This window comes from Pongo abelii, chromosome 6 (genome assembly GCF_028885655.2).
Source record: "Pongo abelii isolate AG06213 chromosome 6, NHGRI_mPonAbe1-v2.0_pri, whole genome shotgun sequence".
NCBI lineage: Eukaryota > Metazoa > Chordata > Mammalia > Primates > Hominidae > Pongo > Pongo abelii.
Genome location: NC_071991.2, coordinates 82404013 through 82548191, shown reverse-complemented (window position 1 = coordinate 82548191; position 144179 = coordinate 82404013). Strand labels below are relative to the sequence as shown.

Sequence of the window (144179 nt, the reverse complement as noted above, 5' to 3'; positions counted from 1 at the left end):
TAGACGTCAAGTTATAAATTATTCAGATAAATAGTTATGTCTCTTTTGCTTAGCAGCACTCATTTCAGTATTATGGACAATTTAATGTATCATTGGTCAACTTTATTAAAATGCTTCTTTTAGCTTCTTTCAGAAGTATTTGCTTAAAATCTATGTCTCTAGTGTGACCATGTTGAAATTTGTTTACTTTTACATGATCATTTTGGGTGGAAAATTTATAGTTCAACGACCTTTGTACTAAAAGCAATGTACTAAAAGCAACTAAAACTAAAAGGGATTTAATTTTGAAAGTGTCTGATAAGGACACTTCCAGGAAATCTTGCCATGAATAGAGAAATAGGACAGCACCCTACTGTCATTAGAGTGCAATTAGACATTCAAAGTTGGAAGTTATTAGAAAGAATTGTCTCTTGGAAGAAGTCTAAAATAAAATCAGCTATTGCCAGTTCAAGTGGAGAGTATACATTGACAAATTGTTTTGTATTTGGTCTCAAGTCTGCAATCAAATATTTTATGTTATTTTTTATGAGCTCAGTTTTAGAAACCATCTTACTATGAAGGTACTTGAAAATGCTAAGAGCCACAGCTAATTTAGCATCCCTTAGAAATTAATATAACTAATATTTATTGAGTACTTAACATGTGCTATAAAGTTTACATGGATTTTTTCATCATCTAATATTAATATTTTTCTATAAGAAAAAATACTATACTATCTTCATTTTATAGAAGAATGTCCAAAAGTTACCTCTAAGTTCTACAACTTTCTGAAGGTCACATGGGTAGCATGTGGTGGACACAACATTTTAACTTGGGCAATCTGACTTCAGCTCCTACATGCTAAGGTATAAAAAAACTATTACCTGAGTAGCATAGTACTGTGGCTAAGAACTATAAAATTAAATATGGGTTTAATCTTCACACTTTATCCTTTGCAAAAAAAAGATATCAGGCAAACTACCTTTTAGATTCTTCATCTGAAAAATGGGGATTTTATATGTATATAGCAATAATTTTATACCTAAGTGTATAGGAGCTGAAGTCAGATTACTCAAGTTAAAATCTTGTGTTCCCCACATGCTAGCCCTGTGACTTTCAGAAAGTTGTGGTATATATATGACATAACTATATATATATACATATACACACACACACACATACATATAGGTGTGTGTTTGTGTGTGTGTGTATGTGTGTGTGTCATAGGGTCATAGGTTTGTTGTAAGGGTTCAATAAAAAATAATATAAAGAAAGCCAGTAAAAGACTTCCTTTTTCTTTTCATACAAAAGCAGGGGTGGGGGATCCTTAAATTTTATACATCTCCATACATCTTCCAAAATAAAACCACACAGATCAAAAAGGGGAGCAAATAAAACTACCAATAGCTTATTCCTACATAACACCTGGAGACAGGTGATATTTCAAAACTCAGTTTATCTTTAACTAGAGAAAAAAATAACTGAAACTAGTAGAGTTGTCTCCAGAGCTCACATAAAAGCAGATGGTCAGGCAAGATATGGACAGAAGAGAAGAGTGTAACAGCAGTGATGGAACACAGAACACATGCTAGGGTTCAGGCCTAGAGGTATCCATGTTGACTGGGGACATGCTGAGAGCAGGTTCATGATCTGATCAGAATGCTTGGCTCCTAGACTACTAGAATATGGAGAGATTGGAAGGTCCATAGGCCAGAAGCAGCAGTCTTGAGAAGATACTGTTCTGGGAAACAGTAAGCACCTTGGAGAGAGAGATCCCATGGAGGCTTGATGGCAAGAGGAAAAGAAAGAAGTGACAAAGAGAAAGTCTCTAAGGAAATAAAATATTTTCAAAGAATTGGATGAAGATAGAAAATACCCTTTATTAAAGAAACTGCACTTTATTGTGGAAACAGAAGAGGGAGCTAGTGATGTAAGAATTTGGTAAATGTCAGGGTGAAATTTGGTAAACCTTACAAATACCCTGGCTATCCCCCTAGGATGACCTGCTGTTATTTGTTCGGCAAATTAATTAGACATCCTCATGAATATAATGAGGAACGCGGAATCCATTCACAGCTATTATAAGAAGAAAACAGAAAATACTAAGGAGGAGAAAATCTGAGCCAGAAACCCCATATTTTATGTATTAACTCTGCCTAAAATTCTGCCTTACCTTTGAATTACACATATTCAAGGTACAAGCAAAGCAGTGAAACTGAAGTTGAAATAATTGACTTGAGTTTTGAAAATGCTGCCTACCTAAGTCAGAGATGGAGTTCAAGCTTAAACAAGTTATTTGCCTGCTGAAACAAAAATATCAACACTCTTTGGAGCAATGTAACAGAATTTAGAGCCTCTACAATATTAACATTCACAAAGTGCAAAATGCAATTCAAGTTGACTCAATATAGAAAGGATAATGCTAAAAGGAAAAGATAATCAATAGAGACCAATTCTGAGGTAACCTATATGCCAGAATTTTCAATCAAGGGCTTTATAGCAGTTATTATAATGATGTTCAACGAGGCTAAACAATTCTCTTAATGAATGATACTATAGGATGTCTTACCAAAAAAACTAGAAAATATGAAAGAGAGGCAAAGGAATATTAATGTAACATGCATACTTTTATAAGCAATTAACAGAATGAGTTTATTTAGAAAATGGAGATGACAAAGGAAATAGTGAATCTGAATATAGAGCAATAAAAATTATTCAATCTGAGTAATTTCAATTCAATAATTTCAAGTGAACTTGAATATAGATCATAAAAATTATTCAATCTGAAATAGAGAGGAAAAAGCATTAAAAAATTGGCAGTGCTAAAGTACCTGTGCAAAACATCTACCAAACAGGTAATTATAGTCTTAGTAAAGAGAAGAGAATGGAGCAGAAAAAAATATTCAAAGATATAATAGCTGAAAATTTTCCAAATTTGATGAAAGACAAATTTATATATTTTAAAAAATATGGCACACCCTAAGCAGAAAAAAAAAACCAAGAACACTATGCTTAAGCATATCACAGACACATTTCTGAAAATCAAAGAAAAACGGAAATAAAGTAGAAAATATGATACAGGGAAATAATGATTTAAATGACATGGATCAGCACTTTGGGGATCAGCACCCGAGGTGGGTGGATCACTTTGGGAGGCTGAGGTGGGTGGCTGAGACCAGCCCAGCCAACATGGTGAAACCCTGTCTCTACTAAAAATACAAAAATTAGCCAGGCATGGTGGTGGGTGCCTGTAATCCTAGCTACTTGGGAGGCTGAGGCACGAGAATCACTTGAACCTGGGAGGCAGAGGTTGCAGTGAGCTGAGATCATGCCACTGCACTCCAGCCTGGGCAATAGAGTGAGACTTTGTCTTTTATATATATATATGTATATATGTGTGTGTGTGTGTGTATATAGCATATATATAGTGTGTATATATATAACATATATAGTATATATATATAGTGGCCATATATATATATTATATATATATAGTAGCCAGAAGTTAAGGGGTAGGGTTTTTATGAGTTTCCTTTTTGTTTGTTTGTTTGTTTGTTTATCCAAACACTAAGTTGTTATCAGCTTAAAATAATAAGATAGTATTCGCGAGCCCCATGGTAATTTCAAATTAAAAACCATACAACAGATACACAAAAAAATTAAAAGCAAGAAATTAAAACATACCACCAGACAAAATCAATTTTACTAAAAGGAAAATAGAAAATAAGGAAGAAAAGAACACAGAATAACCAGAAAACAAACAACTAAATGGTAAGAGTAAGTCCTTAGTTATCAGTAATTATATTGAATGTAAATGGACTAAACTCTTTAATCAAAAGACATAGAGTGACTGAATGTAAAATAAAAAAAACCCAAGATGCAATAAGCTGTTGTGTACACGAAAAGAAATATATTTCATCTATAAAGACACATGTAGACTAAAAATAAAGAGATAAGTAAAGATATTCCATGCAAATGGAAACCAAAAAAGAGCAGAAGTAGTTATACTAATAGCAGACAAAATAGATTTGAAGACAAAACCTATAAGAAGCGACAAATATTGTCACTATATAATGATAAATGGATCAATTCAGCAAGGGGATATAACAACTTAAAATATATATGCACCCAACACTGGAGCATTCTGGATATATAAAGCAAATATTGCTAGAGCTACAGAGAGGGATAGACTCCAATACAATAAGAGCTGGACTTCAACAACTCACTTTCAGCATTGGCCAGGTCTCCCAGAAAAAAAAATCAACAAAGAAACACTGGACTTAATCTGCACTATAAACCAAATGCACCTAATAGATTACTTATAGAACATTTCATCTAATGGCTACAGAATACACATTCTTTTCCTCAGCATATGTATCATTCTCAAGGATAGACCATATGTTAGGTCACAAAACAAGTCTTAAAATATTTGAAAAAACTGAAATAATATTAAGCATCTTCTCCAACCACAATGGAAAATAACTAGAAATCAATAACAAGAGAAATTTTGTAAACTATACAAGTACATGGAAATTAAACAATATACTCCTTAATGACCAGTGGGTCAATAAAGAAATTAAGAAGAAAATTTAAAAATTTCTTGACATAAATGATAGTGGAAACACAATATACCAAAACCTATGGAATACAGCATAAACAGTAGTAAGAGGTAAGTACCTACATCAAAAAAGAACTTTAAATAGGCAATCTAATGATACATCCTAAAGACCTGGAAAATTAAGAACAAACCAAACACATAATTCATAAAAGAAAATATATAATAAAGAACAGAGTAGAAATAAATGAATTTGAAATGAAGAATACAATACAAAAAATCAATGAAACTAAAAGCAGGTTTTTTGAGAAGTTAAACAAAACTGACAAACTTTTAGCTATATCAAGAAAAAACAGAGAAAATGCCCCCCCAAAAAAAATAAAAGATGAAAAACGAGGCATTACAACCAATACCACAGAAATGCAAAGGATTTTTAGTGACTACCACGAGCAACTATATTCCAATAAATTGGAAAATCCAGAAGAAATGGACAAATTTCGAGACACATACAACTTACCAAGACTGAACCATGAAGAAATCTAATACTTGAACAGACCAATAACAAATAATAAGATTGAGGCTGTAACAAATTCTTCCAGCAAAGAAAAACCCAAGACCCAAAGGCTAAATTGCTGAATTCTAGCAAACATTTAAAGGAGAAACAATGCCAATCCTACTCAAACTATTATGAAAAATAAAGAAAGAGGAAATACTTTCAAACTCATTCTATGAGGGCAGTATTACACTGATACCAAAACCAGACAAAGACATATCCAAAAAAGAAAACTCCAGGCCAGTATCTCTGATGAATATTGATACAAAACCCTCAACAAAATACTAGCAAACTGAATTCAACAGTACATTAGAAAGATCATTCATCATGACCAAGTGAGATTTGGCCCAGAGAGGCATGGATGGTTCAACATACGCAAATCAATCAATTGACACATTATATCAACAGAATGAAGGATAAAACCATATGATCATTTCAATTGATGCTGAAAAAAGCATTTGGTAAAATTCAACATCCCTTCATAACAAAAAAATCATAAAAAACTGGGTATAGAAGGAACATACCTCAACACCATATAAAAGCCATATATGACAGACCCACAGCTAGTATCATACTGAATGGGGAAAAACTGAAGCCTTTCCTTTTAGATCTGAAACACAATAAGGATGCCCACTATCATCACTGTTATTCAACATAGTACTAGAAGTCCTAGCTAAAGCAATCAGACAAGAGAAAGAATTTTATATAAAGGGCATCCAAATTGGAAAGGAAGAAGACAAATTAACAATGTAGATATGATGTTATATTTGGAAAAAAATAAAGGCTCAACTGAAAAACTATTAGAACTGATAAACAAATTCAGTAAGGTTGCAGGATAGAAAATCAACATATAAAAATCAGTAGCATTTCAATACGCCAATAGTGAATAATCTGAAAAAGAAATCAATAATCTCATTTGTAACAGCTACAAATAAAATTAAATATCTACGCATTAAACAAAGAAGTGAAAAATCTCTATGAAGAAAACTATAAAACATGGATGCAAGAAATAGAAGAGGACACAGAAAAAAACAGAAAGATAATCCACATTTATGGATTAGAAAAATCAATATTTTAAAAATGGAGATATTACCCAAAGCAATGTACAGATTTAATGCAATTCCTGTAAAAATACCAATGACATTCTTCACAGAAATAGAAAAAATAATCTCAAAATTTATACAGAATCACAAAAGACCCAGAGTAGCCAAAGCTATCCTGAGCAAAAACAAAACAAAACTGGAAGAATCACATTATTTGACTTCAAATTATACTACAGAGCTATAGTAACCAAAAACAGGATGGTACTGGCATAAAAACAGAAGCAGACCAATGGAACAAAACAGAGAACACACCTCCTTGAGAGGCTGAGGCGGAAGGATCACTTGAGCTCAGGAGTTAAAAACTGCAGTGAGCCACAATTGTGCCACTGCACTCCAGCCTGGGTGACAGAGCGAGACCCTGTCTCTAAAAAAAACAGTCAATAAATTAATAATGTTGATATCAACAATTGTAATCACTATCACATACTTTCATAGGCAGACATGCATCCACATATAAATTAATGCTCGGACTCTTACTGCCAAGATCAGAATCTACCTTTGTCTTCAAGGCATGAGACAGAATATTATCTGGCCCAGAAGCCTGTATGTTCAGTTGCTCAAGCGTGCTGGCAACATAGTCTCACAGGAATTCTAAATGGGACTTCTATGCATAGAGGCAGGCACAGGATATAGGAGGAGAAATTGAAGGTGGGTGGTGGCAAGTGGAAGAGAGAGAACATGGTGCAAATGTGTCACTAGCACTCAACACTTCTGAGACATAAATAGAAAGAAATATTAGAACTGAGAGGGAAGAGAAGGCAGAAGATGCTTGTTCAAGACAGGGCCACTTTTTTAATACCAATCTGCACTCTAGGTACCCTAAGATAATTAAATCAGTTGTGAAAGGTTTAAACAGTTCTTCCATGTGTAAAAATGTCTCATACTTTATTCGTGTAACTAAAATTAAGTCTTTTCTGAGTCACAGCCTATTAGAAGACACAAGAGTCTAGTATCAAGTAATAATTGGGAATTTATTCACAGTCATCTCCATGAGTTTGTGCCAGAACCCTAAAATGATATTGTGCCAGAAAGTCAAATAAATGTGGTTCACTTAAGATAATGGCAGAATTTGTCATTTGTACCAATCATCCCACTGAGAACAACTCTGAAAGCTGATCAAATTATTAAAAATCACCCTGTTTAAGGTTAGCAGAATACTAGTAAGGGAAGAATTATGACGTAACATCAGGGCAAAGAAGAAAATCCAGAGAAGTGATCCTGGCATTTGGGGGTCACTTCTCCCTTAGACACATAATTTGATTCCACTAGAAGTGCAAAAAAGGCAAAGAAGCTGAAAAGAACTTTCAGCAGAAGTTATGCTAAGCAAAAAGTCTGAAATTCAAGAGTCACTAAAGAGGGAAATTATTAAAACTCCAGGTTTAAATTGGGACCCTGATAACCTCTAGCCTAGAAAGAAGAGTGGAAGAATAATAGAACATTTTCTTTTTAACTCTGAAACCCAGCTACAAACAATCTAATCTCTAATTAAATTAAAGAAATCCAGAAATGCTAGTGTCCCTAAACACCTGACAAAAGCAAACTTATATTCTGTCTGGAGGAATAAAATATTATGCCAGGTTTCAAATTATCTCTAAAATTTTTAACACATATCTAGTATTTCATACAAAGCAACCAACCATATCAGAGTGTAATAAAAAAGAAAAATAAAAAATAGAAAAAAATTACAAGAGATCCAGATAATAGTTATCAAACACCATTTAAAGTAACTACACTTAATATATTTAAGGAAATAAAACACAGAATTGTAAATTTATGTATAAAATTGGAAAATCCGAAAACAAGAACCAATGGCAATTCAAAACCTGAAAAATAGAAAACTTTCAAATACAAAATTAAAAACACGATGGATAAGTTAAACAGTATATTGGACATGGTTAAAGCAATACTAAAGAAATTGACTATATATGTGAAGATAATATTATATATAATTGGTTGGGGTCTCCATTTTTATTATTACTCCTTTAACCGTTTAAGCAACAGTGCTATCTGTTAATGGTCCTGACCCTCAGTCGGACAGTGCTGTTCTTGGTATTACCCTCAGTGCTTTTGTAATTTTGCAACAGCTGCCATTGATATTCTGCAGCCATGGCCTCAACCTCTCCCCTTCCAAGCAACAATCCCTAGAAATTGATACTCCTTCCTCAATACCCCAGTGGCAGCCTCTATACACCTCCAGACTGCTTTAGTCATTTAGTTACCAAGTTACTAGGTGCTGGCCATAACTTAAAAAAGAAAAAACAAGGGTGGAAGCAAACAGTTTTCAAGGTGACATGAAACTCCTTTTTGACCCTAACAATCAACAACATCAGCACAAACAAATATATATTGAGGATTCACCCTGTTCCAGAAAGTGTCAGAGATGATTGGGGATAGATGCTTCAGGAAAAACAAGAAAAACCTAAAATTTAAAACTCCCTATTCTCCATATGTTTATTTTCTAATAGAGTAAAATGCAAATAAACAATAGATAGGATAAATAAAACATTATGTATATTATACAATATGAAATACATAAATTTAAACAGAAATGTTATTTTAATTATTTATAGTGCAATTGAGCTGAAGTAAAAATAAACATTTTTATTATTTCAATTCTTGAAATTTGTTCACACTAACATTATGACACAGCACATGGTAAAGTTTTAAAGATGTTCTTTGTACAACTGGAAAGAATTACTGTTTCATGAGGTGTTCTATACATTTCCATAAGCCGAGTTTTGCTAATAGTAATGTTTAAATTTTTCATGAGTTTGCTAACTTTTTGTCTGCTCAATCAATTACTGACAAAGGTATGTATTTGACCTATTATGATTGTGCATGTGTCTATTATTTTTTATACTTTTCTTAAATTTTGCTTTATACTTATTAATGCTATATAAGTTAGGTGCCTGAAAAGTTGGAGTTATTTTATCTTCTTGTTATTTTATCTTTATTTTACAGAATAATTAAAATTGGAATACAAGGGACATACCTCAATGTAATAAAAGCCATCTATGACAAACCCACAGCCAACATAATACTGACTGAGGAAAAGTTGAAAGCATTCCCTCTGAGCACTGGAACAAGACAAGGATGCCCACTCTCACCACTCCTCTTCAACATAGTACTGGAAGTCATAGCCTGAGCAATCAGACAAAGAAAAGAAATAAAGGGCATCATCAGTAAAGAGGAAGTCAAACTGTCACTGTTTGCTGACGATACGATCATTTATCTTGAAAACCTTAAAGATTCCTCCAGAAAGCTCCTAGAATTGATAAAAGCATTCAGCAAAGTTTACAGATGGAAGATTAATGTACACAAATCTGTAGCTGTTCTATATACCAACAGTGATCAAATGGAGAATAAAATCAAGAACTCCACCCCCTTTACAATAGCTGCAAAAAAAAAGAAAATACTTAGGAATATACCTAACCAAGGAGGCTCAAGACCTCTACAAGGAAAACTACAAAATACTGATGAAAGAAATTATAGACAACACAAACAAATGTAAACACATCCCATGCTCATGGATGGATAGAATCAATATTGTGATAATAACCATACTGCCAAAAGCAATCTACAAACTCAGTGCAATCTCCATCAAAATACCACCATCAGTCTTCACAGAATTAGAAAAAAAAATCCAAAATTCATATAAAACCAAAAAAGACCCCACATAGCCAAAGCAAGACTAAGCAAAAAGAATAAACCTGGAGGCATCCCACTACCTGATTTTAAACTATACTATAAGGCTATAGTCACCAAAACAGCATGGTGCTGGTATAAAAATAGGCTCATAGACTAATGGAACTGAATAGAGAACCCTGAAATAAACCCAAATACTTACAGCTAACTGATCTTTGACAAAGCAAACACAAACATAAAGTGGTGAAAGGACACCCTTTTCAACAGATGGAGCTGGGATAATTGGCTAGCCACAGGTAGGAGAATGAAACTGGATCCTCATCTCTCACCATATACAAAAATCAACTCAAGATGGATTAAGGACTTGAACCTAATACCAGAAACTATAAAAATTCTAGAAGACAACACTGGAAAAACCCTTTTAGACATTGGCTTAGGCAAGGATTTCATGACCAAGAACCCAAAAGCAAATGCAGTAAAAACAAAGATAAATAGTTGGGACTTAATTAAACTAAAGAGCTTTTGCACAGCAAAAGGAACAGTCAGCAGAGTAAATAGACAACCCTCAGAGTGGGAGAAAGTTTTCACAATGTATACTTCTGACAAAGGACTGATATCCAGAATCTACAATGAACTCAAACAAATCAGTAAGAAAAAAACAAACAATCCCATCAAAAAGTGGGCTAAGGACATGAGTAGACAATTCTCAAAATAAGATATACAATGGCCAACAAACATACGAAAAAATGCTCAACATCACTAATGATTAGGGAAATGCAAATCAAAACCACAATGCGATACCACCTTACTCCTGCAAGAATGGCCATAATCAAAAAATCAAAAAAAAGTAGATGTTGGCATGGATGTGGTGATCAGGGAACACATCTACACTGCTGTTGGGAATGTAAACTAGCACAGCCACTATCGAAAACAGTGTGAAGTTTCCTTAAAGAACCAAAAGAGGAACTACCATTTGATCCAGCAATCCCACTACTGGGTATCTACCCAGAGGAAAAGAAGTCATCATACCAAAAGATACTTCCACACTCATGTTTATAGCAGCACAATTCGCAATTGCAAAATTGTGGAACCAACCCAAATGCCTATCCGTCAACTAGTGGATAAAGCAACTGTGGCATATATATATGATGGAATACTACTCAGCCGTAGAAAGGGATGAATTAACTGCATTTGCAGCAACCTGGATGAGATTGGAGACTATTATTCTAAGTTAAGTAACTCAGGAATGGAAAACCAAACATCATATGTTCTCACTGATATGTGGGAATTAAGCTATGAGGACATAAAGGCATAAGAATGATACATTGGACTTTGGAGACTTAGGGGGAAGGGTGGGAGGGGGGTGAGAGATAAAAGACTACAAATAGGGGGCAGTGTATACTGCTTGGGTGATGGGTGCACCAAAAACTCATAAATCACCACTAAATAATTTACTCGTATAACCAATACCACCTGTACCCCAATAACCTATGGAAAACAAATTTTTTTAAAAAAAATTAAAAATATATATTATTTTATTATTTACCTGTGGTTTTGTTTTTGGCCTTAAAAACTTCTTTATTTGCTATTAATAGAGCAACACAAACATTCTTTGGTTGATGTTTGCATTAAATAGCTGCTCTGGTACATTTCTTAGCTCAGAGTCTCTCATAAGGCCACAAGGTTTTACTAAGGATTAAGCTTAAAAGAGTCCTCCTGTGGCTTCACTGGCTGCTGACCAAGGATATTAGGTCTTTATCATATGGGCTTCTCCACTAGGACAGTTTGCAGTATGGCAGCTGTAATCTCTTTCTCTTTTTCTTGGTTGCTGTGAAGGAAGTCAGCTGCCATGCTGTGAGCTTCCATTGAAGACAGAAGTCTTCCTTCTAAATGCCATGTGAGTGAGCATGGAAGTGAAGCCATGCAATGACTGTCACTCTGGCTAGCACCTTGATTGCAATCTCCTGAGAGGCCCTGATCCAAAGTCACCCTGCAAAACCAATGCCCAGAATTACTGACATATTTATTTCAAGCTAATAAATTATAGGGGTAATTTGTAATATGCAGAAACAGATAACTATTACGTAGATCAAATGAAAAGATTTTCCAATGTGTAGAAATTACATAAATTCTTTTCTTACAGGACAATCTTATTCTAATCAATAACATTTGCTTTTAAGGCAGATAATCCTCCAAGTTTTCTAATGATATCTGAAACTATTAACTGATTCTGTGAATCATGAAATTTGAAAGGGAATTGGAAGTTGCTAAGAATCTATCATTTGCATTGACCAGTGTGAAGCACAGTGGAATGAGAATGCATGCCCTGACACCAAAGAACAAGAAGTGACTGGAAACCTGAAGAGTTACCAGCTTCAGTGACATGGAACCCAGTGATTTGATTTTTGATGAGTATCAGGTGACTTTGAGGTGGTCAAGAAACCACACTTTAAGAACAATGTCCAAAGAGGGGAAAAAAAAGAGCAACCAAAGAAAAAAAATCCATAAAACTGCACAGAAGAAAAGAAAGAAAAATAAAATACACAATATGGACGATGGAGAAAAAGTTACATTTCTTTATGGATCAAGAAGTTTGTGTACATATAATCTCATTTTGAGATATATAACTATTTTTGTCTTTCAGAAGTGAATCAAAATATTTCAAAATGCTGTCTTATGAAACTACAATATTCTCATGGATTAGAAAAGTTTTTCTGTAAAAGTCAGATAGTAAATATTTTAGGTTTTGCAGTGTCTTTTGCAACTACTCAACTTTCCTACTGTAGCACAGGAGTAGCTGTGGTACTGTGCAAATAAATGGATTGTGTTCCAATAAAGCTTCATCTACAAAAATATGCCATGGGCCATATTTGGCCTATACACTGTTGTTTGCCAAGTCCTAATATAGTTGCTTAGCAAGTATTGTGAGCTATTTGAGGAAGACATGAAAGTTCATTGGGTTGCTAAAAATTATGTAGAAATTCAAAGGAAAATTAACATTTAGGCTAAGTTGTAATACACTGTTTTAACAATTGTAAAATATAAGAGAAATTTGCAAATAAAAATCCCAAATAAAAGTCTTCTTGGCAGGTAGATTCTGAGAAGCAAAGAATAGTTAAAAAGTAATAAGCTACTTTTAGTCCTTAAAACAAAAGATGTTTCTTCTGAATAGCTTTATAGTAGTTATTAAGATTATAACATGTGCTGAGCAAATCATAGTAGAGGGAGAAATAATATTTTTAACTTGCATCTAAAGAATATTAGTGGAAAATCTTACATCTGGGGAATGGAAAATGTCTCATTAAAATAAAGAGAGGACATCTACATCCTTTTCATTGACTCTAAAAACATGGCTTACTTCTTTAGAAAAGGTTTCTGGTTGCAGATTCAAAATATATCATCAGTGACCAAATGTCAAGGGTTAAGAGATGTTCAATGAAATGTGGTTAGTGAAATGTCATGTGGCAGAATTCTGATGGTGAAATGCTACAAAATGAGGGGTCATGGCAACCTGTGGTGTGAAAGAAAATGTCAGTGATGGAATAGAACAGTAAATAACCCTATCCTGCTTGTTATCTAAATGGAGACTTGGCAGTTCATTTCATTTTCACCTGATCACTTCAATTCCTCCCTCTTTATGCACATATCAGTGCCCCTTTGCTCACTCTTTCTTTTTCCCACATATATTTTAAGTTATAAATTTTTGGTACTTTTGAAAGTTGAATAAAAATGATAGAAATCCTAGCTAGCTATTTTTTTCTCACAACAAACCCTGCTAAACAAAAGATAGTAAGCGTAAGATATCATAATATGATAGAAGGTTGTCCTTGAGCCAATTAGATTCTGGAAAATTACTCATGGTTGTTCAACCTTACAGTCTTATTAAAAGAAAGGAAATATGAGCTCTGATTTTATGCTTTCTGTAATTTTTTCATGTGCTCTAACACGCTTTATCTGATTTGTGATATTTATGATGTCTCCCCACGTATTTGTGAGTATTGCTGCTCATACATTCTGTGACCAAAACATGTTCAATGTGCCAGAAGTCAGGGAAGTTTGGAAGTAGAAATTGCTTTGGAAGGTATGATAGGCTATTACTTTGGTCACCAGCCATATGAACCAGCCTCACAGTATCCTCATCCTTGTATAATCTTCCCTCTTTACATATGGGCTGGCCCTGAAATCTGCTTTAAGGAATAAAATGCAGCAGAAGTGACAATGTGCCAGTTCTGAGCTGAAGCTTTAGGAAAACCTAGAAGCTTTTTCTTTTGTGCTTTCTAATTTTGCATTTGAGGAAGGCCAGCAGCCATTTAAGAAGTCCAGTTACCTTGGGAACACTATGCAGTGAGGGAGGTCAAGCTGACCATGTGAAGAGTCCACATGGTAAATAAATGAGGCACCCCTTCCTCATTTCTCTTAGTTTAAATAGCTAGTGTGGCTCAATGTAAATTTAAACAGAAGCCTTCAGCACCTACCATTGTATAAGATCTATTTACATAAAGACCTATTTACATTTATTATCCCCACTTCTCCATTTAATAGTAAAATTTGGCCTCTTCTTATACTTAGCATAAATGAATAATATCAAATAGTGCACTAACCCAACCTTAATACCTTGGTCCCGTCCATTAAGGCCTCCATACCCAATATTAGTGAAATTACTGACCGTACAAACAGTAATCTGTAAATATTTTGTTATTGTAGATTACAACAAAAGATTCTGGAAGCTGTTCAAATTGTGATACAACAGGCATTCCTATTATTGCCCCCAGAGACTCCTTTATTGTAGAGGCTTTGGCAACTTCCTCATATCTTTTGGAGTTTCTGGATTATCTACCATGGCTATAAGTTGTCCTTAGGCTTCACATTTAAGGAACTGCTCTTCTTAGCTTATGCTATATGTCATTAGAGTGGCAGCTTCTGTCCACGCTCTGGGCACATGACCTTCCATATTCAGCTGTCATGGAAGCAGCAACCCTCAAGTTCAATAAGACTACTAGGTCCTATTTGTTACAGGATAAAGCCAAGCCTGGGACCTCTGGCATATCCCAGCTGTAGGAGGGGTTGCTCTCCTCAGTTCGTAGTCCCTTGCTATATGCCATAATGTTTGAAGGCACCTTGAAATAACAAGAGGAGAAGCCTCAGACCTACAACCCCAGTCGAACTGACGTATCCATCCCCCAGCCATTTCACTTGCACCAGTTGATGCCATGTGATGCAGAAATAAGCTAAACTATCCCCAGCATCCTCTGTCTAAATTCCTGCCCCACAGAATTGTGAGCATGCAAAACAGCAATTGTTTTAAGCCCCTGCATTTTGGGATAAATAGGTAGAAAAAATAGATAGTTGATATAGAAGGAAACGCTCAACCACAGGAAAAGCTGGGAAAAGATAAAGCCCTTGATAACCTAATAGTGTTCTTGAGGGAAATCAAGGAACTGTCATTGTGTACATCCAAACACACTCCACTATAGTTGCCCTCAGACTATTCATGTACTGTTACACTAAGTAGCTTCCTAATAAAAGTGGTAAGATAATATGGTCTCATCAAGCAATGCAGGGAAATATAATTTTTAGTTTGTGGGACGTAGGTCCTGTCTAAGAGACAGGGAATGGAAACATTTCTTCTCCAGGTTACTTTTAATAGAAAAGTCAAGAAGCAGAGCAGAATTTGCTAAGGTTTACATATCTACATTTTGCAATTGGTAAAGAAAAAATTGACATAGGGAAGGTACTATGATCATCCTCCAAAACAAAATGGATATTCTTCAAAATTTGGTCTGTATGTTAAAACTGATGACACTGCAGAATTTTTGGAGAAGTCAGAGCAGCCTTTCCAAGTTGGTCCAAAAATGTCTTTAAAAATCATGAAAATGCGACATGCTTGTGAGTTGTACAGTGCTTAGGGGGTGGGGCTGGCATAAGGGTTTCCTTGCAGTGAGTTTACCTGGTCTGAATTCAGAAGGAGCATGCAGGATTTCTTAGGAGCTTGCCCAGAAGTGGAGCAAAGGGCAAACGGAAGTGGTGAGGCTTAAAATCTGTCAGTAGTCAAACATCAAAAGAGTCAGATTCTTTCTTACAACCCACCCTTAATGTTTGCCCAATAACTGAAATGCACCATGTTCATTTAATTGAATTTGATTTAAGTTAGCCATTTGTATTAGTTAGGGTTCTCCAGAGAAACAGAACAAGTAAGATATACATAAAATTGGCTCATGCAACCGTGGAGGCTGACAAGTCCCAGGATCTGTCGTCAGCAAGCTGGAGATCCAGTGGTATCATTCCAGTCTTAATCCACAGGACTGAGAACCAAGAAACTAGATGGTATAATTTCCAGTTTGAGTCTGAATCCAAACTCAGAAGAAGACTAATGTCCCAGTCAGGCAGAGAGAAGAATGAATTCTTCCTCATTCAGCCTTTTCATTCTATTCAGGACTTCAAAGGGTTGAATGAGACCACCTTCGCAGACACACTCAGAATATTTAACCAAATATCTGGACATATTGTGGCCCCATGGAGTTGACACATAGAAGTCGCCATTACACCATTATAGCCCTCTATGAAGTCTGTAGCCTGAGGCCGATAACAAGGAAAGTAAAATGTCCTTTCAATGCCTTATTCAAAAGCCCAGTATTATACATTCTGAGAAGCAAATTGAGTGCCTTTGTCACTATCAATGCCTGAAACTCTGAAGAGGATAAGGAGTGTCTTGGTGAGGCTTTGGATTGTGGCTTTAGTATGTACAGAGATATATGTGACATTGATTTTTTTTGGTATCTGTGGGGCAAGATATTATCAGAGTTCTTTATCATAAAGGAGGCATCCATGGATAAAGAATTGTTATTGTTGCCATCAGGTGGATCTGGCAGCCAGACTATTTGCAATGGGCCATAAAACCATACAATTCTGTGGATAAAGCTTATTGTTGGCTAGGATATCCAGTCCTAAGATGATGGCTAAAGTTTGATCAATTACGTTGACACTATGTCTTGCCTTTATTGAGGATATTCTGGTTAAGGAAGAGAAAGCAGTGGCTCTCCAGTGAATTCCATCATTAGTGATGGTGACAATGCCATCAATAAACTTTACAAATTTTCTTTGCTGTTCATGCAGTTGATACCAAGGGGCTTACTCAAGTAATTAGGGGTTCTTAGGGGAAGGTTTACCTGTTCAAACACTCTGGCATATAGCAAGGGACTAAGAACTGAGGAGAGCAACCCCTCCTACAGCTGGGATATGCCAGAGGTCCCAGGCTTGGTTCTATCCTGTAACAAGGACCTAGTAGTCTTACTGAACTTGAGGATTGTTGCTTCCATGACAGCTGGATATGGAAGGTCATGTGCCCAGTGTGTGGACAGAAGCTGCCACTCTAATGACATATAGCATAAGCTAACGAGAGCAGTTTCTTATATCTTAAGCCTATGGACAATTTATAGCCATGGTAGATGATCTGGAAACTACAAAAGATATGAGAGGAAATTGCCAGAGCCTCTACAAAAAAGGAGTCTCTGGGGGCAATAATAGGAATGCCTGTTGTATCACAATTTGAACAGTTTCCAGAATCTTTTGTTGTAGTTTACAGTAATAAAATATTTACAAGTGACTGTTTGTACAGTCAGTAATTTCAGTAATATTGGGTATGGGGGCCTTAATGGATGGGAACAAGGTATTAAGGTTAGGGTAGTGCACTGTTTGATACTATTTATTTATGCTAAGTATAAGAAGAGGAAAAATTTTTGGGAGAACGAGGCGGGTGGATCACTTGAGGTCAGAAGTTCAAGACCAGCCTGGCCAACATGGCGAAACCCTGCCTCTACTAACAATACAAAAATTAGCCAGGTGTGATGGCATAGGCTTGTAATCCCAGCTGCTCAGGAGGCTGAGAGGCAGGAGAATTGCTTGAACCTGGGAGGCAGAGGTTTCAGTGAGCTGAGATCGCGCAGCTCCACTCCACCCTGGGTGACAAAGTGAGACTTGTCTCAAAAATAATAATGATAATAATAATAATAATAAATAGGAGGCCAAATTTTACTATTAAATGGAGAAGTGGGGATACTAAATGTAAATAGGTCTTTATGTAAATAGGTCTTGTATAATGATAGGTGCTGAAGGCTTCTGTTTTAATTTACATTGAGCCACATTGACTATTTCAACTAAGAGGAATAGGTTGAGGGCATGTTTATATAGTCCTATTTCTCAAGTAAATTCGTAATGACAAAGACTTAAATTTAATTTACTCCTCGTTAGACCAGGGTGTTTCTGCTCACCATGCAATATTTTGGGACCATGGGTCCTCTGAATATGAACAGTTTAGGTAATGTAGTAGTACCAAAGGTTAAAGTGCCCTCTATTTTATGTGTAGTAACCCCTGAGATTATGGGAGGTACTTTGTTTAAATTTAGTGGTATTCCCCAAGTATAACTGTATGTAATTGAAGCCCCAGTATTGATTATGGCCATGAAGGTTTGTCAACTGGTGTATCTCAGCTTCTTAAAGTTAATTTAAAATCCTACATTATAGAGGCATAGAAGCAAGTCAGTATCTCTTTATCTTTGTTGTTTAAATTCTTTTAGTATATTCTGGATTCTTCCAGAAATCTTCAAATCAGTATTGTCTGGGTTAGGAGCCTCCTTAATAACAATGATTGAATTAACCCTTGGTTGTGCCACAGGAATGCCATGGGTGTTTTTCTCTATACTCCTAAAGGTCAGAATCTTTTTGGCAAAAGAGATGTAAGAGAATAGCAGCAGCACCAGCAAAGGCATTTTGTAGAGTCCTAATGAGCCATCTGCCTTTTGGGGTATAGACACTAATAATTCAAATTTTCAAATAACCTCTATTCAAATAGGGGCCATTTATCCTCCATGTGAGTGAGCACTCAGTAAAACTATATATCTCACAGGGTATAGTCTTTGTACTGAGCTAGCTGTAGAATAAGGCCTATACTTCTTTGAAACACACCAGGTCACAATTGGCCACAGGATAAGGATTGTTCCCTTCACCTAATGTCAGTCACATGCTATGCTAGAATTGAAACACATGATTTCATCTAAAATACACAGATAGGTCTGGGCCAAAACACATGACTCAGGGCCACCCTAGTGAGGTCCTAAAACCTATACTCCCTTCTTAAAAACTCAATTAGTTACTAAAATTTCTGATATAGATTGGTTAAACCTCTAACAGAGGCTCAGTAGAACTCAGCAAATGCAGCACAAAGCTGCACAGCTCAAAAAACAGGATACCCACAAGGAGCAGCTCAAAATGCATGCTTGCCATTAGGCAGCCAAAGAAAGAGAAGAAAGACTCCCAGCAATGGTGCTCATTGTCTATACATCCCACTTTCAAAGCAAATTGTGAGCATCCTGTGGAAACAGGGGCCATGCCACAGGGACAGAATAGATCTTTACCAAAATTTGGTTTGAATGTCAAGTATGAAGACCCTAGACACACACCAAAAGGGTATAACAAAAATTTATTACTTAATATGGTAAGGCTTTCTGGGGAGAGGAAAGCAATCTCCCCAAACAGGTTCAAAAATCAATTGAGAGAATAGAAAAAGGAGGCTGGCTTACAGTTTTTATGGTGATTAAGGAGTGATAGGAAGGGGCTTATATGGTTTGAATTTTCTTCCGAAGGAGGGAAGACGTGGGATTTTTTTTTTTTTATCAGCTTGCCCAGATGTGGGGTAAAAAAGGAAAAAGAAAGAGTAAGGCTTAAGTGTTATCTAAACATTAAAAAATTGAGTCAGACTCCTTATTATAGAAGGACTTCTGGACAGAGCTATTCATAGTGGAGTGAATTGCCAAGAAAAAGTACAGACTATATGAGTTTAGGGGAGTTGAGAGGATGGCCTACTGTGGAAGATGCTATGATGAGTCACTTCAGGGGACAGCTGGGACAGTTTTATAAATATAAAACCTTCCAAAGGGAAAGAAAAGGACAAAAGCAATGAAAAGAGCTTCAAAATGCAACTTTTCCTGAAAAGTGAGGCTTTTATTTCTCTAATCTTGTGGAAATTTAAGAAGCCTAATTTAAAAGATAAGAACTCACATAGTCAACATTCACACCATATACCATATGGATTAGTGTGCCTGTCTAACACGTGGTACCTAGGACAATGGCTGGCATAGAGTGAGTACTGTGCACACATTAGCTAAATTAATAAATGAATTTTATGGAACTTTAGACTTTAAAGAGTACTTTCTGATAATTTATCTCATTTGATATTTAACTGTATTCTCTGAGAAATACACTATTGTCTCCATCTTACAATAAGGGAACTGAGGTTCAAAAAAATAATGCCTTTACTCAAATTCAGGCCATGAAAGAACAAAGGTTCAAGTCCAGTTATTTCAAAAGTCTTATCTGTTCCTTACCAAATTACACTACTTCTGCCAGGAATATAGATAGTAGATCTCTATTTGGAAATAAATAAAATAATCTCTTAGGGTAACTTCTAGTTCTTTTATTTTTCTCATTTTCAAAATTCTGCTTCATAGTTTAAAGGCTGCTTTGGTGAATGGTAGAAATTTTTTTAGACATGTCTAATTTTAATATCACTTACACTCCAATCATTCACAAACACTAGTTCAAACACTCTACGCCTGGAGTAATACTAATTTCTTCCAGTAACACTTATTGAAAGTACAGATTCAGGTTCAAAAGGATTCATTTATTATACTTGACACCCCCAGGTAAAATATTCTGAAAATTTTTGGAAATTCAAAGGAAAATAAACTATTTTCTTTTTTTTGTATTGTTTTCTATTAGTGAATGTGTATTTTCTTTATTATTATTGTTATTATTATACTCTAAGTTTTAGGGTACATGTGCACAATGTGCATGTTAGTTATATATGTATACATGTGCCATGCTGGTGCACTGCACCCACTAACTCGTCATCTAGCATTAGGTATATCTCCCAATGCTATCTCTCCCCCATCCCCCCACCCCACAACAGTCCCCAGAGTGTGATGTTCCCCTTCCTGTGTCCATGTGTTCTCATTGCTCAATTCCCACCTATGAGTGAGAATATGCAGTGTTTGGTTTTTTGTTCTTGCAATAGTTTACTGAGAACGATGATTTCCAATTTCATCCATGTCCCTACAAAGGACATGAACTCATCATTTTTTATGGCTGCATAGTATTCCATGGTGTATATGTACCACATTTTCTTAATCCAGTCTATCATTGTTGGACATTTGGGTTGGTTCCAAGTCTTTGCTATCGTGAATAGTGCCGCAAGAAACATACGTGTGCATGTGTCTTTATAGCAGCATGATTTACAGTCCTTTGGGTATATACCCAGTAATGGGATGGCTGGGTCAAATGGTATTTCTAGTTCTAGATCCCTGAGGAATCGCCACACTGACTTCCACAATGGTTGAATGAGTTTACAGTCCCACCAACAGTGTAAAAGTGTTCCTATTTCTCCACATCCTCTCCAGCACCTGTTGTTTCCTGACTTTTTAATGATTGCCATTCTAACTGGTGTGAGATGGTATCTCATTGTGGTTTTGATTTGCATTTCTCTGATGGCCAGTGATGGTGAGCATTTTTTCACATGTTTTTTGGCTGCATAAATGGCTTCTTTTGAGACATGTCTGTTCGTGTCCTTCGCCCACTTTTTGATGGGGTTGTTTGTTTTTTTCTTGTAAATTTGTTGGAGTTCATTGTAGATTCTGGATATTAGCCCTTTGTCAGATGAGTAGGTTGCGAAAATTTTCTCCCATTTTGTAAGTTTCCTGTTCACTCTGATGGTAGTTTTTTTTGCTGTGCAGAAGCTCTTTAGTTTAATTAGATCCCATTCGTCAATTTTGGCTTTTGTTGCCATTGCTTTTGGTGTTTTAGACATGAAGTCCTTGCCCATGCCTATATCCTGAATGGTAATGCCTAGGTTTTCTTCTAGGGTTTTTATGGTTTTAGGTCTAACGTTTAAGTGTTTAATCCATCTTGACTTAATTTTTGTATAAGGTGTAAGGAAGGGATCCAGTTTCAGCTTTCTACATATGGCTAGCCAGTTTTCCCAGCACCATTTATTAAATAGGGAATCCTTTCCCCATTTCTTGTTTTTCTCAGGTTTGTCAAAGATCAGATAGTTGTAGATATGTGGCATTATAAGCAACTTCAGCAGTCTCAGGATACAAAATCAATGTACAAAAATCACAAGCATTCTTATACACCAATAACAGACAAACAGAGAGCCATATCATAAGTGAACTCCCATTCACAATTGCTTCAAAGAGAATAAAATACCTAGGAATCCAACTTACAAGGGACGTGAAGGACCTCTTCAAGGAGAAATACAAACCACTGTTCAATGAAATAAAAGAGGAAAATAAACTATTTTCAAAGTGCTAATTTATTTCCTTATAAGTCAATGCAAAATTACATCAATGAGATGAGTTCCACTTCTATAGCTAGAAGTGGAATTTATTTAAAAGCCCTTATTACTCTGATTGCTCAATCTATAGTCAATTTTCAAGTTCAGAAGCTTAGTGAGATGTGTCCTTTAAATGGTTGGGTCGTATGAAAACCCTCACAGCATAGCAAATGATTTTTTCAAGGAACAAAGTTTATCATCAATAGTAAAATGCTGAATTATATTTTGTTATCAATTTTGTCCTCTCAGGAGATGATTTTCAAAACAATGTAACATAAATTTCCATCTACACTTTGATTTCGGAATCATCTAGCAATTGAATCCCTGCCATTGTTATTTCATCTATTAATGTCCTAGATGTCTCAGATAACATTGCCAGGTGTCTTGAGAGCATTCCTCTCTTGGATGGTGTATTAGTCCGTTCTCATACTGCTATAAAGAAGTACCCGAGAGTCGGTAATTTATAAAGGTAAGAGCTTTAATTGGCTCACAGTTCCACATTGCTAGGGAGGCCTCAGGAAACTTACAACCATGGTGGAAGGGGAAGCAGGCATGGACCTTCTTCACACGGTGGCACGTGGCGGCAGGAGAGAGAAGAGTGAATGAGCAAAGGGAGAAGAACCCTTTATAAAACAATCAGATCTCGTAAGAACTCACTATTATGAGAACAGCTTGGGGGAAACTGCCCCCATGATTCAGTTACCTCCACCTGGTCTCTCCCTTGACATGTAGGGATTACAATTCAACATGAGATTTTGCGTGGGGACACAGAAAAACCATGTCGGATGGAAAGCATTGTCATTGAACTAATTTGCCCCTCTTGGCACCTTTATTTTCTTAGACTCCTAATAGATTGGCACATCAGACCATAGAACATATAAGTGCAGAACTATCTGATTCCTAAGGTAAAAACTGCTTAGATTCTCACCCTGAGACCCTTCAAGAAGTCTGGGTGGTAGCCTTCCAAATATGCATTTAACTTCAAAGAATACGGTTTAGCTATTACAAAAGGTACTGCTTTTTGTAGTTGATTGTGTGCCTAATAATTCCTGGAAGGTACATTTCTGAGATCTAAAGAGATGTGATGATGTCACGATTTGTGGACCCTGCCATTATTAGATGATAACAAACACAAGGCGATCCCTTTCCTTTACTTGTTTCTCTGTGTGTGCATGTGTGTGTTTGTGTGCATGTGTGTGTGTGTTGGTGGGAGGTGGCTATAATTTTCATAGCACATAGCACTTATTGTATTTTACTGTGGTTCTTATTCCTCTGCCAGGATAACTTAAAAGGCCTTAGACTTACAGATATTCCAGCGATGAGACAGTAGGGCCTAGATCAGCATAGGTCTGAGCCCCTTGCTCACCCGTGCAGAATATGTAACATGAACAAGTGATAAACTTTTGCTGAATTTATCTAATATTTTGGAGCAGTTTTGTTACTGCAGCATGATCTAGTCTACCCTATTAATATGCCATGTTATAATAACAAAGATAATTAGTCAATTAATTTATCTGACATATAATGAGTATCCTCTAGTGCCAAGTATTGTTGCAAGACACTAGGATTATCGTGGTACATAATAAGCACATAGTCTATATCCTCAGTGAGGTTATGGTCTGGTCTAATGAAGAAAATGGGCAAATAAACATCCAATAAGTGTTTAGCAAGCACCCAGCATGTGCTGCAACTGTACAGGAATTTGGCAGAAAAACATGATACAGAATTTTTAATATAATTCTGGATACAGGCATGATAATAGATTATTATAATATATATTGAATATTCCAAGAAAATGTGTACAAAATATTTGAGGGGTAATGATAAGGAAGCAGTTAGTTGTCTTGAGATGTCATGAAAGGCTTCTCAGAGGAAGTAACATTTGGTCAGGAAAAGTGAGTGAAACTTCACCTGCTGAAAAGGTTGCTGTGGTAGCTATTAGCACTTCATCAAAAATATTTGGCTTTCTTATTTCCACAATAGGATTGCACTTCTCCCCTTTTTCAATTTTGAAATAACCATCTGCTTTTCTTCGGCCAATAAAATATGAGTTCAATCGATGACTATGGCTGTTAGGTAAAAAAATTAACAACTAGTACACAATTTGCCATAATCCTTTCTCACTTCTGCAGTGATCATGGAAGCATATGTTGAAATAAAGTTTCTCCCAGTCTTGAAACCCGAGTGACTACAATGAGATGAGCCTCCCCAGCCCATGTTGCATGCATGAAAATAAATTCCTATTTTTTAAGACACTGATGTGTGTAAGGTTATTTGTTATTACAAAATAATCTAATTCTGACTGACACAGCATATTCCAGGCTGAGAGAATAGCTTGTGCAGAAAGCCTGGAGCTGTGAAAGATCATTGTGCATTCCTGAAAGTGTAAATTCAGTGCGGTTTATGTTCAAGGTATGTGGGTTGCAAAAGGATGACAAAAAGATGAGGTTAGATGGGACAAAGTGTGAAAGGTCTTTTGTAAAAGCTTTTCTATTTTATTCTCTAAGCAAGAAAAATAATTCTCGAACAGTAATGGTCAAGGGATAAGCAAATGTCTACTTTCGTTTATGCCCACCTGATCCTGTGCTAAGGAGACTCCTTTTTTAAAAAGTCTCTTAAAGATTTTAAATTATCAGTTGTTCTGTTGAGACAATTATTAGACATGTTGACAAAGCCACATTGATAACTTTGTGTTTTACATCATCCAAAGCAGTATGTTGTCAAAGCCTTGAAACTATAGTCTGTCATTACCACCATGCCTTGTTTGGAGAATGTTAATATCTACTAAAAAGTAAAACTGAAAACCTTTTCTTTTTTAAGATTTGCTTGAGAGATGGAGTAATATGTCGATTGTCTGTGGCAGTGGGGAAATGAGACTGTCACATGAATTACAAAAGCTGCTAAGTTACCAGCAGGAAAAGCATTGATTCTTGGTGAGTTCAGATCTGTAATTTCAGATACCTTTGTCATCTTACTGAATGGAAAACTTTGAAAAGAAAATCACTTCTTCCATTCACAACAATACTCATCACTGGAGTCTTCGGAAGGACAAGATAAGATGAAAATTTAGTTTTGAAATGCTCTCAGTTGTTGTTAATTTTTATTTCTAATTTAATTTTCATTTTTCCATTTTTTGAAATATTGATTCATCAACCCACTAAGATTCTTAGCAGGACTCAATATGACCACACAGTCCTCCCCAAGTTCCTTTCAATATGCAGCTGATTAATAGTGATTCAGTATTGTGTACATCAGTATATCATAAGCATTCATAAATAAGCATTTATTTCTATTAACAGTTTAAATTCTGGACATATTTTCTTTCTGCTTTGCTGCTGCCCCCTCAAAGAAGATCTGGTTTCTTCATGAAGTAGAAGTCAAGATATTTAGAAACTTTGAAAAGTCTTTTTTCTCCATGAACCAAACCAAAGTGTCCCAAAGTTAATCAAAGGGGACGCTTTTAAGTATCATGAAGGGTGGCTAGTAGGGAAGACAGAAGGAAGAAAGGGATCATTGACACTATGGCAGATAAGGACTGACAGCTCTTGTTTATCAAATCTCTTTATCTGCTCTACCCGCTACATTCATCTGCCCCAAGAACTCTTCCTCCTGCTCATTACCAGGTTTCAAGAGTCCTGATGACAATCTGAAATGTTCAGGAGTTGCAGATTTGTTGTTCAGGGATTGCGACAGAAAATAGTTATGTCCTCTTTCCTTTTCCTGAACACAGAGGAAGACTATTTCTGAGCTGCCCTCAAAATTAGATTGTGGCCATGTGAGAGGATTCTGGCTAGTGGATTGTGGGAAGAAGTAATATGTTCACCTTTGAAGTCTGCCATAAAAATCTCCCAAAAAGCCTACACCCTTTTCCTTCTGTGATTACCATGGAGGCCATATTTTCAAGATGGCACTATTATGAGACAGAAGCAGCCTAGATTCACCAGACATTTTAACTATTCAACAGAAATGAGGAAAAGGCACAAATTGTTTATATGCAAGGCCACTGAAATTTCATAGCAGGTGGCATTTCTTATTCTGAGTAATAAAGAATACTTTCTGAAATTAGAAAATATAATCTAGTATGATCAAAGTATTGAATAATATGGAAAAAGCAATAGAAAGCCCTACAACTAGGGTACTATCAAATTTCTGGGCCCCAAAATTACAATTTAAAAGTAATCAACACTTACATCTTATGACTTCAACAAACTATAACCCTTACACAGTTAAACTAATATTTAAGATTACTTTCCACAAGGCTGTGGTCACCTTACTATATATCTTTGCTTAGAAACAATGGTAAAGTTGTAACACACGTATTATATATGTATTATAAAACATTCACATTATACACAAATCCAAATATAATAATAAGTTATATCAAGCAAAATAATAAGTAATGACTTTGAAAGAAATTATTTAAAAGACCTTGCCTTTTTCTGGTTTATACTAAATAACTATTTTGCGGATTTCATTTATTTAAGCAATGAGATGAAGAAATCAGTTTAATCAAGTGATGATTTCTGCAACACTCAATGTAGAGTGATTGAAGTGGAAATGGCCTGTAGTATTTCCACATCTTAGTTTCAAGACAGACTTTCATGCATTCCTGACATCTCACATATTTCTCTTCTAAAAAAAATCTGTCTTTCAGCTTTTTGCACATAATTCAAGTGTTTAAGAGCTTGACAATTGAATCGAGTAGCAGGTTAGTACAACACATTCATAATTTTGCACTGGTGTTATTGGTTTATGTGCATAGTCTTCTAATGAAGAGGAAGAACAACCTCCCCATAATGTGATATTGGTTCAGTAAGAAATCCCATTAAGCGGAATAAACATCATTTTTTTTGCCTTTTTGCTTCTGTAAGCTGTAATTACAGTTTTTAAAATTTCCTTCTTAAAAGCCAAGTTTCAACATAGAAACAAATTGCTCGTGATTCATTGTTCAAAGCTGCGATGTTTTTGGGATTTCATTTCACAACTTATTTCATGTCTGGGCCACATGAAGGACAGATTTTTAAAACCACTGGCTATTTCTTTAACTTTAAAATCTTAAGTGTGTCTATGTACTGGCAAATTGAGTCACTCTCATAGAATGGGAATGAAGTTTTAAAAATTAAGTTACTGTGCTAAGAAAGCTTATTTACTGTGCCTCATGCATCTTTTAGGCTGTGTGCTTATAAATGTGTTGTGTGATAGAAATAACTCAATCTAGAAAATTGGAATCTTGATCCTTCTGGCTCTCCACTAACTTTGTGTGACCTTTAAAAGGCCTTTTATATAGTTACTAGCATTTGGATGGTGTTTCAAAGGCCTCAAAATAATTTTTTAATTTATCTTATCTCATTCTCTATATAAACTTTTTAGTCACAATATTAGCCTCTTGCAGATTCATCTGAACCATGTGATTTTAAAGCACAGCAGGTATTATTCCAGTTCAAGTAAAATGTGTCACCGTGAAATTATGTAACATATCATGCTCCTGAGCTAGAAGATCTGTCTATAAGCAGGGAAAATGATACCTATACAACAGTAATATATAAACTAGTTATAAAGCCAAAGAATTCTATTTTCTTTCATTAAAATTTGTTACATTCAGTTTTTATATTAAATGGAGAACAATGGCTAATTTTATAATTTGCTTCTGTCAATTTTTAAATCACTTATAATTAACTGTCCCCACAACGCTCTCTGACATAGCCACTCTCTGACTCTCTACAAGAACAACAATAACCCAATCTCAGGCTTCTTTTTGTATAATATGTATTAAGGCAAGCCATATTTGCCTCACAGTGATCTATGATGATAAATTCAACCCTTGGGAAGATTTGATTACCAAAAAGATGAAATCTGGTCATATCTTTCTTAAAGTTAAATTTCATACAAAATCTAGAGAGATCCACCTTAACAGATTCAGACTTGAATGCTTTGGGATCTGTATGACTGTATTTCTAATGCCTCAAATATACTAGATGATCAATAATTATTTGTTGAGTGAAATAACTTACGTTTATTCTGTTAGGTTCCAGGGAAATAAAACTTTTGCTTCTATCATTTGAGCATAGTATAGTGAAACATGGGGGATAAACGCAAATGATTTTGTATCCATGTCTTTCCTTCAATATTTTGCTTTTAAATCCCTGTCAGTGAAGATGTTAATAGATAAAGCTTAGACTTCCTTGCCATGACTTTGATATTAATAAGGGACAATTCCAAAGCTGAAATTCTTTACATCCCAATGAAATGAAGTGACATCAATGGGAAAGGTAGACATTACCTCAGTTTTTGCTGGTTTGCAAAAGTGATAATTATTTATTTGAAAATAAACAAAATATTAAAACCTGGAACATTTGCTTGTTACTTCTCTCCTGTGATTGGAAGATAAATTCATTTGAGTTTCCTCTTCTTTTTTCATTTCCTTCTTCTTAGTGAAACTCCTAAACCAATAGCAAGTAAAAACTAATGAAGGGATAAGAGAAAAGTGTTAGAAATAATCTGAGTTTAGAGATTAAGAGAATAGTCTCTGAAACTCTGGGTTTGAAAGCTGGCTTTGCCTGTGAAGAGCTGTAAGATCCTGAGAAAATTATGTTCTTTTCTGTAAGCCTGAATTTCATTATTGTATAAAAAAGATAATAGTGTACAACTCATAGGATTAAATGACTTAGAAAAAAATGCCCTTAGACTAGCAAGAATAAATAATAGCTATCACTATTATTGAATTACAAAAGAAGACTTTAGATTAATTCCAAATGCTAATGAACTAAAATGAACTCAGTACCATCTGTGCGTTGAGATGACTCCTACTTGGGTCTGTTTTACTCAAATACTCAAGCATTAGCAGAGTAATGAGCCTAAAGTAGAAAGATTTAGAGTTCTGCACAAACTGTAGAATCACTACTTATTAAGACAGCAGAGGAGGTCATTCAACAGTCTGTGGAAGAAGAACAAGAGTATCTTAACCACCTATTAGGCAATTAATGTTTCCATATGAATGTCAATCTGAGGGGAAATAGTACCTGCTGTTCTCATGGCTGGAGAGCAAGGGGAACAGCAGGACATTGAACTAGCAATAGGAGGTCATTCTCCTTTAAATTCAGATGATACATTACAGTTTATTGATTGGCAAAAGCAGATTCTTTCTATCTCAAATAAAATGAGAAATTGAGCCAAAATGTCTGTATGTAAACTTCTTGAGACTCACACAATTTGTCTAATCAATTTCAACTCATAAGAGACCGAATTATTTTGTGTCTTGTATCTTTTATTATGTCTGAAGAATAAACTTCCTTTTTTTAGAAAATAGTTTTACCTTTTTTGTTATCATTAATATCTCTAAAATGCTTTATTTAATATACCCTTACCCTTTACAAGGTGTGCTTTTTGATGGTTTTATACTTGAAATAATACCTAAATATCTGAAGAACAATTCCAAGTGGATTAATGATAATCCTTGCAGATAATCTTTAACAATGGTATGACTTCAACAGTTTTATTTTAATTTTCATTCAGGCTTTGGCTATGTCTATGTTGACTTGGACATTTGCTTTTTGTTTTTCTGTTTATTAGTGTTGTTAGCCAACAAGTGAACTCCCTTCCTGAGTTTGGGGAGTCGCAAATTGATAAGTTCAGGTATCTACTTTCTCAGTATCTCTGCAGCTTATAGCTTCAGCTTAGCTAAATGGAATGGATAGTGAAATACTAATATAAACTATATAGTTATTTTATAAGATCATGAAAGATATTTGATGTAATCTAGACATTTCCTTAACAAGATAATATACGTAACATAATATGTATAAATATTATTTGGTATGTGTCTATCTGTTTCTACATATTTTGAGTCAAAACCAAGAATCTTGATGAAATAATAGAAAAATTTCCATTATAGACAAGAATAAAAGTGTTGTACACTGTGCCTGATATTACTAAGCAGTGCTTGGGAAAAATGTATAGCTGTGATACAGACATAAAAATGTTCTGTGTTAAAATATAAAAGTTTTCTCAAACTAATGATCTAAACTTTCATTTTAAGAAACTGAAAAAAAGAGCAAACTAAATTCAAAGTAAATAAAGGAAATAATAAAGGTCAGAGTGAAAATAAATGAAATAGAAATGAGAAAAATAATAGAGAATATCGATGAAACCAAAAGTTAGTTCTCTGAAAAGATCAACAAAATTGACAAAACTTCAGCTAGACTGAACAAGAAAAAAGGAAGAAAGATTTAAATTACCCAAATCAGGAATCAAATAGAGGACAGCACCACTGACCTTGTAGAAATAAAAAAGTATTATAGAAGATAAAATGAACAATCATATGCCAACAATTTATATAACTAAGATGAAATGGAAAAATTCCCAGAAAAAAAAAGATGAAAAGAAAAACATCAAGAAAAACAAGCTGAGAAACACGATGGAAGAAGAAATACAAAATCTGACTAGACCTATAAGTAAAGTGATTGAATTAATAAATTTAGAACTTTACACAAAGAAAAGCCTTTACTTGTGAATCTACCAAACATTTAAAGAAGCAATACTACTCCTGAAAAAATAGAAGATGAGGGAAAACATTCCAACTTATTCTATGAGGTCAAATATCACCCTAATAGCAAAAGCAGAAAAAAGTCAGTGTAAAAAGGAAAACTGCAGAATAACATCTGTTATAAATCTTAGGACAAAAATCATTAACAAAATGCTAGCAAACTAAATCCACCAACATGTAAAAAGGATTACACGCCATGTCCAAGTGTGACTTACAAATAAAAATCAATTAATATACCATATTAATAGCATAAAAGACAAAAACTATAAAATAATTAGCTGAAAAGATGTAGAAAAAACATTCAGGAAAATGAACCACTTTCATGATAAAATCACTCAATAAACTATGAAAAGATGAAGTAGGGGGAGTTACTTTTAATGAGCATTGTGTTTCTTTTTAGCAAGATAAAAATGTTCAAAATTAGGCTGTAGGATGGTTGCACAACTCTGAATATGCTTTAAAAAATCAAACTGTATACTTAAAATGAGTGAAGTTTATGGTATATAAATTGTATCTCAATAAAGTTGTTAAAAATAATTGACTTTCCTATTTCTAAATAGTAATCATTTAATAAACACAATGTAAGAAAAGATTTCCATATTCAAAAAAGATGTAAGAATAAACTTAACAAAAATGGACAAAATCTGTATGAAGAAATCTCTATGACAGAAAGTAGATTAATGGTTGACTAGAGCAGGGGGTAATTTTTACAAAAAGGCACAAGGTTTTTTTTTTTTTTAAGGTGATGAAAATGACCTAAAGTCAAATTGTAGAAGTACACAACATGTAAATTTATTAAATCATTATATACATAAGTGGATTTTGGTATGTAAATTATAACTCAAAAAACTTCGACTTAAAGTCGAAGAAGTATGCTTTCCTAAGTATGACCCAAACACCAGAAGTCATTTTTAAAAGCTATAAACTTAACTACACAATAAAAAAAGTTTGTCAAAATAATTCTGCAGTGTCAAAAGATAAGCCACAAACTGAAAAAGAGGTTTTACAATGTTGTCTCTGTTAGGATTAAATGCAAGAAACAGAAACTATTTGAGGACTGTTAAGAAGAAAGTGAATTTTCAAGATGACATCAACCTAACCGAAAGCAAATATCTACAGACCATCCCCGAGTTACGAGGGTTCTACTTACTATTTTTTTTTTTACTTTAAGAGCTTGCAAAAGTAATATGCATTTAGTAGAAACCGCACTTCTAATAGTGAAACAATCATTCTGTTTTTCACTTTTAGTACAGTATTCAATAAATTACATGAGGTATTCAACACTATTGTGAAATAGACTTTGTGTTAGATGGTTTTGCCTAATGGTAGGCGAATGTAAATGTTCCAAGCACATTTAAGGTAGGCTGGTAGGCTAGGCTAAGTTGTGATGTTCAGTAGGTTAGGTGTGTTAAGTGCATTTATGACATAATATTTTTAACTGACAATGGGTGTAATATAGCCCTGTAAGTCAAGGAGTATCTGTACTTCACAAGGGGAAGTAGTGGAATTTATTGATCTGGGGCATGGAGGTACTAGAAAAGCAACCACAGTATGAATTTAATACAGGTGGTGTATTTATTTTTCAGTTTTGGAAATTTGTGTAGTCACCTTCCTTCTTTCCAGCCTAGACCAGAATACTAGGTCAAAGACTAGAGGAGAGGGCTATATCACTTGGAAAATGGTAATTGTCAGAGTATCACAAGACATAACACTAGTATTCAATGATAAGTTATGTCTATATAATGAACATATATTGTAACATAGAATAATCACTAGAAAATCATAAGAGAGGTACATTAAAAGACACTATAATCAAAAGGGAACTTTAAAAAATGTTTTCAAGTAACTATTAGGAACAAAATAATGAAAAACAGAACAAACAAAAAGATAAAATTTAAATGGCAAATTTGACCTCTAATATAGAAATAATTACATGATATTTAGGTGGTCTAAATATACTAATCAAAAGACAGAGATGGTCAAAGTGGACTACCTTCATTGCTGGTGGGAATGCAAAATGATACAACTACTCTGGAAAATAGTTTAGTGTTTTTTGTTTGGTTGGTTTTGGTTTTTTTTGTTTGTTTGTTTGTTAAGATCCAGCAAATGAACTTCTGGGCATTTTCCCAGAAACATGATTATATATGCCCACAAAAATAACTGTATGTAAATGTTTATAGCACCTTTATTTATAATAGTCAAAAACTGGAAACCATGCTGGAAACCATTCAGATATCCTTCCTTGGGTGTAAGGTTAACAGCTTGTGGTACATCCATCACATTGAATACTACTCTCAATAAAAAGGAATAAACTGCTGATACATTCAAAAACCTGGATGAATATTGGGAAGAATATGCTGAGTAAAAACAGCCAGTCTCAAACGGTCACAAAAAAACCAAGGCATAATTCCACATATATAGAACATTTGTGAAATGACAAAATTATAAAATGGAGGACAGATTTTTTTCCATTATTTAAGAAGGAATGGGGTCGTGGCTATAAAAGGTCATCATGAGGGATCCTTGTGGTGATGGAAATGTTATATATCTTGAATATATTAATGTTAATATCCTGGTTGTAATACAATATTACAGTTTTTCAAAATGTTACCATTGAGGAAGACTGGCTTAAGGGAAGACTGATCTCTCTGTACTATTTCTTACAACTATATGCTTATCTCAAATAATCTCAAAATAAAAATTGTAATTAATCAATGTGTGTGCTGGATTCCATTATTTCTGTTAAAAAGTTACACTATCTTATACATTGAGCTTTTTTTAATGTAATAAGTAAACAGTTTTTCTTGCCCAGAGAAGCACTCGGTATGTCAAAAAAAAAAGGCTGAGAGCAAACATGTGACTGTTTTGTAGTAAGTACTCTGGAAAATCTCTGAATGATAAGTGTGGATACACATGAGGAATTAAATTACATTTTCCGGACTAACAAAAATATAATCTTGGACTTGAATGATAAATTTACTGGCCAGAGAAAGAATAAGAGACAGGCTAGCTTAAGCAAAGGGAGTTGGCATGTGTCGAGTTTCCTGGGATCTTCAAAGGTTCCCCTAAAAGACTATGGGCAAGATACTGAGTAGGTTTCTAAAAATGATTGGAAAAAAAAAAAAACAGGGCAAGAACCCAAAATAATACGAGTCACGATGTGAATATAAAAATGGCCTTAATAAGGAAGATCCTATTTAAAAAAGGAAAGAAAGAAAGAGAGAAAAGAAAGAAAGAAAGAGAGAGAGAAAGAGAGAAAGACAGAAATAAAGAGTACAAGTGCCTAAGTAGTAAATGAAAAACAGAACTAGAACTGGAATTTAGATTTTCTTAATGCTACTAATAAAGCCTATTTTCAATTTTTCTTTTCAACATTTTTCTCCAAAAAATCTACTTTTAATATAATTTACACAGGTGTAATGCATTTCCAAATTTTCTTCCATGCTTTTCAATTTTTTTTTGTCATTACCTTTCCATCCTCAAATCTGCCACTCTTCTCCAGGCCAGGTGACCTACTTCTATGACTCCTACTTCCACGAAATAACAATCAACCCCTTCTTGATGGTATATTCTGTTTGAGTTGTCTGAAAGCACTATGCCTTCAGATCTCCCAAAGTGGCAAAGATAAGTGTTCTTTTCAAGTGATGACCTTGTGGATTCCTGCCTGGCTAGATTCTTGACCCCGTGTCTTTCAAAACAAAACTTATTCTATGTTGAAATTTTTAAAAGCATAATTATCACTTATTTATTGGAATCTAATCTTCTTAGAATTAAATCACTTCTGTTTGGGGGTGGTGAGTTTTGCTAAACTGAATGAGCTATGATTAGACCTATGAAATACAAATCCTACCTATACATAGGATTAAGAAGTATGGTTGAAATTATTTTTGAAAATACAATCTGCAAAATTACTTCAGTCTTCAGCTAATATTTCAAGTCCATTTTGAGTTAGATTAATTAACTTAAATTTAAATAAAAATGCATCCAGAGCTGTGTAAGTAGCCGAAATGCAGGAACATTTTTTTTAAAATGTGATTAAGAAAGCAAAATACAGGATTTGGTGAGGAATGGAAATACCCATATTCCTAAAGTTGTAAGGATGAATGAATTGAATAATTACTTTCTAGTTTTACATGAATCTTGGGTATTTTCAAGAGACCAACCATTTGGCAATCCATAAATTTTCCAGCATCAACGATGCTCAATATTTCCCCCAAAGCAGTTCATGACTCATTACAATTTGTTACTATGATCACCAATGACGGCGGAAAAGGGTTAGGAAGTTAATAACCTGTCCAAATAATAACAATTAGATTATCCTCCTGTGTTGCTAAATCACACTACATGGTGGTATGTTAGATCCAACTAATACAATAAATGAATCACTTGCCATCTAATGCAACTATGCCAAAGAGGTCACTTGAAATTTGTCAGTTTTCAAACACTAAATTCAGTTTTTCTTGTAAGTTCCTGAGGAAATTAGCAAAGGACACAATTGTATTTTTGGTTTCTTCCCCTTCTACACTGATTGCACCTTCTGGTTTTCTCTTCATTGGCCCTTCTTTGTGTGAGCTTTCTTATCAGTAGCCCTTACCCCACACTAACCCCCATCTTCAGAATGACTAGGTTACAATAATTGTTGTGAGAAAATACAAAAATGAGCCATGTGTGGCGACGCACGCCTGTAACCCCAGCTACTTGGGAGGCTGAGGCAGGAGAATCTCTTGAATCCTGGAGGCAGAGGCTATAATGAGCTGAGATTGCACCACTGCATTCCAGCCTGGGCAACAGAGTGAGACTCTGTCTCAAAAACTAAATAAACAAATATCAAATTTTTTGTTACTTTAGCCTAATTTATCAGAGTAGCTGAATGTGCCTTAGGCATTAAAATGAACCTGGTTTATGGAATAATGCTGAAAGCAATAACATGATTTAATTATTCCAATTCTAGTTCTATGTCATCTCTGCTAATTAATTCAAATCAGAGGGACTAAGTTAATGTAAAACAAACAAAATTAAATATACATATCCCTTACCTCCATCTCCAAAATAGAAGGAAATAATATTTCTAACTTCTTCATCAAGATTCCATAACATTCCACAGATATTCACATAATTTTCTTCTATTATGTGTAATAAAAGAGTAATTATTCCTATATAATATATGCTTCTACTAAATCACTGCAACTTAGATTCTGCACATAAAACAGCCTATTCTTTCAACCTTATTACTCTCTAAGTATGTTCAATAGATCAGAATCTATCTTCAGAAGAACCATTCAATTAACAGTCTCACAAAAAGGATGAAAGCCAAAGAAAATTTGCAGCAATCATTATTGTAAATTACTGAGAGAAGGAGTTTAGAGGTTAGGAGAGGGGACTGTATATTGAGATATTAGTCCTTATCGAGCCACTTTTGAATTTGTACATCAGTTAACCTCTTCAAAATCCAGTTTTCTCCTCTATAATGAAGAGAATAGATTGCATATTTCCTCTAAAGTCTTGCTTTCCATCCAAAGAATCCATCTCTAATGCTGCACTTGAAAAAGCTGAACAGAAGAATATGCCCAGTTGGTATCTTCATTGAGCAGCAACTTTATTTTACTGTTGTTGAGATCCTCTATCGTATTCTTAAAGGGAAGATCTTTGAAAGAAGTAGAATGTTTTCCCCTCCAAACTCAAATAAACATCTGCAAAGCCATCTATTCTCAGCAGATAACAGCAAACATACAGTAGTTTTAAAATTAAACTTTGGGTATGTTTGCCACCTTTGACTTTGATTCACATTCTGTATCTTTGCAGCAGCTGACTTGAGTTATAACCAAAATCTGAATATGAGCAATAGCCAGAAAAGGCAGGTTTGTCAGTCTATGTCCAATGTCACCATTGCATGCATTTTCAAATCAAACCCAGTAATGCCAATGCTGCTCTTCTGAATCTCACTAGAGTCTTGTCAGAATCTAGACAAGAGTCCCTGATTTGTGCTCCATATGTACCAGTACCAAATAGGGTGAACTTTAAGTAAATATGGAAATGTTTTCCATATCTTTTCTGAATAGTAAGAGAAAATGGAGCAAACACAGTAACTGACAACGTGCTATGTATAAAGGAATTCTTTTTTGGGGAAGAATGCTTCATAGTTGGTACTATATGCTTCATAATGCATCACTTCAGGAGGGAAACAATGTCTCATTTTAGTGATACGAAGATTGATCAAAGAGTTCATCTCAAGACAGCATGATAATTCCATTAAATTTTTCGTAAATTTTGTATTATTACTTTTCATTTAAACCATAATCAATTATTTTATTTATTGCCAAATGGCATTTTTATAATTCCATCCTTCTTTTCATATTTACCAACTGGAAGGCTTCGATAAAGAGCATTTCTCATCAGTTAGACTATTTACCCTTAATTGCAGTTTATATAGGAAAAGAACAGGAAATTCTTAATTTGTTCTTTCTAACCACCAATTTTCAGGGCAAAATATTGGTGTCCAAGTTACCTCTATAGTACTCAAAGTGTTGATGTTTATTATTGCTATGTATTGTTGTTTATGATTTCAGCACCTTTAATATTGTTATGAACTCATGGGTAATCATAAAAAACTTCTATACATTATATTTACTATTTTTTCTCCCATACATTGCCCCATCTTCGGCCAATTAATACAACGTGTTGAAACACATTGAAAAGTATCTTTAAAGTCACTCAAAATCATTTTTTTCTATGAAATAATGCTACCAACCTGATGTACAATTAGCTTCATTTACTTCTGTTTCAATTTTTAGTTATTTATTTTTATTAATTTGATTTAATGTTATTTTTTAAAAATAAAACATCTAAATTTTCAGAATCAGAGATATATATATATAACAAGGTATAATCAGAGAGGTCTCATTTGCATTCCTTTCCCTCCTTCCCATTTCTTACAAAAGTAGAGCAAATGATATAAACTCTTCTGACATTTTATTTGTTCAGATAACAAGAAATCCTGAAGATCACTCATGTCAATATATAGAGATCTTTTTTATTCTTTGATGCCTGCTTAGTATTTTATTAAATGGATGTAGCATAGATTATTCACCAGTCCTTAATTCAAGAACATTTGAGGTTAACCTTTTGCATTTATACATATGATACAAATAATAACTTGTGCTTAAGTCATTCTGGCCAATTTTTGTCAATTTTTTGAAAACAATTTCTAAAAATTAGATTAATTAATCAAAGGGTGAATACATCTACAATTTTACTGAATACTGCCAAAACATTGTCCCTTAAGGGCTGTAGCATGTTGAAACCCCATCAGCAATATATGATAGTTTCTGCTTCCACCTGTCCTCCTGAACAGATTTACGTGGCTTTTTTATTTTTGTAAATCTAATGGGTGACAATTAATATCTCATTATAGCTTAAATTCTTATTTATTTTATTATGTATTAATCTGGGCACTTTTTCATAAGCCCAATAATCTTCTTTTAAGAAACAAATATTTCTTATTGTATGCTCTATTTATATTTTTTCCTCTTTCCTTAGGGAGTTGGTCTTTTCCCTTTTGATTTACAGGAGTTCTTTGTACATGACATTAATGGAAATGTCTTTAGTAATTGTTTAATTTATCCTTTGTTTATAGAGATTTTCTTTGTTTTATTTTGTGTTTTTTAGAATAAAAATCTATTAATCGTTTCTCTCATTATTCTTTATGTTTCCATGATTAGAAAATATTTCCCTTTGTAACCCAAGTTACAAAGGAATTCATCCATGTTTTCTTCTAGTTTATGTGTGACATTCATTTTATTATGTTGACACATGTGGTCTTTATAGTAGAATTTATCCTAGTATGGAAGTGAGACATGAAGATGTTTTTATCTTTCTCAAATGACTAACCAGTTATACCAGCATTGATTACAGTCAATCCATTTTCATGGATTCAATATGCATGGATTTAAGTTTACACAGTTTAGTTAACACCATCCCTCAATAACATGGCTAAAGTTTCCGTTAACACAGTATATTAGCTGTAACTATATAAAGTACAAGCTTTGCTGCTAGCTTACAAGCTACTATATAAATAATAGAAGTACATCAAGAGATGCACATCTTGATCAGTGACAAATCACACTACTTCTTTCAAAGGCTGTCAATAATTGGTCACTGTACATCTATTATTAGGTTCAAATACAACAGCAAAATGTATAGTTGTGCTACCTTCATGTCTTCTTCTACTGATAAGTCCTTGTGATATTTTACAAAAATGGATAATTGAGAAAGAATTGGCCAACAAGCACGAAAATGAGATAGAAAAGTGAAAATGCTGTAAGTAAATCTGAATCAAACATAAATGGAATTATAGAAGAAATAGCTGACTGTGGGAATGGTGACATTTCTGTCAGTTGAGAGATTGCACATACACAGCCAAAGGTATTTGATGACATAAATGACTAATATCGTTGTGATGAAAAATATGAAAATGTACCAAAAGAACTGATGCCAGAAAAAGAAAATCACATTAGAACTCTCAGCGATATTTTGTAAGTTATATGCCAATAAGAAGAAGCTTAACACTGTTAAAAAACTACTCTTGATAAATGTTTATAAAGAAATTCAACTTTCTCAATGTTTCTAATGTCTTAAGTTAGTGTACTAAATAAGTATTGCTTTTACTATTTTTTATTCCTTGGTACACTTATAACCCACATTAAGAGAATTTTTAATGCTTTGAGAAAAATACTTTTAAAAACCATGCAAAAATTATCCTTTTCCCACTGACTACTAAGATTGCTTTGTTTGATGTTAGCTTCAACAGTCGTTTTTAATGTTCCCTACTACCATACAAAGTGAAAGCTGCTTGTATTAAAAATTCCATCTTTTCCCCAGGGATACGCAATGCCTGTTTATATAACATACTACATTTCTGCGTGTACTTGAATCTGTCGTTGGAATTCCTATTCTATTCCATTGTTCTGTTTCCTCACGCATCAACACATATTTTAAATTATAAAAGCAAGCTCACTGACATTTTTTTTTCAAAGTTTCTATGGCTATTCTTCACAAATAATCTTGTTTCATAATATAAAGACATTTTTACTTCTTCCTTTTCAATCTTTCTGCTTTTTATTTTTTTCTCCTTGTCTTGTTATAATGGCTGTGAATTCCGGGATAGTATTAAATAAAGGATGAGAGTAAGCATCCTTGCCTTGTTCCTAATATTAACTAAAAAGTCTTCAATATTTCAGTATTAAGTATGATGTTAACTATAGAACCCTCTTCTCCACTGCCCATGCTTGTTCTTTATTACATTAAAGAGTTTCCATCTTTACTGAGTTTGGGGAGAATTTTTATTATGAACTGTTGTTACTGCATGAATTGCTGTTATCATGGCTATTATTGCTTGTTTGTTTTGGTGTATCAACTTAATAATCATTTCTAGTTTAAAACATTTTCAGAATTCTGTTAGAATTATGTTAATTTATAAATTAGCAGTAAATGGATATATTTATGATGTTGAATCTTTAGTTGGAAACATGATAATTTAATCTTTTTAAAGTATAGTGTGTAATTCTCAGTAATGTTTTAAAGTTAAGGCTTTTTAAAGGTATTGTTATGTTAAGGCTTTAACCAGGTTTTTAACTATTTTTCTTTTTTAACTATTTTTGGTTGCTATTATAAATGAGACTTTTCTCATATTTCTAACAGTCTATTGCTTGTATACATAAAGACTAATAATTTCTATCTGCTAATTTTATAACCTTCTCCTTCACTAAATTCCCATAGATAAAAACAATTTTTTTCATAGATTCTCTTGGATTTTTGAAAAGTTCAATCATATCATAACAACTGTTAATAATACTAGTTTTATCTCTTGCTTTTCACTATTTGTCCTTTAACGGATTTCTCTAATTGCATTGGATAATAGCTTCAATGCCACGTTAAGCAGATGTGCTGATAGTGGGCTCTCTTGTCTTTTGTTGAAAAGTCTCTAGTATTTCCCCATAAAGTAATATGCTGGATTCTGAATTGCGTGTAACATTTGTAGAAAATATCATCTGAGATTTTTTTTTTCTGTTGCTTATAGTTAATCAATTTTGTTTTAAGGAGATTTTTATTTTTTTATTTTTTATTTTTTCCCCTTTTTATTATTTATTTATTTTTATTATTATTATACTTTAAGTTTTAGGGTACATGTGTACAATGTGCAGATTAGTTACATATGTGTACATGTGCCATGCTGGTGTGCTGTACCCATTAACTCGTCATTTAGCATTAGGTATATCTCCTAAAGCTATCCCTCCCCCCTCTCCCCACCCCACAACAGTCCCCAGAGTGTGATGTTCCCCTTCCTGTGTCCACCTGTTCTCATTGTTCAATTCCCACTTATGAATGAGAATATGCGGTGTTTGGTTTTTTGTTCTTGAGATAGTTTACTGAGAATGATGATTTCCAATTTCATCCATGTCCCTACAAAGGACATGAACTCATCATTTTTTATGGCTGCATAGTATTCCATGGTGTATATGTGCCACATTTTCTTAATCCAGTCTATCATTGTTGGACATTTGGGTTGGTTCCAAGTCTTTGCTATTGTGAATAGTGCCGCAAGAAACATACGTGTGCATGTGTCTTTATAGCAGCATGATTTATAGTCCTTTGGGTATATACCCAGTAATGGGATGGCTGGGTCAAATGGTATTTCTAGTTCTAGATCCCTGAGAAATCGCCACACTGACTTCCACAATGGTTGAACTAGTTTACAGTCCCACCAACAGTGTAAAAGTGTTCCTATTTCTCCACATCCTCTCCAGCACCTGTTGTTTCCTGACTTTTTAATGATTGCCATTCCAACTAGTGTGAGATGGTATCTCATTGTGGTTTTGATTTGCATTTCTCTGATGGCCAGTGATGGTGAGCATTTTTTCTACAAGGCTACAGTAACCAAAACAGCATGGTACTGGTACCAAAACAGAGATATAGATCAATGGAACAGAACAGAGCCCTCAGAAATAATGCCGCATATCTACAACTATCTGATCTTTGACAAACCTGAGAAAAACAAGAAATGGGGAAAGGATTCCCTATTTAATAAATGGTGCTGGGAAAACTGGCTAGCCATATGGAGAAAGCTGAAACTGGATACCTTCCTTACACCTTATACAAAAATTAAGTCAAGATGGATTAAACACTTAAACGTTAGACCTAAAACCATAAAAACCCTAGAAGAAAACCTAGGCATTACCATTCAGGACAAAGGCATGGGCAAGGACTTCATGTCTAAAACACCAAAAGCAATGGCAACAAAAGCCAAAATTGACAAATGGGATCTAATTAAACTAAAGAGTTTCCGCACAGCAAAAGAAACTACCATCAGAGTGAACAGGAAACCTACAAAATGGGAGAAAATTTTCCCAACCTACTCATCTGACAAAGGGCTAATATCCAGAATCTACAATAAACTCAAACAAATTTACAAGAAAAAAACAACCCCATTAAAAAGTGGGCAAAGGACATGAACAGACACTTCTCAAAAGAAGACATTTATGCAGCCAAAAAACACATTAAGGAGATTTTTAAAAACAACTACTACCATAATCATATCACAGAAATTCCTCAAAGGTTAATATCACAGAAATTCCTCAAAGGTTAAATAAATGATTTAGTAAGAGAAGCAGAGGAACACACGCACACACACACACACACACACAGAGAAAAGCTCACGTGCGAGAGAGGGATGTATTAGTGAGAAGATAGCTTGCAGGAAGGAAATAGAATAAGAGGGGTTATTCGGTCTATTAATCAAAGATAATAACCAATGGAGTACTGTTAATGTGTGCAGCATCAGTTAATGCTGGAAGAAACAGCATGACAGGGAAATTTCCAAACCAAATATGAAGAACTTCATTGCGAAAATCAAATAAGAACTAATATTCAAAGTTCTGTATTTAGATTAGTCTAAGAGCTCGTTTGATGCACTAGGTAACCTAGAGATAAAATTGACCATGTGTGAGGGGGAACTTCAGTCTTTCATCCTTGGAGACATATTCTAGGCTCAGTTGAAACTTGATAATAAATAAGTTACTTTAAATCAACTAAGAAGAGACCACTAATATTAATTTTCTATTTGTTCAACTCTGCAGCTATTCAATCTGGATAATTTTGACATCTCACACTCAATACCTCATACTTAGTAGAAATGCTTTCTTCTTCTAACTAAAACTCCTAGTTCTAGTTTCTAGTTCCTTCCTTCAAACTGTTTTAGAAGATACATGACATCTGCCATGCTAATCATCAAAACTCTCATTCATAAAGGGATGGCAAATATTTTAAAGGCATGTGTAAAACAAAATGGGTTTATGATCAAATCAGAAATTTTCTCCTTTCCATAATCCCTGCTGGGTTAATAATCCTACTAAATCAAGGATTTGTGTGACAATAAAAGTTTATATTGGTTTGAACAAACACCCAAGTATTTCTGAGATCCAGCTGCACCACACCTCAGTCAAGCAGGTTGCTGTTCATTGCCTCATATGAGCGGATGTACCCAAACAGGAGAAAAACATACAATCTCTCCCCTGTCATGCTGTGTCAAATGTATTATTAGTGCCTTCTGCATTTTCCTAAATTCAGGATTGCAGGTTGCATTACAACTCCTGTTATACTGTTTGACTTTAGTTAATTTTTTATAATTTGTAAATAAGTTTTGGAAATGCTGATTTCGATCATTGAAATTTTCCCTTTGCATTTTTATGTATGGGCATGATATGGATTCAATCATAAAATTATTCTGCTTTGCTTGAGGGAAATAGTATTATAAGTCTATATCTATATAATAATTTCAACAGAGAATTTTGCTTTGAATACTGTGTAGCCCAGCTTGGAGATATGAAAAGAATACCTAAGAATTGAGATGTGTGAGTATCTTTTTTGATAGGATACTAAAGCCTCTGCCTACCAGTCATCTACTGTGACTACTAGATGTTTGGAGAAAGCCAAGCAAGTATGCAAGCAAACTTCGTTTTCACCTGTAAGCCATGTAAACCAGGGGGATGGCTTCTCCTGGGATTGTCTCTTCAAGGACTACTTTGCAGATGCAATAATGTGTGCCAGACAACTGCTCCTGAGAGCTAAGTTTTAAAAATTTTTCGACTTTCTATTTTTGTTTTGTGGAAAAGATCCAGACAGCCAAATATTTGTGCTGGAATTATTTCCTTGTCCTGCTCCTGCTGGACACAAAAGCCAAGAAAACATTCTATTTGCTTGCTCCGAAGGAACCATATATAGATGACTAAATGGCAGGCACTGAGCTATATGAAAAACAAAGCAGTTTATGTGACAAAGGAGAGAGTGAGACAAAGAAAAGACTAAGAAAATAAATCTTTGTCTCACTATTTCACTTGAAGACTATTAAATACTTAACATTTTTAAATCTTCCTATTAGTTTTAGGTGACCACCTTTGCAAGAAAATATAATATTTCTGTGTTCTCCAATGCACATTTCTATTTTAGTTTGAGATGGTAGAAAATACAACCACGAGCTAGTAGAACACCCTCCCATCCCCCCCAACCCCCACCCAACAAACCAGCAACAACAATAACAACAAACGATTTTCACATACACAATGTTCAGAACTGTTAGATAAATATTCCAATTTTGAGCTCTAAATACACGGGTGCTATTATCCTGTGATTTGAAGAGTAAATATTTTTCCAAACTGTCTTATTTGAGAAAGAAAATTACGATATAGATGCAATTTTGTGCCTACATCATTCTACACTGTTTGAAAATAATAAAAATAGCCTGTGTTAGGAATTTATTTACCTTATACATCAAGTTCGATGCCTTTCTTTGTAAGTACCTTATTAAATAAAATAAAAGCCTCTGAGATCCAGGGAATGACTGATCTAGGCTTGGGGAAAGAGGATCATGAGGGTTGCTGATGAGACTGGTTATCAAGAATACTCTATTTGGAAACTGCCAACATAACTATTGGTAGGACAGCTCCAACTACATGCTCAAGACTTTAAAGAGTGAGGTCGGTGTGAAGAAGTGTGAAAAGCACCTCCCAGATAAAATGGAAAATGGAGGAAATCCTTCAGGATGAAAGACAGAACATTACAAAAAAAAATGAAGAATTCTCTCCTTCCTCTAAACAACTAAGGCACTACATTAGATAGGAGTGGTGCAGGGACGAAGAAATGCTATATAGGATTTTATATGGGAAAAAGGAATTTCAGCTATAGTAATTGGGAAACCATTGGATTAGATAGTATTTGTGGTCTCTTTCAACTGTACAGTTCTGTGATGTAGGTATTATATGAGCAGAATGTTTACTGCAGTATTATTCATTATAATGAAAACTATTGTGCCCTAGGCAGAACATCATGATTGTCAGAATAATATGAACATGTACATGCTTATCGTCTAGGCTTTTCATATGGTTAGACATAAGTGTCCTCTTCATTGGCTCTTGTCAGCCTCAAGCCCTTTGCCTGGGAGGTGTCTGGTTTTGCTGAGAGCCCAGCAATTTTCCAATGGGAAATTTTCCTCTTGGGTAAGCAGCCCCTGATTGATATCACCAAGTCACATCATCTCTCAGAAACATTGTTTCAGTGGGAAAGAATTTGCAGGAAGGAGAGAAATTAAACAAATGACTAGCCTAATAATATTAAAATCTTAAAAGCCCACAGAAAAGGAAAATAGACCAATAAAGAAAATGCCATGATGGTACTGTTTGAGATTACACAGAAGTCTGATGTCCTGATGTCCTAACATCCTAACCCAGGCAATCACCCAAAGCAGCAGTTAATTAATAGTTGTCAATATGAAGTGAAAATCTAGCGACAGAATTTTGTCTATTTTAATGGACACCTTACATTTCCTTTTCTTCAACCAGGCATGGTTCCTGTTTTTTTGCAGGGGGAAATTTGGTCATCCACAGACTAATACTTCATGAAATTTTACCTGTCAGACTTTATTTGGAAACAGGATCTGTCAATCTTGCTTGTGATTTTTACGCTTACAGAGAATCTTCTGCAGAACCACACTCTTCATTCTATTAATGACAGATTCTAACAGGTGTTATTTTCTTGTCAAACTTTTCATTCCTCTCATGACTGTTAGACAGAGACCACTTCCAAACTCAATTCTGAAGATTCACAGTTTGTCTTCTATTTTTCCACCCTCTCCTCTCCCTACTCCCACATGAATCTTCAGATTCCTTTCTGAAGTGGATATTCTGACCTTAAACCTTCATTCTATGTCTTTCTATTGTCCCAACTTCCTACAGACATTTTGCGGTTTGTATTCTTTCTGTCTCCATGTTAAAAATTTCTTGATGTTCTTTTCCTTCATAACCGTAAACATGATGTATTAGGTGACACACTTCTGATAGTAGTTAATTCTTTATAAAATATTAATGTCTTTCTTTTCCCAGGCTGTAAACATTTTCTAACCTAGACTTGTGACTTTAATTATGGGAATGACAGCCTCAGTGGCATTCAGGTAGGAAAATACTTTCAAAAAAATCACTAAAACTATTCACCCAAAGTTGTGATGGACCTTCTTAAGGTTATAGTTGAGATTTTTCTCCCCTGTAGGAATCTACCATGTAGAATAACTTTTCTACTAAACCATTTTTATAATTTATAGAGTGTTTCTTCCCAAATTTAATAAGTTATTTGGCAAATATCAGGTTTATATATAATGATGATAAAATATTGATTTGGGTGACCCTTCCTAAAATGGACTTTTGTCCCAAATTATCCAATTTGGTTGTACTCACACCTGAATTTTTTACACAAAGTGCAAGACTTTTCTTCACTTTTAGCATTATAATGTGGCTTGTGCAGTTTTGTTATTATTTTTTTTTTGGAATTTAGGCTGCTACATATTTGCTAATATGCCTTATAAGAATGTGGTCATGCAAAGTAATAAGCCTACTGAAAGATTTCCAGGTTGCCATGAACAAGAGGCATTGCCTGTGTGTGTACACAGGCAACACGGCTTGATCTAATCTCATTAAATCCACTCTATAAGGAGGAGTTGTTGCATCACTGCCTATTAGCCTCTCTCAATTTTCATCAGACACACACCGGTATCAATTGTTGGCATAAAAAATTCCCCAAAGCAAAAAGTCTATTCTGTAAGTATAATTTCATTAGGAAGTTACATGTAAAACAACAAAATCATAACATATGTTCTATTATTTACTAACATCCATTTGAATATTTCATCCAAATAGTTCAAAGTGTTTAAACAGTTTTAAAATAGATAGAAGTCAAATTTCCCTTAAGAAATCTATCTTAAAATATTATGAGCATATGTCTGGTGTGTTTACAAGGAAACTGAGTTATAGTATTTACTAGTTAATTGATCTTAAATTTGATGTATATCTTATATCAAAGGTAAATCAAAAAATGAATATATAACTAGTTCATCTTTTTATCTTTGGATAATTTTTTCTCTAGACTCGTGACTAAAAAATAATTTTCATGATTTTTGCTCAGTCTGTTTATTAGGGGACTTAGTACCCTTACAAAGTGATTTACTCAACATGGACAATTATGTATATCTTAAGCATTCCTATTCACACATGTTCTGGGACTTTCTGAAAGATAACCTCATGCCATGTTAATTAGACCAAAATTTAAAATCCCACCAGAAACATAATGTCACGTTCCCAAAATTCATCTCATTTCCTTTCTTGGAGTATGTACAAAAAGACTTACCATGCTTCTACATGCAGTAATGAGACTTTTAGACAAACTAATCTTCAGTTGTTCGTTCTTCGTGTCTAAGGCGGCTTTTGTCTAGAAAACTATTAACCTCTTTCAGCAGTCCCAGTAATGCTTCAATCACTCTTGGAAGGCTTAATATGAACATAACTCTGTGTGTGTGTGTGTGTGTGTGTGTGTGTGTGTGTGCGCGCGTGTGTGACTGATTCCTTCATCAAAAATATTAAAAAATCATTAAGTTGCTTTGTAGGAAGTTGGATGAGAAGCAGCTCCATGAGCCTCCTGGAAAGTACAGTGATCTCTTCAGAGGGGATTATAGTGTACTCCCTCCTGATATTATGTAGCAATTTATATCTCTTTCTCTTTGGCACTGCTATGTAATTTCCACTGGAATTAGATTTACAAGTTATTTATTTAGATTATTTTGGTGGTATACAATTAATTTTTTTTATGTTCTCTTGTTTTTGGTAATTTTTGTTCTTTGATTTTTTTGGATTTGTGGATGCTGATCTAAGTTAACACCTATAATTATCAAAATTCCTTAGGATAATGTGGTAATCTCCTTGCTGCATTTTGCATTCCTCTTCTTCAATTTAGGGTAACGGGCTCTTGAGAATAAATGGACACAAAGCTTTTAGGTATTTTTCCACCTCCTTGCATTTTCTTAAGCCTTGAGTTCAACCCAAATTTTGCGTTTCGTTTAGTCTTTAAAGTATTTTGCATTCTTGGGTTAGGAAGACTGTAAATGCTGAATAATGACTCACTCTCTTATATTCAGGCTTAAAGAATTCCAATTAACTTCATCTTGAAAAGACAGAAAGTGCATAGCAAGGAGATTTCTAGATCTCCAAAAAATCTTCAACCTCTGCATTGACTCAGTATAGCCATCTCATTTTAAAATTCTAAGGTTCAGAATTTTAAAAAACATGGCAAGGCCAATTCTAGTTTCTGGGTAAAGTATATAACTTTCTGGAAATATAAAGGCATGACTCCATGGCTATATCTTAGGGTGATACGTACACTTATGAGATTTGTCATTATAGCTATTAGAGAACTCCCAAAGGAAATCTCTATAATGAGTTGTTTTCTATGCTGTGAGTGTATTCAGAGAAAAATAATTTACTCCTTTGGGATGTTTCTGGAAACTTTCCTGCACTTTACTATTAAGGCAACCACAACAGTTATTATAATTTTGTTCTTTCTTTTCTTTGGGGCTGCCATCTTTTGCTCACCCAATATTGTCAGAAATAGCAATTGCACTTTTATATCTTTGTTTCATAATTTTGTCTTCAAAGCAGATTCAAAGAAAAAATAGTCGTAAAATTTTCTCTTGCCCAATAAGTCTTTCCCATCCAATAAAATAAATAATGCTACTACTCCCTTGATATGCTGTGTAAATCAACTTCAGAAAATTATATTCTCATCTTAGACATGAAATTATGAAGCACAAAACAAGACCTGTTTTAAGGAAGAGGAACTAATTATATACAAGGATGTGCTTGAAAATAAGCAGCAATCATGAAAAGTTGTTTGTGTGTTGCAATCGAATCCTTCTCAGTTTCAACGAATTTAGAGTTTATTGGCACCCACATAATTTGCTCTGGAGATAATGATACAACAAGCAAACCATTTTATTTTCTCTTTCTTAGCTGAGTGAATATAGTTAACAAAAAGATTTTATTGTAACCATAGAAAGAGTCTGAGAATGAAATTTCTCTTTTCCCCAAAAGATGTTCAAAACCTGAGATATTGAGAGAGAAAACCCGATTATTTCAAATTAGTTGTTTCCCAAAACTTAAATAATGGGTGAATGGTTGAGCTTAGAATACACAAGATGGTATGTTACAAGGAGTAGTCATTTTTGTCAGCTTTGCTATTTTTAGAGTGGCTTAAATTAAGGTATTGAATATAATTCTTACAAATGATGGCACAATATTAAAAGACCAGTTAATTTCATAAGATATTATAAGAATTCTCAGTTACGCGGGAGGTTTCCTGTGTCGGTGTTGCCTTGTGCGGCGTGAATCTGAGGGCATCGTGTTGAGGAGATGGGGGCTGCGGTGACTCGCGGGATAAGGAGTTTCAACCTAGAGAACCCAGCGGAACGGGAAATCAGCAAGATGAAGCCCTCTCCCACTCCCAGTCACCCCTCTACCAACAGCCTCCTGCAAGAGCAGATTAGTCTCTATCCAGAAATTAAGGTAGAGATTGCTCGTAAAGATGACAAGATACTGTCATTTCTAAAAGATGTATATGTTGATTCCAAAGATCCTGTGTCTTCCGTGCAGATAAAAGCTGCTGAAACACGTCAAGAGCCAAAGGAATTCAGATTGCCCAAAGGCCATCACTTTGATATAATAAATATTAAGAGCGTTCCCAAAGGCAAAATTTCCATTATAGAAGTATTGACATTTCTCAATAATCATAAACGTTATCAAGAAACATGGACTGCTGAGAAAATAGCGCAATACCATTTAGAACAGAAAGATGTGAGTTCCCTTCTTAAATGTTTTGTTACTTTTGAACTCAAAATCTTCCCTCATGAAGACAAGAAAGCAATACAATCAAAATGAAGAAAATTGCAAAAATTTCCTATGTGTACTCCTCATCCCTCATCCTGTATATTATCTCATTTTTTGCATGTTAAATTATGTTAACTACCAAGTGTTTAATGCTCTCATTGTGAGAGCATATTCTTAATATTTATCGAGCTCCCTGACTTTTCCAGATTGCCATAGAATATATTTTGTTTTCTTTTAATTTGGTTTGGGCATATTTCATATGTACATGTCAGCATGACTAATCAGCACATCTGTACATTTATTATAAGTAAAAGAATTAATTTGTTATTTTAGGCACATCATACCAACTTTTAAATTGATCATATGACCCCTTGGGAAATATCCCTGAATCCCTCATTTAAGTTTTACTTTCCAAGTTAGGTGTTTAGTTCATTCTTCATATGTGATAGTGAAGGTAAAAGCTCTCCTGACTCTTAAGACTGACATTTTCTTGTTAGGGAAAGAGATACAATAGAAAGGTAGACTAACAGTATTTCCCAAATAAAGGCACACAGTAGAAAACAATGAATCTATAGAATCTAATTAAAATTACTACTCCAGGGAATAAGAAGTACTGAGGATTTTTTTTATTTTGAATTGGTTTTAAGTACGGAATAATTGTCTTTACAGTTATAAAAGGTAATTAGTGGTATTTGCAAAATGTTGAAAATTTCTGCTTTGACAAACAAATAGGTAAGTCCCATGGCCTTCAGAAAGGCAGGCAGCAGTAGAAATTTTTGAAAAAGTAATATTTTTCTGGATTTAACATGGAATTAGAAAAATTTAAAGAATAATTAAATCCAAAAACCATGGTAAATGAAATTTGGTGATTATATATAGTTTTGGATGTTAATGCTAGTTGAGAGAAGAGAGAAAAACTAGCAAGTAGAAGCAGAGAACAGGATCACTGGAAGGGACCTGAGAAATTGCCGCTTCATCCATTTTAGCAAACTTATTAGCACGGCATTTATCAGTCCTAGGATCTTGAGTGAGAGTGTGTGAGTTTAGCTCTGCCTATTACATTAATACTTGTGGGATCTTTGGGAGACTATATCCTCTTTGAGACTGAATTTCTTCTTTAAAACGAGAATAATGCTACCTTACTTAAATTTAAGGGTTATCACGAAGATAAATGAAATAGTAAAGGACTACAAAGGACCAAGCAAATATGAAATTTTTTTTGCAGTGGAGAAAAAAGCACCTGGGGAGAATATATGATGTCAGTTTTCTGTAGTTTATGACTTAACCAGGCCCAGAACTTAGTTTTCAAATCCTAGTAGTGTGTTTTTTTCTGTTGTGCCTAAAAGCAGCACACGTCAGAGAAGGGAAAAGGTATGAATTGTGGTATATTGGGGTTGTCAGTGCTTCTGAGGGAAGATAGGCATCACTGCTTCCCAGAGATGCCCCTGGAAATGATATAGAAGATGCTGAGGAATTCAACATGATGACGGAATGAGGTATTTGTAGTAATCCTGAGAAAAGAAAAATAGACTAAGTGGAAAATTTGTAAGCATGTCTTTGAATGTAGATTTGTTATGTGAACAAACTACTAGTTAATTTTTAGTTCAATACAGTAATTGTTTTAAGAAAACATGAAATAACTTCTCAATATAAAATGCATTTTAAAACTCTTGTAAATAAGTCAAAACTTTATTCCTTTTATCATAATGGTTGCTAATTGAGTCACTAATACTAGTACACTCTATTTCTGAGCCATCTTTCCTACTCATATCTGCATTGTGTGGTTAGGCAGCTGTTATGTGGCGTCACATGATAATATAAAGGACTTCTTCCCATACCGTTAAAAAAAAAAAAAAAGAATTCTTAGTTTCACAAGAGACTTCTGAGAGACTAATTAAGAAATTATCTCAAATGTATTATTGAACAAAATAATTATTTATCATAAGTGTTACTCCAAAGACTCTAACCATTAGGTATAGATGCACTTTTCTGAATGTTGAAAGACTGATTGTATTAACAAATGAAAAAAATCATCTATTTCATTTTATTTCTGAAGAGGAAGTAGTCTCTCCTTTGGCATTTCTTTTTTGTTTCCTAGTCAGATTTAACTTGAAGTCAAATTAATTCAAATAAATGAAAATAGTTAAACGTCATACAATTAAAGCATAAGGGAAGATAGCACGAACAATGGAGACATGACGGATTTGTCAATGGAAATTTTTTTTTTTTTTTTTTTTGGAGACAGAGTCTCACCCTGTCACCCAGGTTGAAGTGAAGAGTAGAAGCATCACAGATCACTGCAGCCTTGAACTCCTGGGCTAAAGCAATCCTCCTGCTTCAGCCTTCTGAGTAGCTGGGACCACAGGCATGCACCACCATGACGGCTGATTTTGTCTGTTTTTTTGTAGAGACAGGGCTTCACTTTGTTGCCCAGGAGTTTGCCTGGTCTCAAACTCCTGGGCTCAAGTGATCCTTCCACGTTGGCCTCCCAAAATGCTAGTATTATAGGCATGAGCCACCGTGCATAGCCAGTGGAATTTTTTAGAAGGCTATTGGAAAATACAAATTTAAAAATTGGTAGAAATGAAGAAAGACTTTCTTGGCTAAATTTACATGAATCTATATACTATGGAAGCAGAAGTGATGGAATGATTTCAAGGTAAAATGTACCATTTAATTACACATATTTGGAACTGGAACTTTCTAACACCCTACCACCTCTGTAGCTATGTAAACTTGCTATGGTGCCTAAAACAGTTTGAATCAATACAGGTGAATAGCATCTATGTTTTTATTTGCTTAACTATTTATATTCTCTCTCATCCATTTAACATAAACTTATTGAGCATGTGCCATATGTCATGCTAATCCTTCCTGGTTTCAATTAACTTCGAGAGTGTGTTGGTACTCACATAATTTACTCTGGAGATAATGATATAACAAGCAAACCATTTTATTTTCTCTTGCTTAGCGGAGTGAATATAGTCCTCCTGTATTAGGTGCTAGGGGAGAGACAAAGATCAATAAAACACAAACTTACCCTTCATTAGCTCACAGAGTCAGTGGAGAAAGTAACATGTTAATAGTATTATAAGAGCAATAACAGAAGTATGTATAAAAATCAGTGTTCTTACAGAATAGTGGTTGATTTGCTCTAAACAAGACCAGAAAAGAATTAATCTGAGCTGGGCTTTTTATTTTTTAGTTTTAATTTATTGACAAACAATAATTGCATATATTTATGGGGTACAATGTGATGCTTTAATAAATACATACATTGTGGAATGAGCAAATCAAGCTAATTAGCATCTCTATCACCTCCTATACCTATTGTTTCTTTGTGGTGAGAACACCTAAATCAATTTTTAGCAATTTTAAATATACAATATATTATTATTAACTATAGTCATCTTGCTGTACAATAGATTACCAGAACTCATTCTTGGTGTCTAACTAAAGCTTTGCACCTTTTGACCAACATTTCCCCTTTTCACACCCATTCCCCATGCTCAGCCTCTGGTAATCACCATTCTACCTTCTATTTGTACAAGTTCAACTTTTTATATATTTTTACTTTTATTTTTTGCATTTTTAATTTTTGTGGGCACATAGTAGGTATATATATTTATGGGGTACACGAGATGTTTTGATACAGGCATGCAAGGCATGATAATCACATCATGGAGAATGGGGTATCTATCCCTTCAAGCATTTATCCTTAGAATTACAAACAACCCAATGACACACTTTCAGTTCTTTTTAAATGTACAATTAAGTTATTATTGACTATAGTCACCCTGTTGTGCTATCAAATTCTAAGTCTAATTCATTCTTTCTATTATTTTTGTACCCATTAGCCATCCCCACCTGCCCCCTACTTCTCCCATCCTTCCCAGCTTTTGGTAACCATCGAGTTCAATTTTTTAGATTCTACATATAAGTGAGATCATGCTTCAAAGCATCATTAACAGGAACCGACAGCCAACTGAATCTTGAAAGGCCTATGTGAGTGTGACAGACAAAATTTCAAGAAGGTGTAGGATGAGAAAATGCATAGAAACATGGAAATAAATTGGTTTATTCAGTGAGAGAGAAAAACATAAGAAAAGAGTGGCAAGAATAGAACCCTGGGAATCACCAGTATCTCAGGGAACTAAGCAAATGGGGAAAGAGGAGTCAGAGAAACAGAAAACCAGGATACAGCCATGTTTCTGAAGCCAAGGGAGGAGAAAACGGTCAGAACGAAGTAGGCGATATCTCAATGCTGGGGAAATGGCAACTAAGATAAGCTTAAAAATTATCTGTTATGCACAGCATTAGGAGACCAGCAGTGTTTTTCCAAGAGCGGTTTTAGGAGAGTGAAGAGGGCCAGGTCGCTAACTTCATTTCCTGTTTTTAAAGAAAACTGAAGATAAAAATAAGACATCCACCATTAGAAATTTACTCAACTTCTATTTAGGGACATAAAATATAAGTACCTTTATTATATGAGTTAGCCCTGTGCTACTACACAGTTAGCATTATGCAGTGGTAACTATAAACAGAAAGGATAAGTTTTGACGGAGGCTGGCAGAGGGGTAGGGACAATATGGGGCTCTCTACAGATAAGAGACCCCAAGACTGAGAAAGGGACACTATGGAAACTGTATGAACGAGTATAATATGAAATTTACAATTTCACTAAGTGTAATCTAACATAAGCACAATCTTTATAAATGAAAGCACTTGGGGATTACTCTATTTCGAGGGTGACATTCTATCACCTCTAAACAGGGAGAATGCTTTTCCATCAGGGCAGTTCCATGAAAGTTGAAACAACTGACATGACCGAAAAGAGAAAATTTGGAAAATTAAGGATGTTGAGAATATTTAGATGCATTTAAGTATTTAGCACTCTGTGAGGTTGGTTTTTTTTTAACATTACTTTCTCCTTAGAAATCAAAAAATTAAATACATTCAATGAGATGTCATTCTACAATATTATTTGCAAATATGTCATGCAGCCAATTTTATTTTCTGGAGATCAGCAGAAATTACTGGTCCTGAGAGTGATTCTCTTTTGTTTAAATTTGGCCTTAAGTATGTTTCTAATAAGATGGATGTTGTTATCAAGGAAACCATTGTATTCTTGCTATTTTACTCACTGCATCCCTACTCAGGTCCCCGCATTCTTTGACTTCCACAACAGAAATGTGTGGACTCACATGTTATTTTCTGTAATTTAAAAGACCCAATAAAAGTTATATATTTAGCTGTCATAGGACAACACAAACTACTGTCTAGCAAATGTAGTTTGTTGTGCCAAAAAAAAAAAAAAAAAAAAAAAAAAAAAACACTCTTAAAGCCCAAGTTTATGAGAGAAACAAATAATGGTAAAAGGGTACTTTTTTGGAGAAAAAGTTTGGGAAAACAACATTTTATGCTATTTAAAATTCATGCTAACAAACAAAAATCAATAGCTTGACAGACTCAAAGTTCAAATCAACAGGAGATGTGATTTAAGTTACATCTATCTACATTTAGGACATTTGGCAATTTAGTATCTCTGTTTCCAATAAAGGTCAAAAAATTTCCTTTTCCAAATTAAAAAGCAAGATTAGGAAAGAAAAGACTCTTAACTGAACTATAAACTCTTCCACATGTTTCTAAGAAATGGGGAATTGATAAAACCTTCTTAAAATTTAATGAAATATTATATTTAATAGAGAAAAGTGCACTAACTCAAAATTCAACCGGTCTCTTTTCCTGAATTGAATTCACACATAGAAACTAAATAATATGAGACTCTGCATTAAGGAAAGATCATGTGAAATGCTTCGAAAAGGTACATTGCCCGATGTATACATTTTTTACACTATTTATCTATATTTCTTGTCTTCCTTTCCTTTAGCAAGCAGGACAGGATATACAAACATAAAGATATATTACTATGTTCTGATCACCATCAGTGCAGGTAACTAATAACTATCTGTCCTTGGACAAAAAATGACTCTGATTATACATCAAAGATAACTGAAGATCTGTTGATCTAACAGTAGATCTCTCAATTGTATTCCACTCCTGGTGAAAGGTGAGATTTACCTAAACAGAAATAACCATAAAAGCTGAATTTGGTCTATTCTTCCTAATGTTCTTTGCATCCTTTAACACTTTCTGCAGTCACCACTGGAGCTGTATAGCAGCAAATCAAATTCAATGGACTGTATACGAAAAAAAATCAGCAGATCAGCAATTTATATAGAATTCTCCACTTCTACTTTGTAATATTACTCATTGCTCTTTCAGCTTGGTTTCACCTTGGTTTCCACTCTTCATCCCATATCCATAGAAAGGTGACATAATTTGAATGTTTACCCTGCCTCTTATGGTACATTCCTAAAAAAACACTGCATTGGCTCCTTGCGTGTGGACAATGTATACCTCAATCCACAGGAACTCAGACATGAAATTTCCAGCACAAACAACATTATTTAGTAGGTTAATTCCAGTCCCAGATGAGTACCCAGCCCAGGAATGGAATAGTTTTAATTTGTAAGAGGAAAATATCAAACCGGCTATAACTCTTCTCCATTCAGTTTCAGGGACTCACTGCCACCAATCTGAGTCAACTTTGGTTATTTTGATAACTAGTCTTGCATGAGCTGTTCAGTCTTAAAAGTTTTGGCATGGGCATGTAGAAGTTTCCTTATTTTAATAGAGGGGTAGTTTGTATCAGCATAACCACCCTGCAGATACTAACTATAAACTCTGGACCAAACAGAAAAAAAAATCACTAATTTTGACTTTTCTTCACAGGTCAGGTCATTAAACCCTGTGGGAGTAAAACTATAGAGTTTGTGACAGTCATTATAACTGGAAAGTAAGGGACAAACCCCCAAATGAGAAAGCCACAAGAGGAAAGCACAAAAACATAAAGTGGTCACCTGAACCATGTGCATAGGAGAGATTGCAGGAAGCCCTCTGTAAATACCAGTTGAAAGTCTGAAAGAAATGAGCGGATATTTTAACTCCTGCCCTCAACAGGAGACAAAAATGGAGACTGAGGTCAGCTAAGTTGTCTTTCTGTTAGAACAAAATCAATATTTTTTTTCAGAAGGAAATAACCTAAGGTCTCTATAGCATATCATACATATTACTAACATTAAAAAGATGGACAATGCCAAGTCTTGGTGAGAATGTTGTGCAGCTAAAAGTCTCATATGCTGATAAATGGATTATAAAGTGAAGCAACCACTTTGGAGAACAGTTTTGTAGTTTCCTAAAAAGTTGAACATACAACTACCATATGACTCAGCCACTCCCTTGCTACATATTTACAGAAGAGAAAAATATATGTGTACATACAAAATTTGTAAACAAATGTCCATAGAAGTTTTACTGTAATAACCCCCAAATCAGAAATGTTCCAAATGTCTACCAACAGGTGAATGGATAAATTATGGCATATCCACACACACAAAAACATAGATGAACATCAAGATAAAAATGCTGAGTGAAAAAAGATAAAGAATAATATACTGTATGATTTTATATATACATATATACACACACATACACACTCACACACACATTTCATATATTTCTAGATAATACAAAATAACCCATAGTGGGGGATAAAAGCAGATTTGTAATTCCTTGGGGAAGCAGAGCAGTGGATGGATGGATAGACTGATAGATTACAAAGAATCATACAGAAAGAAAACTTAAAGGTAGTAGATATGATGAGTAGATATTATCTTGATTGTGGTGATAGTTTTATATGTGTTTATATGCATATATTTGAATACCATAAATATGTGCAGTTTATTGAATGTCAATTACACTTCAATAAAGTTATAAACGGTTACTATAAACATAATAAAAAAAGGACTGAAATTAATTAAGTATAAAACAGAGAAACAATGGATACAATTAAGAAAGCCAAAAATTTATTCCTTGAAAATATTTATAACATGTCTAAATATATAGGAAGTTTGATTTTAAAAGAAAGGGAACAAATACAAATAACCATTATCAGGAATAACAAACGAGATTCTGCAGGCACTCTAAGGATGGTAAGAAAATATTATAAACAGTTCTATGCCAATAAATTTGACCATTTATATGAAATAGAACATTTTTTAAACACAATTTACCAAAACTCTTTCAAGAAGGAATAACCAAAAAAGGTCTCAACAAAACATAGGAGATGGTCTTTACCATCAAGGAGTATGAAAAGATTTTTTAGTCTGGAAACAGAAAATTAAAAAAAAAAAGAAAAAATGATAAATTAGACTTAATTGACAATAAAACTTATACTTATCAAAAGACATTATTAAGAAAATGAGTAGTCAAGCCACAGACTGGGAGAAAATACTTGCATAACACATATCTGACAATGGATTTATATCCAGGGTATATTTTAAAACTCCTGCACCTCAATAATAGAAAGACAAACAACTTAATTTAAAAGGGAAAAAAGACTTGAACAAGCATTTCACATAAGAAGATATAAAAATGGCCCAAAAGCCCATGGAAAATTGCTCAACAACACTGATCATTAGGGAAATGCCAATTAAAAGCATAGTGAGATAGTGCTACTAGAATGACCAAAATTAAAAAGACTAACAACTTTAAGTGTTGGCAAAAATGTAAAGTGATCAAAACCTTTGTATGTTGCTGAGGGTATAAAAAAATAAAGCCATGTTGGAGTACTGTTTGGCAGTTTTTGAAATAATTTTGAACATTCACCAATAACCCAACAATTCTCTTCCTAAAGTTTTCCCAAAAGAAATAAAACTTACCCTTTAAATACTTGCACAGATTATTCACAGCAGATTTATTCAAAGTAGCCAAACACAGGAAATAATATAAACGTCCATCAACAAGGGAGCGGAAAAATAAATTGTAGAATATTCATATGATGGAATAGCACTCAACAATGAAAAATGACTCATATACACTATCTCACAGATACTATGTTAAGTAAAAGAAGCTGGACACAAAACAGTGCATACTGTATGGCTCCATTTCATGAAGCTCTAGAAAAAAGAAACTAGAGGGGAAAATATCACATAACTGGTATCCTAGGGAGGGTGTAATTGTGTGGTAAGGTCTGGAAAAATAACATTTTTGGATGATAAAAGTATTTTTGTTATCTTCATAGAGGTATGAATTACATGATTCAACTTATTTATCAAAACTTATTATATTATACTCTATAGAATTATGCATTTCATTTTATGTAAACCTTACCTGAAAAAAACTGGAAACAAAAATAAAAGAAATGAATAAATACAAGAGTAGGTCTTACATCGTGAAGACAATAAATATACATCTGTGAATGATTAAAACTGTCATGATGCTATGCAAATGGATACCTGTAGCTTAGGGTAAAGTATTCAGTGACCACACTACCCATGGATTCACTGTGCTACTTCTCAATCTGGACAGAAGTGGAAATGATGCAATATGACCAATGTAATTGATTCAAAACATGCTTCCTAGAAAGACACAAATTTTGTAGATGTGAATAGTTTGAAGAATTGTTTCATGAGATATAAATAGAAAAAAAATATTTGCAAGCATCTATATAAACTTATTCACCCTTTATCTTCTTAAATAAGAAAATAATTCAAATGTTTCTAGAAAGGGTAAGGCTGTGTGCTGCAATTATTCAATTTTATGACAGGTCAACCCTGAGTATTCATTTTCCTAAGAATCTATCTTTAGAGACATTTCCCAGGAGAAAAATTTTAAAAGTTTTTTTAATCTGATCTTCAGTCTCTTTCTTCTCCAGTCATACTGGCATGAGAGATGGAGGCAGAGCTCATCCCTTCCCCACTTCTGATGTTTTCCCTTCCTGCTAGCGCAATGATGTTTCAGCATGTTTCACACTTGAGTCCCTGCGGACTGCGCATCACTCAGGGAAAGCTCTGGCCCAAGAGGTAAGCATCACCCCAGAAGTCTGTCTGAACTGAATAAAGCACATCCTGATGCTCTAGCTGGAGGTTTACAAGTGGTCCCTCCCAGTGGACATGCTTCTTCTTACATTCACCACCACTCCCAGGGCAATTTTCTATTTGGCATTAGTCTGCTACATGACAAAATGTACTAATCTGCATAATTACCTAAAATTCTTTGGCAACACTGGATAACTGCTGTTACCATCCTCCTGACACACTAATGCTGCATCCAAACATAAATGGGACCTGCGTCTGTCATATGCCTTTGGTAGAGGCAGGAGGAGGCCCTAGGTGAGATGCTTTTCAGACTCCCTTGCTTAGGAGGAATTTGATGATACCTGTGCTGTTTATGGTGGTCTCCTACCCAAGTAGTAGATGAAGCATTAAAGGCTTTCCCCCTCTCCTTATATGAGAATGCAAACTAATTCCTTCACCAAAAATTGCCTAATAAATATTAACTCATGTTCATTCATACCTACATGCCTTCAGCGTCTGACCTCCCTGAATCTATGCCAGCACCAGGTGCATTTGTTTCCAAAGTACCACCTTTATCAGGAAGACATATATCCATTCCTGTGAAATTGCACAAATATATCACCCTAAAACACTGGAGAATCTTGTCCCAGGCCTTCATAAAATCTTGTCCCAGAACCTCTCACTCCACCTGAAAGTGTCCCTCATCATGCCTTCTCTCTGCCCTTCTCTCTGGGAGGGTGGATGCATCAGCCACTCCCCTTCAGTCCAACCCATCTCAGGCTTGTTTTGCAACTAAGAAAAGCTGACTGCTCCATAACGTCTGAACCCATGGCCTTGCAAGCTGAACAAACTGATCTAAGACGATTATGCTACCACACCATTAAATAATGCAAAACTCACTGATCTACAAAACATGATTTATGCATTGGGAAGTATGAGCCTCAGCATGAGCAATCTAAATCTCTCTTTAATTATACTTGGCATTACAAAGAAAGAAAAGATATTTTTCCCTTTTTTACATAAGAAAAAATGTTATCCTAAAAGAACAAAGTTGATTTTTTTCTCCTAACAAATGTAGTTTTGCAATTTCTATAGAAAATCAAAGTAACTATTTGTAATCATCCACTATTCATAGTCTAGGAAAAGCTTTAATAAGAAAAGGCAAAAAGCAATCATTATTACATGCTAACTTGTACTTCCTAACTCCCTTTCCCTTTGAACCTTCATTATAAACCTAACAAATCTGAAACTCCATAGAACTTATACTGATCTTCTTTCTCCTTCTGTGTGATTGATGGTCATGAACTTCACATTTCCTGCTCTGATTTTTCTCAGGAAGAAAGAATGTTTGTAGCATTTGATTCATAAGTTTCATAGAGAACAAGCACTATCTGTACAAACTTCTGTAGTTCAGGTAGTGATTATTAATCTCTAGGTAAGAATGAAAACATGGCACATAGAGGAAGGCAAACTAGTTATTTCTTGCTCAAAATAAGTAACTATAGAGAATAAGCAAGAAGCAACACACTTAGACACAAATAAACTTCTGCTTTTTATTCCCCCAAAAGGAATATTTGGCCATTTACATGATGAGGTAATTGTCCCTTAAATATATGATTTTCAATTCTTATTTACAAACCAATGAATTCGACCTGAAATAAAAGAGCCTATAATATAACCAGATGATGAAGATTTGAAATGTGATTGCTTCCTAGAAATTCATTTATTTATTCATTCAAAGAATAGGTATTGATTGCTAATAATTTGTATGGCACTATTCTAAGCATTTAAATTTACAGGGAGAAACAGAAACAATAAGAAAGCTTTCAGTGCATATGATGGAAATTTCTAAAACCCTCAGAAAAGACGGCTAGGCTATGAAGAATAAAGTCTAGGCCCCACTGGCCAAACTTTAATAGATTATGTAATCTATACTTTACTTCCTTCATCACAAAATGGTTTAATAATTTATTTAATATACACCTCCGAGGAATTTACATATTTCAAAAAGAAATACAAATCTGTATAATTATACAATGAAGTCACTTACAAGATATCAGAATAAATAAGATACAGAGCAACTAGAATTCTTACACTGCTAATGGTGGTGCAAATTATTACCACCTCTTAGAAAACAAATGGTAATTATCTTGCAAAATTGAACATAAGCAGTCTGTACAACCTAGCTGCAGCAGAACTCACTAACAGAACCACTAAATATTTACGCTCCATTTCTATAGTGTACATGTGTGGTTGGGAAACTGCTGTCCAGCCAGAAACTAGGTTTCCCAGCTTTCTCACATCTAGTCAGGATCATGAGATTACTTCCAGCCAATTGAGTGTGAACAGAATCCATAAGTGTCATTTCCAAGCCAAAGTGGTGATCTTCTGTGTCTTCTTCAGGATGTCTTCCAAGGCTACTATAACACCAAGTGCTGAGGATTTTAGCAGCACAATTTGTGGCAATCTGTCCAAGAGAACCAATTAACCAGGAATATTCACATGGGGTTTGCAGTGAGTTAGAAGCAATATTTGTAGTGTTCAGTTAGTGAGATTTTGCAATAGCTTCTATCAGCAGCTGATCTACCCTAAGATACACTGAGCAATTCCATTCTTAGCTTTGCCTCTGAGAAGCTCTTGTATATGTGAAGGAGAAGATATGTTGAAGAATATTCATAGTAATATTGTTTGTAATAGCCAAAATATGAAAAAAGTTTAAATGCTCTTCATAAGAAAATAGATAAATAATTGTCATGTATTTATATAAAATTCTATACGGCAGTGCAAATACACGAATTCATTAAAACACATCACCTTGGATGAAAAAAGAAGATAAATTGTGAGTGAAAAACTTTGTTGAAGAATAGATACAGTATAATTCCATTTACAAAACGTTCAAAAACATGCAAAACTAAACAAAATTTAGAGGTACATCCATATGTAGTGAATTATAAAGAAAAAGGATAGAATAATGAACACAACATTATGAAAGTAGTTGTAACTGAGAGGAGAGAAAATGAACACAATCGGGAAGAGGCACACAAAGGACTTGAGAATCAACGGTAACATTCTTTCTGAATTCCCTCTGTAATCAGGTCATAGAACTTAATCTTAGCATCTTGGAGTTCATCTAACTTTTTCTCAGGTTGTATCCAAGCTGCTGGAGGCTCATATCATCCCAGAGTCTTAGAGGGGGCACCTCTGATCTCCAGGGTTATGAACAGCTGTGCATTGCCCTGCTGAGATTTCCTTATTCTTCTGTGGTTCCCAACTGCCAGCCACATGGATCCCTTTGAATCATTCCTCATTGCTACTGCAAGGAGTCAGATTGGGCTCTGTTCCTCACATTTTAGTCCCATTCCTTGGTGCAGTGAAATCATCAGCTGTTCCCGTAAGATATGAGGCTATCTAAAGTTTAGTGTTTCTTTTTAGGAGTTGGAAGTCTAACTCTGCCTCACTACATTCTTTTTCTATAGTTATGAGTTATCTCAGGGCCCAGGCTTTCGAAACAATAAAACTTTTTTTCTCATTTTTTGTTGTAACACCTATTCCTGAAAATGTCACACAATCTAGCTCCTGTGAATGGGGAGAAAGATCAAGGTAAAAGAATGTGTGAATATTTCCAAATAGTATCCCATCAGAGTTGTTTCGATGGTGTGATTGTATTAATGAGACAATACTCCTTGTGAGGAACAAACATTTCCCCAAGCCACATTCTGGAGATGAACGGTGAAGGGCCATGTGAAGACACGTTGACAGTAACTGAAAAGGAAAAGATGTTTAAGCTTCTAAGCAGCTCTGCAGATGGGATTTTATCAATCTCTCTATCTTGCCTCTCATAAACTCCTTCATTATTTCTACTCTCTTCTTCATGTTTGTACCAACTTCTATAACTGCTGATTATACAGTTTTATACAAATTCTCTGCTCAAAATTTTTAGATGGAACAAATCTGATTGATTTAAGAAATTTCTGCATTGAGCAATGCTCTTCCATATTTGACCAATACACAGTCAATAGTCTACATTTAGTCTGCTCTTTGTCTGGATATGCCTTTGTTAAACCAGTGGGCACCCTGCCACAAAGAGCAGCCCAACACTGCACATTTTCTGAATAAATAGGAAGTATAGTTTCAGGTAGACCAAGAGAAAATTATTTTAGGTACCATGTCAAGGGTTGCACACAGATCATGAAATCAAGAGTAGATGAATGAGACTAAGTTTAGACAAGGTGACATGGATGCATTTCTCCCTGCTCCTTTCTACTAAGCACAAGTATAATCCCTTTGATAATATGAGGAGCAACTAAAGGAAGCCCTGAAAGGTGGTATGAAGAAAGCAAGATGGTTTAGGGACCTAGGATTAGAGGAATTACACAGCAACAGGTACACAAATCCATTCCAAGCAACAAACGAGGATAAATCAGACCCATTATTTCCTGAACTCCAACTTTCCAACGGAAGGCAGCTCATGAAGGTTCATTCTTTTGTGAAATTTAATAGAAATCCCTTTAACATCAGGTTAGCCTGACAATATTGTCAAATAGAATTGACCCAGGCAACCATAAGTGGCTTCCAGGGTAATTATAGAACTAACAGTACAATAACAAAAAGAAATAATTCTGAACTGGGAGGCAGAACTTGCGGTGAGCCGAGATTGTGCCATTGCACTCCAACCTGGGCCACAGGGCAAGACTCCATCTCAACAACAACAACAAAATACAAAAAAAAAAAAACCCCACAAATAATTAACTGGATGGACTCAGTAGTACAGTGGATATGAAAGAGCATAGAATCAATAAACTTGAGAACAGATTAATAGAATTCACCCCATCTGAAAAACACAGAGAAAACAGACTAAAAAGATAAACAGAGCCTCAGAGACCTGTGGGTCCATAACAAAAGATACAAATTTCATATCATTGGAATCTAGGAAGGAAGGAGAGCAAGACTGAAAGAATATTTCAAGAAACAATGGCTCAAAACTTCTCACGTTTGGTAAAAGCATGAACAGATGCTTCATGCTTGAACAGATGAACAAATTCAAGAAGCTATGGAATTCCAAATAAGACAAATGCAAAGAAATCCATACCACCACAATAAACTTCTGAAAACTAAAGACAAAACATCTCAGAAGGAAATATTGTCCACATGGAACATCAATTTGTGTGACAAAGGATTACTTATCTAAAACCATGGAGGCCAGAAGAAAGTAGGACTGCTCCTGACTTCTCTTAGGAAGAAAAATTGTTTGTAGTATTTGACTCATAAGTTTCATAGGCAACAAGCACTATCTGTACAAGCCTCTGTGGTTCAGGTAGTGATAATTAATCCCTAGGTAAGAATGAAAACATGGCACATAGAGGAAGCCAAACAAGTTATTTCTTGCTCAAAATAAATAACTATACTGAATAAGCGAGAAGAAACACACCTCTTAGCAATGTGTTTTAGGTGCTGAAAGAAAATAACTTTCAAATGCAACTTCTATATCCAGAAAATTATCCTTTATAAATTAAAGAAAAATAAAGTCATCTCAGATGAAGAAAAACCAGAATTTTTTTCCTAGCAGACCTACCCTTAAAGACTGGCTAATGCATATACTTCAGATATAAAGGAAATCATCTAAAAAAAGAATCCTAGAGTATCAGAAAGGAAGAAGTAACAACAGAAAGAGAAGAAATAGTATATATAAAAAACTATCATTCCCCCTCATCAGTTTTATAAATCACATTTGATAATTGAAACAAAAATTATAATACCATCTGATGCTCAAGACAATTACAGTCAGTCTTCTGTATTTGTGGGTTCCTTATCTATGAATTCAACCAAACAAGAATCAAAAATATTTGGGGGAAAAAAAAGGATGGTTGTGTCTATACTGAATATATAGACTTTTTTCTTGTCATTATTCACTAAATAATACAGTATAACAAGTATTTATATAGTATTTACATGTATTATGCATTAAGTTATCTGGAGATGATTGAAAGTCGACAGGAGAATGTGCAAGGGTTATATGCAAATACTAAACCATTTTACATAAGGGATTTGAGTGTCCATGGATTTTTATATCTGCAGGGGCAGTCCTGGAACAAATCCCCTACAGACACCAAGGAACAACTCTATATTTAGAAGTGAGGAAAGTAAAGGGACTTAATTAGAAATAAACTTTTCACATTTCATTTGAAGTGATAAAATGTTGCTACTAGTAGACCATGGTAAGTCACATATGTATACTGTAATACCCAAAGCAACCACTAAGGAAACTATACAAAGAGTTACACTCAAAAGTACCTTTAATAACAATAATTACCTTGAATGTAAATAGTCTAAATATACTGAGCAAAGATCAGATATTGGAAAAGTGAAAAAAATAAACAAAACCATGACCCAACTATATACTATTGATAGAAAACTCACTTCAAATTAAATGACACAGGTAGGTAGAAAGTAAGAGGATGGAAAAGATGTAGCATTCGAACATGAGATTTTTTGAAAAGAAAGCATGGTTATATTAATGTCTAATAATTCGAAGTGATTATTCGAATCACTTCGAATTATTATTAGACATTATTAATGTCTAATAATGTCTAAGAATTCGAAGCAAAGAAAATTGCTAGAGAGAAAAAGCGGCATTATATGATGGTGAAAAGATCAATCTACTGGAAACATGCAGTGAAGCTAAATGTGTGCACACCAAACAAAAAACTTTCAAAATACATGAAGCAAAAACGGGTGGAACTGAAACAAGAAACAGACAATTTTATAATCATAGTTGGTGAATGTGCACCAAGATACCATATCCTGACCCATAAAACAAATATCAATAAAGTTAAAATAATTTAAATCATATGCAATCTATTTTATTATAGGAATTCTTCATCAAAATTGAGTTGCACTAACAAATCTTGCTATAGATTTTCCCAAATGATCACAAAAATATCTAGAAATAAAGAAAGATAATGACACTGAAATAATGACACTGAAAACCGAAATTGTTAGAAAATCTGTTTTCAGGATCTAGAGAAATTTGGACTAATTGCAAAACTAAAGGAGCTAGATTGGAAAACAAACCCCTGCCCACTTGTGCAGCCATGCTGGAAGACAGAAAACTCTCTCTTTTTTTATTTTTTATTTTTTTGGAAAGAGACTTTATTTCACCCTCAATCTCTGTTTCCCGGTTTAGAAAAACTGGATGGCGGGGGAGGGGGGGGTTTCTTGGCTCAGCCACCACAAAACTTGTCAAATATCTGTACACTTGGTGTGTTCTCATTTTTGAGACAAGCAAAAATATTTTTCTTCATTCCTATGTTAGTTACATTTCGCCCCCATAACAAATTATCTCAGAGTTTAGCATCTTAAAATAACAATCATTTCTCATCTCACCCAGTTTCTGAGTGTCAGGAATCTGATAGTGGCTCACCTGGATGGTTTTGGTTCAGCATCTCTCATCAGATTACAGTCAAGGTGTCAGCCAGGGCATCAGTTATCTCAAAGCTTCACTGGTGCTGGTGAATCCACTCCTAAGCTCACTCGAGTGGCTGCTGGCAAGCTTCTATTCCTTATCAAAGGCGTCTCTCCATAGGCTGCCTGAGTGTCTTCAAGATGCCAAAATTGGCCTCAACCCTAATGAGAATCCAGGAAAGAGAGAGAAGAGGGGGAAAAAATATTCAAGATGGAAACTTTAGTAATCTCAGAAATTACATCTCATTTTTTCTGCTATATGTTATCTACTATATGAATCAATCCTTGTACAATGTAGGAAGGGATTGCACAATGGGGTAAACACTAAGGAACAGGGAGTATTGGGGCTGCCCTGGAGGCAGAATAGTACAATCCCTTATTAGTAACACTCTTTCTATGGCCAGTTAGAGCCTGTGATTCCCAATAAACAATGTGGAAGGAAATAGAGAAGGGAGAAGAGGGATGATCATAGAACACTGCATCTTGAAAGCTATGGTTCTGCAAGTAAATGCTATCTGCAAACCCGAGAGGAGAGCCACAGCATTAGGTTTTTTGGTTTTGTTTTGTCTTTGTCTGTTTTTAATTCCAAGTCAGAATGTTAGGAAGCATCTTAAAGTTGGAAAATAAGAACACCTGTATCAGTGCAGCAAATCTGTGCCAGTTTATTTTCTGACGAACTTTGATAATTGCTTTAGGTACATAAATCCATCTCTAGCTGCAGTTCTGAGGTGGGAATTTGAGCACTAAAAAGAGTGGTAGTGAATAGCGCTAAGGGTAGTCTACACACACTATCTTAATGGATTGACTTGATTTCTTTTCATGTCAAAAGGCGTAAAATGTAAAATCAGCATGCACACTATGAAACTAGGCAGAAAATTCATGTTACAGAAACATATTTTTAAAGGCTCAAAGTAAAAGCAAGCATCTGAAAATGATTTAGTACAGAAAAAATGTTTAGCAAGTAGAATGCTATATAGCAATATACAGACTTTCTGAAAAACAACAAAAAAATCCAAATATATACAACAGACTATAATGATAAGAACAAAGAACCTAATTAGCAGACAGGTAAGATGGAAGGTAAGAGTATAAGAAAACTAACAATAAAATATTAGAATTTCAGTGAAAATTGGAAGAAGAAAATGAAAGGATAGAAAGTGACAAAATAAAATGAATAAAAAGGAGGATAAGCTATGTATGCTTTTTAGAATGTGAAAAAAGGAGTGGTGAATAGACAAGCAAGAAGAGAAATATTATGCATATATAGATTTCTTCTTAGAATTATAGGTACACATTTGGCAAAAAGCCTTCTGAAGTATGTGGATGGGAAAGCTCCTAAATTGCTGCAATATTAACCAACAGAGATCCACATATGCAGATTTCTTCTCTGAGATGCTAAATGACAAAAGCAATCAAATAACATCTACATGATTAGGAAAGGAATTATATCACAGCCATGTTCTTCATCATATATGAAGACAAAGACATTCAGAGTTTTTCAGAAAACATACCACTGAAATAACTTTCCTGAAAAAAAAAAAAATGTTTTTCAAGATATCTATCTCCTGAACATATGTGATGAATAAACATGTGAAAATAAATGAATAAATAAAGAATGGTGTCAGAATTGGTTATTTTCCATCTTCCTGGAATCTATCATATAATAAAGTGAGGGTAAGGTAAAGTTTTGTTTTTGTTTTCTTACAACTCCAAAGAGACAGAAAGAGAAGTTAAATACACTCCTATTCAGGAGGTATGTTAAAGGAAGGTCAAACTTGATAGATAGAAAAGCCTGAGACCAATATCTTGAAGTTACTTCACTCAGAGGACCCATTCTTACCCCACCCCTCCTTGGGCTCACAGAACCCAAAGACTACCTTCCGCCTCCACCTTGGGATCCCTTCAGGAACACAGCCATATTCAACTCAGTGATTATGAACTAGAACTGAAGGCCACAGCTAGAAGGCAAGACACTGAGGTGGGGAAAGAAGGTTTTATTGCAACTGGGACCATGAGAAAAGGAGTTTCCAAGAAGAAAACGTTTCCATAGTGACGCCAGTGAGGAGGCTACAACTCATGTTCCAACAGTCAAGAACACTGGGAGAGATTCTCCTGAAACACCACGTCCTGTGGAGTTGCAGGTATTGGAAATAATCGTCATGGTACAGCGGCAGCTTTATTGTGATCCTGATGAAGACTAAGATTCAGGGCTTTTCATTTGCACTGGGCATGAATAGTGGGTACTGTTGGGAGTTATAGAAAGTTCTTGGAGGGAAGGGGCTGGGTGTGGTAGCTCACGCCTGTAATCCCAGCACTTTGGGAGGCTGAGGCAGGCGGATCACGAGGTCAGGAGATCGGGACCATCCTGGCTAACACGGTGAAACCCCGTCTCTACTAAAAATACAAAAAATAAGCCGGGTGTGGTGGCGGGCGCCTGTAGTCCCAGCTACGCGGGAGGCTGAGGCAGGAGAATGGCATGAACCCTGGAGGCGGAGCTTGCAGTGAGCCGAGATGGTGCCACTGCACTCCAGCCTGGGCAACAGAGTGAGACTCCCTCTCAAAAAAAAAAAAAAGAAAGTTCTTGGAGGGAAGGGAAGCCAGGATGGAGTCAGGAATATCTGTATAAGTATTTCTCATGAGTTTCCTAGACACCTCAGAAAAAGGAATTTGAATCTCCAAGGCTCTAATATTTTCCTGGGATTTCTTTTCTCATTCTAAATATATACTTTCATATCTAATTTTGCATTTTTAAGTTGTCTTCTTTATCTAAAGATGTTCTCAAAAACTCTGTAAGTTTCAGATATGTCATATGAAAAACATAATTTAGGAAACCCTAGAGAAAACTGGAACTAAAGTAAAAAGCTGTTCTGTACATTCTGCTGGCTTCTCATGTGTGATTGACTGGTTACTTACTACCCACTCCACCATCTCTTTTTTTTTTTTTTTTTTTTATACTTTAAGTTTTAGGGTACATGTGCACCATGTGCAGGTTAGTTACATATGTATACATGTGCCATGCTGGTGTGCTGCACCCATTAACTCGTCATTTAGCATTAGGTGTATCTCCTAATGCTATCCCTCCCCCCTCCCCCCACCCCACAACAGTCCCCAGAGTGTGATGTTCCCCTTCCTGTGTCCATGTGTTCTCATTGTTCAATTCCCATCTATGAGTGAGAAAATGCGGTGTTTGGTTTTTTGTCCTTGCGATAGTTTACTGAAAGTTGATGCTGTTATAGGTGCATTGGTATTCATAACTGCTACATCTTCATTGTGAATCATATCCCTTAACGTTATATTATATTCTTTGTCTCATTTAAACCTATTTTTGACCTTTTATTGTACCATGTCTCACACTAAGAACACAATCTATTTTCTTTTTATCTGCCTTTACTTCTCTTTTTATTTTTAACATTAAATCAGATTACTTTAGCTTTGTCTCCTGTGTATAGTACAGAGGTAGGTTTTTCTTTGTGATCTGATCTTTTGTTTTCCATGTGATTTAAATCAAGTTACCTTCATTGCTATGACAGGTATGTTTGAATTCTTTCATAGTTTAATATATTATTTATTTTGTTTTTTAATTAATCAAATTTATGTTTTAGAGAAGTTCTAGAGTTGCAGAACAATTGAGCAGATAGTATAGTACAGAGGGTGCCCTTGTGTTTCTTCTTTCCCTGCACACAGATTCCCCCATTATTAACATCTTGCATTGGTGTGGTATATTTGTTACAATTGATTAACCAGTAATGATACATTATTATTAACTGAAGTCCATAGTTTATATTTGGGTTCACTATTTGTGTTTCACAGTTAAATTGGTTTTTACAAATATATAATGTCATGTATCCACCATTACAATATCATACAGAATAGTTTCTCCAATCTAAAGTTTCATTGTGCTTTATCTATTTATCCCTCCCTCTCTCCTCTCAAACCCCTGGTAACCACTGATATTTTTTACTGTCTCTTTAGTTTTATCTTTTCCAGAGTTCCACATAGTTAGAATCATAAAGTATATAGTCTTTTCAGATTGGCTTTTTCATTTAGTATTATGCATTTAAGTTTCCTCCATGTCTTTTCATGGCATGATAGTTCCTTTCTTTTTATTGTTGAGTTATCTGCCATACTCCAATCTCTGGATGTACCACAGTTTGTTTACGCATTCAGTTATTTTTTGTTATTTTTTATTTTTGTTATGAGACAGGGTCTCACTCTGCCATCCAGGCTAGCGTACAGTGGCATGATCACAGCTCACTGCAGCCTTGACCTCCCTGGCCTCAACGGATCCTCCCACCTCAGCCTCCCGAATTGCTTGGATTACAAGCATGGGCCACCATACCTAGCTAATTTTTTTTTTTAATTTTTTGTAGAGATGGGGTCTGGCTATGTTGACTATGACCAGGTTGGTCTCGAACTCCTGGGCTCAGGCAATCTACCCACCTTGGCCTCCCAAAGTAATAATAGGATTACAGGCGTGAGCCACCATGCCCAGCCCCATTCACTTATTAAAGGCCATCTTGATTGCTTCCAATGTTTAGCAAATATAAGGAAATCTATTATAAAGATTTGTGTGGTGTTTATTTCATGACATAGTTTTCGACTCATTGGGTAAATATCTACGAGCATAAATGCTAGATTATATAGTGAAACTATATTTAAGTTTGTATGGCTGGACATCTAGGATTTTTTAATCTCTCAAACTAATCCATGCTCAGTCTCCAGCAATTAATCAATTACCATTTAAGTGCTGGCTTCAGCTGTGGACTTCTGCTCCTTGGCCTTTGCTCCTGGGAAACTGTGATTCTGAGTATCCGCCGCCTTTCTTTTCAGTTGTCAAGGTGGCGATTTCCCCTATAACCTCAATTCTCTGCTCTAAGAAGAGTTGTTGATTTTCAGTTGTTCTTTTATATTTTTATTTTTTCATCCTATTGTGAAGACAGATGAAATAACTTTCATGGTCTTTGTCAGACTGGAAGCTAGAAGTATCTTCTTTTTTATAAATATATGTATTTCACTGTGTTCTATAATCTTTGCTTTTTATTTCAGCTCTCTGCTATTTCAGAGATTTCGTATTTTTTTCTATTGGGTATTTTGTAATTTCACTTTTATAAAGTGCTCTTGGTGCTCTCTTTCCGTAGGTCCTATGTTGCTGTTCCCTACTATGGGCTACAATAAAATTAACTCCTATCTTCTACCCTCTGCTAGTAGCTTACTGCATACTTTTATGTACTTGTATTTGTGAATGTGTTGAAATTCCAAGGACTTCATTTGTCAGCCTTAGGTGATATTCTTTGACTCCCAGCTATCACAGAAGATTCTGCCCTTTGTCTTCTCTTTCCTTTGCCTCCTGATTTTTGTTAGTCATTTCATTTCTACATGAACTGAACATGTAATAAATCATTCCATTCTCTTATTCTTACCTTTTTTTTTTGAGTCTTACTTTTACATTTTAGTTTCATTTTTTTGAGTCTTACTTTTACATTTTATGGTTAATATCATGCATAGCTTCAACAATCCTTATTCTCAAGTCTCTCAGTCAGGACTTCATTGGCTGCAGATTCTCCTCTAGCACTGCATCCATTCAACTGAAAATTTCTGATTTAATGGCATAAGAATTGTGGCAAATATACTTTTATTATCCTTGGAATATCTTCACATCTGTACATTTGTCATTTTACATTGACGGTATTTGTCTTCATTCTGATGTTAATCTTGCCAGAAGTTTATCAGTTTTACTAATATTTTCAATTAACTAGAGTTGGTTGGTTGGTTGGTTGGTTGGTTTGGCATTGTTTTTCTCTTCATTTTATCTTTGTTTCTACTTCATTAATTCTTGTATTGTTTTTTCAGCTTTATTCCATTGTTCCGACTCTAGTTTCTTCGTATAAAAATTGATTAAAATGTCAGGTCTGCAATGCATTTAGTCCTCCTGGCTGGAGGGGGAGACATCAGCAGAAATAAAAGAAGGTAGTCTTATCTCTCCTTGTAAATATACAAGTGACAGACTTGTATATTGTATACAGACTTGTCACTTGTATACAAGTAACAGACTTCATACCAAACTAAATGGTTTTGTAGAAAGGCCTTATCTATAAAGGCTCAGCTCAGCAAGGTGTTCTTGGTTGTTTAGAATTGCTTAAAGAAACTTGAAATCTATAGATTTATAGGATGTGAATGCTTGGGGAATATCATGTAAGCTACAACCATATAAGTATAAAGCAGAGATGGTTTATGACTTAAATAACTCCTTCAGTGTAGGTATTCTGGGCCAGAGAACTTTGGATGCAGAAAAAAAAAAAAAGCCGGTAGCGGTGGCTCACACCTGTAATCCCAGTACTTTGGGAGGCCAAGATGCGCAGATCACTTGAGGCCAGGAGTTTGAGATCAGCCTGGTCAACTTGGCAAAACCCCTTCTCTACTAAAAATACAAAAATTAGCCATGCATGGTGGCGCACACCTGCAATCCCAGCTACTAGAGAGGCTGAGGAGGAGCATCACTTGAACCCGGGAGACAGATGTTGCAGTGAGCCGAGATCACACCACTGCACTTCAGCCTGGGAGACAGAGGGAGACTCTGTCTCAAAATAAATAAATAAATAAATATTAATAAGTAAAGAAATAATAAAAGACTCAGAATGCCCAGCTAAGTGTTCTCGACCTCTCCATGATTTGACTGTATTCTTTATTTGTATTCTTGATATGATTAGTAAAGCTTTATCTCTTATTTATGGGAATCTTATTTGACAATCCAATTCTTTTTTAAAATAATCTCAATTCTTAGATACTTAACTTATTAAAGTTAAGCCTTTCATATTTTCTAATATATGCATTAAATGCTAACAATTTTTCTCTAAGTACCTTCTTAGCTGCCTTCTACAAGTTTTGATAAGTAATATTTTCATTGTTATTCAGTTCAAAATATTTTCTAATTTCCAACAATTTCTTTCTGACCCATGAGTGTTTTTCTAAATTCCCAAACAAAAATTATTTTCTAGTTACCTTCTTATTGCTGATAATCAACCTAATTGCATTGCTGTCAAAGAATGTAACTTTTATGATACTAATATTTTCAAATTGGTCCAGTCTTGCTTTATGGTTAGGTGATAATTTTCTTTTTCTTTTTGAGATGGAGTCTTACTGTGTCACCCAGGCTGAAGTGCAGTGGCATGATCTTGGCTCACTGCAACCTTTGCCTCCAGGGTTCAAGTGATTCTCCTGCCTCAGCCCCCTGAGTAGCTGGGATTACAGGCACATGCCACCACACCCAGCTAATTTTTTGTATTTTTATTAGAGATGGGGTTTCACCATGTTGGTTAGGCTGGTCTGGAACTCCTGACCTTGTGATCTGCCTGCCTTGGCCTCCCAAAGTGCTGGAATTACAGGCGTGAGCCAGCGCCTGGCCTAGGTGATAATTTTATTAATATTCAATGTATGTTTTAGAGCAGAGATCAGCCAACTATGGCCCACAGGCTAAATCTAGCCAGACACCTGCTTCTGTAAATAAAGTTTTATTGAAACACAGCCACATACATTTATTTATGTATGGTCTTATTGCGGGATCTGGCCAACAGCCCGCAATGCAATGGGGCTCTCTCTTTGCTCCTAGGTGGATCGGCAGGTTGAGAAATAATAGACACACACAAGATAGTGAAAGCTGGGTCCAGGGGGGTCACTGCCTTCTGGTCCCATGGTGCCAACAATGCACTGGATATACCAGCATTTATTATTAACTTTAGTGAGGTCAGGGGTAGGTTAGTGAGGGATTTAGGGTCATTTGATTTTGAGGTGAGATGGTCACATGGGGATGAAGTAATTCTTTAACATAACATTTGTATGTAGAAGTACAGTACATTTGTATGTAGTACAGTATACAGAGATAAGAATTTACAATATGGTGTGTGTGTCAGTAATTTCTAACAGAGCCTTAGAACAGAAACACAGTCTATCCATAACCTATGATTAGCAAGATATTAATCAGCAGTAACAATTGCAACAAAAGCTGGTTACAAACAATCCACGGAAACAGGATGTGAAGCTAGACAACTGGTTAGACCAGAAATTCTCAGAAGCGAGTATGCTTTAACCTTAAAGAGGCCTAGAAGAGCCACGGCAAAATGAGGGCGTTTATAGCCCTATCTTATCCATATGGACAGGCACCCCCCATGCATCCGTTTATAGGCTTTCCACAAGGGTCACATTCCATTCCCAGAGCTATGAACATCTGCTTTTCTGGGATAGGAATCTTGGTGATGTGAAACCTCCCTGACGGAACGTCCATTCATAGGCTCTCTGCAGCGGGAAGCACATCACGCACTGTTGGCTCGCTCTGGTAGTCCAACCTGGCATTGTCTTTACACAATCCTGCATGCAATTTCCTATTTACAATAATCAGGAGCATTTCATCTTTTATTCCATAGCAATAGTTTCAGGGGGTCTCCCTACATGGTCTGTGGCTGCTTTTACACTACAATGGTAGGATTGAGCAACCTATCAGAGACCACATGTCCTGGAAAGCCTTTACCATCTGGTTTTTACAGAGAAAGTGTGCTGAGTAATCCCAGCACTTTGGGAGGCTGAGGCGGGCGGATCACGAGGTCAGGAGATCGAGACCATCCTGGCTAACACGGTGAAACCCTGCCTGTACTAAAAATACAAAAAATTAGCTGGGCGTGGTGGTGGGCGCCAGTAGTCCCAGCTACTCAGGAGGCTGAGGCAGGAGAGTGGCCAGAACTCAGGAGGCGGAGCTTGCAGTGAGCAGAGATCGCGCCACTGCACTCCAGCCTGGGCGACAGAGTGAGACTCTGTAGCAAAAAAAACAAAAAAGAAAGTCTGCTGAGTCTTACTTTAGAAGAACATGTATTCTACTGTTTGGGGACAATGTTCTGTGTATACATTGGATAAAACTTCTATTAACTTTGAGTTATTTAAATAGTCAACATACTCTTAGGGATTTTTTTTTCTGTCTTGATTTATCAATTACTGAGAGAAGTGTATCAAGATTTATTGCTATGGTGGTATATTTGTTAACTTAGCCTTACAATTCTATTAGTTTTATTAGAGATAGATCCATAGATAGATTAAAAATCCGTTCTTAGGTGGGCAGAAATTCAGAATAATTACATTTTCCTGGTGACTTTATTTTGCAAATTTGAATATTAAATGGAATTCTATCTGTATTAGTGGCCTTTTAATGGTTGGCATTTGCCAACTTTTTGGTTTAGTATTTGCCTGGTATGTATTTAATTACTTTTATTGTCAATTTTTTTTGTTTTTTGTTTTACATATATCTCTGTTGAACAGCAAAGAGCTAGGGTTTATTATTTGTTCCAGAAAAATAATATGTGTATTTAGAATTTCTTCTATGGGCATTTAATATAGTTGCTATTGTATTTAAATTTATTTCTATAAGCTTATATTGTGCTTTCTATTTGTCCTGGCTTTTGTATCTATTGACTCTTTTATTTCTCCTTTCTTGCCCTCTTTTGAATTGATTATATCCTAATTTTATTTTTCATCTTTAATAATTTAGAGATGACATGATATATACTTACTTTTAGTAATTATATTTAACCTAACAAAATCAAGTATCAATAAATATAATCGCTCTCCTAGAATCTCTCATGACAATCAGTTTCTTTTCCACTTAAACATTATTTTTCAAATTTAGTTCTATCATAATTTAACCTTCCTCCATAAAATTGGTATTATTGCTTATTACATGAGTTTATTTGATTTTAACCACATATTTTCACTTTTTTAGCTCGTTTATTATTACATTTCAAACTTTCATTTGAGGCCACTTCAACCTAGAGAAAAACCAAGAGAACTTAAATAAACAAGATGGTGAATTTAAAAGGGATAAAATTTTAAAATCTGTTTATTTCAAAACTTGAAAACAGTAGAATTATGTTTCAGCATTTGTTCATTTAAAAGTCTAATAAAATAGACAAAGCTATTATCCAGAATAAAATTACGAAAAATTCGGTTTAAAAGGTATGACATAATTTGAAAGTCTACTGATTTACTTTACAGAAAAAAAAATTGATCACCAAAATCTACTGTAGAAGATATAGCAAAACCAAGTATATAAAGACCCATAAATAAAATGGAAGAAGTTAGCACAAAACTTTCTCTAAAATAATGCTATACTGAGCAAATCTAACATGTGAGTTATTAAAATCCACCAAAAATCAAATAAATAATTCTTAATGTATTATACAATCCCAGAGCATAGAAAAAGATGGAATGTTTAGAATTTTTTTTTTTTTTTTGTCTAGCAATGGGCTAAAGCCAAAATTTGACAGATCACTAAAAAGAGAAAAACTGAGATTCTAGGCAAAATTTATTTAAAAATTAAGAAATTCAACTCAGCACTATATTAAAAGTTCTAACCTCCATATACAATTTACCTGAGGAATTTATAGATAAATCCATATTGAGATATCTATTAGTTGATTTGTCATATCAAAAGGTAAAAAAAAAAATCACATTTATATGCTGAAAATCTATCTAAATTCATGAGCTATTCTTGATTTAAGGAAAAACCTCCTAGCAAATTAGGAACGTTATTATGAATCATTGATCTGATAAATAATTTTTATTTTAAACCTGTGACCCATGGCATAGTTAACTATAAGACATAAAAAGTATTTTTCTAAAAGTCAAGAATAAACAAAAATACTTTCCCCATTATTATGTACCATTACTTCTGGAAATTTCAGCCAATGTGACAAGACAAAGAAAAAAGAATAAGGAGTTGAGATATTGCCAACAGGAGATACAATTGTTATTTGCAAAATTTGCAACTCTGCCTATGGAAACCCTAAGAAAAAACTGAAAGAGAAATATAACTTATAAGAAAAGTTTACTATTTGGCTAATCAGAAGATAATTAGGCCAAAAACATAGCTTTCTTATTTCATAGCAATCACCAGTTAGAATGTATAGTTTATAAAACAGTTCTATTAACAAAAACAATAAAACATTAAACTAATGAAAGTTATATCTTAAATATTAAATATTTGAATAAAAATTAATGTACCCAGGTGATATGATTTGGCTGTGTCCCCACTCAAATCTCATCTTGAATTCTAGCTCCCATAATTACCATGTATTGTGGGAGGGACCCAATGGGAGATAATTGAATCATGAGGGCAGTTTCCCCCATACTGTTCTCATGGTAATGAATAAGTCTCACAAGAGCTGATGGTTTTATAAGGGGAAACCCCTTTCATCTGACTCTTATTGTCTCTTGCCTGACACCAAGTAAGATGTGCCTTTCACTTTCACCATGATTGTGAGGCCTCCCCAGCCATGTGGAACGGTGAGTTCATTAAACCTCTTTTTCTTTATAAATCATCCAGTCTCTGATATGTCTTTGTCAGCAGCCTGAAAATGGACTAATACAGTAAATTGGTAGCAGTAGTGAGGAACTTCTGTAAAGATACCCAAAGATGTGGAAATGAATTTGGAACTGGGTAACAGGCAGAGGTTAGAACAGTTTGTAAGTCTCAGAAGAAGACAGAAAAATGTGGGAAAGTTTGGAACTTCCTAGAGACTTGGAGGGCTCAGAAGACAGGAAGATGTAGAAAATTTGAAACTTTCTAGAGATGTGTTTGGCTTTGACCAAAATGCTGATAATGATATGGACAATAAAATCCAAGCTGAGGTGGTCTCAGATGGAGATGAGGAACTCATTAGGAACTAGAGTAAAGGTCTTTGCTATGCAAAGAGACTGGTGGTATTTTGCCCCTGCCCTAGAGATCTATGGAACTTTGAACTTGAGATGATTTGAGGTATCTGGTGGAAGAAATTTCTAAGAACCAAAGCATTCAAGAGGTGACAAAGCATAAAAGTTTGGAAAGTTTGCAGCCTGATGATGCAATAGAAAAGAAAAACCCATTTTCTGGGGAGAAATTCAGGCTGGCTGCAGAAGTTTGCATAAGAAATGAGAAGCCAAATGCTAATCACCAAGACAAAAGGGAAAATGTCTCCAGGGCATGTCAGAAAACTTCAAGGCAACCACTCCCATCATAGGCCCAGAGGCCTAGAAGGAAAATAATGGTCTCGTAGGCCAGGCCCAGGGCCCCCCTGCTGTGTGCAGCCTAGGGACTTGGTGCCCTGTATCCCAGCAGCTCTAGCCATGGCTAAAAGGGGCAAGGTACAGCTCAGGCCATGGCTTCAGAGGGTGTAAGCCCCAAGCCTTGGCAGCTTCCATGGGGTGTTGAGCCTGTGGGTACAAAGAAGTCAAGAATTCAGGTTTGGGAAGCTCCACCCAGGTGTGTGGAAATGACTGGATGTCCAGGCAGAAGTTTGCTACAGGGGTGGGGCCCTCGTGGAGAACCTCTGCTATGGTAGTGCAGAAGGGAAATGTAGGGTTGAAGTCCCCACACAGAGTCCCCACTGGAGCACTGCCTAGTGGAGTTGTGAGAAGAGGGCCACCATCCTCTAGCAGATCCACCAACAGCTTGCACTGTGTGCCTGGAAAAGCTGCAGACACTCAACAACAGCCTGTGAAGGCAGCCAGGAGGGAGGCTACTATGCAAAGCCACAGGGGTGGAGCTGCCTAAGACCATGTGAACCCTGATCTTGCATCAGCATGACCTGGATGTGAGACATGGAGTCAAAGGAGATCTTTTTGGGCTTTAAGATTTTACTGCCCCACTGGATTTTGGACTTGCATGGGGCCTGTAACCCCTCCATTTGGCTAATTTCTCCCATTTGGAATGGGTATATTTATCCAATGCCTGTACCCTCATTGAGTCTAGGAAGTAACTAATTTGCTTTTGATTTTACAGGCTCATAGACAAAAGGGACTTGCCTTGTCTCAGATGAAACTTTGGATTGTGGACCTTTGAGTTAATGCTGAAATGAGTTAGAACTTTGCGGGAAAGTTGGGAAGGCATAATTGGTTTTGAAATGTGAAGACATGAGATTTGGGAGAGGTCAGGTGGAATGATATGATTTGGCTGAGTCCCCACCCAAATCTCATTTTGAATTTTAGCTCCCATAATTGCCACATGTTGTGGAAGGGACCCAGTTGGAGATAATTGAATCATGGGGGCTGTTTCCCATATCCTGTTCTCATGGTAGTGAATAAGTGTCATAAGATCTGATGGTTTTATAGGGGTAAACCCCTTTCACTTGACTCTCATTGTCTCTCTTACCTGCCACCATGTAAGATATGCCTTTCACCTTCCACCATGATTGCAAGGCCTCCCCAGCCATGTGGAACTGTGAATCCATTAAACCTCTTTTGCTTTATAAGTTACCCAGTCTTGGGTATGTCTTTATCAGCAGTGTGAAAACGGACTAATACACCAGGAAAGATGTGGTTCTGAGAATGTGTCCTACCAGAAATGTTCATTTACGTTTTACCCCTTTCTTCACCTTTAAGACAGTAAAGAGAACTTGTGTTTGAAGAATGCAGGTAGGTATTCCAGTTCCCAGTCCTGGAAAGGAATGAGAACCACGGATTTATTGCAACCATCCTTATAATGTTGGGCCTAACCCCACTGCAGGGAAAGACTGTCAGCCTTTTATTTCCACAAGGCTTAACAAATAAAACATGGAGTCCTGGGAAATTACTGATACAGGCAAAAGGGCAAGGGTTATAGGTGTTGTGATCAAAACATGACTCCTCTCAGACTTAGCACCTCCAAGACATATCTCAGAAGGTGGTGGCTGTGAGTGAGCTGATAAAGCTCAGATGTGTCTGAATGAGGAACATCTTGGCAGCAAAATACCAGGGAGAATATGGATTCAAGATGGGCCTACATTCCTCTGAAGGACCAGTTGATTTAGACAAGTGGCTTAGCAAAACAACCCTATCACAGCACAAAGGAGTAAAACTTCCCACAGGTGAAGGTAATTACTTGATAGTACATCCTATTTCATGAAAGAATAAAGAGTTACTATTGACAGAGAGAAGAGTTCTCCTTATCTCTAAAGCTAGATGTTCAGAGCTTTCATTTGTCTCCTAGCTCAAAGTAAACTATCCAAGTGAAGCAAAAGCATTATCCTACATTGGTACTAAACCTTCCATTGGTCTTAGAATAGTAGAATACAAAAGTCTGTAATTTGATAAATAATAAATGATAAGGTGATAAAATAGAGAAGACAGAAATATAACCCTAACTATATCCTTTGTATTATTAATTTCTTACAGTAGAGATAATGATCACTTTGTGAAGGAAAACATAGATATTATACAAATCCATTTAGTGGGATGGTATTGTTTTTAACTTGAAAACAGATCATAAAGTAAACCTGAATGAATGTTTCCATATGGTTAAGAAATTACTCTTAAAGAGAAATAAAAGACTGTAATATTGCAAAAATCAATACAAATCCTAGAAAAAGAAAGTCAATAAATAACCATTTGCTTATTTTTCAAAAAGGGAAAATACCTGTCATTAGCAGTTAAGTGTTTGTTTTAACATTTGTTAGGACTATTAACTTAATAATTTTGAAATATCCTTATTTTGAACATAATTGCCTCCTTGGAGCATAACACTTAAGCTTGAGGTTAAACTACCATGATTATTAATTATGAGAAATGACATTTTCCCACAAAAGTCAGATTCAGAAAAAAATATTTTACCACATTTTATTATAGACAGAAATATTGTTAAAAAGTGATAAATATCTTTGCTCACTCACTTAAAATTGTAGACTGTATTCGAAACACATTTGTTTTTACTATGTAATAATTAAACTGGTGATATACTAACATTTATCTACCTCTAATGAACTCAATAAATAAAAAACGACTGAGATTATATTTTAAAAATGAAAACCTATAGCTAGGAACTCTATGTGAAAAAAGAATTTGTATTTTACAAGTAAAAATAAAGTTATCCTAAAAGATTAATTTTTTTTTTTTTTTTTTTTTTTTTTTTTTTTTTTTTTTTTTTTTTTTGAGACAGAGTCTTGCTCTTTCACCCAGGCTGGACTGCAGTGGCACTATCTGGGCTCACTGCAAGCTCCGCCTCCCAGGTTCATGCCATTCTCCTGCCTCAGCCTCCCGAGTAGCTGGGACTACAGGCACCCGCCACCGCCCCCAGGCTAATTTTTTTTTTTTTGTATTTTTAGTAGAGAAGGGGTTTCACTGTGTTAGCCAGGATGGTCTCAATCTCCTGACCTCGTGACCCGCCCGCCTCGGCCTCCCAAAGTGCTGGGATTACAGGCTTGAGCCACCGTGCTCAGCCCAAAGATTAATTTTAATATACAATGCACAATATCAATTTGTCATGAGAATTATAGTACAGTGAGGCAGATAAAAAATTCTCAGGAGAGGATGGCTAAGAACAGAGGGCAGATCTCTTCATTATCAAATATCAAAAGAGCTGACTAAGCAAACAATGCAAGATTAATATGAGAGTAACCTCCATTTTAGACTTAGAAGGAAGCAGCTGGCCTCTATTGCAAAACTCTAGTCTAGAACCATATCAGTTTGTGTCTTAGCATCAAATAACAGCTAAGATACAGTTACAAATGCATGCATAGGCTAAGGAGCTTGGGCTCTAAAGGTAGTGTCAACATATAATTTCTATTTTGTATGCCTTAAGAGATATGAATATAAAAATCAGATTAGGCTACAAAAAGAGAAAAATCAATCCATGATCTTTAAAACTTCAAAGAAAATTTTAACACATTGTTTGAGACTTCCAATTTCCCTAAGAAAATAATGGATATGTACAGTAATAATAATCTTTTCACGTAACTTTCCAAACCATACAGATTCATCAGGAGATCTTAATAAAACCACCCATAAGTTACTTATAGAGCAAAACTAAGAAAAAGAGAAAACATAGACTTCTACTTACATATAACTGAGGAAATAATATAAAAATTATGTGAAAAAGAAGAGAATGCAGTAGGGTCCTGGACTTGGTGAAACACAGATAATGTTACCCCAAGGAAAACACTCTTTTTCTTTGGTGTTTTCTTTGGGTTAAGACAAGACCTTACCCCAACTAAGGTGTGTGGCCTGGTGGACCAAAGCAATGGCTATTGAGGAATTGGGGGAAGTGAGAGAGGCATGAAAGTTGCAGGACCAGAGAGGTGGCAACCTTGTGAGAAGGCATTGCTTAGGGTGGAGTGTTAGGCAACCTAAAAAAAGTAGATATCCCTTGGAAAGAGACTTGATAGTGAATGGAAAGAAGAAATAAAGTGGTGAAAAGTAAGGATCTCATAGAAAGTTAAAAAATAAAATAATAGAAGTGGAAGACACATCAACTCGTAAAAAAGGCATCATTTATTAAAGACATTGTACTTCCATGCACCCTCAGAAGAGAGTGCTCTTGAACTAAGCAACCTAGCAAGCTGCCGAAACCCCTCATAATGCACCATAGGAATGCTTGTTGTTGCTAATCCTGGAAAATCCAAGACACTTTAGAATGGATAGAAAGTCAGGCAACATTTATGTATAACTAGTGTAAGAAAAAGAAAGTGAAACTCAATTGTTTAATTTGATGAAAATAGTCTTAAAATATGCAACAGAGAAAAATGTTGATGCGACATTCAAATATAAAGTCTGTAATCTTTAACAAGCACTGGCAGATATATACATATTTGGATATATGTATATATATTTTAAATAATAAGTATAAAATTAAACTTAACATATATAAATAATAAATATATATTCCAATGAAAGCAATATCATTTCTTCTCAATAGGACATGAAAATTGATCTTACATTAAGTCACAAAGAAAATCTCAATAACAACTCAAATGTAGAAATAATGTAAGATCATTTATTCATAAATTATTTATGTATAATTTTTATATAAAAATGATTTTATGTATAAATGTTATATATAAATGATTTTATACATAAATGAAAATAATGTAGAAAACTTCTTTCATAGTTCAATAAAAAGAAAAATATAACAAATAGTAAAAACATAATGACAAAAGTTGCAGTTCACTGTGAATACATCTAACAATGTTATATATGAGTATAGATTCAATATACTTAAAATGTAACCAACAAAATCTAGCAATGCATTTAAAAAATAATATACAAATAGGTCATATCATTCAAATACAAGAATGGCATAATATCAGAAGAACTTTTACATATTTTTCCACAGATAATCTTATAAAAACTCTCTAATCATCTTGATTTCTTTTACAGATAGATCATTATTGATGTAAATAAATGCAACTGATTTTTGATGTTGATTTTGTGTCTGCTACTTTACTGAATTCAATCATTAGTTCTAACAATTTCTGTGACATTTTAAGGATTTTCTACACAGAGGATCATATCATCTGCAAACAAAGATAATTTTATTTCCTTTCCCATTTGGATGGCTTCTATTTATTTTTCTTATCTGATTGTCCTTGCTAGTATTTCCAGCAATTTTAATAGAACTGTTGAATAGAAGTGCGGAGGGTGGGCATCTTTGTACCTTGCCTTGTACTATATCTTAGAGGAAAACCTTTCCATCTTTTAGCATCAAATAACAGGTAAGATACAGTTACAAATGCATGTATAGGTTAAGGAGCCTCGGCTCTAAAGGTAGTGTCAACATATAATTTCTATTGTGCATGCCTTAACAGTATGAATATAAAAATCAGATTAGGCTACAAAAAGAGAAAAATCGATCCATGGTCTTTAAAACTTCAAAGAAAATTATGTTGGCAGTTGGCTTTTTATAAACGGCTTTAGTTATGTTGAGGAAATTTTCTTCTACATGTATTTTGTTGAGAGTTTGTATCACGAAAAAATGTTGAACTTTGTTAAGTATTTTTCTGCATCTATTGAGATAATCATATAACTTTTATATTTTATTCCCTTAATATAGGGTATTACATTAATTTGTGTATGTTGGCACAGGTACATATAAAGACAATAAAGGATTTTTATTACTATAAATACAGTTAGTAAATCTATTAATGAAGGCAAGAACAACAAAGTTGGAGGCATCACACTTTCTTACTTCAAGTTATACAACAAAGCAATAGTAATCAAAAGAGTATGGTATAGGCATGAAACACACACATAGACCAGTGGAACAGAATAGACAGCCCAGAAATAAACCCAAGCACATGTGGTCAACTAATTTCCAACAAGGCCACCAAGAAGAAATGATGAGGAAAGATTAGTTTTTTTCAATAAATGGAGTTAAGAAAACTGGACATCCATACACCAGAATCAACTCAAAATGGATTAAATACCTAAACATAAGGCCAGAAACAAACAAACAAAAAACTCCTAGAAGAAAACATAGGGGAAAATCTTGTTGATATTGGCCTTGGCAATAATTTCCTGAACATCAACCCAAAAGATTAAACAACAAAAGCAAAAATAAATAGGTGGTGCTACATCAAACTAAAAGGTTTTTGCACAGCAAAGGAAGCAGTCAACAAAATGAAAAGTAAGCCTATAGATGGGAAGAAAATATTTGTGAAACATATACCTCATGGGGTTAATATCCAAAACATGTAACAACTCAAATCTATAGTAAAAACGAAAACCAAATAACCTAGTAAAAAATGGGCAAAAGAGCTAAACAGACATTTTTCCAAAGAAGACATAAAAATAGCCAACAAGTATATAAAAATGTGCTTAACATCATTAACTATGGAGGGAAATGCAAATCAAAACCACTATAAGATATCAATTCTGCTGTGCAGAAGCTCTTTAGCACTATTCACAATAGCGAAGACATGGAATCAACCTAAATGCCCATCCGTGATAGACTGGATAAAGAAAATATGGTACATATACACCATGGAATACCATGCAGCCATAAAAATAGGATGAGATCATGTCCTTTCCAGGGACGTGGATGAAGCTGGAGGCCATTATCCTTAGCAAACTAACACAGAAACAGAAACCCCAATACCGCATGTTCTCACTTATAAGTGGGAGATAAATGATGAGAATGCATAGACACATAGAGGGAACACCACATATTGGGGCCTTTTGGAGGATGTAGGGTGGAGGAAGGGGAGGATCAGGAAAAATAACTAATGGGTACTAGGCTTAATACCTGGGTGAAGAAATAATCTGTACAACAAACCCCCATGACACATGTTTACCCATGTAACAAACCTGCACTTGTACCCCTGGACTTTAAAATTTTTTTTAATTAAAAAATAATAATAATAAATAAAGATATCACTTTATGCTTGTTAGGATGGCTATTATCAAAAAGTCAAGAGGTGTTTAGAAGGGTGTGAAGAAATGGGAACCCTTGTATACTGTTGGGAATTTAAATTGGTACAGACATAGTAGAAAATAATATGGATGTTCCTCAAAAAAATGAAAATAGAACCACCATATGACCGAGCAATCTCTCTTCTGAGTATATACACAAAAGACATGAAGTCAGTACTTCAAAAAGATATCTGCACTCCCATGTTTACTGCATTATTCACAATAGCCATTAGGAAAACAATCTAAGTGCCCATCCATGAATAATAAGTAGATAAAAAGTTGTGAGATATGTATACACATACAGGCATACACTTACACATATATACATACACATGTATATATACAATAAAATATTATTCAGTCTTATAAAGGAGATACTGCCATTTGCAACAACAAGTATGAATCTAGAGGATACTATACTAAGTGAAATAAGCCAGATACAGAAAGAAAAATACTGCACAATCTCACTTATATGTGGAATGAAAAAAAAAAGTTGAATATATAGAAACAGTAGAGTAGTGGTTACCAGGGACAGGGAAGGGGAGAAAAATGAGACAATGTTGATTGAAGGGTACCAACTTGCAGTTATGTTAAGATAAATAAGTCTAGAGATCTAATGTCAGCAGGAGGACTACAGTTATTAATACTGCATGTTGAGAATTTGCTCAAGAGTAGATTTTAGGTGCTCTTACCAAAAAGTAAAGATAAAAAAAAGAAACTAGCAACTATAGAACATGATGGACATGTTAAAATTGCTTACCTGTAGTAGTCATTTCACTACAAATATGTATTTCAAAAATACCATTTTGTACACCCTAAATTTACACAATTAAAAAAGTTCAACTTTTGTAATAATCTTGGAAATACCAAATAAAACAATGATAAAATAAAGTACCATTTTATTAAAATGAAGTGATTTATTAATATTTTTCTGTTTATACCTAATGTATTGGCCATTTTCATACATTTTTAGTTGGGGATAGATTGATATAATTTTTAATGCACTTTCTCAGTATAAACTAAGGACGTTAAAATGTGTATATCTCTTTACTAAGTTATTTCCACCTTAAGAGAACAGAAATAGAGTTATTAATCACTTGGTAAAATTCTGCTTTGCTTTTTTTTATCCTTATGTATTTTATTTTCTATACAGTATACAATTAGTTTAATAATATATTTTGAAATGAAAAAATAACATTAATTTTATATGAAAAACTTAGATCTCCTAGAATAAAACTTCAAGGAAAATAATTAAATACTGCCATAGTACAACTAGAAGTTGCTCCAGGTTTAGGCAATCCCGTAGGATAAATGATTAAACTTGCTTCAGGTTGGGCAAGGAATACTTCATCAACAAGGAGAAGATTCAACTTGCCAAATAGTTGCAAGGAGGGAATGATATTTTTTTCAAAGAAAGAAACTTATGGTAAGGCTTAAAAAAAGTGTTCCTTAAAGTGCGATGTAAAGTGTACATCCTAATCATCTGGAGTTGTTGTTTAAAATGTGCATCTTTGAGTGCCAACTCTAACCCACTAAGTAAAAACCCCTGGGCACAGGGCATAAAAGCCTGCTGTGTACCTGGCTCTACAGATGGTTCTCATGCACAAAATTTCAGAACCACATTGTAGAAAAGTAAAGCAGTGTGACATGCTTTGGAAACTGCAGATAATTTAGCGCAACTGTATTATTGGTTACATATAATGAGAGATGAATCTAGAAAAGAATGTTATGGTACATGTGTAATAATTCTTAAATGACACACGAGGGGCTTGGACAGTATGTGAAGATTCCAGAGGAAACCACTGAAGAGTTTTAAGCAAAGGGGTAACCTGATCATATGTTTTTTCCAGGATTACCCTAGCAACAGTGTAGATAACTGCATATGAGCAGACATAGATTGGAAGAAAAACTCTGGAGTGTTTTAATTTTTCTGGCATAAGAAGAGGATTAGGAAAGGCTTACTTAGGTACACTTGGTGAATAATTGATTATGTGGATGAAGGGAGAAGAAATAATTTTGGATGATTCTGATATCCATGTTTGCCTGCTTCCATATCTAAGTTTATAACAATATATAGGGGCAAAGGATATTTTAAAGCCACAACTCTGTACTTTTCCACTTTTCCTTATTTTTATCACAGGACCTAAATTTTACTGGAAATGTGAAGCTTATAAAGATAAGTTCCTGCCACTACAATAAGTCCATCAGGTCATAAGAAGTCTGATGAAGGATCAAGAGACATCCTTCTCACATTGATTATTTTAGGTCAACTCCTTGGGGACACCCTAGAGATTTATCTCTGGATGCAACAGAGCTAAAACGTCTACAGACATTATTACAATATATGGACAGACACTCCATAGGATATTCTCTGACTGGATAAGATTGTTGGCTAAAAGTCTACCACGCCTGTTGGGGGAGACAGCATGCACACTTGGGGGTGCTGTGATCCAGGCAATTTGGAGGCCTCCATTGCAGTTTCTATGGTTAAATACTGTGACAATGTGTGTGCACAGGGGACACATGAGTGGTAGTCCAGGGTAATTTTAAAAATACTGTTCTATTAAAAGCCATCCCATTCCTATTTTGACTTTTTGTGTCACAGAATGAGACATTCCTTTTAACCACAGCTGTGACTTGCCTTCACATTGATTGTGGTAAGGAGGAATTTTCCCTTGACTGCAGAATGTCTTGTGACCACTTTATATATTTCTTAATTAAACTAACATGGCAGAGGTAATAGGGCATTAGAATAATTTTATCCAAAATATCTACTTCCTACCCATGCTGATCAAAGAGGTGTAAATGTAGGCTGAGTTGGATCCATGATCCCCTAAGAGCTTTGGCTACATGGGAGACAAAGGGAGCAAATACCAAATCCAGCTTCCCTTTGGGGTTACTAGGAGCCCCCAGAATCCTCAAAGGCTCTGAATCACTCACGCTTCATCCCCATAACACACACGAGATCTTTCTCCTATAATTATTCCCACCAAAAACAGTCATAAATTCAGGCCTTAACCAACCTTTTAATGGCATGCTGCTTTTTGTCATTGCTATCTATTTTTTTTTCTTAAAGCACTGCCTCCTCTCTGCCATTTAAAAAAAATTTTTATTGACTTGTATGGAGAAACCAAGGTATTTGTCCTGTAGAGTGCTCAACATTATGGATTTACTTTCCTTGGTTTCTTATAACTTGTTCCTATAGCCCCAGTATTTCCCTATAATCTGGCAATATGAGAGTGATATCTACAGGCTTGACTATCTTTGGGTTTACTGTGTTTTATTTCTCCAAGAATACTTGATGGGGAGGGTGCACTTATTATTGTATCATATCAGGAAGCAAATAATGTCTATGACTAAACTATTATGGATGTCAAAATGATCTGTGAGTTCAGAGACATTAGCCTGATTTCCCATGAGACTGTCCCCAAAAACCTTTCATAAAATGGTTTCAGCACCCAATGATGAGGGTTACCTATATTCATATATATTCGTCAGGAGTATTTTCTAACATTTTAATGCATGTATTAGGTGAAATTCTATGAATGACATCCATATACTATTTCCCCTGTGGTATAGTTTTTAAAAAATAAAAAAAAGGATAAATGCTTTATTCTTTCTGTTAATTCATCATTTTCAAATGAATGAGATAATGCCCTGGAAACCTCCAAAAGGTACCAAGGAGGTGAGTGTGTGTATATAATCATAAACTCAGATTTCTATATATTTATGTACATTGTGGTCATTATTTGTTTTGATGGCCATATTGTCTCATTTTAGGTTAGTGGGAGCTCCTTAATATTACTCTCCTGTTTTTGTGACATGATTCATTATTCTTTGATAGCTTCCTTGATTTCTGGAGTAAGATGGCCCAAGCTTATCTTACATATTTCATGCCCCAGAACTGGATTCAGCTATTCTCCTAAGAGCACTGGTTCTTTTTAGTGAGTAATAGTATGGAGAGACCACAGTCTGGATGTTCATTGTAACTACTGCTACTGAGTTGTCATTACTTCAAGGACTTTTCAATGAAAAAGTGGGAAATACAGATTTTTTGATAGAGAAAATCAGTTATTAATTTATATGAATATTTCTAATTCCAATTTAAATCAAAGATTTTTACTTAATTTCTTTCATTGTATACTTGTATCTCATTTTCTCTTAACACTGAAAATCCTGACTTCTAAAGAAATGTAATTACTTGTTTTCTTACAACATAGTAGTCTAGATACAATAGGTTCAAAATAACACCAGTATTACTATTAACAATGAGACTACTAAATGCATTTTCACGGTGCACTAAAATCTCAGAATTCACTGCAATATAATTCATCCATGTAATAAAAAACCACTTGTAACTCCAAAACTATTCAAATAAAAAGTAATAATAAATTTAGAAATGCATTTTGAGATTTCCTCAGAATTTTTTGACCTTTATATTTCCCAAAAGACATTCTCATATTAATCTGTGAAGTCCTTGAAAATAAGTATATATCCTTTGTGTAGTTATGCCACTATTTGGTATTCAGTTGGGTTTGAACGTTTAAAGAAATGCTTTTTCTTTTTTATTTAATTTTGATTATTAATTATGTCAAATATTTACATGGTCCAAGATAAAAACTATATAACAGGTATATTTACATAAATATTATCTCCACAACTGTCCACCCCTCTGTTCCCTCCAAACCTCTATAGGTAAACATTTTTAATATCTTTAGTATCTTCTGTGATTTTTGTGTATACGTGTGTTTATTCATACTGTTCTAAGCCCTGTGTTTCTTATGTATCCTGGGAGTCAGAAGATATGCATATATAGATATTTTGCTAACTCCTCATCCATAAAATCTTCTACCAGTCCCCAACTGATGAGTACCTGGTTTGCTTCTAGCCTTCGGCATCATTCAAAGTTCTCAGGCATATACCTGTTTGTCAAAATAACTGGGATAAATTTTTAAATGAAAGATTGTTCAAGCAAAAGGTAAATGCATTTGTAATTTTGCCAAATAAGGGACATACTTTTAAATATGTTAATCTTGCCATGAAAACATAAGAATTTTGAAAAATTGTTTTATTACTGAGAAAGAAAAAACCTATTTCATTGGAATGACCATATTTAATCAATGATAATTTACTGGTGAAATTTAAATTATTAAATTTATGCATGGTTTCTCATGCATGGTTTATATAAATAAACACCTTAAACAGTACAAACATTTGAAAAACTTTACTTTCCCTGGTTTTTTATAACTTTAGTGGTTTCCAACCCACTATGTCTTAGGAAATAATTTAACAATAGGAAAACCCTTAAAACCATCTATCTCTATGTAAACACAAACATATACATGTGAGTGGGGATTGGTACATAAATAGAAATTGTTTTCCCAGAGGAGAACATTTCTGGCTTTAATAAATTGATTAGCTTTTTAAATCAGTCAAGAGAGTTATGATATTTTAAATAAATCCCCTTATTCATTCATTGTACTGCAATCTAACACAATAAAATGGGAGTAATATTTTTAAAGTGTTGTTAAATCTGTGACTTTGTCTTCTTGGGACTAAAATATAATCCAACTTTTAAATGCAAAATGAGTTTTATTTGCTAGTCCTTTTTATTCTCAAATATGTTAAAAGCATATGATTATACTGTCTTATGTTGTTTCAGTTATGATCCTCTTCTGAAATCAGGAATACAACCCCAAGAAATGAGTGAGTCATATTTGCTTTTATATCTTATGCATTGCAAGAATTCAGTCTCACAAACAGTTGAACCGTAAATTAAAAATGGCAGACTCACATTTGAATAGCAGCAACTTACGTATAAAAAACATACAAATTTTTTAAAAAGTGACTTGTATTAATAAAAACTGGTGAATAAATCACTAATGATTTGTTTCCTCATGCTCATGCTGTCATATTATTCTTCAGATATAACCATAAAGGCAAATAAGCCATAAAGGCAAACAAGATGACATATTAAGAATGTTTAAAATTGCTTCTTCCGAATTTTCCGGATTCTACTGGCAAAGCGAAGCTTTGGCATCTTCTTTTTCTTTCTCAAAGCTAAAATCAATAAAACAACAATGAAAAAATCATACATCTCCAGTCTGTAGGCTCACTATAACTCACTATTTCTGATACAGTTATTGAGCTCACTTCATCTTATTTTTAAGGACTATGAAGTCAAAACTCATTACATACTCAGTTAATAATATTTTACCTTTAAGATATGAAGATACAACTACTGTCTACTGCAGCTAGCCAGTAAAAGCATTTTGACAAAACTGATTAACACGACGGAGATACTTATGTAGAAGTAGTCTAGAAATGGCAATTTGCTATTAGTAAAATGGATAAATAAAAATATAACTTTTCTGATAAGTTATTTATAAAGTTTATCTAAAGATGGAATAACAAAACATTCACTACCTTTTGCACATGCACGTTTGCAATCCTCCCTGCTAACAAAGTTATTGTCATTCCCTCCACAGCCAGTATAGGTGAAAGCATCACAGGTTCTGTATCTTGGATTAAAATAATAGCGAGTCACATTGGCAAAGCACAGTCCCTCATCTTTTGGACTGTAGCAAAATGATGGAACTTTATAAAAAAGAGAAGAAAATTAGAAATGTTATAATACCAGAATTTTTAAATTATAGTGATTACTGAAGTAACTGAAGAAAATCTAATCCCATAGAAGCCTCAGTCTGAATCCAAAATATCATACTAAACCTTTAAAAAGATGTGCTTCAAATTGCAGGTAAGCTTACATGCTATATTTTGGTAATTCTAAATTTTTGTAAACTGGATAGAATTTCTTCTGAAGCTACATCTTTGTATCCTTTAAATGTAAAAAGAAGTTAAACCCAAATACCAGATACGGTTAAGTAAAAATGGGGTAAGTTTCAAGGACAATATGTGGCATGATTTGGTAAATTTTGTCGTGTTGGTAGTTTTGCCTTAATGTTTTTTAACAGCTCTCATTCCATTATTAATCAATAATATAGGCATACTATTTTCCAGGTAACCACTGGAGCAAACATTTATATCTACACAAACAAGAGAACATCCACAGCAACCATCACCACATTAACTCAAGATTTTGCGTATTCAACACAGTATAGCTATAAAGCTTTATCAAATTCTCTGCCAAAGCAAGTTTTCCTTGTTTGTTGAACTTTTCAAAAATCTCTGTGTCTGGGGGAAATGCCTGTATTGTCTCCCTCTGCAAACATTAAATACTACTCAAGAGACCATCATTTCAAGGATTCAGGGATGGTGGTGGGAGAGGTAACAAATGGATAGGACAGAAACGTGTAGAGATGTTTGTGCTGCAATTTGCAATTACTAAAGAATACAGAAATCTAACAGAAAACTTTAGAAAGAAATTTTCAAGTTTCACCATCTTAATTCTGTATATATTCCACTATCTCACATGTATAACTGATTCTGAACAAATCTGAGGTCATAACATTCATTAATGAATAATCTTTTATGTGTAAATTGAGTAGCTGAGAAATAGTTCTAAAGAAAGAATTCAGGGCTGGGCGTGGTGGCTTACACCTGTAATCCCAGCATTTTGGGAGGCCGAGGCGGGCAGATCATGAGGTCAGGAGATCGAGACCATCCTGGCTTACACAGTGAAACCCCATCTCAAAAAGAAAGAAAGAAAGAGAGAGAGAGAGAGACAGAGAGAGAGAGAGAGAGAGAGAAAGAGAGAAAGAGAAAGAAGAAAAAAGAAAAAAAAATTAGCCAGGCATGGTGGCGGGCGCCTGTAGTCCCAGCTACTCAGGAGGCTGAGGCAGGAGAATCGCTTGAACCCGGGAGGCAGAGGTTGCAGAGAGCCGAGATTGTGCCACTGCACTCCAGCCTGGGCGACAGAGCGAGACTCCGTCTCAAAAACAACAAATCAGAAGAGGCAGAAAGCAAAAATTTGAATCATGGCTTTGTCACTTTCCAGTCCTAAGAACTTGACAAGTCATTAACTTGTCAAGTAATGTGAAATCATGAGAATGCACACCATGTTAATTTCGCATCAAATTGAGTTTTTTCCACCCAAATGTCTTTTTAAAAAAGTGAAATAGAAATACCATAAAAATTGTATTTACTTTTCTTTGGTGCACAGAAGCCCATACAAGTAGCTTCATCTGGAAACCTGTTCTCAATTCGGTTCCGGTGACACCCACCGGAAAAGAATTTTTCACATGTCATGGAACTTAGATTAAAGAAATACTTTTCTGTGGACCCCTCACACTGGTCATCCACACTCACTTGCAGCCGGCAAACTTTGGGAACTTCTAGGAAAAGGAGGGTAATAGAACAATGTTAGTCAAAAGTAGCCTTCTTATTATTACTTGTAAACCATCACTGTATTTTCAGCAACATTTTGTGGGGGGAGACAAGTCGTATTAGTGTTGGGATAGTAAATCCCCAGAATACTCCCATGAATCCAGATATTTACTTTTTTTTTTTTTCTAACAGTGTATTCAGAGCTGACTCGCTGTGATGTATCTTTCGAGTTCAGTAGAAAGACTGTTTTCTCTGGGTGTTCTCTGATTGTACATATGCAGTGAATCAAAGCTTATTCACATGAATACGCATTTTCCCCTGGCTCAGTTCCTTGAATGGCAAAGCCCCATGTTCTCTTACAGGCCTTAACAGATGTAATTTAAAAATTAAAAATAAAGTAAGATATAACAGTATTATGAATCTCCGCCATATCCCGCAACTAATCCAACACATGTTTGGGTATCGGGACAAAAGTAGAGTTATATAATGAGCTAAGTCACACTTTAATAATAAAATCCACTAAAAGTATTTCAGATTGATGGATAATCGACAGGAGGAAATGATGTACGCCAGGAGAGATAAAAATCATAGGTTTGGAACTAATGAAAAATACAGAGAAGCACTTAGGTTGTACCTAACACATTATTCTCTTGCATTTATTATATCCTATGGTGAAGGAACAAATCTTTCCCTGAGTCCGCACAGGCACTGAATTATGATCAATGTCAGTTGGGAGACAGGAAATGTGTTAGTGGTTGTAAATTTGTGATTACTTTTGAGAAACTGAAAACCATGAGGTTTGCTTCACACTTGAGAAAACCCAGGCTAAAACTTCCTGTAGAAAGCGAGACTTGGGAAACTGGCGAAGTTGCTACCAGCCGCCGGCGCAAGGAGCGCGAGAGTCCCGGGTGCGCCCGGGGCACTTACTTTCTATCCGCCAGCAAGCCTCGTCGCAGGCCTCCCAGGTGTAGAAATTGTTGGCGTTGCCCTCGCAGCCCCCGTACAGGAACTGGCGGCAGCTCTGCGTGTACCTGTCGTAGTAGTAACGGGCAAGTAGGGCCCGGCAGGGTCCGTAGTCTAGGGGCAGGAGACAGATCTCCGCGTTATTTCCTGAAGAAGGGGCAGAAGGAGAGCAAAACACAGGGAAAGTGGTCAGGCGTAGCTGCTAGGAGGAAGGAGCATCCCGGGGAGTTCTGTTCCCTTCCGAGCGGAGGGGCCTCTGCAGAGAAAGTGCAAACTTCGGGGCGAGTCCCCACTGCCCGTGGAACGCGCGGCAGGGACCTGGAGAAAGCGAGGCTTGGAGGGCGGGTACACGGGGCCCCATGGCCCGCTTGCGCCCTCTCCGCCGGTTGGAGAGAGAGGCTCCTAGAGCAGCCAGATACCTGTTGGCTCCTGAGCAGCATCGCCCAGTGCAGCCTCCGTCAGGAGAAGCAGCAGAATCGACAGCCCCAGGGGGCGAGCGGGGTCCATGGTGCAGGGGGTAGAGCGGCCAGCTGGGCAAGGTGTCCGAGAAAGCGCCTGGCGGGAGGAGGTGCGCGGCGTTCTGCTCCAGGCGGCCCGGGTGCCCGCTTTATGCGGGGCGAGCGTCCGGCCGACCCCCGCCGGGGCGGAGCCTGAGGGGTGGCTGATTCATGCATGGGGACTGTCACCCCGCCGCCCCCGCGCTGCAAACTGTGTAAGAGGGAGAGGAATTCCCCGCCAAGTTGAAAAGTTGAACGTGCCTCCCAAACTTTCTCCTGTAGTCCAGACTGGGTCGCCCTGAGGGAGCAGTTGTGTCAGTAATGGGAAATCGGCAAGCTAGACGGAAATGACCTGCTGGTGATTGTGCTGTAAAGAAGCCGGAATCCACCTCTTGAAGGCATAAAGTTCAGGTATCTGAAGGGCTGGTGGAGAGAAAGTGCGGAATTCTTGGGTCAGAGCGGAGCGGGATTCGTTGCAATGGACCTTCAGATTAGATTAGAAATGTAAATAAGTGTATATTTATATTTATACACACAGATTTCAATCAAGTTCTAATTTACATTTAATACAGGCTTATAATATATCGTAGGTGGACAGTTTGATAAATTTTGTCAACTGTGTAACCACCAATAAAGAATTAGAACATTTCGGCTGGGCGCGGTAGCTCGCGCCTGTGATCCCAGCGCTTTGGGAGGCCAAGGCGGGTGGATCACCTGAAATCAGGAGTTCGAGACCAGCCTGGCCAACATGGCGAAACCCCGTCTCTATTAAAAACACAAAACATTAGCCAGGCGTGGTGGCGGGCGCCTGTAGTCCCAGCCCCTCGGGAGGCTGAGGCAGGAGAATGGTTTGAACCCAGGAGGCGGAGGCTGCAGTGAGCCCAGATGGCGCCACTGCACTCCAGTCTGGGCGGCAGAGTGGAACTCCGTCTCAAAACGAAGAAAAAGAAGAAGAAGAAAAAAAAAAAGAATTAGAACATTTCCATCACTCCAGAAAGCTCCTGCAGACTTTTTCCTAAATCAATCCTTCCATCCTTAGGCCAGGGGCAAACAGTCTTCTCATTTCTATTACCATAGATTAGACTTGCCTGTTCTTGAATTTCATATAAACGGAATTATAAAGTATTCACTGTGTAGTATTTCTTTCTCACACTTCCTGTTTTTGAGATACACCCAGGTCATTGCATCAATAGTCTGTTTCTTTTAATTCCTGCGTAGTCCAAGGTATGAATTTACCAAAACGTATGAATATCCCACAATGTATAAATATGTTGCTGTGTGTATCAATAGTCTGTTCCTTTAAATCATTGAGTAATATTCTAATATATCACAAATTTCTTATTACTGGAATTTGTGTTGTTTCTAGTTTGTTTGGGGGCTCATGAAAAAAGCTGCTTTGTGTGGACCTGCAATTTTTATTACTTTTGGATAAAATACTTAGAAATGTTAGACACTGCCAAAGGATTTTTTCAAGATGATTGTACCGTTTTACATCCCAACCAAGCATGTATGAGGCTATGTTTTTGTCTGTAACTATGTTTATGGAGATGAACCATAGCAGCCCAGAGAGATAGTCTTGGGGAGTTCTGAAGATTTGATCAGATCAGTGTCTTCCCACACATTTCCTAATGTCAGTACATCCATTAAAGTTCCCTGTTCCTTTGACATATTAGCTTGTGATCTACTTTTTTTTTTAATACAAACAATTACCTACAGTGAAATTTTACATTAAATATTAAAGATATTTTTGAAGACATTTTAATATACTTTCCTTCCCTTCCCCTTTTCTCTTGTTGTATTCAACATTCTCAAGTAAATAATTATTCTTGACTTCTGAGGATACTGGGGGTAGTTTACAGAAGTTCTCTTTCAAGTTTTCAGGAAGCCCTGAAAAGTATAGGACACATTTGCTCAAAGTGGGTTAATAATCTGGGGTATTTTGCACATTATATCCTTGTGCCAGTTTTCAGTCATTCTGATGTCAAGTTACAAGGTCACAGTCCTAGGAAAACCAGCCTGATCTGGAAATGCTGTCAGCTTTGATTAGCAGATGTCTATGATTAAGAATGATAGTTGAAACTATAAGGATAAATGTTTAATTATCACCTCTCCAGTAGGGAAAAAAAAAATGGGATGGAGATGGCTTGTATAGTTAACTGATTTCTGCAGTGTAAATGCGCTCACTAAGGTCAATTTCAAGCTGCCACTGCAGAATCACTGAATGCCGAGGTGGGAAAAGATCTCCAAGAGTCAGAGCTCCCCATGGCCACAATCTGTGTGAGCTGGCTCTAAGGCACCAACCACTGAGACAGACAGCCAGTTTCGGAATGACACATTCAGAGTAAAGTCAGATTAGACCCTCCCAGTTCCTTCAAAATATTATTAGGGGAGGGAATTTTACCACTCATTTACCGAGAATCATATTCAGGAGAAAAGTTGACTCAACTTCAAATTTACCTATATCTATCTTCTGAATAAAATTAAATATATCTTTAAACTAGACCAAAATAAAATTGAAAGACTGATACTCAGTTTTCATGGAGCACTGACTACTGTCATTTCTCTTTGTTCTCACGTGCTGTACACTTTTTGATTATCTTTTGCTCATACAAAAAAAAAAAAAAAAAAAAAGAACCACTGGACACAATGGCTCCTGCTAGTAATCCCAACACTTTGGGAGGCTGAGACAGGAGGATCGCTTGAGGCCAGGAGTCAGAGACAAACCTGGGCAACATAGTGTGATTCCATCTCTACAGAAAAAAATTTTTTAACTTAGCTGGGCATGGTTGTGTACACCTGTAGTCCCAGCTATATGGGAGGTTGAGATGGAAGGATTGGTTAAGCCCAGAGTTTGAATTTGCAGTGAACTATGGTCGTGCCATGGCACTCCAGCCTGGATGACAGAGTGAGACTCTGAATCTGACTAAAAAGAAAAAAAAAGATTAGCCCTTTTGAATCAAGTCAGACATTTTGGGAAATTGCATGGTGCCATGGAAAGATAGAGTTGGAATTCAGAGGATACCTGAATTTTATTCCTTGCTACATTGGACAAGTTACTTAAAACTCTCTGAGCCTCAGTTTCCTTTTCTAATAGACATAATAACTCTACCTCACAGATGTGTTGTGAGGATTAAATGGAAAATGCCTATGCATTCAAAGATATTGTTTTAGCCTCTCACACAATGGCACAAACTTCATCCAGATCATCCCATATCCTACTTCCCATTGAGGGCCTTGGCACACAATTTTGAGATGGAGCATCAAACTCCCATCAGGAAACAGAGCAACATGAAATGGCCTTATAGAATTAAAGCCCGTGGCCTTGCTCCTGTCAGCTCTTCTCTTAAGTAAGCTCACAGACCACTTCTCTGCCTGCGAAGTTCTCACACTTCCTGGTAGTCTCTTCTAGGGAAATGAGCTTCAAGGGGATTTCAGAGCAGAATCCTCAGCCCACTCAGGGCTGCTGTATAAGGCATGTAGTGGAAATGGGAGGGGGGCAAAAACAGGCCTCTCACCCTTCTGTGGTGTGGTCTGTAGATGCAGGTTGGAATCAGTCCCGAGAGATGCTCTAGAAATGCTGATTTCCTTCTCCTTTTCTGTGCCAAACAGGGTGCATCCTTAAAACCTCTATGACCACAGATGGAGAAAGGAGAATCAAAGAAGTGGAATTGGCAGAAGTTTGAGATTACTAACCCAGGTTATTACAAAAAAAAGTATTCCTCTTAATTGCGTAAATAATTGAATATTTTTATATCCATGAAAAAGACATCTTCCAACATAAGGGTAATCTAAATTTCCTGGAGACTACTTTGACGTTACCGAATTTACATTTAGAATATTTTGGAAGGAGCAACATGACCACCACAATCAGCCTCCAAAGGGATGTCATAGCACTTCTATCTCCTTAATCCAGTGTCTAGGCCAAAATGCTGCCTCAAGGCTGAGGAAAGTAATTCCTTTGTCCAAAGTCAACAGGAAGTGCAAGGCTAGAGATAACTGGGAAAAACAGTCATCCAGATTGATTTGTCATTGCTACACCAATTGACAATTAAATTGTCTGTGGTTAAAGACAAAGGCTCAAAAGAGTCTGGAGTTCTGTAAAAATAAGGCATGGAGTTGTAATTTGAATGCTGAATGGAACTATAAGTATGTTCACTTTGGACAAGTGTGAACTGAGACCTAGAAAGGTTAAGCATCTGGTCGTGTTTACCTGCCACGGTTATTGGCAGACCTGAGACTAGAATCCACAGTTCTGGATTCTTAGTCCTATATTCTTTCTATCACACCTAGACCTAAGTTCTGTCTACCATACCAAGACCTTAAAGCAGAATATGAAATACCGGAATTTAAAAATGCAAAAGCTGCAGTGAGTCCAGGAGCGCCTCTGCATGTGTCAGATTGCTGCCTCTGATCTTTCTCACCACCACACCCCTGGACCCCACAACAAATGAAGTTGATTTTGACCTGTTTAGCCCCTCGCATGCCTTGAGTATGATACTGTATCCTCTGAGAGCCCTGCCATCCCGGTAGGTGAACCAAGAATTTAAGAAAGGGACTGTGGCAGATGGTCTTCCTCTCTCTCAGACACCTTAGAGAGAGGTAGCATGTCTGGCTTATGAGTGAATGATGAGAATTAATTGAGCCCAGTGTTTTGGGGATACATATTATGTAACATAGGTATTTAAGGAGTTACACTGATAACTCCTTAATAAACAAAGACAGTTTTTGCTGCCTCTTAGTTTAAGCCCTGCCAAAATAAAACTTGAAATGAGTCCAGCTGGCACTAATGAGGAGTTTACACATCTGCTAAGAAAGGCAGTTAATCTCTTCTGAGCAATAAATGGTCATGAGGGTTTTGCTAAAGTTTAAGCAACTCCTTCACCAACTAGGTATTTTTCTAATCAGCTGGGCCATGTGAGAAACATTTACTCTAATGCACCCTGTGTCAGGCACAGAGTGCATTTGAAAGTGCTATATAATAAGATGAAGCCACATGAAAGGATGGGTATCCTCTGTGCCTAATTTTATGAATCCCCTTCTCCCTAGAAAGAAAGAGAAAATGAGGGTATATAACGTGTCTCTTACTGTGTTCATTCCTTCATTAATCTACTTTAAAGGGAGCTGATTAAATGTTTGAAGTGTGACAAACTTTATGCTAGACAATTTGGGATACAAATATGAGGGATCTCATAACATAATAGGGTAGATGAATGAATGCTATATAACCCAGTTACATTAACAGTGTTCTCAGTACAACATCAAAAATATGTACTAGGTTGTACAGGATTATAGAGGAGGAAGTAAATAAAAGGTAAGCAAAGCTCAATTCCAAATAAAATCCACTCTATGCAAACATACCTGACACTATATCTTCCAGGCCTATGCAATACAGAGACACATTCCTTCATCTATTTGTTTTGGTTGGCTGTTTTAGGTGCTGTGGTTGTAGCAAAGTATTGCCTTCTGCCAGAGGAGCAGAATCTCAGAAACGACTTTTCTCTACTTCCTGGATGTACATTCCCTCAAGTGTCATTAGGTCTACTTGCGATGCAGACCATCTTTTCTCTCACTCAGGTTGCTACATCTTTAACTGTGTATGGCATCCAGAAGATTATGGCAAATTTTAGATGATTTTTATCCAAGACCTCCCAATTCAGTGCTGCCTCACCACCTAGCCAAAATTCTAGCCTGGGTTACTAAGCCTCTGGCACATCAAGAATGGAGAAAGGAAGAGGAATGTTCTCCTAATCCCTGTATATCATGTGGAAATCTCCTTGGCAATCACAATACTAGTGGACATAACAGTGAAAGTTTGCATTGTGCCTTGAATTTATTAGCTCATTAAATCCCGCACAATAACGACTTGAGGGAGATACGTTACTCTCCCTACTCTGCAATGAGAAAGCTGAAACTTTTGATAGATAATATGACTTTCCCAAAGCTATTCAGTTAGCACAGGCAGTCTAAATCCTGATCCCCTGGTCTCATTGACTGTATACACAGTCTTTTTTTCCACATTAACAGAGGCCAAAGTCAAGCTTATTATATATATTTTCGTGACCCTGGTTCAGTACCTGGACAGCGCTATATCAGTTTTCTTTTCTATGCAAACACAAAGTTCATAATTCATTCATAGGGCAAACAGATAGCTACAATTTAAATACATTGCCATAATGCTCTAAGAAGAACATCTGCCAAAATTGATAATCAGATTAGAGGATTGAGAAATTTAATCACTAAAGTCCTCATTTTCACAGTTATATTTAGCAGAAAGTAATGGACCTTGACCTTTCAAATGTAAAGACACATTTTCTTTCAAATATATTGTCTTTTTATAACATGGCCAAAATCTCGTGTTAGTTATACATTAATTACTGCAGTGCCATATGCTCTCCAAATGCTCATTTTTTCTGGCTTACGTTGAAAAGCTTTTGTATCTTAAATCACACGAGGGACAATCTGCTAGTTGGGGCAGGAAGAGGCAATAGCTGAAGTTTGAAAGGAACACACATCTCCTAGGACCCTCACTATGTATTTTCTCTTATTGACTATTAGCTGAGGAAAATCTGAGTGGAGCTGAAAAGTTTACATTAGAAGAGAGTTGAATACGTTAACCTCGACTACATATTCTGAACCAGCCAGGGAAGGGTGAGTTAGTTGTTTTTGTTGGCCAACTGAGTCTCAGTTATCTTTAGTCTTCCTTTCTCTTACAATGGAAGTAATGTTCAGGTCCTATCTGAGACCAATCCCTTGTCTACTTCTCTTCAACCTTTTTTCTCTTGTTTTCTCAATGGCTTTACTCCTTCCTCTCTTCAACAGCATCAGCTCTGCTCCCTCTTACTCTTTGGCAAAGACACCCAGATTTTAATAATTTCCATCTGGAATGCTTTATCTCTGACTTTTCAACCCAAAATTAAATTTTATATTTGACTCTATATCCTTCTCCTATTAGTGTTCCCACTTCACTGCTCCCTTTTCTAGCCAAATTTATCAAAAATTTTACCTCTACTATCTTCCTCCACTTCCTCATCTCCTGTTTTTCCCAGATCACTCCAATTAAACTTCCTTTTGGGAAGAGGAAGAACAGGAAGTGCTATTGTCAAGAGCAACCTTGACACATGCTACTAGACCTCTCAATATATGACACCCAAAGCAACTGTCCTTTAAAATCACCCAACATCACATTTTCCATTAACATCTTATCTAAATTCTTTTTAGTATTTGACAAATACTTCCTCGTTCTTTAAATGTTTTCTCTCAGTCTTCATAACACCACATTCTTTTGTTTGTTTCCTACTTTGTTGACTGCTCCTTCTCAATCAATCTGTCCTTTTCTGGCTAACCACCTGGCTAGGTGACTCAAGGCTCAACCCTGAGAATTCTTTTCTAACCATATTATTTTCTTATGTCATTTCAAATACATATACATATAAACCTTGCATGCACATATACACATACACATACATATGCATGTATTTGTGTGTGGTCTAGATCTTTTCTCAAAATTTCAAACATTCATATCTATTTAGTATCTCCACTTGAATGTGTAATAGAAACTCAAACATTTTATGTCCTAAACTGAAGTCTTTTTTATATATCCCCAGTCTTCCTCCTTTCTGTAAATGACCCTTCTACTTAGATTCTCAAGGCAAAATCTCTGGAGTCATTCTTGAGAGCTACCACTGCTTAATTATGCAATTCATCAACAGTCCTTTCAATTCTACCTCCAAATCACTTAAAAAAAAAAAAATACGGAATTTCACTCTTGTTTTCCAGGCTGGAGTGCAATGGCGCAATCTCAGCTCACTGCAACCTCTGCCTCCTTGGTTCAAGCGATTCTCCTGCCTCAACCTCCCAAGCAGTGGGGATTACAGGCACCTACCACCATGCCCAGCTAATTTTTGTATTTTGAGTAGAGACAGGGTTTCGCCATGTTAGCCAGTCTGGTCTCAAACTCCTGACCTCAGGTGATCTACCCACCTCAGCCTCCCAAAGTGCTGGGATGACAGCCAAATCACATTTTTAATCTGCTCATATCTCTTTATAGCCACAACAGCCAATGTAGTTCAAGTCTGCAATTTCTAAGGAACCATTACCTAAGCTCCTTGTTTTCACCTTTGTTTCCCATTTAACCCCACACAGAACTTGGAGTACTTTTAGTATATCAAACAAGTAAAAAAATGCATGTTTTACTTGTCTGATCCTCTCACTGTTACATAAGCTCTGTGAGAGCATAAAGCTTACCTGTGTTATTTACCACTATATCACAGAGCCAAGAATGAGACCTGGAAAGTAGGCTCTCATGAACATCTGTGAAATAAACCAATGACTTTCTATTACCACTATCCTTCTTCTTTACAAATGTCTTGAAAACTCAAATGGCACAGTGGAAACAGAGAAACAGAGTTGTTCTGGGAAAGAAAGTGAGTTGTCATAGAATATTTTTGATTGTCTATAAGTCACGTGCACCTTGAAAATAAGCTAACATGTTGAGAAAGAATGGTATCCATGTAGTAAAATAGCAACTGATACAAAAGAAACTGGCTTTCAAAAAATGAACTATGATAAAATTTATGATCAACCTGACCAGTTGGAAAAAAATAAACAAAACTACCTTTTATTTGACCATAAAAATACCTTTTATTTGACCATAAAAATTCAATTGAAAAAAAATGATATATACTGAGGAGTTATAAACACGGCAAGAAATAAGAAAGCTGAATTTGCTGCTTTAACCTCAAGCAATCAAATGAGTGCCTAGCTTATGGTAATTACATAATAAATATTTGATGAATAAATGAATACTATGTGAGCTTCTATCACATTATTGGCGCTGGTAGAAAGACAGAGGGAAAAAAGAGTAGATTCATAGAGATAAAGGCATTGCATGTTAAGTATTTATCAGAGTGTCTATTACATGATGAATGTTCCAAAATGGCTAATATCATCTCATTTCGTCCTCAAGACAGCAAACTGACTGTCCTTTGTAAATTTCAACTCATCTCCCTCACTTTCAAGTGCCACAAAGTTTAGTCCTTTGTTCTCTTCTCTTTCCTATTTACCTTTGGTGTTCTCCGCTGTTCTCATGGTTCTCCCCCAACTCTGGCCTCTCCCCTAAACTGCAGACCACCTATTCAATGAATGGCTAACAAGTATCTGAGACTCGGTATTCCCTTTTTATAGTCTCTGATCTCAGGAAACAGCAAATCCCTTCTTTTGGTTGCTCAGGCAAAAAAAAAAAAAAAAAAAATAGCGTCATCTCGATTTTTTTCTTTTCCCTCTTTTTTTTTCATTCTACATCTGATCCGTCAGCACATCCTGATGTCTCTGCTTTTAAAATGTATTTAGCATCTCAGCACTTGTCCCCACCTCCACTCGCACCACACTGGTTTGAGCCACCCTCATATTTCACCTTGACTGCAATTGCCCCTTCTCTGCTTCCACCTTTGCCCCTATGAGCTAGCCTCCAAACAGCTGCCAGAGTGACCCTGTTAAATTATATGATAGATAATGTCACTCTGTTACTCAGAATCCTCCAATCTTCCCTAAGTCACTCAGAGTAAAGCAAGAGTCTTCACAGTGGCCTGTAAGACCTACATGGTCACTGGTTTCATATACTACTTCTCCCTTGAATTCACTGGGCTCCTTATATTCATACTTGTCTACTGTTGCTTGTACTTGCTGTTCCTCGGAATGATTTTCTCTTTGATACCTATGAAGCCAACTCTCATAGCCCTCAGATCTTCACTCAAGTAACATTGTCAACAGAAAGGGCTCCTTTGGCCATCCTCTCTGTAACTGAAACATTGCTAACACTGTTCTTATTCCTTTCCTGCTTTATTTTTCTCCTTAGCACTTATCTCAATCAAAATTTGGTATATTTTACTTTTGTACCTTTGTGAGTGCCTGTCTCCTTTACTATAATGTAAGTTCCTTGAGGGGAAAGGTTTTCATCTGTTTATTTCCCTCTGTTCTACCTCTAGCACCTAGAATCATATCTGGCACACAATAGGTATTCAATAAAAATTCTTAGCTGTTATCTTTTTATAATGCCAAGTAAAATGTCAGGATAAAAAAGAATAGTATAGAATAAGTAAGTTTACATCTATATGATTACAAGCTTATTGTGCATAATATAGTGGATTTGTTTCTGAAAAATTGTCAGAATTACCTATGTATAAATATAGTTTCATGTCAAACTACATGTTTATAAATCAAATAATTAAAGTGTGCTGGCAACATTGCCTTTTCAAAGAATCTGTAATTAATCCTTTATAAAAACAAATAAGTTTTTAAAATAATTTGAATAATTTCTCTCTTATCTAGCCCTTTATAAATTAAGTATTTTATTTATCAGGTATTTCTACTTCAAAATACATTTATGGATAATGTGTAAAAACAAACAAACAAAAAAAACAGGTGGCCTTTTAACTTTACCTCAGCTCATTTTAATTCTAGAATAAATTAGCAAGAAATGTAATGGAAGCTCTGAAAGACATCATGAGATACTTAACCTACTCTATAGAGTTCTATCTTCCCAAAGTGTTTAACAAACGCTAAAACGTGGTACATTTAAGGAAGCTTCCTACCCCCCTACTTATGAGCTCCATGATGTGCTTGCATTGCTAAGCATATCTACCTTTCTTTTTTACACTTTGTCAATGTAACAATGTTTTCTGAGAATGCTCAATGTATTGAGATGTAAGCATTAAAAATGATTTATGTTTTTTACAGAAATTGCATCAGCAACCATGCTATGTTGAATTGCCATTTCCTAATGAGTAGCTACTCTTTAACAATCATTTAAACTGATATCATCGTTGTGGGCCATATTTGGCTAATAAAAACTCATTCTAGTATTTAAGACCAAGAAAAGTCAAGACAATGTACATTTCCTCTACCACTTCTGGGGCTCTATGACCATGAATTTCATCTAATCCAGAGTCTCATTTGTACAAGAAATATTTTGTAATGGCCTGTTTAAAACCATCAATATAGTGAGGCTAAGGCAGGAGGATCACTTCAGCTCAGGAGTAAGTTTATGGACCTATGGATGGGATACAACTCAGAAATACTTCTCCCACTCCCGCCCTCTTCTTGCCTGATCAGCCTGGGCAATGTGGTGAGATCCCATCTCTATAAAAAAAAAAAAACTAAGTTAGCTGGACGTGGTGGCGTATGTCTGTAGTCCCAGCTACTCAGGAGGCGAGGTGGGAGGATCACTAGGGCCTGGGAGGTCAAGACTGCAGTGAGCAGTGATTGCACCACTGCACTCCAGCCTGGGTGACACAGTGAGACCCTGTCTCAAAAAAAACTCACCAAACCCATCAGTATGGTACCTGTATTAGTCAGGGTCCTCTAGAGGGACAGAACTAATAATTAAACTAAATAATTAACTAAATAATTAAACTAATTATTTAATTTATATATATCATATATATGACATATATATGAGATATATATATAAAGCGGAGTTTATTAAGGAGTATTAACTGACACAATCACAAAGTCCCACAATAGGCTCTCTGCAAGCTAAGGAGCAAGGAAGCCAGTCTGAATCCCAAAGCTAAAGAACTTGAAGTCAGGTGTTCAAGGGCAGGAAGCATCCAGCACAGGAGAAAGATGTAGGCTGGGAAGCTAAGCCAGTCTAGCCTTTTCACCTTCTTCTGCCCGCTTTTTAATCTGCCTGCACTGGCAGCTGATTAGATTGTGCCCACCCAGATTAAAGGTGGGTCTGCCTTTTTCAGCCCACTGACTCAAATGTTAATCTCCTTTGGTAACACCCTCACAGACACACCCAGTATCAATACTTTGCATCCTTCAATCCAATCAAGTTGACATTCAGTATTAGCCATCACAGTACCTAAATTATATTTATAAAATACAAAAAATCAGCAAATTATGTAGACTAAATATAATATGAAAACATTCACCATGACTATACATAATGAAATAGATTTTTTTATGTATAGAATTACCGTGGACATAGCAGCTGAGAATAGATACACATATATCAAGCCCATGCCTACATAGAGTGATATGATTTTCTGAAAGAGAAACAAAAATTATTGGTGCATGGTCTTCCTTTTATTTATATGCATTATTGTAAAAAGAGTATATAATAACCAAGAAAAATATTTTGTTTCTATGTAAAATGAAGTGAGTTTCAAGGTTCAAAGAACTATAAATATGGCTTTTGCATATGTGGAAGCCTGGCATATCTGACAGTCATGCTGAATGTGTCACATTTCATCTTATGCTGCAGGATCCCGGAAAGTGCAAGATATCTGACATTCCTTATCCATACCCACAAAAATTATGGAATACTGTTATAAACAAGCTGACATATTTTCATGAGGGCCCCTAGGGGGCAGTATTTCCCCCATTGAGAACCCAGGGATCTATGGATGGGATACAACTCAGAAATACTTCCCCCTCTCCCACCCTCTTCCTGCCTTTTATTGGACCTTAGATACTCTGATGGTAGTGCAGGATGGAGAAAGAAGTGACAGGACAAACATCTCCTTAACTAGGGTATGCTTTCCCCCAGGCTGGCTGTAATAGCAGTCTTAGCTTGTTTGTCTATAGATCTTCAGTCTTCCCCTTAAATTTTGACTAAAGTTGGGGTGGGGATGGTTGGCAATAGGGTCAATAATCTGACCTAGTCTCTTAGGACTTTTTTGTGGAGAAGTGGAGCAACCTGAAAGCTTAGACTATGAAGGGCAGCTTTAGTGCTATTTGTCATCAACTCTGGACTTTCTATGTAATTCTGGGGTATGAAGAAAGAAATCCACTCCTTTACACTAGTTTGAGAGAGATGTGCTGGAATGAAAAACACCTCAGTTCAGACGTGCTGGAATGAAAAACAAACACCTGTGTTGTAACCTCAGCTCCACTGCCTCTCATTGTTTAATTTAGGGCATTCAAACTCCCTGGAATGCCTTTGCCTCATCTGCAAAATGGAATAGGGAGTAAAGTAGATGATACTAAATTTGAATTATTTGAACCATTGACTTCAATGTAACACTAAACATTTGGAATCTCCATACAGACAATATTCACTGTTCTTCTTTGTGTCCTTGAAATAAGTGAAAATGTTGGTCCTCTTTTTTTCTCATATAAGACCTGTGCCATCAAATTTGGTAAGAATTCTAGAATCTTCTAATAATATATTTGCTCTAAATAAAGTGTTTTAAGTGTTTAATATTATTGAGCATGGTGAATCACAGCATTTTAGAGTTCAGAAATCATTTATTGATAAAATGAAGTTAGAAAAATTGGATGTTTTTCTATGTTTAGGTAAATGCATATGACATAGGTTAGGTGACTTTGTCAATACTTCCTGATCTCTTCTATATACCAAACAATATACAGAACAATAGAAAGTAATGAGGACATAAAAGTTATGCAAGGTATGACCTCCCCTGTAAAGGCTCTAAAAATCCACTGTGTCTTGGGTTGGGTTTGCTAGAAGCAAAGCCTAAGACAGGAATTATTGGGTAAGAAATTTTTCCAGGGCAAGCTCTCAGGAGAAACTGCTAAAGGAGTAAGGCTAGGGCAAGAGGAGAAGTTAGTCAAAAGTGGTTTCAGAAGTCTAGCATGATTCTAAACCCATGGAAAGCTCTGGAAATTTCTCAGTTACAACAAAGTTTTTCAGCCCAGAAGCAAGGGGGCTAGGCTGATAGGACCCCACATTAGCCAGCCCTTTGCTCCAAGTCAACCTCAGGGGTCAGATGGGAGCATAATCTCCCAGGCATCATCAGGAAGAGTGTTGCTCATCAGACAAGAGCCAACCTGTGCAAAAGGTTTGCCCTTGACAGTCAACACCTGCAGCTGCTGCGGACTAGGTATCTTACCCTGGAAAAAAAGGAGAGCTGGAATGCATGATATTAAAGGAGCCAAATTATGTACGCATGATCTCCTTTAAGTGTATCAGTAATATCACCTATCTTCTTTAGAGTACCTATAAGATCACATATATTATATGGCAAGGGCCATATAAGAAAGTACAGTTTGAAATTCTGGAAGCACAGCAGAGTGAATAACACCAGCTAACACGTGCAAGTGCTTGCTGTGTACTACACGCCATTACAAAGTCCTTACCTACGTTACCCCCATTTAATACTCTCAACAAATCTACAAGGTAGGTAATATTATTGCCCCTATTTCCCTGTAAACTAAGGCACAGGCAGGTTAAGTAATTTGGTCAGTGTCACATGGCTAGCAAGTACCAGTAAACGATTATTTTGCTGGTAAGTATATGAGAGGGCTTCCTGGAATAGAGAAAATGAAATTCTAAACCCAACCCAAGATCTACTAAATTAGAATCTCTAAGGCTGGACTCATAACTTTAACGAGTTTCCTAAAGTGATTCCTGCACACACTGGAGTGTGAAGAGCCATTACCTAAAGGAATTAAAAGTTTTCCAAAATGAAGAAAAATTGTGCAAAGAACAATGTCAAAAGGTAAAAATGATCATCAAAAATACTTAATGAAGTTTTATATTTAGTCTAAAAGAGTGGGAAGGAAGATGAGAATAAAATTTGGGTTCCCAAATACAAAACAGGCTTATACAGGAAGAAATAACCTTTGTATAGTCACAGTGTTTCTTAAAGAACAGAAAAGCAAAAATAAAAACATAGAACACATTGGGCTCAAGTACCCACAGTGTGTTATTTTCTACCTCTATGTTGGCCTATGTAGACATTTGTCCCTTAAAATTATCTTAAACTCAAGACCATCTGGCCAACATGGTGAAACTCCATCTCTACTAAAAATACAAAAATTAGCTGGGTGTGGTGGCACACACCTGTAGTCCCAGCCACTCGGGAGGCTGAGGCAGAAGAATCGCTAGAACCCAGGAGGCGGAGGTTGCAGTGAGCTGAGATCACACCACTTCACTCCATCCTGGAGACAGAGCAAAACTCCAACTCAAAAAAAAAAAAAAAAAAAAAAATTCTTGAACTACTACTTATGCAGAGAAGAACAAGGTATTTTAAGACTGGGAAGGGAAAGAATCTTTCTTCAAAGGTTTTGGAAATGAAAACACCATTTAAATTCAAGGAAATAAGTTAATTGCTGATATATTATTAGCAGAGTATTTTCATGTAGATGTACAATGTTATTATGTTGTTCTCTGAAATAGTATGTGATCTAAATACACTTACTTTTATAATAATACCTCATTACAAAAATTGGACTAGGGAGAAGGAGGAGACACTATAGGTACAATGCCATTTGGCTACACTGAAATCTTTCCCAGGCAATTTCATAGGATTATCACCAGCTGTTGAGCCTTCTTCCCCCTTACTCACTGGTCTAATTGGGGAGAAGAGGAATTGCTAAGAGGGCAGAAGAAAGAGTCTGTTCTAGTAGGATGTTTATTGGTAGATCAGACTTGCTATGTCCCCTTTAGCCTGCTAAATTTGCTCATCATTGTTACCAGATTCATTGTGACAGTTACAGGCAAATTTCAGGTGTTGTTGGAAAAACACTTACAAGTAATACACTAGTTTATTTCTGATTAATAAGACTGTTTACTATATTTCCATTCTACGGGTACACATTTAAACAATCCATTATTTATAATGAAATTATAGTGATACTTTTTATATGGTTCCCTTTTAATACCAGGTTAAATACTCTAGAGATTTAGGGAATTAATGGACCGTCCTCCAAATGACCTCAAACTAAGTTAAATGACATAAAACATATGGTGGAGGGTTTTGGAATTGAAAGTAAGGACTGGAAACCCCAAATTTTACACTATACAAAAGACCAGGGGCAAGGAGCCGCTTTAAGTATTTTAGATGATATACTGACTAAACTCACCCCTCCCAACAAACCTGCTGAACAGGTGTTTAGGGTCAAATGCTTGACTTAATCATATTAGTGAAGATTAGGAAGAAGCTTTAAAATCCCAAGGCTAGTGTGCATTGCTAGAATTGTTAAGAGAGAGAGCTCATATGAAATTGGTTATCCTGGGATATTTAAAATAAAACAAAGAACAGTTTACTTTGTAAGTTAAGAGCTGAGGGAATTGTTGGCTAAGACTGACTTGAAATAACTCCAGCAATTCATGCACAGCTGCTAACCTTCTACATCTTCAGCAGGCAAAAAGATGCCAGTAATCAATATTGAGGACCTGACAGAAAAGGACAAATTGAAGATGGAAGTTGACCAGCTCAAGAAAGAAGTGACACTGGAAAGAATGCTAGTAAGTTGCTGCTTTCTTTAGAATTTTATTTTAAGCTAGAGATACTGTGGGAGTACCAGGTTAGAAAACATTGGCTGGAAAGGCTTAATGTAGTTACAAATAAATTGTTCATCTAAAAATTTATCAAAGATTAAGAAAATTGATAATCAATCACAACTATCTCTTGATTTAGATTCTAAATCAAGGAGGTTGGCAAACCATTTTCCTTTGGCCAAGCCCAATCCTTAGCCTATTTTTGTATGACCACTAAGATAAGAATGCTTTTACATTTTTAAAGAGAAGAAAAAAGAAAGAAAGAAAGAGAGAGAGAGAGAGAAAGAAAGCTGAAAAGGAAAGAAAGAAAGGAGAAAGAAAGAAAATAAAAAAGAGAAAAAGAAAGTAGGAGAATATGAGACAAAAACTATATTTTAGATAAGCAATAAAATAAATATATGCATGCAATAATATAGGCATTTTGTTTTTACTTTTCTAAACTTCTCTTTATAATGCAATATTTTGATATTGATATTTTGATACAATGTTTTGATATTGCTGCAATACTTTAAGCTATGATATCATCCCCTCTTGCACTGTCATGGTCAGTAATAAATGAGTACATTCTACTCTTCTTTGGCAAATAAAGATGAGTTCAAATGTAAGAACTCACTGGTTCCTCCTGAAAACATCTGACAGATCTTGGAAAGGGTTACCAACAGTTCACTGCCATTAGAAGGAGAAGAAATGGCAAAGGAATAAACCACCAAACAAACAGTGATAAAAGCTTGGAGAATGTAGATATGTATTTTAGATCACTTCATTTTAGGAAAGTTATTAATAGTAGAACAAAACCTCCACAAGTGGTAACAGCAAACTTACATTTTTAAAACATCTCATTTTATCAGGACAAAGTAAAAAAAGATCTTGTGTTATCTTCATACTTTGTTCAAAATGCCTGCTCCCAGTCAAAACTGGGATTTTGGGCTTCATCTATGTTTATAATAATCTCAAACTCCCCTGTTTCCCTTTCCATACAGGCAAAATGTTTTGCTGTAAAGATAAAATTAAATCATTACTAAGGCTTACAACATACACCAGACAAGTTAAAGTCCTTATTTTTACAATTCGGGGTAAATAAAATGAACTTTTGGGATAAAGGAAAGTTTTCTCTTCTTAAGTTGAAATATCCAAAAGTTGTTTTATCACTTATGTACTTGGGATTATTGTTTTGTAGGCAAGGTGATTGTCTTTGTGTTTATTATTCACTTGTGGTAAGTTCACTTTGGACTTTTTATTTTGGGTAAACATCACATACATCATCATTAATCAGGCTTTGGGGTTCCTTTTCCCCATTATTCAATGTCTCTCTGCTCTTGGAAGTCAAACCAATTTAATATCAGACCGCAAAAACTCCATACACATACACACATAAACACATATGCATATAGATACACATACATATACCTGTACTCTCTTAGTCTCCTCAGGGTGCTGTACCAGAATACCATAGACTGGTGACTTATAACCAACAGAAATTTATTTCTCAGCTCTGGAAGCTGGAGCATTCAAGATCAAGACATCAGCAGATTCGGTGTCTGGCGAGGGCCTGCTCCCTCCTTCATGAATGTATGTCTTTTCATTTTGTCCTCACCTGGTGATAGGGGTGAGGAAGCTCTCTGGGGTCTCTTTTATAAGGACAATAATCCTATTTATGAGAGCTCTGTCTTCATGACCTAATTACCTACCAAAAACCCCACCTTGGGGGTTAGGAGTTCAACAAATGAATTTATATAATATGTAGAAATATGTATGTAATATATAGAAATATTATTTCTGTATATAATATATAATAATATATGTTCTATTATATATAAAATGGAACTTCCAGGTCCTGAGCCCCTAGCTCTGATGTATAATCAGTACAGTATGATTAAGTGGATATACTCAGTATGGGTAAGTTGTTAAGTGGATAATCCAAGTATGGTTAATTGGATATACTCTGAAACCATATTCCCAGCTCAGATTCTTGCTCCACAACAAATTTCTGCCTGTGTAACCCTCATCTATGTTATCTAACTCACCTGTGCCTCTGTTTCTTCAAAACAGCGATAGTAATAGCATCTAATTCAGAGGATAATTAGGAGGAATAAACAAGATAATATACACAAAACTCTGAGAACAATGCCTGGTAACAGCAGGTGCTTTATGTCATTATATTATTATTATCTTAAAATTATTATCGATTCTATGAACCAGACTGATTCATATTATAGTGATGTTTTTTTGAGTATGACAAGTCTTTGCATCCAGTTTCTGAAGCTGATAGATTTGCAATGACTATAAGTCAATGTAACAGGCAATGACTAAAGACAATCTTTGTAGTAATAGCTAAAAATAGTTACCATTTGTGCATCTTCTTGTGCCAGGCACCTCTTAGGCATTTAAGGCAACCAATGCAGCTATTCATATTTTATACATGAAGTAAATGAACCTTAGATGAATTACCTTAACTAAGACTAAATAGCTAGTAAATTAGAAGAGCCTTGCAATCCTATATTAAACTACATATATTTATATTAAGCCCCACTGAAATAATTTTTAAACCTATACACATATATAATTTTAGGCAATTTGTTGCTCCTTTCATTCTCATATCCTCAGATCCCAGCCAGGCACCTTCAAAACCAACCCTTTATGGACTACTGAATTAAGGACAGCAATTCACACCTCTGTTCCTGTCATCTGGGTGAAGCCAAAAGTAGTGACTTTTAGGGGGAGAGTGTGGGACCACTGAGGAAGAGGGAAAAAAGTTAATCTAAATTAATGCATATTTCAAAAGTTATGTGAATCTGCAAGTATCATCCTTTGAAGGAAGAAACTAACCTGACAAATGCTTCCTGGCCCCAGTTGAAAATAATTTGTTCTAATATGTAATTAATGAGTTTGCATAGTTATAAAATAATCTTAAGTCATATCAAATGTTCCTTGGAATTTACATAAAAGTGGCCTAAAGATTTCATTTGAAAAAAAAAAACAGTAAATTGGTTAAATGACTTATGGAATGGCCACTTAATAGACTGACAAAAATAAAGTAGCTCAGTGTTACTGTCATGAAAGATACATTAATTGAAAACAAACAAGTTGAAGCTAAAAGAGTTTGAATAATTTGATTTCATGCGTGTGTATATATATGTATATTTATATATGTATAGAACATCACCTCTCTCTACAAGGAATGTTAAGTGGTAACTTAACAGGCTATAGATGAAACCATTAAAATATTAAGGCCTGCTTTTTACTAAATCATTAATCAATAATGGTGCAGATAAGTGAAGAGCAAACTCAAAAACAACACGAATAATTCAGTCCAGCAAATTATTCACCGAGCACTAAAGAACACAGCCTCTGTTCTAGATGGCTGGGATACACTGAACAAATCAGCCAAAGTTCCTTGACCCCTTAAAGCTCACCTAGTGAACCACCATTCTCAATCATTGTAGATGAGTGTAAAGAAAAATTACATGTGTATACTTCTGAGAATTTAGGGATGGTGATAAGCCAGGAATTTAATAATTATTCATTCTCTTCCACCTTTATGTGTCACATTTTTGGGATGAGGAAAAAGATATAATCCATATGAACTCTGGTGACACCCTTGACTTCTGTTGCCAGCTGTGTTCTGATCCCTGGGTCTTGTCTCCTTTGATGTTGGAGGCAGTGTCTGCTGGGAATCTTTAGCTGGAGCGTGGCCAGCTGTTTTTCCTTTGTCTGGAGATATATCCAGAAGGAGTGGGAAGGGTGCAACTTGCTTCTTTCCTACAAAGTAAATATGCATTGGTGGAAAGCAGAGAGAATCAAACTGAAATTATACAACCTGAAAATTTATTGTAATAAATAAATTCTTGGCATCTGGAGTATTCTGTTTTAAACCAAATGAGTCATCCCTTTTTCCTTCCCCTTAAGGTTTCCAAATGTTGTGAAGAAGTAAGAGATTACGTTGAAGAACGATCTGGCGAGGATCCACTGGTAAAGGGCATCCCAGAGGACAAAAATCCCTTCAAGGAGCTCAAAGGAGGCTGTGTGATTTCATAATACAAACAAAAAGAAAAAAAATTAAACAAATTCTTGGAAATATCTCAAATGTTAATAACAATATGGATTTTTCTCTTACATACTATTACTACTAAGCATGTATGTGAATTTTTAAATTTATAGATACAAACTTTTAATAAAAATTGGGATGTGGTAACCCATCATTCTATGTTTTTCTTAACATAGCTGGCACAGGGTTTAACACATAATTGCCAATAAATATTGCTTAAAGTTCTTAAAAAGAACTATGTTTTATAAATGATTCTATATTATTCTGAGTTGTCAGCATATATTTACTGTTTTATGTTTTTTCACTTCCCTTTCAACACTTACAACTTTCTACCCAGAAATTGTATGGTTAAATTTCTGTTTTCTTTCCCAAACTTTCTCTTGCTTAAGGAATTAGGAAGCTTATTTTTCTGATACGCAGAAATGCCATCATTTCTTGTGACTTTTCCCCAGAATGCCAACTGGGTTGAGGGTTCAGTCTGTGGTCACGGAGCACAGTGAATTTAACCAGCACCAGAATCACGGTTATAAGCATGCACTTAGGAGCCAGACAGTTCTGGCTCTGCCACTTTACTGCTCAACTCACTTTGGATAAGCTACTTAATTCTTTCTAAATTTGTTTCTCCTAGCATAGGATGAAGACAATAATGGTTATATCTTCTGTTTTGTGTGGGGGTTAAGTAATACACTAATGCAACTATAACACTCAGTATATTACCTGGCTCATGGTAAGATACAATAAGTGTTAACTAGTATTATTACTGAGAAAGGATCTAGACAAAATTTCCAAAATCCTTTAAGATACATGCTATTTTACCCTATCCTCATAAGACTCTCAACACCACAGTCTTTTCTTTAACAAGGTGAGCACACATGAGAGAGAAATCTCCATTACCTACATCAGGTCCTTTTGGCATCCTATTGAGTTTACATGAGTCACATTTCACTACCATTGTGTTAATGACTAAGAGAAAACTTGCCTCTGCTTCTGTAACAAATGACAAATTGTAATTACCTAAATCAGAAACCTCTTTTGTGGTCAGTGTTTTCTTGTTGCTGTCTCACATTTACAGTGCTATGTTGTATACTTCAGTGATCAGAATACTCAGAAATACTAATTGACTGTCATCCTTAAAAAAAAAAACATTAAAATTATCTATTATTTGGTCTGGAAGGGAGTCTGAAAGTTGTACCAAAGTTTGGCTCCTAGCACAATGCCCTCCCACTCTGATCATCATAAATGCTCAACTAATATCTGTTGACTCTCGTCTAAACCCTTCATTTTGAAATGGAGAAAATAAAGTTTCAGAGAAGTCACCTGAGAAATTTCTTCGGTCAAGACTCTAGGCTTCTGACTGAATGGTCAGCAACATACTCCACCATGTGTCTTCATGAAATATGCTCTGAGTATTAAGGGATTCCGGGATTAGTTACTGAATGTCGTATCTATTTTTCCTCAAGAAAAGCTTTTTATCCTCCTATTTAAGTTTACAAAACCCTCTCCATACAGCCCTCCCAACCTCCACCAAGCACTTCCTGTCTCTCTTGCACTCTATTTTCCTCTGTAGCACCGTCACCATCTGGCATACTACAATTTGTTTATTTAATTGTGGTTTGTCTCTAGAAGTTTTCCACCTGCAAGTTAGTATTTATTTAGTGAATTGTTCAGTACGTCCCCTTTCCTCTGATTAAAATAAATAGAAAGTAAGTATTTGCTATGACATTTAGTTTACCATTGGAGACAGATTTTGAAGCCCAGCAATGTGAAGTTAAAACCCCAACTCTTCCACCTTGTCATTGAGAACTTTGGACAAATGACCAAATGACTTCAACTCTTTGAACATGTTTTTTTTGTTTGTTTGTTTGTTTTGTATAAAACTAGTGAAAAACTAGTGATTAGGATAGATTATCTGAATAGTTGTAATCCCTTAGATCACAAATGGGTATATAAAAAGAAGCCTAATAAATGTCCTCTATTATTATACTTCCCGTGGACATTTTCCCACCATCTGGAATTTGGTCATACTGATTGATCCCTCCATCTGAAATCTCCCTCCACTCCACCCCATTTCAGCCTTTTGAAATCCTACTCTTCTTATGAGACTATCTCTCCCAATCTACCTCAAGAGTATTTTGTGTATCTCTTAAGTCATTTAACATTACTTTACTTTCTCTTATTATAATTTCTATGGTTGTCTTAATTTCAGTGCTGTATTGGAAATTTCCCAAGCCAAAAGATCTGTTCATCTTTGAAATTGTCATATCAACTAACAAATTGTCTGGACAATGTAATTGACTTTAAAAGCAGGCAAGAATAGTGCTTATAAAATGTTTATATTGGATAATTCAGAATTCTTATTGACAATTAACGATTAAATCACCAGTAGGGGACAATTCCTGTTGCTTAAAACACAGATTGTCAGCAGGTTTTGAGTAAGACAGAAATCACAGGAAGGAAGGAAGTATAGAGAAAGATGGTCCAGGAAGAAGGAAATGAAATCATGGCTGTCCCACAGGCTACAGAGCTATAACTGTCAGTGACTTTGGTTTGTTCAGAATTTGTTATTTCAGGACTGGGATAACTAGGTTAAAGAAAATGAAGTAAGACTACAAGGTAACAAAAACCACTCCCACACAACCTTAACATGTGACTCTTTAACAAAATTTTCTAGTGTCATTAATGAGAATGAGTTATTATAGATACTACAACATATCATTTGAGCTACTTGGACTTTAAAGGTATTTTACACACATAGGTGAGTGTAAGCTTTAGTAAGAAGAAAAAAAAAAGAAAAGAAAACACCTTACTGTTGTTTTAATTTGTACTGGTTTTATTTTAGCCAAATTTTAAAACCAAGCTAATATCAGTCTTCCTAAATTACTAAAATGTGAGTTAACATGAGGAAAATAGTAAACTGAGTAATGAGAATGATCAATTATGTATGATGGGAGTTAAAGTCTTATAGAAAAAAATGGTGAGGGAAATCTGTTTTTTTATTTTTTATTGTATTGTATTGTATTGTATTGTATTCTTTTGAGACAGAGTCTCACTGTCTCACGCAGGCTGGAGTGCAGTGGTACGATCTCGACTCACTTGCAACCTCTGCCTCCCTGGTTCAAGTAATTCAGTCCCACCACACCCGGCTAACTCTTTTTGTATTTTTAGTAGAGAAGAGATTTTGCCATGTTGGCCAGGTTGGTCTCAAATTCCTAACCTCAAGTGATCCTCCCGCCTCGGCCTTCCAAAGTAGTGGTATTACAGGCCTGAGCCACCACTCCTGGCCGGAGAAATCATTCTGATATCATGAATTATAAGTAGTTGCTAAGATACTCAGAGCATCAGACACAGTTCATCTTTTGACTTGGCATTCTCTTCATCTAGAAAAGGAATCTCAGGGTCGGGTGCAGTGGCTCACTCCTGTAACCCAGCACTTTGGGAGGCCTAGATGGGAGGATCACCTGAGGTCAGCAGTTCGAGACCAGCCTGGCCAACATGGTGAACCCTGTCTCCACCAAAACAAAAACAAACTTAAATATACACAATTAGCTGGGCGTGGTGGTGTGTGCCTCTAATTCCAGCTACTCAGGAGGCTGAGGCAGGAGAATCACTTGAACCCAGAAGGTGGAGGGTGGAGGTTGCAGTGAGTGGAGATCACGTCATGTGTATACTTCTGAGAATTCAGGGATGATGATAAGCTTGGAATTTAATAATTATTCATTCTCTTCCACCTTTACGAGTCACATTTTTGGAATGAGGAAAAAGATTTAATCAGTATGAAATCTGATGACATCCTTGACTTCTGTTGCCAGTTGTGATCTGATTCCTGGGTCTTGTCTCCTTTGATGTTGGAGGCAGTGTCTGCTGGGAATCTTTAGCTGGAGCGTGGCCAGCTGTTTTTCCTTTGTCTGGAGATATATCCAGAAGGAGTGGAAAGGGTGCAACTTTCTTCTTTCCTACGAAGTACATATGCATTGGTGGAAAGCAGAGAGAATCAAACTGAAATTATACAACCTGAAAATTTATTGCAGTAAATAAATTCTTGGCATCTGGAGTATTCTGTTTTAAACCAAATGAGTCATCCCTTTTTCCTTCCCCTTAAGGTATCCAAATGTTGTGAAGAAGAGATTACATTGAAGAATGATCTGGCGAGGATCCACTGGTAAAGGGCATCACAGAGGACAAAAGTCCCTTCAAGGAGTTCAAAGGAGGCTGTTTGATTTCAAAATACCAAAAAAAGAAAAAAAAATTAAACAAATTCTTGGAAGTATCTCAAACATTAATAAAAATGTGGAGTTTTTTCACACATAATACTACTACTAAGCATGTACGTGAATTTTTAAATTTATAGATACAAACTTTTAATAAAAATTGGTGTGTGGTAACCCATCATTCTATGTTTTTCTTAACATAGCTGGCACAGGGTTTAACACATAATTGCCAATAAATATTGCTTAAAGTTCTTTAAAAAGAACTATGTGTTATAAATGATTCTATATTATTCTGAGTTGTCAGCATATATTTACTGTTTTATGTTTTTTCACTTCCCTTTCAACACTTACAACTTTCTACCCAGAAATTGTATGGTTAAATTTCTGTTTTCTTTCCCAAACTTTCTCTTGCTTAAGGAATTAGGAAGCTTATTTTTCTGATACGCAGAAATGCCATCATTTCTTGTGACTTTTCCCCAGAATGCCAACTGGGTTGAGGGTTCAGTCTGTGGTCACGGAGCACAGTGAATTTAACCAGCACCAGAATCACGGTTATAAGCATGCACTTAGGAGCCAGACAGTTCTGGCTCTGCCACTTTACTGCTCAACTCACTTTGGATAAGCTACTTAATTCTTTCTAAATTTGTTTCTCCTAGCATAGGATGAAGACAATAATGGTTATATCTTCTGTTTTGTGTGGGGGTTAAGTAATACACTAATGCAACTATAACACTCAGCATATTACCTGGCCCATGGTAAGATACAATAAGTGTTAACTAGTATTATTACTGAGAAAGGATCTAGACAAAATTTCTAAAATACTTCAAGAAACATGCTATTTTACCCTAACCTCATGAAGACTCAACACCACAGTCTTTTCTTTAACAAGGTGAGCACACATGAGAGAGAAATCTCCATCACCTACATCAGGTCCTTCTGGCATCCTATTGAGTTTACATGAGTCACATTTCACTACCATTGTGTTAATGACTAAGAGAAAACTTGCCTCTGCTTCTGTAACAAATGACAAGTTGTAATTACCTAAATCAGAAACCTCTTTTGTGGTCAGTGTTTTCTTGTTGCTGTCTCACATTTACAGTGCTATTTTGTATACTTCAGCGATCAGAATACTCAGAAATACTAATTGACTGTCATCCTTTAAAAAAAAATTAAAATTATCTATTATTTGGTCTGGAAGGGAGTCTGAAAGTTGTACCAAAGTTTGGCTCCTAGCACAATGCCCTCCCACTCTGATCATCATAAATGCTCAACTAATATCTGTTGACTCTCGTCTAAACCCTTCATTTTGAAATGGAGAAAATAAAGTTTCAGAGAAGTCACCTGAGAAATTTCTTCGGTCAAGACTCTGGGCTTCTGACTGAACGGTCAGCAACATACCCCACCATGTGTCTTCATGAAATATGCTCTGAGTATTAAGGGATTCCGGGATTAGTTACTGAATATCTTATCTATTTTTCCTCAAGAAAAGCTTTTTATCCTCCTATTTAAGTTTACAAAACCCTCTCCATACAGCCCTCCCAACCTCCACCAAGCACTTCCTGTCTCTCTCTCGCACTCTATTTTCCCCCGTAGCACCGTCACTATCTGGCATACTACAATTTGTTTATTTAATTGTGGTTTGTCTCTAGAAGTTTTCCACCTGCAAGTTAGTATTTATTTAGTGAAGTGTTCAGTATATCTCCCTTTCTCTGATTAAAATAAATACAAAGTAAGTACATGCGATGGCATTCAGTAACCTGTAGAAGATGGTCCTAACCAACATCTCTAACTTTCAGTTTACCATTGGAGGCAGAGTTTGAAGCCCAACAATTCAAAATTAAAACCCTGACTCTTCCACCTTGTCATTGAGAACTTGGACAAATGACTTGAACTTTTTGAATCTGTTTTTTTTTTTCATATATAAAGTTAGTGATTAGGGTAGATTATCTGAATACTTATAATCTCTTAGATCAGAAACGGGTACATAGAAAGAAGCCTAATAAATGTCCTCTATTATTATACTTCCCATGGACATTTTCCCACCATCTGGAATTTGGTCATACTGATCCCTCCACCTGAAATCTCCCTCCACTCCACCCCATTTCAGCCTTTTGAAATCCTACTCTTCTTATGAGACTATCTCTCCCATTCTACCTCAAGAGTATTTTGTGTGTCTCTTAAATCATTTAACATTACTTTACTTTTTCTCATTATAATTTCTACGGTTGTTTTAATTTCAGTACTACATTGGAAATTTCCCAAGTCAGAAGCACTGTTCATCTTTGAAAAGTGTCATATCAACTAACAAATTGTCTGGACAATGTAATTGACTTTAAAAGCAGGCAAGAGTGCTGCTTATAAAAGTTTATATTGGATCAAACTTCCTAAATGCCTAAATAATGCGTTTACATGAGGAAAATAGTAAACTAAGTAATCAGAATGATCAGTTATATATGATGGGAGTTAAAGTAATATAGAAACAAAATTGGTAAGAGAAAGCATTTTTTAAAATTTTTATTTTATTTTATTTTATTTTTTTGAGAAGGAGTCTTACTCTCTCGCCCAGGCTGGAGTGCAGTGGTACGATCTTGGCTCACTGCAACGTCTGCCTCCTGGGTTCAACCAATTTCGTGCCACCACGCTTGGCTATTTTTTTTTCTTTTTTTTTTTTTTTCAGTAGAGAAGGGATTTCATCATTCCGGCCAGGCTGGTCTTGAACTCTTGACCTCATGTGAGCCTCCTGCCTCAGCCTCCCAAAGTGCTGGGATTACAGATGAGAGCCACCACTCCCAGCCAGAGAAATCATTTTGATATCATGAATCATAAGTAGTTGCTAAGATACTCGGAGCATCAGACACAGATCATCCTTTGACTTGGCATTCTCTTCATCTAGAAAAGGAATCTTAGGGCTGGGTGCAGTGGCTCACGCCTGTAATCCCAGCACTTTGGGAGGCCTAGGTGGGAGGATTACCTGAGATCAGGAGTTTGAGACCAGCCTGGCCAACATGGTGAAACCCCGTCTCTACTAAAAAAGAAAAGAAAAAAAGAAAAACAAAATTAGCTGGCTGTGGTGGCACACGCCTATAATCCCAGCTACTCGGGAGGCTGAGGCAGCAGAATCACTTGAACCCGGAAGTCGGAGGTTGCAGTGAGCAGAGATCGCGCCATTGCACTCCAGCCTGGGCAACAAGAGCGAAACTCCTTCCCCTGCCCAAGAAAAAAAAAAAAGAAAAGGAATCTTAAGTAGGTAGTTACAGGAAACAAATGAGCTCCTGAAAATTGCCTCATGATTGTTTTAACAGATTAAAACAAATATCAAATGAACCAAGAGCATGTAAAATGTACTTTCTTTAAAGAAACCATAATTTCAAGGGTCGAAACAGTTACTATGCACTTTTTAAATTTATTTATTTATTTATTTATTTTTTTGTAGAGACCGGGGTCTTGGTATGTTGCCTAGGCTGGTCTCAAACTCCTGAACCTTTGGTCTCACGTGATCCTCCTGTATCGGCCTCTCAAAGTCACTCTATAAATTTTAGAAGAACAGACTTTGAAAGGTAACCTAGTTCACTTATACCAAATAAAAAAGCAGAAATAATGTGTTTCTTGCAAAAATCACAAGACAAAATAAGACCAGAATCCTGATCTTTTTTGAGTTCAAGTTAGTATTAGCTCAATTCCAGTTTAACTGCCTTCAATGTTTTATTTTTCTTCATATAGATTTTTAACAACATAATAAATCACAAAAATTGTCAAAACCTTGTTTTCCCTATTTTTGCATACCAAAGTAAAAATTCCATGGTTGTTACTCTTTTATAATTTAAAAGTGAAAATGGTCACTTTTATTTTTATTAACTAATTTCTATAAAACATTTGTGAAAAGACAGTGGGCTAATTAATCAAAGTTCATTGCTGGTTGCACCTGTCATTTTTACTAAAGAATGGTTTCTACTCATACTACTTGTAAAATAACTTTTACTGAGGTAATATGTAAAATATAAGTAAAAACTTAACAAAACATTTGGACACAGCTAAACAAATTTTAAAAAGACAAATTTTAAAATTTATTTATTCAAAATTTTTGAATATTGCTGATAAACTATTTCTGCAAGTATACATGAGAAATTACTTAACATAGTTCTTCTCTGGCAGGTAAATTCAGTGTCTAGGCATAGAATACTACACATCCTTTTGTTAAAAAAAAATGTTCTCATCATTTTACGATTTAAAACCAAACAGAGCCAAGCACGGTGGCTCACGCCTGTAATCCCAGCACTTTGGGAGGCCAAGGTGGGTGGATCACGAGGTCAGGAGATCGAGACCATCTTGGCTAACAGTGAAACCCCGTCTCTACTAAAAATACAAAAAATTTAGCTGGGCGTGGTGGTGGGCCCCTGTAGTCCCAGCTACTCGGGAGGCTGAGGCAGGAGAATAACGTGAACCCAGGAGGCAGACCTTGCAGAGAGCCGAGATAGCGCCACTGCACTCCAGCCTGGGCGACAGAGCAAGAACCCGTCTCAAAAAAAATAAACAAACAAACAAACAAAAAACCAGCAACAATAAAACCTTTTTCAGAATGCTGTGTGATCATGCAATTTCAACATTTTGCAATTCACTTCAGTTTAATTAATTTACTTAAGATATTAGAATATGAATTATTTAATAACAATAAAAAAGACTAACAAGTATTTTGTTTCTAATATGTCTCATAATATGATGCAAAAAGTTAAAGAACCAATATCGGCTTATAAATATTTATCCCTCTAAGCAACTAGATGATTTCATGGGAAAGAAATTTCAAAGCCAAAATAATTATATTTTTATGACTTAGAACAAACACACATTAACAAAAAATTAGCCAGGTGTGGTGGCGGGCGCCTGTAGTCCCAGCTCCTCCTCGGGAGGTTCAGGCAGGAGAATGGCGTGAACCCGGGAGGCGGAGATTGCAGTGAGCCGAGATCGTGCCACTCATTCCAGCCTGGGCGACAGAGGAAGGCTCCGTCTCAAAAAAAAAAAAAAAAAAAAAAAAAAGAAAGAACAAACACACAATAATTTATTTAACCAATTTATTTAACTTAGGTGCTGAACCTATTTAATTTAGGCCACATTCACGTTGATTACTTTCACTAATTTATTTAAGGTATTTTTAACCAACCTTTTAAATTTAAGTAATAGAAAATTTTAAAAATGAATTAGTGCAGAAGACAGATACGGACATTTGTCTCGTCTCTCTGCTTATTTACAAGTAAACTTCAGCAGATGCTCTAACTACTTTGAGCCTGGAAAACCCTGGTATTTCAAATATTGAAAGTGAAGCTCTTAAACATTTTCTTTGTGAAAATGATTTATCATATATAGACATACCAACACAATCAGAGACACAACATAGCTTAGCTGATTCACTACCTTCCCTGCCTTACTATACATTTTACAAATTAGAAAACCAAAACTAAGAAAAATTAAGTGACTTCTTCAGTGATGGCCTGTGGCAGAGCTGGAACTACAAGCCAGGAGTATTCATTAAGTGGTTCACTGTTCTTTTCATTCTAATTTATTCATTGAGGATGAGCGGAGCGTGGTAAGAAACTAGGAACAAACAAAAAGTCCTGCTTCCTAAACAGGGAATGGTCATGGGTGTCTTGGGTCAGCTACTCTGAAATATTAAGTTAATGCCTCCACTCTTCACTTGCATTTGACTCTGTGAGGAAGGAGGTTATCTCTGGAAAGAAAGAGAAATATCCAACTGCTAGGGAAGGTTTCTTACATTCATGTTTGATTTTTCTTCTATTCTTTTGACCACCATTAACAAGACTTTAGTTACAGTTAAAGGGAAAGTTTTATTGCATGTAAACTTTTTTCACATCGGACACTTTTCCTGGCTTTCCAGAGCAACAGCTAGATAAATAGTGCTTTCCAGAAAGTGGAGAAACGAATGCTAAATGAATCCACTGCCTACATCCCGGAAGGTTCAGGAGCCAGGAATTCAAAATCCTTGGTGTCAAGTGTCACCCAAAACTTGGGGTTGGGGAGTGGAGAAAGGCTTTCGGTTAAGAACTTTAAGATTCCTGCTTCTGTCTTCTCTTATGTTACCCTTTGATGCACCACTCTACAAAACATTCCCCCGGAAAAATAAAAAAATACAAACTCTGCTGCTGTTGAGGATGCAGATGATTATTTAATAACAGAAAATGTTCTTGCAACTTGTAAACGATATTCACACCCTGTTGCCCTCTCCTCGCCCAAAATGTATAAACCCATATTAGGCCTCGAACAGGCCGGATGCACACAAATGAGTAGAGCACTGGTGGGTATTTCTGGGATTAGGGCTAAGCTTCATTTTCTTTTCAGCCTTTTCTTAAGCGTCCATATTCCCCACTATGCATTTATTACGTTGGTGCAAAACTAATTGCACCAACCTATATATGTAATTGAAGAAAAGTAATTACTTTTGCACCAACCTATGTATGTAATTAGGGAAAAGCTATATCTAGCATATTTTTAAAACTCTTTGAGAGGTGAAGGGTAGTTATTTCCTGCTGGGTAGTGTACTCCTTTTCCTAGCTTCACAAACAAAACCCGGATGTGACTTGGAAACGGAAAAAAAAAAAAAAAGGGTGGGGGGCGCGGATAACAAAAAGTAAAACTTCTGCTGTTCCCAGTTCTGCAGCCCCAGCCCAGCCCAGCCGTCCTCCGCGGGCGTGGCAGGTCCTGAGTCAGGGCCTGTCCGGGGCCAGCATCCCTGCTGGGCGATTGAGCAGCGGGAAGCTGCCTGGACCCAGTCTCAAACTTAACCCTAACCTAGCACCCGGGCAGGCCTCCTGGGTTGCGGGGACTTGAGAAAAGGCAGAGTTCTCAGGTCCTAGGAAGCTGGGGCGCGCTGGCGTGACAAGCGTCCCGGAGAAAGCCAAGCCCTCGGGGAGCTGGGGACCGCAGCAGGGCTGCAGTCACATCCTGCGCGGGCGGGCGGCGGGCCAGGCCCCGCAGTTGTTTCGGGACGTGCCGAGCTTCGCAGCTCTTCCAGCAGCTCTGCTGCCCGAGCTAGCCCGATCCCAGTTCTGGGGCGAAAATGCCTGCCCTTCACATCGAAGATTTGCCAGAGAAGGAAAAACTGAAAATGGAAGTTGAGCAGCTTCGCAAAGAAGTGAAGTTGCAGAGACAACAAGTAAGTTGGCTGTTCCGGAATATTTCTTTCTCTGAAATGAAGCAGGGTCCGATTTTTCCCGCTTAGTAACAGTAAAGCAAATAGTTTAGCTTATTTTTTTCCCCTTTGTAGCTTCTCTTCTCATCACCCTTTGGCAGTGCCTGGGGACTGCCAGCTGATGTGGGGAAATCCTAGGAGGTAGAGGAGGGAGCAAGGATCTGATAAGTAATTTAAGGCCAATGTCCTAACTTTTAAGATGCCTAGGAAGGGGAAAGTAGACAAGAAATCTTGCTTTCCATTAGACAGCTGTTTTTCAAAACTCACTTGTAGGAAAAAAGCGGATAGCTACTTGGTTCTTTGATCTTTTACACTACTAGAAAGGATGATATTTGAAAGAAATTTTCTAAAACCGTATTTTAAAGTCTTACAAGTACATTATTTAATTTTAAATGTCACCAGTGGCCTTCAGTGATATGCAAAGAACAGTCCACCGAAACTTGGGAGCAAAATATTAGAATTTCTATATTTATTTGTAAATCTTGTCCCTTTATAATTTTCACTTTATGTTTTATAAGTGTGCGATTAATACAGTAGTATCTGTACTTATTTATAAATTATTATACATACACTGTGGTGCATATGAAAAATTTTTTAGTGATCACAATTTAAAAGTTTTAGAGACTATTGATAGAGATTACCATTTCAGTGAGAACATATGACCCAGTATTCAATATTCTCCACTGAAACGTCTTGGGAGTTTTATAAGTTTTACTTCAATTTCTTACTGGTCATCAGGACCTTCCTTCAGACACTAATCCCTCTTCCTGTTTTAACTCAGTCAGGCATCCTGTAGACTAGGAAAGGTCTTTGAATAGATATTGTTTAAAGATAATTAACCTTTCCTCTTCAGCAAGAAAATTTTGAACTGATCTTATTTATTATGGTTTAGCACTAGAAAAAAAAATTAAGAAAAACAATGGAATGAAGCATTATAATAAGCTCACTTGCCTTCCTGTTCTAGTTATAATAAATCTGTTAAGGGCAAGAGTCTTCACTGTTGAGTGATGATTAGAAGATGCAGGCATTTTTGTGTTTTACTTTTTACATATTTCTTTTCTCAAATTTAACCTTTCACATCCAAATCCCTGCTCTTCCTAGCTTTTATAATGAGATGTCCCTTCTATCATGTTAAGGGTTTGTAGCTTTAAAAATACCAATGCGTTTAAAGGGGAAAAAAAGGAAGTTACACTACCCAATCAATAAGCACGCTTCTTGAAACCTTAAGGGACCCATTTTATGGATGGCGACGTTCCCAGTACAGCAAGTGCTGGCCACTTAGATATGTTCACACAATAAACCTTAGGAGTTACATATTAAACAGAGTTTCATATGCTGAAGTACAGCATTGTCTACACGAGGTTCTAATATCTTAATATTTGGTATCACTGTGCAGAACTTAGGATAAAAGACAATTGTCTTCTATTTACTCAGAGTTTCAAGTTAGCTATTGGACAGGGATGTGGATGCAACCGACTATGTAAAAATTGACTGTATCATTCATTAGCAGTTTCTCCCTGCTAGCCAGCCTGACCCTTTAGGACACGGCCTGTGGCATCAACTTCCCACCTCCAGAAACCTCAAGTGTATGCCAGAGGGAGAAAAAACTTTGGGTATATGTATCCTTAGGAAACACAGAAAGAGGCATCTAAATCTCAACAATAATATTAAGACATTTGATTATACACTTGGAATTATACATTATTATTGCTAGGCAAGCATTGGAATGCTTAGAGATCATTCATCTTCCTCACTTTAAGGATTAAAAAAAACTTGAGTCCCACAAAGGCTAACTGATTCCACGTTTAAGACCACAGAGATAGATAGTGATAGGGCAGGTACTAAAACATTCTTCTTATGCCCAGTCCATTATTCAGTCAATAAATAGTTAACATCTGGGCTACGTGTTCAGTCCTTAACTTAGGCCCAGACAAAACTTGCAAGTTGCATTCTGGCTGTAGTTAAATGTTTATCAAACATATCCTTTTGATTATGGAAGGAAATGTATCAGAGGAGTAATTACTCACATTTGGAGGTTACAGACCTCTTCTGAAACCTAATGAAAAAACCTTGTAAGAAAAGATTCAATGTAGGGAGCATGTATCTTGTTGAGAAATTAACCTGAGACAGACTCTAAGTTATGGACACGTGCATTATCAACTCTAAAAATTCACTTAAAATGCATGCACTCTGAATGTCAACAAACGAGAGCAAATGTTACCTGAAAGAATTGTACTTGAAAGATTTTATTTTGCCAGATTTTAAGTCACAGAACTACATCACCTAGTTTTCAATTTGAGGTCAGAGGCTTCCACACTGATTTGCAAAGGATAATCATTTGGGGTGTGGAAGTAAACTATTAACATTGCTATTTCTGTTTAGTTTTAAACCTCACCCATTTATAATTTCCAGTTTATGTTTTATAATTTTGCATGATGTATTAACAAAGCAGTGTCTGTACTTATTTGTAGTTAAAAATTATATTCATTTTGGGATACATATGCAAACATGTTTTAGTAGTAACCATTAAAACAATTTGAGGTTACTAATTTAGATTACTAATTCAATGGGAACATTTGCCCAGTTTTCATAGGTCTCCATTTAAATTTGCTGGTGCGGCCCGGCGCCGTGTCCCACACCTGTAATCCCAGCACTTTGGGAGGCCAAGGCAGGCGGATCACGAGGTCAGGAGATCAAGACCATGCTGGCTAACGTGGTGAAACCCCGTCTCTACTAAAAATACAAAAAATTAGCCAGGCATGGTGGTGGGCGCCTGTAGTACCAGCTACTCGGGAGGCTGAGGCAGGAGAATGGCTAGAATCTGGGAGGCGGAGCTTCCAGTGAGCCGAGATCCCGCCACTGCACTCCAGCCTGGGCAACAGAGCAAGACTCCGTCTCAAAAATAAATAAAAAATTAAATTAAATTAAATTAAATTAAATTTGCTGGTACTTCTGTAATTTTTACTTTAAATTTCTTACTAGCAATACAGGCCTTCATTAAAACCCTAATTTATTTTCTTTTGTTTTTATTCTTTTTTTAACTCATTCTTGCAACCTGTCTTTTAAGGATAGATAGACTTTTTGAAGAAACTATTCTTTTAAGAATAGACTTTTTGAAGACACTATTCAATTTTTTCTCCATCGCAGAAAAAAAAATTTATTCTCAGATAAGCCTAGTAAGTCTCAGATAAGTCTTTTCTTATGATCATTGCCCTCAGGCAGCAGGAAGAAATTCTGAGGAGCAACACAGAGTGCGATATTTGGACAACTCCAGTCTTTCCAGAGTCAGGCTTTTTCCAAAGCTTCTATCATTTCGTGAAATTTCAGAACATGGCACACACCCGTAAGTGAGAATCGTGGCATTACACACCCCAAAACGTTTGGGGATTATCTACTACTGCACCTGCTCATTAGCATGGAAAATTAAAATAAGATTATATTTCAGTTCCTAAAATATTGTAGACATGGCATAATTGTATTTTAGCAGAGGAAGGAAATCATATGAGACACAATGGAAAAAAATTGCTGGAGATGATTTATTTAATGCAGTGACTTTCAAACATTTTTTAATTTGACCAACGACCAACAGTAAGAAATATATTTTACATAGGTTGTATCATAGGTATAGTAATAGAATAAAAATATTGGAGTGCAGAGCCCAGATTTTATATATGTATTATATATATAATACACACACACACACACACACACACACACATACTATGCAGCCATAAAAAATGATGAGTTCACATCCTTTGTAGGGACATGGATGAAATTGGAAATCATCATTCTCAGTAAACTATCGCAAGAACAAAAAACCAAACACCGCATATTCTCACTCATAGGTGGGAATTGAACAATGAGAACACATGGACACAGGAAGGGGAACATCACACTCTGGGGACTGTTGTGGGGTGGGGGGAGGGGGGAGGGATAGCATTGGGAGATATACCTAATGCTAGATGACGAGTTGGTGGGTGCAGCGCACCAGCATGGCACATGTATACATATGTAACTTACCTGCACATTGCACACATGTACCATAAAACCTAAAGTATAATAATAATAATAATAATAATAAAAAAAAAAAAAAGAAAAAAAAAAAAAAAAAAATGTTTAAAAACTTCTTGTATTCAATTATACTTATTTCATTAAGGCGTAGCGACAAAGTTTAAACAACCCTAACCTAATGTATTCTCTTTTTTTCTGTACTTAAGGTGTCTAAATGTTCTGAAGAAATAAAGAACTATATTGAAGAACGTTCTGGAGAGGATCCTCTAGTAAAGGGAATTCCAGAAGACAAGAACCCCTTTAAAGAAAAAGGCAGCTGTGTTATTTCATAAATAACTTGGGAGAAACTGCATCCTAAGTGGAAGAACTAGTTTGTTTTAGTTTTCCCAGATAAAACCAACATGCTTTTTAAGGAAGGAAGAATGAAATTAAAAGGAGACTTTCTTAAGCACCATATAGATAGGATTATGTATAAAAGCATATGTGCTACTCATCTTTGCTCACTATGCAGTCTTTTTTAAGAGGGCAGAGAGTATCATATGTACAATTATGGAAATAAGAACATTGCTTGAGCATGACACTTCTTTCAGTATACTGCTTGATGCTTCAAATAAAGTTTTGTCTTGGGAAGATGAGTGTTGGTGATTTAAGAAGACACTTTTCATGCATTAACTTTTATATGTCTGCCCGTAATCTTTTGGGTGTGGAGTACGATTGGGTTTGGAATATGATTCAGAAGATTAGATGGTTCATCAGATCACATCTCCAATCTCTGCGTCAGTGGTTTAGAGTGCTGAGTTCTGACCTCTGGAATGTGTTTGATCTAACCTTAACTATTAAGAAACTGAGCAGGTAGAATTCCTATAACATTGACAGAAGTCAGATTATCTGAGTCAGGAACAAGGCCAAGCCACATCTATGTTAGTACTTCCCTAGTTTATCATCATTTAGATCTTCTTAATAGTGTTCCTGTAGCAGTAGCCTTGAAGAAAATACTGAGTTGGGGTTCAGGAAGAGTGTCCTGCCTCTCCGCAGCGTAGTGGCCAGGCCAGCCCTGGCTTTGAGGGCCAGTACTTATGCCTGCACAGAGCTACATCTCCCATGTGCTCTCCAGGTCTTGGGCATGGCACTACTCCAGTTCTGTGGCATTGGTGCTGACACTTGGACCTCTGCACTCATGCTTGCCGGCATTTTCCAGCAGGCCTGGGCCAAACATGCCTTTTTTTTCTTCTCCTCCAAAGGAACCAGTGAATCTTTGCCCATTTTAAAGATTAGTTGGTCTTTTTCTTACTGATTTGTAGGAATTCTTCATATATTCTGGCCATTTATTCATGGTTGGTGATATGTGTTGCGAATACCTTCTCCCAGTCTGTGGCTTACCTTTTCACAGTGACCTTCCCTTCAGTGGTTTTATCCTGCAGGAGCAACATGTCAGAGTATAACTCCTGCTCAAGTTCATAACAAAGGTAGCTGAAGCTCAAACCTCACAAAAAGGGACCTTTTTTTCTCTCCTTGAGCATTCTCCCGCTTTCTCCTCCGTCTTTTGGGTCAAAATTGCTCCAAGTTTGAGCGAAAAGAAAAATGTGGAAAAACCCTTGCTGGTTAGCTCTAGCTCAAATGGACTTAGTTATTAACTTGACCTGCAATTCTCAATGTGGCACCAGAAGCCAATGTTTCTCCTTGACTAGCTCTTTTCTCCCACTTAGACATGTAGGTATACCTTACTATCAAGCCAGAGAGGTGCCTGTAACCTGTAGCAGCTTCCTAAAGTATATCAGCATCCTCGTTCTGAAATTCCTTTCCTTTCCCTCTCTGGGAAAGAACAGAATACCCCAGGCTTTTGAAAAATAGGTTACACAAACCAAAAGCAGGAACTATTTCCTTCAGTTTCCTGACACTTTCCAAGTGATGACGTCAATTGGGATTACTGAGAGCCCAGGGATAATTTTAGCCCAAAACTACTACTCCTAGGAAGGAGTACTATGATCTACTACTCTTAGGAAGGATTTAGGAATAGTAAAGGTATATTTCTTCCAAACAGCATAGAACTATTAGTACTATTAGTCATTTAACATTTAACATGGCATGAGATTTTAGAGCTTTGGTGCCTGTAAAGTTTTACTTTTATTAGCTGTTTCATTTCTTTGCACTCATAAAGTTTTCTTTTGTGCCTATGAAAGCAAACATTTATTCCGGTTACTGGCAAGGCAGATTAAATCACCTGCTTCTTTCATGAAGGGCCAAGACAATACATTTATTCCCTAACTTGCTGGGAGTTGCAATTACAAGTCTATATCCTGATTTCTATTAGCACATTCAGCTATCCATTCGTGTACACTCCCAAGTCCTAGCTTTTGCTCTTCATGTCTCTTTAAACCATATGATCAATCAGTCAGACGACTTCTGGTTTTTCCTGAATAAATATCTAATCTTGTAGGTGCTTCTATTAAATCTAATTCTGTTTCCTTTTCTTACCATTGATCATTATAACTCAGCCAACATGTAGAAGTGCAATAAAAATATTTTAATTTTCAACTGTTCAACTGCTAAAATTATTAGCTTGTATTAAAAAAAGAAAAAATACATCCACTATATATATTTAGATATAAATGTAACCTTTGGTGACTGATAGTTTGCTGAATAGAATTTAAATTATGTATCCAATTTGTTCAAAGTGTATAGTTGTATAATTATTTACTATTTGATTAAAAATAGTTATCATGCATTGTGTAGTGAGACTTAGGTTCTATAAACTCATATAGAATTAGAAAAATCAGGCCGGGCAGGGTGGCTTATGCCTATAATCCCAGGACTTTGGGAGGCTGAGGCAGGCGGATCTCGAGGTCAGGAATTCGAGAGCACCCTGACCAGCATGATGAAACCCCGTCTCTACTAAAAAATACACAAAAAATTAGCCAGATGTGGTGGCACGCACATGTAATCCCAGCTACTCAGGAGGCTGAGGCAGGAGAATCACTTGAACCCTGGAGGTGGAGGTTGCAGTTAGCAGAGATCACGCCACTGCACTCCAGCCTGGGCGACAGAGCAAGACTCCATCTCAAAAAAAAAGAAAAAAGAAAAAAGAAAAATTGGGCTTTTCTATTTCTAGGCAGAAGCTACCTTACAAGCTCACCCACACTTGGTATTGTAAGACCAAATTTTTTTGTATGCTAGATGCAAATTAATATCTCACCATTGTCTAAATTTGCATTTCTTTGATTTCCAATGATTTTTAGTCAGTTTTCATGTGTGTCAATTTTCTCTTTTGAAGTTACCTGTTCTCATCCTTTGCTCACTTAAAAAATTAGTTTGCCTTTTTATTATTGAGTTGTAGGAATTCTTTATACATTTTGGTCATTCATTATTTGTTGAATATATTAAATACCTTCTCCCATTCCATGACTTAGCTTTTCACTTGTCTTAGCTCCTGATAAACAAAAGATTTTTAATTTTGCTGAAATTTTATTTTGAAATAATTATAAATTCACAGGCAGTTGTGAAGGAGGTACAGGGAAATCTGTTGCACTCTTCCCCTAGCCTTCTCCAAAGTTAACGTTTTATACAACTGTATTACAATATCAAAACCAATAAATTAACATTGTACACCCATACTGCTAGTTCAGTTTTCAATAGTAATAGTTATACATGTACTCATATGTGTGTGTGTGTGTGTACAGCTCTATACAATTTTATCATGTGTAGCCTGTGTACCCACCACCACAATCAAGACACTCCACTATACCATCGCCACAAGATTCTGTCTTATTATTTCTTTATAGTCAAACTCATCTCCTTGCCTCCATCCCTAACCCCTAGCAACCACTAATTTGTTCTCCATCTCTATAATTAGATTAAGACTGCTACATAAATTAAATCATACAGTAGCTATCCTTTTGAGGTTGGCTATTATCATTCAGTATAATTTCTTTGAGGTTCATCCAAGTTGGTTGTGTGTATCAATAGTTTATTCCTTTTTAGTGCTGGGTAGTATTTTATGCTACAGAGGTGCCACAGTTTAACAATTTATCCATCAAAGAATGTCTGGGCTGTTTTCAGTTTTCTGCTAATGCAAGTAGAGGTGCTATGAACATTCATGTACAGATTTTTGTATGAAGATAAGTCTTTGCTCATCCGGAATAAATTTTTAGGAATATATTTGCTAGGTTCCATGGTAAATTTATATTTACTTTTTAAAAAAACTACCAAGCTGTTTTCCACAGTGATTGTACCATTTTACATTCCCATAAGCAATGTATGAGCAACTCAGTTTCTCTACATCTTCATCAATATTTGGTGTTATCACTTTTTCATTTTAGCTATTCTGGATAGTAATATCTCATTATGGTTTTAATTTTATCTCTCTGATGGCTAATGATTTTGAACATTTTTCATGTATTTGCTATGTGTATACCCTCTTTGATGAAATGTCTATTCATATGTTTTGCTTATTTCTAATTTGACTGTTTATTTAATGTTAAGTTTTGAGAGTTCTTTATATATTTGGGATACAAGACCTTATTAGACATGTGATTTGTAAATATTTTCTTCTAGTCTATAATTTGTTTTTTAAACCTTTTAATGCTTTTTTTAATCTTACAGAGTAGATGTTTTCAATTTGATGAGGTCCAGTTTATCAATTTTTTGTCTTATAGATCGAAATTTGGGTGTCAAGTCTAAAAAATATTTATCTATTCCTCATCCCAAAGACTTTCACCTGTGTTTCGTCTAAAAATTTTATAGTTTTATGTTTTATATTTAGGTCTCTAATCCATTTTAGTTAATTTTTATATGAGGTGTGAAGTTTAGATATAGGCCTGCTTGCCCCTTCCTTCCTTCTTTCCTTCCTTTCTTTCTTTCTTTCTTTGCCAGTGGTCTAATTGCTCTAGGATCATTTATTGAAAAGGTATTCCTTCTCCATTCAATTGCTTTTGCTACTTTGCCAAAAATTAACTGGGCATATTTGTGTGAATCTATTTCTAGGTGTCCTTTTCTATTTTATTCATTTATGTATTTATTCCTTTACCAGGTCCACACCGCCTTGATTTCTACCACTATATAATAGGCAGTAACATCAGGAAGAGAGACTCTTCATACTTTACTCGTCTTTTTCAAAATTGTTTTGACTATTATATGGGCTTTCTCTTTTCATGTAGAATTTTATGTCTACCAAGTAAATACATGGTCTCAGCAGCAGAGTGGAGATGACAGATAATAGAATCAGTAGGCCTGAACACAAATGTATAGGATTTTCTCAATCTGAACAGCAGAGAGCAGATAGGTTTTCAAAAATGAACAGAACCACAGCAATACGTAGAGTAGTAACAAGAGATCTAGCACTGGCATAATCAGAGTCCAGGAAGAAAAGGAGAAGAGTGTGGGACTGAAAAAGTAGTAAAAGAAAAGTAATGGATAAAAATGTACAGAATTTTGTAAAAGATGTAAATCTACAAATTCAAGAAGCTTAGCAAACCATAAACATAATAAACCTGAAATAATTCACACTTAGACACATCATAATTAAACATTTTACAACTAATGACTAAGGAAAAACTTATAAAAGGCCAGGGATAAATGATCCATTATGCATAAAGGAAGATGAATTTGAATTAAGTGGATTCCTGATCAGAAACTCTAGAGGCCAGAGGAAGAGGCATGACATTTTTAAATGCTGAAAGAGAAGAGCTGTAAACATTAAATCCTTTATCAGTGAAAGGATTCTTCAGGAATTAGGAGGAAATAGACATTCTCAAATGAAGGAAAATTAACAGAATTTGTTGCTAGCAGAACTTCTCTTAAAGAATGGCTAAAGGAAACTTTCAAAACAAAAATAAAATGCCAACAACAAAAATGCATATATTCTCAGGAAAAAAGAAGAATAAAAGATAAAGGATAAAACATTGAAGCAGACATTATAGACTATCCTTGAACTTGTCAATTTCTTTAATCATACTTCATGGCTGAAGCAAAAGATTTAATACCATCTGATACAGTTTTCAATATAAATAGACATAAAACAACTATATTTAAAAAGTGGAGAAAGTAAAAGGACTTAAATAGAACAACTCTAGTTCTAAAAAAACAGTATTAGAAAAAAAGAACTGTAGATAATAAATCTATGTTTCTGCCTAGATAGCCTGCCCTGGGAAAGAGAGCTGGGTTGTTTAAGGTAGAACATGCTAAATACATAGCAAGCTGATTCAAGTCATGGGAGGTCCAATCATGTAGTGCAAAGATGTGATCAATCAGGATAACTACTTGGCAGAAGAGTGATTGGTCCTGGTTCATATGCTCTGGAACCAATATAATAATAACAATTTTAACCTGTACAAACCAAGTGGGTGAATTTTGCTTTCTTAATAAAAATCATATCACAACTTGAAATTATTACGAACATGATTGTAAACTCTAATTATATGTCAAATAGCTTTTTACACATTTATTCCATAATGTAATCTCTCAGTTTAGCATCAGAAACTATCTGATAGAAGCTACATGAATTACAGAAGAGTGCATAAAAGAAATCAATCAGACCCTGCAAGGAGTTTTAAGTGATAGTCAACCAGCCCTAAAGAATTGCTTACAGGTACCAAATAATATTTTCTAAGAAGTGATCAATTAGATCCACTGTAAAAACTTGCATGTTTTCTTTAATTGTTCTTTAATAACATTAGCCATAGGCTTTAGCTTTATCTCAGCCTTGTCTCATCGCCAGTCTGAGACAGATGATTTTAATAATCTACTTCACAGAGCTAGTTTGGGAGTTAATGGGCTTGATTCTCTAGGCTGTGAACAGAGATTTTTAAATCCATAAAAAATACTCATGTCTTGCCACTCATCACTGTTGGTAAGTGGCTTCAAATCCATTTGGGAAGTAATCAAAGTAAATATCAACATATAAAATATATCTATTCTAACGAATTTGTATATTCACTTACACTTTCACAGCTCTGTTTAATATAGTACAGGAAAGAAAGAAAAGGGAGTGGTCCTGCCTTATTAAGTTTTTTGAAATGGTATTGAAACCTATACAGGTCTTAATCTAAGAGAGAAAAATGAAGAGAGAAGAGAAATATTTAAACTTATATTCAATATTTGAAAACATAACCTGAAAACTCTGATATTGATATAGCTCACTGATTACTTGAGAACAGTTCAAAGTCCATTGTCGTTAATTGTTCCTTCCTTATAACTAAAATTATGTGTCAATGAGGAACATTACAACATGGATATGTATGCTCTTTGTCAATATCCAGCCTTGTCTTTTCTCTTTTTTGTTTTCACAAATCTTTGAAAGACTGTATGCAATTGAGTTTCCAACTGATTGTTGCTTACATATACTATTTGAATATAAAAGCAGATATGAGGTAGAATAAATTTTTATTACTATTTAGATTTTTCAATTTGGGGTGGGAAGTAAGTTAGACATTTAAAAACCATTCATTTCAATTTTCCTGGATACATGGGTCAAAGATCTGTAAATGTTACCCTTTATAGACAAGTTCAGCCAATATTTTTTTTGTATCCTAGGAATTGGCAGTTGAAACTAATGGTAGCAACATTTATTAAGTTCAGTTAATTAAACCAATCTTATGTACAACGTGCAAGGGGATTAACTATTTGCAAAAAGGAGTAATAAGTAAATGATTACAGTAAGACTAGGACATTTCTAACTTCTGGTGACATTTCATAGGAGGATAGACAGTATCTTAAATGAAGCAGAAGAATTTGTGAAGTATTAAACTAAGAAGAAAAAAATTAACTTATTGGGTGCAGCTTGGCAGACCAAGAAGACATTTATCAAGTTTATATAGGAACAGGAGGAACTTGCTGATTAACTGAGTACGCTGTCTTTGGTAAAAAAGCTTTGGAATATTTTTTCAGCCACTGTGAGTAATGAATTACCCCAAATTCAATGACTGAAAACAATGCATTTATTGCTTATGAGTCTACCAGCCAGCTTATCTGGGCCTGACCGTTGAGCTTGGCTGGTTTCACTCATTTGTGGTCAGCTGGTAGATCAGCTTGGAGCTGACAGGTTAGCTGGGTGTTGGCAAGAAGATGTTTGGGGCAAAGTGGGTGATGGGGTCAGGTGTCTTTCATCCTTCAACAAGATTCCTTGGGCTTGTTCTCATGGCATGGCAGTCTTCTAAGCAAAAGAGATTAGAAGCGTGAAATGTGTCTGAAGGCATAGGGAAAGAACTGGCACACCATTACTTTCACTGCATTCAACTGACCACATCAAGACTCAAATCCAATCCATATTCAAGGGAAGGAAAATACATGACCCTTCTTGAGTGGGGAAGCTGCAAATTCACATGGCAAGAAGCATGAACACAGGAAGGGTGGAAAGTTCGGGTCATTTGCAATCAATCCACCTCATTAGATAAGGAATTTTGTCTCAAACATGGGCTGTGGAAGCCAATCAGAATGACCTAGGAATATGTGGGAGTGGGGTTGAAGGATATTCCATTAGGATAAACTAGAAGGTTCTGATGCTAAATGCAAAAAGTGGGGATGGTCAGTGTACACACATACAATAATTCAAAAAGATTGGTAGGGGGAGGATTTGAAATCTATTATGAGAGAAGCATCAAAATGAATTAGAGTTTCAGGAACTTGACAAACCCTCCCAGCTAATGTGGCAAAGCCTAATTTAACCTAGGAGAAAATAAGCAGCCTCCTAAAAATTAATTTTACTAATAGACATATCAATTCCTGCAAAGCAGGACTGCAGGATCTGATCGTATCCCTTTTGTGTCTTTTGTTATTGAGTAGAAATAATTCTTGCAGCTTGATCACATCTTCATGCTGAAAGATTTATATTTAATAGAGCCAAATTCAGTGGAGTCCCAAGTTTTCATTTGTTCCCAATACTAGTCAGTCACTTTGGTGAGGGTAAATACTACAATAAGCAAATTTTGCTAGTATTTCAAAAACTGATATATTGTGCCCCTCTGTCTTCCACCCACCCCTAGCTCAACCTTTGGGACAGTCTGCATTGCTTTCTAGTCTTTTCCTAATATTCAGTCTCAGGTAGCAGAGATGAGAATGATGCCCAGAGAATTTGGGTTTGCTATTTAATCAACTCTTCATTTCCCAAATTTGCTTCTGTTTCAGTTCTGTCTGAATGTGGACTTTAGAGAGACTCCTATTGATATTTCTTTGGATGCATGCCTGTATTAGAATATCCTACTCCCCTTGAAACAATACATTTCTCTTAATAAGACTGAACTCTTTCTCTGTAATTGTGATCAATATTTCTCAGGCTTCTGCTTCCTTTTACTGTGCTGAGAGTTTTTCACATAATTCCTCATATTTTGCTATAGTGAAAGGTACAGTTTATCTAAAAAAGGAGTTTGCTAATACTTTTTGATTAATGAGTAACACAATCACAAGTTTGAGGACACAAATCATGAGCTTAAAGCATTACATAGCCTTGCTGCATCTATTGACTTGGTAGCTGATCCTGGAAATATGAGATTCTTTTCACCCTTTTAGAAAGACATTTTCCAAAACAGACCTCTCTTTGAAGAATTTACTTGAGTGTCTGGAATCTAAAATTTATAACATTATCATGCATTTGTATAGACTAAAAAAAGATATAAGGTTATGCATTTGTCGTCTACTGGAAGGGAGGTAAGGTAATATTATAAATGCATTTTCCTGAAGTTATAAATCATAATGGTGTTACTAGCTCAGGGGCTGCCAAACTTTTTCTGTAAAGAGCCAGATAGCAAACATTTTAGCCTTTGCAGGACTACCATCCCTGTGACAGCTACTTTAATATAAAAGCAGCCACAGGCAATGAAATACATAAACCAATGGGTGTGGTTGTGTTCCAACAAAACCATTTTTTATAAAAAGCAGCAGGCTGAATTTGGCCCACAGGCCGTAGTCTGCTGACTCCTTCTCTAGAGCAGTGTTTTTCAAACTACATATTAGAACCCATTATTAGTGGTCAATTTTGTGAAATGTAACAAATATTTTGAAGAAGATAAAATCAAATAAAGTAAAATATCAGCATATATTCCATTGAATAAAAGGACATATTGTATGAAATATATATATGTGTGTTCAAGTCAATATTCAATTTTTTTTTGTAGGCTCCAGTCATGGAAGTTTGAAGGCTGCTGGTCAAGAACAATGAAGCTGAGTCCAGCTTTTGATAGTGTGTAGTAATGAATTAACCTTACCCCAAGAGAGATCTGGCATTTGCCCTTGGCTGCTGGGGAGTAACCTCTAAGCCCTTTGAAAGTCCTGCCTGACAAGAATGCCTTTGTTTACCTGGGGCTTTGGGCCATGCAGAAAGTCTAACATGCAGTACCAGTTTGATTTCTAGGGTCTTGTGGTATCAGCTTCATCCGAGAAACTGAAGCCTGAGACCAGTTGACCAGGGAACCCCAGTAAAGACTCTGGATACCAAGGCTAAGGTGAGCTTCCTTGGTTGGCCATAATTCATGTACATTGTCACACAGTGTTTTCAAAAGGGTAGTGCTGTCCATGACTCCACTGAAAGAGGATAACTGAAACCTCCATGTTCAGAACTTTCCTGGACTCCACTCCATACATCTCTTCCCTTGGCTGATTTTAATCTGTATTATTTGGCTTTAATGAACTACAACTGTGATTATAAAAGCCTTCAGTGAGTTATGTGAGTCCTAGTGAATTAGTGACTCGAAGGATGGTCTTGGGGAATGCTGAATTTGAATGGGTATCAGAAGTAAAGTCAGTCTCATGGACTGCGTTCTGTTTACCTTCTAAGATAGGTGAGGAAACCATAAGTCAGATGCTTTCATGAAGGTTGTGGAGCAAATTAGCAGCAAAGCCACAATGAGAATATTAGGTTTGTAGTTTCCATATTTAGAGGCTTCTTTCTTCTCCTCTGCGTCTTAATGCTACTTGTCAACATCTGTGGACTGTATCTGACTTTGTGTTGAAGGCTTTGTACACATTATCTCATTTTATCCTCACAAAGACCATATAAAATATGTACTAGGATTAGTGACAAAACTGAGGCTTGAAGAGCTTAGGTAATTTTCCCTGGGTCATACAGGTTTTAAATGATGGAATAAGGATTCAAATCCAGGGAATCTGATTCAACTTGAGTTACTTTTTTCACTGCTTGATATTGTTTCTTTTGGGTGTTGTACATTTCCTTCTTTAAAGAAGCTGAATTTCTTTCATTTGAAACCACCAGATTACCTGGTGTATGTGTAAATAACAAATAATTGGCCGGGCACAGTGACTCACACCTGTAATCCCAGCATTTTGGGAGGCCAAGGAGGGCGGATCATGAGGTCGGGAGATCGAGCCCATCCTGGCTAACACGGTGAAACCCAGTCTCTACTAAAAATACAAAAAATTAGCCGGGCGAGGTGGCAGGCGCCTGTAGTCCCAGCTACTCGGGAGGCTGAGGCAGGAGAATGGCGTGAACCCTGTGGGGCGGAGCCTGCAGTGAGCCAAGATTGCGCCACTGCACTCCAGCCTGGGCGACAGAGTGAGACTCCGTCTCAAAAAAAAAAAAAAAAAAAAATAGAAACTACAACAACAAAAACAAAAACAAACAAAAAAAAAATAATTGGATCACACATATAATATATATCTTTTGTATTCCCCTCAGTACACAACATAATTAACACTTAATGAAGAGAGGTTGAAATAATGAATAAGATATAGGGTAAAGGGTTAAAGTCCCACATATCTTCTTGGTCTTCCACATTGCTGTTGACACCTTGGTTTTTTTCCTCTCCATCTTTGCCTCCATTATCCTCCTCTTCTTCTTTCTCTTCTTTCTTCTCTATTCTGTCTCCTCCTTTCTCTCACTTCTTCTCATTCTTATCCTTTATATCCATCATCATCATGATTATTATTGCCAAAACCTGATTAGGCTAATTTCAACCTCCTATTTTTCCCAAAAGCTAAGTTAAAACAAAATTTCCGCTGAATGAGGTATTTGGTTGGGCTTTGCTTAAACAGATATTTGCTATAGTGCTGTCTCTGAGTGTTTTACTGCTATTTACAACACAACACAACATTTTCTCTTTTCTTCCCTTTACATATTAGAATAAGGATATCTAGATGATGTCTGGAATTAGAAAGAAATGGAAAAATAGGCACAGTATAATTTCTATTAGTATTATTTATAATGGACTTACA

At 35.8% G+C, this 144179-nt stretch overlaps 4 protein-coding genes and 1 long non-coding RNA gene across 14 annotated transcripts; 3 read left to right on the top strand and 2 right to left on the bottom strand.

Annotated features, from left to right (window-relative positions):
- Positions 1–49524: 49524 nt before the first annotated feature.
- Positions 49525–50063, top strand: LOC100440578 (NADH dehydrogenase [ubiquinone] 1 alpha subcomplex assembly factor 4-like). The gene has a single exon (XM_054559475.1). The coding sequence runs from the start codon at positions 49539–49541 to the stop codon at positions 50061–50063; it is 525 nt and encodes a 174-aa protein (XP_054415450.1). The 5' UTR covers positions 49525–49538.
- An 11408-nt stretch (positions 50064–61471) lies between these two features.
- On the bottom strand, positions 61472–67518 carry LOC134761774 (uncharacterized). Its single transcript, XR_010140882.1, has 2 exons — positions 67353–67518; positions 61472–65742 (listed from the first exon to the last, which is right to left on the bottom strand). It is a non-coding gene; the product is annotated as an uncharacterized LOC134761774 (long non-coding RNA).
- A 23600-nt stretch (positions 67519–91118) lies between these two features.
- TFPI2 (tissue factor pathway inhibitor 2) lies at positions 91119–96502 on the bottom strand. 3 transcript variants are annotated; one of them, XM_002818251.4, is made up of 5 exons: positions 96235–96502; positions 95780–95962; positions 94672–94860; positions 92993–93163; positions 91119–92626 (listed from the first exon to the last, which is right to left on the bottom strand). In XM_002818251.4, the coding sequence occupies exons 1-5, from the start codon at positions 96320–96322 to the stop codon at positions 92550–92552; spliced, it is 708 nt and encodes a 235-aa protein (XP_002818297.1). In that variant the 5' UTR covers positions 96323–96502; the 3' UTR covers positions 91119–92549. The 3 variants fall into 3 exon arrangements, with proteins under 3 accessions (XP_002818297.1, XP_009241280.1, XP_024106161.1); XM_009243005.3 differs by having other exon boundaries at positions 92993–93087; positions 96235–96462; XM_024250393.3 differs by lacking the exon at positions 94672–94860 and having other exon boundaries at positions 96235–96436.
- A 59-nt stretch (positions 96503–96561) lies between these two features.
- On the top strand, positions 96562–116753 carry GNGT1 (G protein subunit gamma transducin 1). Of its 7 annotated transcripts, none has more exons than XM_054559477.2 (4): positions 96562–96723; positions 102868–102960; positions 112425–112528; positions 116468–116753. In XM_054559477.2, the coding sequence occupies exons 3-4, from the start codon at positions 112433–112435 to the stop codon at positions 116594–116596; spliced, it is 225 nt and encodes a 74-aa protein (XP_054415452.1). In that variant the 5' UTR covers positions 96562–96723; positions 102868–102960; positions 112425–112432; the 3' UTR covers positions 116597–116753. The 7 variants fall into 7 exon arrangements, with proteins under 7 accessions (XP_054415452.1, XP_054415451.1, XP_009241282.1 ...); XM_054559476.2 differs by having other exon boundaries at positions 112422–112528; XM_009243007.4 differs by lacking the exon at positions 102868–102960 and adding an exon at positions 99922–100009.
- A 10678-nt stretch (positions 116754–127431) lies between these two features.
- GNG11 (G protein subunit gamma 11) lies at positions 127432–132653 on the top strand. Of its 2 annotated transcripts, none has more exons than XM_002818249.5 (2): positions 127432–127976; positions 132230–132653. In XM_002818249.5, exons 1-2 carry the CDS (start codon positions 127881–127883, stop codon positions 132353–132355), a joined length of 222 nt encoding a protein of 73 aa, XP_002818295.1. In that variant the 5' UTR covers positions 127432–127880; the 3' UTR covers positions 132356–132653. The 2 variants fall into 2 exon arrangements, with proteins under 2 accessions (XP_002818295.1, XP_063582150.1); XM_063726080.1 differs by lacking the exon at positions 132230–132653 and adding an exon at positions 131231–131374 and having other exon boundaries at positions 127489–127976.
- The last annotated feature ends 11526 nt before the right edge of the window (positions 132654–144179 follow it).

Excerpts from the sequence above, each read along its gene's own strand:
- LOC100440578 (XM_054559475.1), top strand. The coding sequence starts at position 49,539 with ATGGGGGCTGCGGTGACTCGCGGGATAAGGAGTTTCAACCTAGAGAAC.
- TFPI2 (XM_002818251.4), bottom strand. The coding sequence starts at position 96,322 with ATGGACCCCGCTCGCCCCCTGGGGCTGTCGATTCTGCTGCTTCTCCTG. Across the intron at positions 93,164-94,671 it reads CTTCTGTGCACCAAAGAAAA|TTCCATCATTTTGCTACAGT; the intron begins GTAAATACAATT and ends TTTTTTATAAAG. Across the intron at positions 92,627-92,992 it reads CAAACGTGCATGTGCAAAAG|CTTTGAGAAAGAAAAAGAAG; the intron begins GTAGTGAATGTT and ends TATTGATTTTAG.
- GNGT1 (XM_009243006.4), top strand. The coding sequence starts at position 99,952 with ATGGAGAAAGGAGAATCAAAGAAGTGGAATTGGCAGAAGTTTGAGATT. Across the intron at positions 100,010-112,421 it reads GTTTGAGATTACTAACCCAG|CAGGCAAAAAGATGCCAGTA; the intron begins GTTATTACAAAA and ends CTACATCTTCAG. Across the intron at positions 112,529-116,467 it reads TGACACTGGAAAGAATGCTA|GTTTCCAAATGTTGTGAAGA; the intron begins GTAAGTTGCTGC and ends CTTCCCCTTAAG.
- GNG11 (XM_063726080.1), top strand. The coding sequence starts at position 127,881 with ATGCCTGCCCTTCACATCGAAGATTTGCCAGAGAAGGAAAAACTGAAA. Across the intron at positions 127,977-131,230 it reads TGAAGTTGCAGAGACAACAA|GCAGCAGGAAGAAATTCTGA; the intron begins GTAAGTTGGCTG and ends CATTGCCCTCAG.